General features: G+C 35.6%; 2 protein-coding genes, 3 long non-coding RNA genes and 4 pseudogenes across 5 annotated transcripts; 5 read left to right on the top strand and 4 right to left on the bottom strand.

Annotated features, from left to right (window-relative positions):
- The window catches only part of LOC125674356 (putative nuclease HARBI1), a 3,864-nt pseudogene extending 1,651 nt beyond the window's left edge, over positions 1-2,213 (top strand).
- A 170-nt stretch (positions 2,214-2,383) lies between these two features.
- On the bottom strand, positions 2,384-6,451 carry LOC130048601 (nuclear apoptosis-inducing factor 1-like; annotated as a pseudogene).
- A 12,978-nt stretch (positions 6,452-19,429) lies between these two features.
- Positions 19,430-20,562, top strand: LOC130047836 (uncharacterized). The gene is made up of 2 exons (XR_008796665.1): positions 19,430-20,147; positions 20,244-20,562. It is a non-coding gene; the product is annotated as an uncharacterized LOC130047836 (long non-coding RNA).
- Positions 20,563-53,296: 32,734 nt separating this feature from the next.
- Positions 53,297-55,504, bottom strand: LOC130047834 (uncharacterized). The gene is made up of 2 exons (XM_056143440.1): positions 55,425-55,504; positions 53,297-55,300 (listed from the first exon to the last, which is right to left on the bottom strand). Exon 2 carries the CDS (start codon positions 55,268-55,270, stop codon positions 53,606-53,608), a length of 1,665 nt encoding a protein of 554 aa, XP_055999415.1. The 5' UTR covers positions 55,271-55,300; positions 55,425-55,504; the 3' UTR covers positions 53,297-53,605.
- Positions 54,761-55,941, top strand: LOC130047835 (uncharacterized). Its single transcript, XR_008796664.1, has 2 exons — positions 54,761-54,895; positions 55,850-55,941. It is a non-coding gene; the product is annotated as an uncharacterized LOC130047835 (long non-coding RNA).
- A 15,139-nt stretch (positions 55,942-71,080) lies between these two features.
- LOC125654341 (tripartite motif-containing protein 3-like) lies at positions 71,081-93,237 on the bottom strand. Its single transcript, XM_056143439.1, has 3 exons — positions 93,109-93,237; positions 91,317-92,984; positions 71,081-72,315 (listed from the first exon to the last, which is right to left on the bottom strand). The coding sequence occupies exons 2-3, from the start codon at positions 92,952-92,954 to the stop codon at positions 71,476-71,478; spliced, it is 2,478 nt and encodes an 825-aa protein (XP_055999414.1). The 5' UTR covers positions 92,955-92,984; positions 93,109-93,237; the 3' UTR covers positions 71,081-71,475.
- Positions 71,933-73,809, top strand: LOC125654355 (uncharacterized). The gene is made up of 2 exons (XR_008796663.1): positions 71,933-72,010; positions 73,718-73,809. It is a non-coding gene; the product is annotated as an uncharacterized LOC125654355 (long non-coding RNA).
- A 22,126-nt stretch (positions 93,238-115,363) lies between the features above and the next one.
- LOC130048600 (putative nuclease HARBI1) lies at positions 115,364-119,219 on the top strand (annotated as a pseudogene).
- A 158-nt stretch (positions 119,220-119,377) lies between these two features.
- LOC130048599 (uncharacterized) lies at positions 119,378-123,460 on the bottom strand (annotated as a pseudogene).
- Between the last annotated feature and the right edge of the window lie 20,719 nt (positions 123,461-144,179).

Raw genomic sequence — 144,179 nt, 5'->3', positions numbered from 1 at the left:
ATATTATAAAGTTTATGAGATATCTTATAAACTGTAAATTATGAGATATCTTATAAAATGTAATATATATCTTAAAAACTTTCCTTTTATAAGGTATTTTATAAAAGTTATAAGATATCTTATAGCAGTTATACTATATAGGAAGTAATATTTCGTATAGAGTATGCAATATCTTATCGAAAACGTTAATGAGATATAAGATAAGATAACTATGCATTGCCAAATTAACATTAGCTCAAATAATTGAAGATATCAATTCATTTGATGCGTGCAACAATTCAATTACTGATCTCTGAATTTTTGCGAACATTATTGGAATTATGGATAGTATTAATTATTCTGAATTGATCATACAGAGAATTGAATTGATGTACGCATTAATTCAATATGTTGAGAGCAAGATAATTGATTTGATGCGAGTATTAATTCAATAGATGTGAGCAATAATATTGAATTTATGATATCTTCAAATACTGAAAAATATATATAATTATTTGAGTTCATGTTAATTTGGCACTCCATAGATATATCTCATATATTTTATAAAAAATCTTATGAAGGATATAGGATATCTCATCAACTTTTTAAGATATCTTTTAACTTTATGAGATATCTTATAAAAGTTATGAGATATCTTTAAAGAGGAATAAATCTAAAACATGGAATGCTAAAGGGGAGAGGAGGACTTACTATGTTTATTTAACAACAAACAAAAACGATATACCCTGTATTTCACAAACAAAGGGGTTTAAGCAATTAGTTTATCATTATAATATGAGGAATGGAAATTCGTTATTTTTTATCAATATTGTTGTTTTTTTAAATTAAAACTTTAGGTGTTGTGTACATTGCGATATCTCGCAAAAGCTGATTTCTTCTCGGAAGTGGGGGACATACATGGCGTTTCAAAGGCATCTGTGTGCGTAATTCTACCAAGGGTGTGCAGGGCATTGAATATGTTCCTCAACAACATTAGTTTTCCTAATGATGCAACAAAGCTTAATAAGATAAAGGAGGAGTTTCATGGGATAGCCAGATTTCCGAATGTTGTGCCATTGATGGGACACTTATTCCTATCCGAAGAATGAGTGGCGATATGGAGCCTGTGTTTGTGTCCAGGAAAAATTTCCATGCCTTGAATGTTCAAGGAGTGGTGGATGCAATCATGAGGTACTTTTATTTTTATCAATGCTGTCCCAATGTACATGTATTCATGAGTTTTTCTTGCACTGGTCTAAAAGGTACAAACAATCAAACCTTTCTTTTTTATATAAATCTGTTTTGAAAATATATTTTGCCAATTGATCCGATGCACTACAATTAAAGAGGTTCGCATCTGACATTTGGAGTAATGTCAATTTTTTGGGAAGTGTATTTTTGATTACCACATTGAAGGAGAATTAGGAAATTAAAAAGAAAAATTTGGGTCGCAATACTTTTTATTGGGCTATAGTGTTCTAAACATGACCTTTTTGCACTTAAAGTTTATTCAATTAAACTTGATTTGTCTGTTAGTGTCAACACAAGCAACACAAATCAATCATTACATAAAATTCAGATTTACAGTATATATGTAAGGAAGTTGTAGCCTCCAACACATAATATGACAAATAAATACATCACTTATGTATTTGCATTGTAGGTTCATTAACATCAATTGCAGATTTCCTGGAAGCACTCACGATTCGTACATATTCAATAATTCCAGTCTGCCTGAAATATTGGATACCTTACCAAGAGGAGGGTGGTTACTGGGAGATTCAGGTTACCCTCTTAAGGATAACCTGATGACTCCATGTAGCACCCCATCCAGACCTGCTGAGGAGCGTTACAATGTGGCGCACTGCAAGACCAGAAATGTGGTGGAACGAGCCTATGGGGTGCTGAAGTCAAGGTTCAGGTAAATAAGGAATTACAACTACATGTATCCATAAAAAACACTATTAATACCAGTAAGTAAAAATGAAGTAAAATTAAAGTTAACATTTTCTTATAGGTGTTTACACAGCAGCGGAGGTTATCTTCCCTTTAAACCGGAGAAGTGTTCCTTAATAATCGAGACATGTATGAGACTGCACAATAAGGTAATAAATGAAAAGATCCCTTTGCGACAAGGTGAAGTTGTGGCCAACCAGCAGAACAATGCTGTGTACCATGGAGCAGCAGCACAGACTGCAAGGAATTTAAGACAACAGGTCGCCTCCAGACTTTAATAAGGCTTAAAATAAAAAAAAGTAATATCAACCATGTGTACATGTGTACGATTTATTTTTTCTCAAAAGTCCCAGCACCGATGAACATTATAAGTAAACACATTTCTGAAGTGACCATTTCTCTCATCTATTAAAAAGATAAAATAACTATCAGAGAGCGAAGGCAACAAAATGTGTTAAGCTGTTAACAAAATTTAATGATAGGAGAGACAGAAAGAGGAGAGAGAGAGTCTGCTGAACGGTGAATCTGTCTCTCTAGGGCGATCGCAATTCTCTCCAGCGCCATTACTTTTCTCTCTTCCTGTTCCAATCTCTTTCTTTTCAATTCCATCAGGTCTTCCATTTCTTAAATTGAAATTCAAAATTTTATTCCTTTCATACAATTGATTGTTAAAATATTTTTTTTAGAGAATTAAAAAGTATAAAATAGAACATACTCGACAGGAAATTGGTGTAACATGTTTAAAATATGCTCCAAATCACACCTGAATTCACCTTGGTTTGTAGATAGCAAGGTAAATGTACCAGTAATTTGTTCATATTTTTTATGGTGGTATGAAACACCTGAATATCTTTAAACATATCAAAAGTGTTTGGTAGTAAAAACATAATTACAATTTTCAAATTTTCATGATAATATACAGATGTGAACTGTACATGTTTGTTTTTATGGAATGATATGTCCAGGGGTCCTTGTTTGCCCAACTATCTATTTTGTATTGCTTGTAGGAGTTATGAGATTGATCACTGTTCGTTATCTTCACCTTGCATTCATAGGAAATGTTCTAATGCTTTAATCATTACCATAGTTCATAAACTTTCTCCTTCCCACTGGTTCTCTAATCCTCCTCTTCATAGAGACCTCCTGTGATGCTGTTATTATAAAGAAAATTTTTGAGAATGATCTACAATACATGTATTTTGCAGTGTTAGGGTACCATATTAACCTTGCTACAAACAGACCTTTTTTTTTTTTTTACAAGTACCTTATTATTTAATTAATAATTTCCAATGACCGGTTTCATTATCATTTATCCCAATATTAATATACTGCAATATGCATGTAAGAAATCAGAATGCAATTTAAACAAGAGATGTTTGTAATGAATATATGCCCCCATGGTGCAAAACTGAAAAGGGTTATACACACACATCATTTAATTGATAGTAGTATCATCAATTCAAAATACTGAGCAAACAATATCTTTCTATGTCCAGAGTGGATTGACCATGTGACATAAAAATCAATAGGGTCATCTACTCCTTATGTTGTACCAGTGTACCCTTGAACATGTGACCTCAAAATCAATAGGGGCCATTTACTCTTAGGGATGTACCAGGGTACCAAGTTTGATGTCTGTCAAGCAAAGGATTCTAAAGATATTGAGTGGGCAAAGTCTTCCTATGTCCATAGTAGATTGACATTTTGACAATAGGGGTCCACATATGAAATATCATTACGATCAAGTGAATGGTTCTTAATATATTGCGTGGACAACATGTGGTCTACCGGCCGATAGGTGCAAAGCAATATGCCCCCCTTCTTTGGGGGATAAATATTATTATGTATATCAATATCATTCCCTTTTTCTCATCCCAAGCAAAATTCAGTATACATAAATACTTGTAGATGAAATAAAAGTTTCCTCTGCAGTTATGTCCACAACAGATTCTGAAATTTCCAAGATCATTATAATACATAGCATATATATGGATACATATAAAATTTGCACATGAACATGTAGATTTCAGTTACAAGCAATCTGACTTTAAATATTTTGGAATTGTGTAAGAAAAAGTACACCAACTTTTCTAAAACTGCCGAATTTTCATATGGTGAGTTGAAATATAATAACATGTCAAATAATATGCTAAGTTAATCATGTGTATTTATTTATCAGCAGATGTTCTATACAAATTGCCATATGTGTATTTTAAAGTATAGCTAATAGGTTCAACTGGAAAACGAAGTAGCTACATGTAGTTGATAAATATATTTACCAGATATACATTGTGCTGTCACAACACAATCTCCTGTTGCTCCAGGACAACTGTCAGTGGAAGTGGAAGATTTCTCCAGTGTATAACCTGTATATCATATATTTTCATAATATTAAAAGAGCTAGTACAAAATTTGGAAATGCATGTATCATTATCATCATGATCTTGGCATACATATATGGAGAAGTCACAGTCTGGTTAACACAATTTATATATAAAAAGAAATTTACATTTATTTTCCTCTCGTCCTGTATCCACTCCACCTTCCAGACCATGTATGGCTTCTTTGGGAATGGTACCAAGTAGCTAAGAAAAATGAATAAAATGAATTTAGTATGGAATATGTGTTGCTTCCAAAAAAAAAATCAAGTCACTAAAGTGTCTATATAAGTTTTGCATATCTTTTTTTTTTAATAACTGTTTCATTATTGACCATAGAGACTGTTTTTATGAAAAACAAATGTCTCAGAGTTCCCCAAATTGGAAGTGCTTCAACTGAAACCTCCTCCCCTTAATGTACTGCATGGTGTGGAGAAAAAATAAGCCACATAGGAGTAGAAGCTACATCCCTCTTAGATCCACTATAACTTTTAGGAAAATAATTGGATCCTCCTCCTGCCCGACAATATGCACATTTTGCGATCATTAAAATCATATATTTTAATTAATTTTCTATAATCATCCAAGTCTTTCAATATAGATAATAATCACTACTCAATCAATTTATATGCGATTTTAGAGATATAATCTGAGTATCATGTCCCCCATCCTACCCCTCCCCTGGAATTTCATGATTACATTCTCAAAAATTCCCCTAAAATATGAAATGGGCTTTAACATTTAAAAGCTGGATAAAACATGGAAGAAAATGTTCTCTTTCTCATGAAGATCTGTATGTTACCAGTACTCACAATCAACTCCCAGGGCTTAAACAAAACTTCAGAACAGGGTCCGCCACCTGTTTTGGAAGAAGCTTCTTCCCTACATGCTTCCTTCTTCTTAACACTGGACTGACTGTCTTGTATCCTCTTTTTTTGTTTCTTCCACAGTTCTCATACAGGACACTGTTACAGCATTCACCCTGTACAGGGATGGGGTAATGGAAAATTAAATACATTTTAAAAAGGGTTTCTGTACATAAAATGTATAGCATACCAACACCTAAGAAAACCATTCATAGAGTTTATGAAAATTTGTGCAAGAATTTTATAAACCTGTGCAATAGAGAAAACTTTATCTGGCTTATGAGCAACGAATGTAACAATATTATTGAAAAACTTGCCAATTACATATATAGCTGTTCATTTACTAAGAAAAGTTGATTTACCATGAACTTGTAAATTTACTTGACCCTGGATATTGGTGAATAAACATAGTTTTATGTATAAATTTGACCTTTACTTATTACATCCCCTCTCAACCACCTTGTGCCACAAGTTGTGGTTTGCAACCCCCACCCCACCCCCACCCCCTCCTAATCAACTTAAGACTTGCATTCCCCTCCCAGAAATATTTTGAATCCACGCAAATAGAAAAAAAATCCTTTAAAAGATTAACAACCATAAAACATCAACAACAAAAAAAATTTTAAAAAAATGTAATTAACCTGCGGGACTTGAACCCGGTACCTCGATAGTCCGAGTTTACTGCGTTAACCATTGCGCTATCATGCTTACGTAATGATCTTGAAGTATATTTCATACAGATACAATGCTATTTCTGATTTCAACTTGTTTTCTCGCTTTATTTTAAAGAAGTTTGAAAGTTTAATTTACATTGTTCCTGTTCAATGAAAAGGTGAAGATAACAAACAGTGGTACTTTACACACAACACTAAATCTACACATTTACACATGCATAATTTTTAATACATGTATTGTTATTTGCAAAACATCATAGGTTAGGGCCTATTGCATCGCTTGGGTTCAAATTTACATCAGTGGTTTCATTCACTTTTTAACCGCTTCTTAAACCCTTGAAATTTCTTGATATTATAGACTAAGTGGTGTCACTAACATTCTCATCAAAATATATATTCTATGATCTGGGTGAACAATAGGGGCACTCGATGGTACTTACTTTTCTGTCACGTCCTCCCAAGCCCGTCTTTTCATTTCCGATGTAAGCGTGGGGGAGAACTTTCCTCTTATGATTTGTATTACATTGGCGTAGGCCTCAATCAACACGTCCATCTCGGCATCCGACCAGTTGGGCTTTCTTGGCTTTTTGTCGTTCATTTTCGACGAGCAGACGAGAGGTCAAGCAAACGAAAAGTAAGCAATACGCATGCGTAGCTTTCGTTACTATGAAAACATTTCTACCTTTTTTTTTGAAGAGTTCCAGTCGTAAGTAATGAGAAAGCCTACGTAAATAACTACGTTTACGGATACAGATACGGCGCTTTGTAAAACACAATCTACACGCACGTAAAATCAATCGCAAAGACTATGTTTACGCGTACGTCTACGTTTGAGTATACGATGTTTAGTAAAACTTGGCCCAGACTCTTATCTCCGGACATTAAAAATAACCTATGTCACGTGACACTCCGATGACATGGGAGAGAATAGAACTCCTACATAGATACATCAATAACAGACTTCGTATAGACTTTCTTTTATAAATCCTAAATGGGAATTTTAAATCCTTTAGATTCTTTATAAACTCTACTGGGTATCAATTTTCAAAGGAAATCATACAAAGAAAATGATAATGATGCATGTGGAATACATGTATAATTTTCTTAAGATCTCAACAATTCATACAGAATTCCAAACAAAATCAGCCCCTCCCTACCCCACTGAAATTGATCAAAATAGAAAATTTTGCTTCCTTTAATCCTGTTCCATTTGTAAGATACTATAAGTATAATCTGTATTTGTGAGACCCCTAAATAGATTAGATTCGCCGAGAGAAATTGTAAGGGTTGATACCCCTCCATCCATTTAAAATCACTTACCTGACTGTTACTACGAGACGATGAGCTTCCCTCATATACCAAACTACATAGTTCCCGTCTTCTTTGCAGTAACGGGTCATAGACTGCTCAACCTACAATAACATAAGGTCATAAACTGCTCAACCTACACATAAAATAAGGTCATAGACTGCTCAACCTACAATGAAATAAGATCATAGGCGGCTCAACCTACAATAAAATAAGGTCATAGACTGCTCAACCTACACGTAAAATAAGGTCATAGACTGCTCAACCTACACGGAAAATAGGGTCATAGACTGCTCAACTTACAATGAAATAAGGTCATAGACTGCTCAACCTACAATGAAATAAGGTCATAAATTGCTCAACCTACATGTAAAATAGGGCGATAGACTGCTCAACCTACACGTAAAATAGGGTCATAAACTGCTCAACCTACAATGAAATAAGGTCATAAATTGCTCAACCTACACGTAAAATAGGGTCATAGACTGCTCAACCTACACGTAAAATAGGGTCATAGACTGCTCAACCTATAATAAAATAAGATCAAGACTGCTCAACCTACAATAAAATAAGATCATAGACTGCTCAACCTACAATAGAATAAGATCATAGACTGCTCAACCTAATAGTACAAAGGGGTCGTAGACTGCTCAACCTACAATAGAATAGAGTCATAGACTTCTTAAACCTGCAAGTAAAATAAAGTCGGAAGTTTCATCCACAAACTTCATATCAATTTGTTTACATGGATAAAATACATCTTTGTTCTAACACTTCTATCAAGGATTAATACAAGTTTTTCAGATTTTCTTTTGGTATAAATCAGGGGAATTTACAGGCCATGGGTACTATTACAGAAATCAGCATATCAGTTTTGATACATTTGTATGTAATATGCATGTTCATGTAGGTCTTCTTTAGTTTTATAACTTTTTGTATATTTCTGAAGATTAGCAACAAATCGCTTTCCCAGTTTAACTTGCACTTTTCCCACTGATAAAAATTGGCGAAAACCGTATTTGTAAAATAATAAGTTCAATGAGAATAGTTTATGTACGACATGACATAGACGCATCAATTCTAGATGATTTAGAAAGAATAGTTGAAAATTTGAAGAGCTTCAAGAGAAGAAAGTTAAATATTTAAAATAAAAGAATAACATCAATTTATGTTTGATTTCTTGTTTCAAATGATGTGATATATTTTAATAGCACATTTACAATAATGATTAGGTTTTTCCAATTTGATCAAAATGTTGACAATTTTCCTAATGCGATTTGAAAGCCACACGACCCTTTTGAAAAATGTTTAAAAATCACTGCGACACAGTAACAATACTACACTGAAAAGTGCCATGAAAATCAGTCATAATCGTTCATTAGCCATGCACACACCTTATTTTCTATTTCACTAGGATCCCATCCAGGAAAATTTCTCAATATTTCACAGATTTCTTGATACGATAGTTCCACTTTACGCTTCTTGGACCGTTGTGGGATTTCAAAAGATGAAGATGTTGTCATTGATTGGTCAAATTTGCTTTCGAGGTCAGCCACCAAAAGATCTGGTGGCTCTGAAACTGACCGCTGTCGTTTTATTTGAGTCATTGGTTTGACGGCATTTTCCTGATAGTTATTTGGATATTTCTGCACGCCGCTGCTGGAGGGAGGAGCAGAAGGCAGCTGTGTGTAAGAGTTTGTGTTTGTCTTGCCCTTTGACAAAGTTTCCTCTCCTCTGTGTAGCTGTTTCACGAATGTTACTTCTGTGTCACCTGAGTCACCTGAACATAAGTGAACTCGATGACACGGTGAAGCGTCTTTGACAGTAGGAGGTATTTCCTAGGGTATCAGAGACTAGCTGCTGATATGAAATTATTGTGTCTATCTGAGCAACTGGTGGTTGGGTGACAGTAGATGACGAACGATTACAATAAGGACACCGAGTGTCAGTTCTAATGGTGGAAGACGTTTCGCTGACATGTCTCTGCATAAAAAAGAAAAAGAACCTGAATCTGTAAGCCCTTGCTCAATATTCATGCAGATAGTAAGTAGGAGTCTCAAAAAGAAATTTTACCTGACTCATAGTTCTGATTTTGCCACACTGAACACAGTCTTCTGTGATATAATTAATCTTCCTTATTGTGCCAAGACAGGTTCTTGGTAGATCTGCTTGTACATTACTCTCGTCCAGTCGACACGGACTTGTTTAATTGAGAGTAGTATCATCAATTCAAAATATTGAGAAGACAATATCTTTCTATGTCAAGAATGGATTGACCATGTGACCTAATAATCAATAGGGATCATCAACTCCTAAAGATGTACCACTGTACCAAGTTTGATGTTTGTCAAGCAAATGGTTCTCAAGATATTGAACGGACAGTATATTCCTATGTCCATTTGTCCCTTGACATTTGACCACGCGACCTCAAAATCAATAGGTGTCATCTTCTCCTGATGATTTACCAGTGTACCAAGTTTAATGTCTGTCAAGCAAAGGGTTCTCAAGATATTGAGCAGACAGTATATTCCAATGTTCAGGTTGACCCTTGACCTTTGACTATGTGATCTGAAATTCAACAGGGGTCATCTTATCTTGATGATGTACCAGTGTACCAAGTTTAATGTCTGTCAAGTAAAGGGTTCTCAAGATATTGAGCGGAGAGTATATTGCTAATTCGTCCGAACGAATTTCTATTTCGTCCGAACAAATGGGCAATTCGTCCGAACGCATTTCTAATTCGTCCGAACGAATGATATATATTTTTTATTTGGCCTCTCTACGCCGCCGTACGGCAATTCATTCGGACGATTTACCCATTTGTTTGGACGAAATAGAAATTCATTCGGACGAATTAGCAATTTGTTCGGACGAATTAGGTATTCGTTCGGACGAATTAGTAATTTGTTCGGACAAATAAGTTATTTGTTCGGACGAATTAGAATTCGTTCGGACGAAATACTAATTAGAACTCTTTTGTGTTGAAAATATGAAAGAATCATAAGATAAAGATGGCGTTACTGGAAAAGGTACAGTTTTACCATTTTCTTGGATTGAATCAAGGTGAAATTTTACATTAAATGGCAGAGTTTAATAACATTGTGATAAGCAAGCGAACGCTTAAAAGAGTCCTTTCTTCCGCTTAACTGTTTAGAAGAAAGCAATATTCTGATTTTCTTTCAGTGGCTTTATTCATTGAAGGAAAAATGGAGACATCAGACAAACTTCGTGGATATAAATTAATGCATCTTCAACAGTCCGGGTATACCGTGACACAAGAAACTGTTCGACTTCTGCTTCAGAAAATTGATCCGTTATAGGTGTGTAACTTCGTAGTAGAGGGAGACTAAGACGGCGTGTTTATACAAATCCTGGTTCGGACTTCGTGTGGCATATAGACTCTTACGACAAACTAAAACCCTTAGGTATCTGTATGCAGTAATGGATGCATTGATAGGTACTCTAGATACGTGATTTGGCTGGAGGTGTTTACAACAAATAGTGACCCTGCTGCAATAGCAAGTTATTTCATGTCAGACGTGTCATGTTGAAAATATTTAGATTTTTTTACGATATGAACACCAGGATGAGTTCTCTAATCGATGTTTTTTGTATGGTTCAAGAAACCATAATCAGAGGATAGAGGACTGGTGGTCATATTTGAGAAGTCAAAACACGCAGTTCTGGATATCTCATTTTCAGGAATTAAAAAACGAAGATAAATTCACTGGCGATTTTCTCGACAAATATTTACTCCTTGAACTTTGATCAAACGTTTTGGCTAGTCTTTCACAATAAAGTAAAACACCAATTTCACACTTGATTCCATTCATGTAACAAGAGTACCGCAAACGGTACAACATACGCCTGTCGGACAGTGAAATTCAACTGGTAAAAGTCTTAAAGTAGGTCTAAGTGCACCCATCTATCAGTCAAGTGAACTGATTATGTATTTCTCTGAGAGGAAGGTTGTGACAAAATGTCAGTGCAATATCTGTTTCTATGATGAGGAAAATTCCAGAAAACTCTTTGACTTACTTTTTAGCCCTAAAGCAAGTCATGGTGCATCAATTAAATTGAAAAGTGAACTGATTATGTATTTCTCTGAGAGGGAGGTTGTGACAAAAGTTCAGGGCAAGACCTGTATCCATAAAGAAAACAAATCTGGAAAACTGTTTGATCTACTTCTACCCCCAAAATAGGTCATGGTACACCAATCTAGCTGAAATGCTAACTGAACTTGTATTCCTCCAAGAGGAGGCTTGTGACTAAATTTCAGGGCAATATCTGCATCCATATTGAAAAAAAGTCCGGAAAACTGTTTGACCTACTTTTAGTTCTAACATAGGTCATGGACGGACGGACCAATCCAGTGGAAATGCAAACTGAACTTGTATTCCTCTGAGAGGAAGCTTATGACTAAATTTCAGGGCAATATCTGTATCCGCAACGAGAAAAGATCCAAAAAACTGTTAGCATACTTATAGACCTAAAGTAGGTCAAGGTGCACCAATCCAGCTGAAATGCAAACTCACTCTCACGCTTTTTGAGAGAGAAATTGTGACCAAATTTCAAAGCCGTACATGCATCCATTATAGAAAAAATCCGGAAAAAAAACATGATCTCGGACGGACAGTCAGAAAGACGCATGGACAGCGCCATAACATAATCTGACGACGGGGGTATAAAAATAAAAACATGGCGAACTCCTTCTAATTTCAGAAGGCAATGACCTGATTTGAATAAGATACTTTTGTTTATAAGTTATTTTATATTGTTTGTTAAAGACTATTGAAAATTACTTGTAAATATTTTTGTTTTTATTTCCTCTTGGAAAGAAGTCTTTTCCCTTATTTAACAAATCTAAACCCCATTCACCTAAAAATAATGCTGTCCTGTGTGGGTAAAACTGGATCTTGACTTAAATGTGAAAAATGAACAGACAGGCAACAGACCAACGCTGCATGTAATTTGAACTTGTATGGGGCTGACTCATAATTGGTTTCATCATTGCATAGAATAGGTCGGGTGGTGTGTGTGTGTGTGGGGGGGGGGGGGGGGCAGAGGAGACTCGTGACCCCTCCACTCAACAAAGTAGGGGGGAGGCAAGAGCACCACCACGACTAACCTCCTTCTCCCACAATTTAGGATTTTGACCGTTTGGATGCTAGGTTTGCAGTATATTTTCTTTTTTGTATTTATTTGATCCCCCAACTTTTCTGGGTTGTGCACCCCCCCCCCCCAACCAACCTTTTCTTGTGTGACTACGCCATTGCATCGACATGAATAATTATGAACATCACTATTGTTTTAGGAGGAACTAAATGAAGTCATTCATCTTTGGAACACGCATATAATGCGTAAAAATCCACATCAAATCGCTGCAAGCGGTAGACCTATTATAATTTACATACTGCTCCATCTGTATGACGCAGAACACCATGTATGCCCCGTATTGATGGAGAAAATTTGTAACTGCAAAGAGGAATGTACCTTCAAAGGGTCCTACTCATGCGACGGAGATGTATTTGAACTATGCTGTGTTTTAATGGAAGAGAACAACCTGCAACCTCCGGATGACAGTGTGACTGCGACAATATTGCATTGTACATCAAGCGTTTAAAACACGAAAGTAGAGATCGCGAGATTGTAAGATGTAAATAAAAAATTTATATTAAAAAAAAAAATAGAGAGTAAAAATAATAGGTGAGCGTCGAGAATACGAGGGACCTCGCACTTTCAACCCTCGCCTTTTATTGTTTACTCTCTATTTTTGACTTTAAAAAAAAGTAGTTAGCATTTCCTGTATCTTTTTACGCATTAGTAAACCTTTGCTAAGTTTATGATAACTGTCCTTAATTATTGTAGAAATCAATAAATTTTGTAACATCCTCATAAAAGCAGTTTTTTGTAGATTATTAATTTTTTGACAACCCCCCCCCTCCTTAAAATTACCCAACTTTATTTTTATTATATGACTAGACTTCTTTCTATATGCCTCAGAACTCAAGAGCTTCCGGGGCCTTCACTTCCTGGACCCCCACTAGGGTTTTGCCCTGAATATAATGGGAACCTTAAGGCGGCTTCCACACCTCAACCTCTTTCAAATATATATTTTTGGATGTATCCTCTTTCGATTTAAAAATCCGTGACAATTCTATGCTACTACCATCACCACGATTACTCTCCGCCATTGTTCGGTGCATTGATCAAACACCCGGATAACAAAGTTATAAATAGCAATTCGTCCGAACGAAAAAGTTTTTTGTTCGAACAAAAAATTGTTTTCGCTCGAACGAATTTTTTTTTTTTTTTGTCCGAACAAAAAACTTTGTTCGGACAAAAAGTTTTTCGATAGGACAAAATGATATATGCTGAATTTAAGGGACATTTTCATCGTGTCTTTATAGAGAGCTCTGTAGATACATGTACATGTAGGTATACATTCATATACAGATATCTATAAGCTTGTAGGGAGGGTTGGCAGCGGATACTCGTCAGGGCTTGAGGCCTACCTCAAACTTTTAAGACTGAGCAAGGTGTAGGGATTCCCACCATTTTTAGCTTGTTATTTCAGGGGTTGGGGGGGGGGGGTGATTATGTAGTTTACTGTATTTACCGTCGCCATCTTTATGATGTTTATATGGAATATTTTGGAATTGAATCCCATTTTAGGATGCGCCCCAATTTAAGTTTTGTGCTTCCCAACCACCACTTTACGATGTTTCACTACGGCATTGGCGTTGCCTTATAGCTAATAACAAATTCGTCCGAACAAATTGCTAACTCGTCCGAACAAATTACTAATTTGCCCGAACAAATTTACTTATTCGTTCGAACGAATTTCTACTTCGTCCGAACAAATTGCTAATTCGTCAGAACGAATTACTAATTTGTCCGAAAAAATAGTTAATTCGTCCGAACGAATTGCTAATTTGTCCGAACGAATTTCCATTTCGTCCGAACAAATTGCTAATTCGTCCGAACGAATTACTAATTTGTCCGAACGAATAGCTAATTCGTCCGAACGAACTGCTAATTCGTCCGAACGAATAATAATTTTTTTACATGACCTTTCTACGCCGTCGTACAAACGAAATGATAACAAAAACGAAGATAATAATACACTGCATGGGGTCAATGTAATGGACATCCCACGATGGATGACTCTGACGGAGCTGAACATTATTATTGTTGATATCGTAATAATGTAAAAGGATTGTTTTTCCGTGTTTCGTGTTTTAATTGTTGTACTACTAGACATAGAAATAAAATATAGAGACACTGTGTCATAGTTGTTGTTTTTTTCCTAAAAGAAATACAAACAAAAAAATGGGTAATGTGGGTAACTGTAAAAACTAAATCATAGTTGATGTTGGTAACTTGAAAAATTGATGTACGTAACTGATGCTACCATTAGACAAGAAAGATCATATAGCTTTGAAATTCGTGTCTTCAGAGATAGCTGAAACTGGTCAATATAACTGAGGAGTTTGCCAATCAACTACTCTTGCGATCAAAATTAATCCCCTTCCCATTATCAAAAATGCCATAGGGGAAACATATCAGGAACAGGCACTTGGTATCGTTTTACGTGGCGGGGAGAGGGGAGGGGAGGGGGGGGGGGGGGTCCGCGGAGAAGATGACTTCGCAATTCTCTAAAATGCTTTTTAAAAAGGGAAGGGTATCTGAGAGATTGTTCTTCAATACATGTTCGATTCATGACTCGCACAATAAATAGTACGCTATTCCTCCACCCCCATCAATACGAAGGAAAATATGTTTTGGAGGTTTAATGAGTTGCATATTACCCCACCCCCCACCCCTCATAATTATGATTTTTGTCGACCAAAATCATGTTCGAATTTGTATTATTTTTTAATTAATTTTATGTTTTGATTTGCTTGTCAATAATTTTACGCAATTTTACGTAAAGGATATAAGCCAAAAACTGTCCATTCTGTGAGAGAAAGAACTGATCGAGGCCCGTAGGGCCGAGATTAGTTCTTTCTCTCACAGAATGGACGGTTTGAGGCTTATATCCTACTTAAAACATAACATCTTTTGTTTTAAGAATGGACAGGCTCAGGTAACCCAATGGGAATGATAATTATGAATAAAGCTATTTTTTAATAGTCTGACAATATAACCAGTCTTGTGTAGAAGTCTGTTTTTTTGTTCACTTATTGGACAGTGTCAGGTAAGTAATCTTGTACTGCAGGTTTTATATTCACTCACTATATAGTACTGGACCATATCAACATGTCGTCCTCTGATGGGGAGAGCATTTTCACTGCACAATCAAAATTTAAGGATTTTAATGAAAGTACTGCGAATATCATCTTAATGAGTGTTATATTCTGGATATGGAGGGTGAAAAAGTTATGGAGCCAAATTTTTGATCTGAAAAGGATTGTGTATTCAAATATTTGGATGAGGAAATAATTAACGGCAGCCAAAAGAACCTAATACACCCATATCGTGAAAAGAAATTATTCATGAAAGCGAAAATAATAATTCAGAATTAAGAATATGCTAAAAGAAAACATAAAAAAAAAGCATTGTGAAGAATTTTCGGAATGTGCCTCTGGATCCAGCAAAATCCAAATACAGCATAGAAACACGTCTTTCAAATTTAAGTTTTGATGCGATATAATAATGACCAATGGAATATTAAAAAATGTTAATCTTAAAGTTGGAGCAGATAATTCTACTAAGGGGGAATATAGTTTTAAGTGCATGATTCAGTGATTTTTCCGATATTTGTGTTGATTCTTACTTGTAGGGAATTGAAAATTAAATTTGTATCTTTTTGACAAATGTATTGTCTTTCTCTTATTTCCAGCCTACCTGTAGACGTCTAATAAGTTATTGGGGTTACCTGGCAGTGCTCCCACTGGACCAGAATTCCCTTTCGCCACTTTTTCGGGTTGTGGCGCGGCACAAATAATCACATGCTTTACAATTATTTCCATCATATTATATATTATTTTATTCATTACACTTATTTTAGCATTTTCAATCAGTTACATTACTTAATCATATCCAGCTACCATACCTAAACATTTCTTTCTGAAATAATAAGAAGTTGATTTGTTTGATAAATTCTATTATGGAAATCAAAATTCAGGTAATAAATCATATAAATATAAAGCTTTATGATGCTACACCCCTCAGTGAAAACATTGTGTACATTGGCCGAAATGCAGATGTCACAAAACATCAAGCCCAATTTAGAGTCGTATCTCAACCATTCCCTATCAAATTTCCGTTTTTGTATGGAAGATTTTGCAATTTGGACAGAATCAAATGTTTGAGCAGGTGGGGTTGACTGTAAAGCCAAACATAGATATTTTTTTTAATTTTAGACTGACTAGGGTCAGAAGCTACAAGTTTAGTATCAAAATAGAATGGGGTGCATAGTCTTATGAGATTAGCATTTTTATACTGTTTGTTGCGCACCGAACTTCATAGAAAATTATTTATTAAAATTGCTATGTCCATATGAATGGTGACCGACCGCATTGTTTATGAAATATTCGAACTAAAATCAAACACATTAAAATCTTGTAATCAACGAGTTTGGCCGCAAAAACAAACAATTGATGTATTCATATATACATTATAGACAATAATACGGCCAATTTAATTACCGGTCGGTTCTCTGGTTAAGAATTGACATTAATGTGGAGATGATAACACGATAACGAATAAGACTAAATGTTAAACAATTGACCACAGCAGGGTAAACAGCTGTCCGATGTACTTTATTACATAATCACCGACTTTTTTGCAGCCATAAATTACCTGAGGCTGTGACCAGCTCTGTGTGCACTGGAGCGACGCGAGATTTCCGGTCGCACGCGTTGACTGAATAAACTGATTTTGACTGCATAAACAAACAGGCGATAATGTGTCATTGACAAAGGATTAAAAATACAATTTATTGCAAAAAGGGATTTTCGCCACTTTCAATTTTTTTTCGCCATTTTTGAAAAAAATTCGCCATTGGCGAAAATGGCGAAGCCCAGCTCGAGCACTGTTACCTGGCACTGTCCAATAAGTTGACAATCACTGTCCATTATTTTTAAGAACAGACAGCATCTGTCCATTCTTAAAAATAATGGACAGCAATTGTCAAGTTATTGGACACCTACAGGTAACCTTTTCATTACAAGTGGACTTTCTTCTATATAAAAGCCTAAAAAGACAAAGGATTGCGTAACAAAAATGTTTTAATAAGTCATCTTCTCCGGCTGCTCTCCTTTCTTACATTGAAAAACGATGACACGTGCTGTTATATGGGACTTCACCAAATGATATGAAAGAGATGCCGTTAATTTTATATGTTGAAAAATTCAAAATTCATGTAAGTATTATTGATAATTGTAGACAAAAATTGTGAAATATGTTCACATTACAAAGTCACAAGAAAAGGAGATGGAGAAAAAGGAACAATATTTAAATTTTCTTTCGTATAATCATAGAATTTGTACATACCTGTATCAATTCACTTATTCATATATCAAATAATGTATGCGTTCCATCAAATTAAGACTTGTTATTTTTTCTGGGTGTTTACATACTGCTTACAAAATGTTGATATCTCAATGTTAATGGGAATTTGAGAAATGTAAACAAATTAAGAGTTGAACATAACGAACAGTGATCAATCTCATAACTCCTATAAGCAATACAAAATAGAGAGTTGGGCAAACACGGACACCTGGACACACCAGAGGTGGGATCAGGTGTCTAGGAGGAGTAAACATCGTCTGTCCACCCGCCAAACCCGCTGTGAGCCAATGCCCATATATCTTGATCAGACAAACGGAGATATCCGTAGTCAAAATCAGTGTGCCAAGAACGGCCTAACAATCGGTATGAAACAAGTCAGACAGCATTTGACCCAATGATAGGTTGTATTGACGAACTAGATCGTTATAACGACTACAGAATTTGTGAAATGCTGACTTTAAACGAGGTAAGTGTAATAGACAATACATGTGTATTATCATTTTAATATCGTACTGGTGATTGGGGAAATACTTTTTTAAAATATGGGGGCTTACATTTTCGATGGCCTCGACAATTTGAGCTTTTTATTTTTAGAGCCGTGTCTAGACGAAAGCAATGCCTCTCAGAGAGAGAGAGAGAGAGAGAGAGAGAGAGAGAGAGAGAGAGAGAGAGAGAGAGAGATTATAATTACATGTATAAAAATTGTATCCGTCCCATATTCAAAATTACAAAATCGTTGTAAAACTACATGTACGAACATCGAATACACAGAACAGTCTGTTAAGAATACTAAAAATCTGATTAAGTTAGATTCATGCATCTGTGTACATCGCTGTTCATCCTATGTGGTCGAATCATGTGCACTTTGGTGTAGTACAATATATGGACATTGAAAGTTTTATACATTCAAATTCCTTGATTTACTTAATATCGAATCATTTTTTTTATTTTACTTTAACCATTTACTTATTTCACTTTAACTATTCTTTTTCCTCGATTTTTTTTAAATGGAAAAATCAACTTTGACAAATGAGATAAATGTAACGTGATTTTTCTATTTCTAAAAAGTTAAAAAACAGTCACTTCTTAAATAACCCCGAACTCTATTCTAAATATTGAAAGAGTTAACGATTTTAATGCAAATAAAGTGAAAAAAATTATTCGTATATAACTTCCTTTGTCTGGAATTAAAGATTTTTAAAACAAGATATGTATTTTGATGTGCATTTACTGATACTTACATATGCGTCTGAAAAATATCAAGTTATATTCCAAACTATTTGCTGATATTTTGGCTCCAAACTTCTTTTTAATGCTTGGAGGAAATATAACAATCGGTTTCATTCATATTTTTTTCAAATACATAAAAACTCGTATAAATGAATACATACAGTAATTGTACTTTAAAGTTTACAAATTACGGAGAGTAAAATCTGCAAATGTTTCGCCTCGCCATTTTTCAGCCATAGTGAATTTTTCGTTGCATTTACCAACATCTGCCCCATATACACGGTCCCAGATAGCATGACTACGTTGGCCCAACGTTGGCTAATGGTTGGACCGTTGGCCGATGGTTGGCGTTGGCTAAACAACGTTGGCCCAACATCGGACCAATGTCAACATATCACGTTCATACTCTGATGCTGGGGTTAGTCGGGAATACAACATTGGCCCAACATTGGGCCAACGTTGTAATATTGTGACTAATTAATTGCCGGAGTATGTTGTCTACACAATGCTGGCCCAACATTGGGCCAATGTCAACTTATCACTTTCATACTGGTACCGAGGTTAGTTGGGAATACAACATTGGCCCAACATTGGGCCAACATTGTAAGATTGTGATGAAATTCGACTAAAAAATAGATTTTGATATCTATATTTATGACACACGCACACACAAATGCGCATGACTCGCATGTTTTGAAGAAGAGGATGATGAGTTAATTAAAATAAGCTACGTATATATAGAATGTATAATTGATTTGAAATATTTATAATTTTTGTAAAATATATGCATACATAATTGATTTCTTTTTTAGAAAACATATTAAAAAATTAACATACATTCAATTATCATTTGTGCAGGGATGAAAATTAACCTTGCATATCAAAAGAATGAACTCAAAAGAGAAAGGTTTAACACATGCAAAGATTACATAAATGCTCTAAAGTGTTGGATTTAGGAAGCAGATTCTAAGATAAGAGCACATTTACTGACCAAGCAATTAGGACAGAGTTTTTCACAGCTTGAGACTGGCCAGTTTCCATGGTAATCTTGATATCTGATATGTTGGGATGGTCAATCCTGTATCTATTTTACGCGTCCAGCATTCTAGCTAATCTCGGAGTTTTACTGAGGAATAACGTGAAACAAGGCAACTGAAAAAGGAAAGCTCATTCCGGGGAATCGTTTTTATTGTGAATTCAGATTAAAGTAATACGTCCTGGCATACGTATACAGAAATGTAAGTACATTATATATGTATATCTATCTCAAATCAGTTAAATATTTCAGATTGCAAAGCAGAGCCACAGGTTAATACTTTGACTTTTATTGAAAGGAGCTGCTCGAGCAAACCGATTATGTGCAGACGCAACACACAATGAGATAAACAATGTTATCAAAGAGTGGTTCCGGTACGCATGTGACCGTGAAGGAGGTCGAAAAGAAAGAGAGGAAAGAAAAAAAGAAAAAGAGAGAAACCAAAGCTCCCAGAATGCAACAGAGGACAGTGATTCATAATTGTGGAAGAATTAAAGTGTATGCACATGTATCAGACAAAGAGACAAAGTTAACTTGTTTACACTGGAATGCATTTATTGTTTTAATCATATTTTCATTTGACCAGTTGTTAACACAAATTAAATTCATTAGATGTCTTTTATTTTGTTTTGATAATGTGTAGAAGTTGAATAATCCTTATGTCTCTGGTGGAGATTTTTAAAAAAATGGATAGATTTTCTACTGAGCTCTAACAGTGGTCAACCTTATATTGTAATTGAAGGAGGATTATGAGATTAGTTAATTCATCTGCAAATTGGAATCATTTCTAAAATTTGAATACAATATTTTATTGCTTAAATGAAAAAACAAAACAAATAACCAAATGTGTATATGATGTTCGGCAAACATTGGGCCAATTTTATTTCAGTGATTGGTCAATATCATTAGAAAATGTACACAACATTAAGCCAACCTGTGTATGATGTTGGGCCAATGATGGCCCAATATCACACACACTGGGTCAATGTTGATTCAATGTTGGGCTAATATACGAAAAAGGAACACAACACAGGGCTACTTATGACGTTGGGCCAACGTTGGGCCAACGATGGCCCAATGTCACACACATTGGGCCAACGTTGATTCAATGTTGGGCCAATGTCATGAGAAAACTTGCATTACATTGGGCCAACGTTGGCCCAACTCGTTGGGCCAACATTGGGCCGATGAGCAAAATTACATTGGGCCAACGTCATTTGCCAACATTGGCCCAATGTAACTGATTACGTTGGCCCAACGTTGGGCCAATGTTAGCTTGCTATCTGGGGTGCAGGTGATGTACACCAAAACGCCTTTGCGCTTGACTAAGGAGGGGTGTACAATTTGTGGTCAATGTAGACAGATAGAATGCACATTTAGTGGTATTCTCTATTCTCTTTAGAAAAGTGGACAGGCATGGATGTAGACTATACCTGTCCACCTCTCTAAAGAGAATATAGTATTCTCATCCATGCTTGTACATCTTCGTTAACCAAGGCTGGCGCTCCACGGTCTTGAGCGCCACGCTTGGCTTGCGAAGATAATCTATTTACGGAGTACGACAGGGCCGAGTTTCACAAAACTATCTTGATATATGTCATAAGATAGATCGCAAGAATGTCTTAAGATCTGACTTATGACAATCATAAGATACGACAGTACCGTTTCACAAAACTTTCTTAACTTCAAGATCTTAGGACGTTGTATTTTATAATCGAAGGATCTGGAACACGAATTTCAAATCACCTAAAAATAAGTAAATTATCAGAAACAAAACAGGAATATTGCCTAAATTGTTTCACTCCACCATGGTCAGTAGTTAAGATGAAACCCTAAGAGGGGCAGATCTATAAAAAAAAATATATATCGGAGGGAGGAGTCCAGTCAATGTTGCAGTATATTTTGTGGGTTATTACTACACTAGTTAGGATGATAGTCCATCTTATCGATAAGAATGAGTTGTGTCCTTTAGTTACCGGGTTCTGATTACGAGGATGATTGATCCCTCAGAAAAAAATAAGATCTATGTTATCTTTTTAGTATTCTGTCCTTGTTTTAGCTTAGGGTCCAATAATAGTTTTGATAGTACTCACGTCATTAGAAATATGTAACTGCATGCTTAACATCAAATGGTTAAGGTGAGCGTGATTGATTCTAAGCCTTTAATAGATCTCAACATATCGTTACCAAATTGGAGAGGGATGATCTTCACATGTAGAAAATTTGAAGCTACATTTATTTACCAAATATACGAATTCCGAAATATTTTGATATCTAATCATTGTGTTACATATTGACAATAGTAAAAGTCACACATATAACATATTTTAAAAGTCAACAGTTATGGACATCCTTTATCTAGGTGTTCTCATCATTTACGGACATCGTTTTTTACAGTTACTCTTTTTGGTTGTTGGTTGTTGTTTTTTTTTATTTATTTATTTATTTGGTTGGGTTTTTTTTTTGTTGTTGTTGTTGTTTTGTATTTTGTTTTTGTTTTGTTGTTGGTTTTTTTTTTTTTGGTTTTGTTTTTGTTTTTTGTTTGTTGTTGTTGATACGATGGCTTTCTTCATTTAGGGATTAGGTTATGAACAGGCTGCTGTGTATTTCCTTCCTATATCTAATACATGTAACACATTAATGGAATTATAAAAAACGAGAGAATTACAAAACCAATGATCATAATTTTCAGCTTAGGATAACTGTAGTAACGGACATCACACTGACCCCAATGACATGTTTTCTCTAATATAGTAGAATTATCTGTGTTTGCCATATTTCTCTGCTTATCCGCCACATTAGATGAATATCCTATTGTTATATCTATCAGGGTTTGCATGGTATATAAGGGGACAAATTTTGGTACCCTTCACTTCACATTAGTATTTCCGATTTATCTGAGCGGATAACCTCGATAGGTAACACGTACATCTCCGATAATAATGTTTATAGGGTATATGTAATTTGTTATATAATGACTCGTGTTTTATAGAAATTCATCGAATTTCACGTAAATAAATTAACGTCCGACCCAAATGGGCCTATATCACTTTGAAACTATATATGTATTATAACAATGTCTTTATATGAGAAAGGAAATGATGATATATTTCTCCTTTATTTTTCCTGTCATATTTTGTAGGAATGGAATATTAATTATGTTGTCTGTCGTGGATAGTCAATAATTACATTTACAAAGAATTATATCATTGTGCTGAGATACTAGTATTCTACTGAAGAAATCTTCTAATATTATATAAAGAATAGAGTAGTAAAAATGTGGCGGATTTAAAGGGGCGCACCCCCCCAATCCAATTATAAGTTAAATCATGGTTTCTTGATTGCTGCAATCATTTTTTCCACTCTGAGAGTAATAAATGACAAGATCTTATATTTATTGTTACTCTTATTGGGATTTGTTTTATTTTATTCCCCAAACCCTTAAAATTTGTCATTTTTATTCATTTCACCTCATTAAAAATGATAGAAAATTTTAAAAATGACCACTTGGGAAACGTATTTTAAGTCCTAAAAAATCGCTAAAATCCAGACACCCTGCACCATTAAATTGCGCCACCTTCATAACTTCAATTCATGGATCCGCCCCTGAAAAAAAACAACTTTTCTTCTATTTCGTTTTGGTCACACGGAACACATATTCTGTTCTTCATTGGTTCACATTTACATCTACCAGTTTCGATTCTCAGTGGTAAAACGCTGCGTTTAAACATGGCCATAGCTGAACTCGCATTTTAAGGGAGGTTTAGCTACACGTATAAGAAACAAATGAAATCACTTTTAGAACACCATACAGAGCTCGAATAACGTTTCTGTAGCATGTCATTATGATTATTTCTCAGAATTGGGTAAAATTTAGAAAAATATTAATTAATTCATAAACTTTTTCATTTTGCCATCTGGCACAATGAATATGAACTGAAAACAGACTTATTGCTGTAGATTGAAATTTCAAATCGATGTATTCGATAAGATAATAGTATTCATAAATCAGTAAAAAGTGTTATCATTCTTTTATGATGCAATGTAATTATTATACATTAGTGGGAAATCCCAGCATCATATACTGATTTAGATATCAATAATAACAAAGCTGAATGCTTCTCCTTTTTCTAACGTGTCTAAGGAAATTCAAGAAAAGAACCCCGCTCTTGCATTTAATCTAAATGTACTTATTAATTTATTTCTGCTCTGACCGTAATCGTTTTTCTAATTTTCTGGGACGATTTGAAAGGGAAATACATAAATTGGAACTCCATTAAGATGGAATGAAATGCAAATAAGTACATGTATAGTATATACATGTATTTTTATCAGTAGTGAATCACTTTTTGCCACCCCCTCCTAAGAAATATCCCAAATCCATTTTTTCTTGCTTGTCGAGAAATGTAATGCAAGTGTGAAACGAACTCCTCCGGCTGTTTCCTCCTCACGTGGCTTTATTCTCCATACGACTGATTGATTATATATTGTTTAACGTCCCTCTCGAGAATTTTTCACTCATATGGAGACGTCACTGAGCTGCAAAATTTAGGCCTATGCTCGGCGCTTACGACCATTGAGCAGGGAGAGATCTTTATCGTGCCACACCTACAATGTACTGTGACACGGGACTTCGGTTTTGCGGTCTCATCCGAAGGACCGCCTCATTTAGTATCCTCTTACGACAAGCTAGGGGTACTGTGGACCTATTCTAACCATGGGAATATCTCCATACGAAGAATTGTTATACTTAGAGTTCCATGCAATTTTATAGACTTTCGGTAATTTATAATTGATTATATTTAAGTTCAAACCCAAACAAATATTTTTAATTCAAATATAAGCACCAATGTCACTCTTGTACACGTGTATGTTTCCGCCAATCCAAAACTTTAAAATACAGTAAATAAATGCTTGAAAGCACTTATACATGTATTAGTGATTCTGTGAAATGACACCGCACATCGAAGTAGGACAGTCTCGCCCCCCCCCCCCTCTCTCTCTCTCTCTCTCTCTCTCTCTCTCACCAGTTCAACCATTGAATATGTACATGCAAAACGTCGTAAATAATTATCTGATTCCCGAAGAGACAATGAATCTTGAAAGCTTTACAATATTTTTGACTCTACATGTATATTCCTTTTCATAGATCTACATGTTTTTGTGTGATATGTTTGGATTGCATATACAATGCCCGTATTTCTATTCAGATATAGTAATCATCTTTAATTTCGAATTGTGCACACAATATCTCCATAGAAGTGTACAGTGTATATGTACATGCATTGTCAGATTGATGATTTCTAAAAACCCTGACAAGTCGAGCATTCAATACAGAAAAAATATTCGACTCTTTTATCTCGATACCGTGGTTGACACTTGTGAAGTGTGTCGCAATCTCTATAATACGGAAGCCGATAGGTGCCAGGTTATAAAATCAATATTTATTTATCTGGCGGCCGCCACTTAATTTATATGGCGGCCGTCACTTATTAACTGGCAGCCGCTACATATTATCTGGCGGCCGCCATATATTATCTGGCGGCCGCCACTTAATTTAATTGGCGGCCGCCACTTATTATCTGGCGGTCGCCACATAAATTAAGTGGCAACCGCCAGTTAATTTAACTGGCGACCGCCATATGAATTAAGTGGCGGCCGCCAGATAAATTATAACTGGCGGCCGCCACTCAATTTAATCATTTATATGGCTATCGCCAATTATTCAACTCATCTCTCTTTCTCTATCTCTCTCTCAAAATGAAAGGAATGCAATCCCTCCCCAATGCTTAGTAATATGTATTTGATATATATATATACAATTAAGAGTATTAAATTATTGTTTTTCGATTGTACTGTTAAATACGTACAATCACGGGGCTGACCCTCCATCTTTTTTTTTTTTTTTTTTGGACAACGTTCAAATTCTGTTATTTTCACATGCAAAGTAAGTTATTCTAACATGTGAAATAATATTAATTGGCGGATTGGCCCCCACCCCACTCTTTTGGTGGTAGTAATGAATGGTAAAAATGTAAAAATGAATTAACTGATCAATTGAAGGATGAACGGAGCCCCCTCCCTCCAATTTAGGAGTACGAAGTTTAGACAAGAGACATTTTAGGTTCCTTTTCTGCTTGTCAACAATTTCTCCTCCGACTGTGCCTATACACTTTGAAAAACGATGCTGCGTATTTGCGTACTATTCTAAATCTTTCCAAAATAATAACTCAGCGATCCGAATTACATTGTTTTTGCAATTGGGAGCCGCCATATATAAATTAAGCGGCGGCCGCCAGTTAAATAAATAGTAATTCTATACTCTGGCACCTATCGGCTTCCGTACTATAATGACAACTTGTTACAAAAGAAGTTTATCATCTTATCAGAATAAAGAGAATCTAACATTTTCGGGAATCATACATCTCGAGTCCGGGTAAAAAGCTGTCTGCATTTTTTTTAATGTCATGTGCAATACTTATGCATATGTGCCTGCATTTTGCAAGAATTGAATATGAAATCTCTCTCTCTCTCTCTCTCTCTCTCTCTCTCTCTCTCTCTCTCTCTCTCTCTTCTATCAGCAAATTATTTCTCCGCGTTTTTCTCATGTCATTGACATAACTGCAAAGTCTTGCATGCACATATAAGTATGCAAGAAAACAACCTGTTTCGCATTTTAGTCTAAATTATGTAAACTTTCAGAATATTTCACTGATATACATGCATACAATATGTTATTTGTAATTTTGAGCAATGCATGATATTTCAAAACGTGATTTCATTGCTTTTCATTCTCTGTACATTCTTATCAGAGATGTGCACAGGTCGAGTCCAATTAGAAAATCTTGTATAGCAATTAATCGGTTATCTGAAAGAAATATGGCCGATGAGACAAAAATTCGTGTAAGCTTAAAGGAATATGCTGTTTCTGTTAATTTGTCGTCTTTTCGCAAGTGTTTTGTCGATTTATCTGCTTTACGCAAGGCGGGTTGTCATCTTTTCAATATTTTGTGGCAAAAAATCGCTAATTATCGTTCTATTGTCTTTTCGTTTGCTGTCTTTTCACCACAAAATAACGACAAAACGCTAAGCGAACACACAAGAAAATTGTTTGTTAATTTGTGAATTTTGTTTGTCGTCTTTTCGCATGTATTTTGTAGTCTTTTCGACCTTCCGTTTTGTCGTCCTTTGTCTTTTCGTTATTTCGGTGGCTAAAAGTCGCTAATTTTCGTTTCATCGTCTTTTAGTCTCGTCATCTCGAAATCACGATTATACAGGCCCGTACCGAGGGGGGGAGGTGCAAACGTACTCCCCTGTGAAAACCATTAAGCACTATTAAAGTCGGCTGTGTAAATCATCAAGCACTATTAAAGTCAAATATTTTCTAAAATCCCTAGCTTTTACTTCCACAGTAAGGAATATCACGAAATAAATTCAATACATATTGCCTATGCGTAAAGAAATACGGTTAACATCGTATCCGGTTTCGGTTTCTTTTTTAAACGAATTGAGTCTTGATCAGTGGTATGTTTTGCAGACATTCTGGGACAAATGCATCATTTCAAAGATCGATTTGATCTAGCTGAGTTTTAGTGTGACTGCAGTTGTAGTACACAGGTAATATCAATAATGCTTTAAAGTATATCTTCAGAAGTACGAGTCGGACTCATCACAATTAAACTGCATACAAAATTTAAAAATAGTAATGCTTTTCGGAAACGTACAAATGTATTGTGTTGGTTGTCATTGCGCTAAAACTGAAGGCTTATTATCAATCAGTGAACATCTGGCATGGCAAATCTAAAAATACCTAGTATGATGCGGGATGCAGCTCATCACAGTTTAGCTGGACATACGTACATATGGAAATCAATAAAACTTTACGACCCAGGGATCAAATGTTGGGACATAGAAATTAAAAAAAAAACTTTCAACCTACCAACTCTTTTTTTTTTTTTGCATATAACCATGATAACTGGAAACGCAATTTTTTTTTTGCCTTAAGAACTTCTAGCAGTGCCCTTTATAAATGCTGTCTGTAATTTATGACTAAAATCTTCTTTTATTTTTTGGACTTCTAAGTACTGTGTTGTAGTTTGAAGTTTTGTTCACCTTTCATTACCATTTCTTGAAACAAAGTTTGAATAAAAATGTTAACATGTATACATGTTTTACTTCATATTTTGCATCTTGGCTCTGTGAATGAATTTAAAAAAGAAGTGATCATTGGTACCTGCTAGGGGATATTAAGCAAATAAAAGCAAAACTGAAAGTCCAACTTCATGTAATTAATAAATAACTTTCATTAGACAAGAACACATTATTGACCAGCATTTCCTTACATATGACTAATTTTAATATGTTTCCCCTTTCATATTTATGAGTATTAAATAAGTAAATAAAAAACAAAAATTGCATCCAGGATAGAGCATTTTTACCCTTATTTTTCTCTATTTCGCTTCTGCTTCCGGGGGGCTTCGCCCCCCCCCCTCCCCCAGGACCCCCCCCCCACCGGAAGGTGTTGTAGAAGATGGATCGTCTGAAAATGTTAAACGGTAGGAATCGATGAATAAACAAGTAGTTTACAGACATGGGGCTTCGTGTAAGGTGCTGAAAACGATATACCAGCAAGGACAATGTCTATTAAAGCGACTTATATCACAAAAGTGAGGATGAATAGCGAACTAATCGTAAAATGAGACTTGAAGCGAGAGGTGTCCGAAATCTAGTTAGGTACCTTGTGGTATTATTAAGGAGGGGGACTCGTGTATGAAACAAGTGCCTGTGATTTGTATTAAATATATTTTTTCATTTGCATTGTATCATTTACATGATATTTAATGGAAACACCTTTATCAGACCTGCCCGTGCACAAAGTTGGTACTCCTTTAGGTGTAAACAACATTTGGGACTAATACACGGAGTTTATTATCGGTTATTCATAAAATTGTTTTGCACCATTATGAAGATCCTATGGAATCGTAGCCCTGTCCCGAAAACTTCAGAATAAAAAAAGATCGGAAAGGTCCACATTATTGCAGCTAATCCTGACGTAGAAGGGTTTTGAGAATGGGTATTTAATCTGGTATCTAAAGTAATTTAGAAATTGAGAAACCCGAATTTTCAGAGTTAAAAATCCACGAATAAATATCGGATTTACCTATTGTAACAACACTTTACCTCCATTTTAATTTCAATGTTGGGTATATTTTCACTATCAGCTTGTAAATCAAGACATTATGAAAGGGGATCATTTGAGATTTCAGATAACAAAGAACCTAAGACAATTGATAAGAAATCAATAAATGCAAAGAGAGATCTCGGTTTTCCTGGACCCATCCAAAGGACCGTCCCATTTTGTCACCTCTTACGACAAACTGGGGGTACTGAGGACTTATTCTAACCCGAATCCCCACGGGAAAAGAAATGCAAACTGGCCTACGAAGGGTGAATATAGACTCCTCCGACATTGTTGTTTAATTTTGAGAATAACCTATTGTTTCATCCAATCCTGATTTATAAAGTGGTTTCGATATTCGTCCTGAATTACACTGTACATAAGGTGTTCGACATAATCTGAAATAGGGGCAAGTTCAAATAAATCCTTATATACTTTCTATATTTTCAGAAATTTATTTCAAAGTTTTAGAATATTATCTATGGTTTACCCTTTATTAAGTGACCTAAAGATCGTTGCCCCTTCCCCTACGATGTACGACTTTGAGATGTTTTGGCAGAACTATTCCCTTTATCTTCTTTACGTTATTCATCTAGTTTACTGTTGGTGATGGGGGGGGGGGGGTAGCTTGTCAAAAATTAGAGAGTCACATCGAACTGCAGTAGTGACGAAATCTATACTATTCGAAGTTCTTCGCAAATGGTCTAAAACTCTGTGGACCCAAACTCCTGGTAACCAATCACCAAGCTCGAGTATTTTGCAAGATTTACATGTATAGCATTGATCTACACAGTTTCATAAAATCTTACGTTAGAATTAAAAGTATTTGAAGCTTTGAACGTATAGTATACCAAAAAACAATGTCCTCTTCTATATGCTATATATACGCAGCTCAATTCAATCTACTGGTTTTGCCTCTTTGATATTTGTTTGCAATATATATTACAGGTGATAATAACATGCACATAAACTGCTTCAAGTACAGTCCCTGCAACGTTATATTTCACCATTTTTCCGTTCTGCGTTCACAAATTGTTCACCGTGCATTCACCGTTCACAAAGCGTTCACTGGGCGTTCACCGATCATTGTCATTCGGAACCCCAAAGTGAAAGGATGGATCTTGATAGCAGGGGGAAAATGAATCAAAGTACTGATAGTATTGAGAATCGCTAGGCTTGGTTTGTAATGGTGGTGTATGGATATACAAGTTATGATAGTACTATTTACATATCAAAACAAAATATTCAATAATTTGCTGAATTGCTAAGTAAAGGAAAGAATAAATAGTGGAAGTTTGGAACATTTTTCTAAACAATTATGAATGCATGCTTTACTAGTATTTAAGATTGGAATCTCCTTATGAAATATTTTTCATTAAGTGGAAAAATGAACATGTTTTATAGTAATTCATATTGATGTTCGACTTAGTTCGATCCTTATTGTAAAAATGAGATATAATGTAGTAATGGGACTGTTAAATTAATGAAATGGCCGCAGTTTGCAGTGATATACATATCAACATATTATGCATAAAACGTTTGCTGGGATAAATTACAAACTCGTTTTTATATGTGAAAAGTGTACCTTTTTATTAAATGATATCTAAGAAGACGAATATTTGTTTTTTCCCTTAACATAATGTTACGACACAATACCACTCAGATAAACATTAAAAACCATTAACCATAAAGAATTTTCATTCCTCTGATGAAATGTTAGAAATATGTCTCATCATGTCATCTCGATCAAATGTAATTGTATTTCTCGACAATCTCTAGAAAGTCCTCAAATGCTTCGAAAACAATTCTAAATCGTTTGATAAATTCTCACATATTTGCCTCATAGTATTCCAATGTTCTGAAATGATTCCGAAGGTATTTTCATTCGCTTGATCAAATCTCAAAAGTATACCTCATTATCTAAATCAAATCTAAGTGTATAATTTCAATATATCTCACATTCTAAAGAAATGTCAAATCGAATAAATCCCAATTAGATGTTTACATAATGTATCTTGGTATTTTTAAAAACTTATTATGATTTTTAATCTGCTAGTATCACACTTCTTAAAACACGTGAAAGTAAATTTCCTTTTCTGAAACGATTTCTTAATTATGCCTAGAACTTGTATTATATAAATGTATTCAATCCATGGCGCCCTAGGTGAGGACTTAACCCCTTTTCGCATCCACTGTACATTATGAATATTTATATATGATTGATTGATTGAATATTGTTTAACGTCCCTCTCGAGAATATTTCACTCATATGGAGAGGACACTATTGCCGGTGAAGAACTGCAAACTTTCGGCCTATGCTCGGCGCTTATGACCTTGGAGCAGGGAGGGATTTTTATCGTGCCACGCCTCGGTTTTTGCGGTCTCATCCGAAGGACCGCCCATTTAGTCACGTCTTACGACAAGCAAGGGGTACTGGGGACCTATTTTAACCCGGATCCCCACAGGGTAGTTTTGTAAGATAATTGTATCAAATTTGAATATCACATATCGTTATCTCTAAAATAAAAGTTAGGGTCTAAATATATGTGCTTAGTATTATAGCATAACACCAGTAAAATTGCTATACCAGAACACACTTTGAACGCAAGTTTAATACACAACATAGTCCACAGGCCTCATCACTGTTTTCATTTTCTAATTAATTGAGATGTTTCTGAACATGAATCGAATATGAACATGAAGATGAAATGAATATGAAACCAGTGTATCCCGATACCGATGCTTAAAAAACATTAAAAAAGTTTAATCCCTTGAAGTTGTAAATAAATGGATGATATTCCAATTTCTTATTTAGCGATCTGCCTTTCAGAATTTGTTAGCTAATAGATTAGTATGAAATTACTGATATAAGTCTTATAAATGTTCGTTATCCTAAATCAACGCTATACAAAAAATCATTTTGTTCTTCGAACTGCCAAACAGGCACAATGGCAGACATGAATAGGCAGGGTCAGGATTTTTCAGGCGACCTTGACCTAGTGTCACATGGGACGGATGCGCTTGAGAAGACATGGCGTCTCTCCATGATCCGTATTTCTTCAAGGCATTCTCTGAAAATATTTAATATCATCAGCAAAAGACGATTTAAAAAGGAGAAAAATGTGTGTGTGTGGTGAAAAAAGAGAATGGGTGCGTGGTGTGCGAGAGAGATGATGTGCGTGGTGTGTGGAAGAGAGGACGTGTGCGTGTTGAATTAGAGGGAGTATCTGCGTGGTGAGAGAGAGGGGAGGATGGAGAGGAAATATGTCTGTAAGAAGAGAGAGGATGTGTGTGTGTGTGATAGATAGAGAGATGTGTGTGTATGAGAGATAGATAGAGAGAGGATGTGTGTGTGTGTGATAGATAGAGAGAGGATGTGTGTGTGAGAGATAGATAGATAGAGAGATGTGTGTGTGTGAGAGAGATATGTATATAGAGAGAGGATGTGTGTGTGTGAGAGATAGATAGAGAGAGGATGTGTGTGTATGAGAGATAGATAGAGAGAGGATGTGTGTGTGTGTGTGATAGATAGAGAGAGGATGTGTGTGTATGAGAGATAGATAGAGAGAGGATGTGTGTGTATGAGAGATAGATAGAGCGAGGATGTGTGTGTGTGTGATAGATAGAGAGAGGATGTGTGTGTGTATGAGAGATAGAGAGATATGTGTGTAAGAGATATAGATAGAGAGAAGATGTGTGTGTGTGAGAGATAGATAGAGAGAGGATGTGTGTGTATGAGAGATAGATAGAGAGAGGATGTGTGTGTGTGTGATAGATAGAGAGAGGATGTGTGTGTATGAGAGATAGATAGAGAGAGGATGTGTGTGTATGAGAGATAGATAGAGAGAGGATGTGTGTGTATGAGAGATAGATAGAGAGATGTGTGTGTATGAGAGATAGATAGAGATAGGATGTGTGTGTGTGTGAGATAGATAGAGAGAGGATGTGTGTGTATGAGAGATAGATAGAGAGAGGATGTGTGTGTGTGAGATAGATAGAGAGAGGATGTGTGTGTATGAGAGATAGATAGAGAGATGTGTGTGTATGAGAGATAGATAGAGAGAGGATGTGTGTGTGTGTGTGATAGATAGAGAGAGGATGTGTGTGTATGAGAGATAGATAGAGAGATGTGTGTGTATGAGAGATAGATAGAGAGAGGATGTGTGTGTGAGATAGATAGAGGGAGGATGTGTGTGTATGAGAGATAGATAGAGAGATGTGTGTGTATGAGAGATAGATAGAGAGAGGATGTGTGTGTGTGAGATAGATAGAGAGAGGATGTGTGTGTATGAGAGATAGATAGAGATATGTGTGTGTATGAGAGATAGATAGAGAGAGGATGTGTGTGTGTGATATATAGATAGAGAGAGGATGTGTGTGTATGAGAGATAGATAGAGAGATGTGTGTGTATGAGAGATAGATAGAGAGAGGATGTGTGAGAGATAGATAGAGAGATGTGTATGTGTGATAGATAGAGAGAGGATGTGTGTGTATGAGAGATAGATAGAGAGATGTGTGTGTATGAAAGATAGATAGAGAGAGGATGTGTGTGTGTGAGATAGATAGAGAGAGGATGTGTGTGTATGAGAGATAGATAGAGAGAGGATGTGTGTGTATGAGAGAGATAGAGAGAAGATGTGTGTGTGTGAGAGATAGATAGAGAGAAGATGTGTGTGTGAGAGAGATAGATAGAGAGAGGATGTGTGTGAGTGAGAGAGAGATAGAGAGAGGATGTGTGTGTGTGTGAGATAGATAGAGAGATGTGTGTGTGAGAGAGAGATAGAGATATGTGTGTGAGAGAGAGATAGAGAGATGTGTGTGTGAGAGATAGAGAGAAGATGTGTGTGAGAGAGAGATAGAGATGTGTGTGAGAGATAGATAGAGAGATGTGTGTATGAGAGATAGATAGAGAGAAGATGTGTGTGTGTGTGAGAGATAGAGAGAGGATGTGTGTGTGAGAGAGAGATAGAGAGAAGATGTGTGTGTGTGAGAGATAGATAGAGAGATGTGTTTGTATGAGAGAGAGATAGAGAGAGGATGTGTGTGTATGAGAGATAGATAGAGAGATGTGTGTGTATGAGAGAGAGATAGAGAGAGGATGTGTGTGTATGAGAGATAGATAGAGAGAGGATGTGTGTGTATGAGAGATAGATAGAGAGAGGATGTGTGTGAGTGTGAGAGAGATAGAAAGATGTGTGTGTGTGTGTGTGAGAGAGAGAGATAGAGAGAAGATGTGTGTGTGTGAGAGAGAGAAGATGTGTGTGTGAGAGATAGAGAGAAGATGTGTGTGTGTGTGTATGTGAGAGAGAGGATGTGTGAAGAGAGAAACAGAGGATGTGTGCGAGGTGCGAGAGAGAGAGAGAGAGAGAGAGAGAGAGAGGTAAAACTTCTTGTTTGGAAAATCGAACACTTTCTCCGTTCTTCCCTTAACTCCATTGTTACACAACTGAATGCATATATAAACATGGAATTCTCATCCTGAACAAAAGAAGGCGAGCTCAAAGACTTACTGGTTTTAAACAACTTTTAGTGCTGTAGAAATCGCATTTTAAAACATATGGTTACACAATGCTAGTATACGTTTTTTTAAGTATCAAACCTGCATATCATCATTATTGAATTTCAAAAAAGGGGATAAGGTGCGGGGGGGGGGGGGTGTTCAAAAGGACCATGACTGCCATCAAGGGACAAAAGGATGCTTATTTTTTCTTCCTTCATAAAATTTCACGATCAGACAAAGCTGATCTTAATCTAGTCAAAAAGGATGAATGGAAATGACAAATGCAGCGAAATCATATGATTTCTTAAAACACAAACTTGAAACATTGTTTTATGTTCTACATGGTTATATATTTTTAAAGAAAGTTTTCCCAATTTGATATTCTATTTTTTAATGAAATATAACGATATACGACGCAGTGACCAGTCAGTATTCATTTGAACAAAATTTTCAAATTACTCAGAGCACTCAATTACTAGTATTAAATGTCACCAGTCCCTTAATGGATCGGATCATTTTTTTTTTTTTAAATATTTTTTTCTTACTTTTGTTCTTGTCTTTTTGAAGGAGGGTGGGTGGGGTGAAAAACTCAATATGTACATGTATGTAGCTGCTCGCTTATGCCTGTGTCAACGCTGGGTTGCAAACAAATCCTTTAAAAGGCAACCAATGATTTGTTTTACATTAGATTAACGGGAATTTAGATTTTTTTTTTATCAGGCAAATGCATTAATTTCATCAAAATCAAAATTTCAGGAATCTCTTTACAAGCGGTAAAACATTTCTTCTTAAAATATTCTGCACCATAAATTTATTACGTTTATGTCTCGTTCACACGGATGTGCATTAAAATTTCCGTGTGAAAGCGGTTCAGATTTAATTCGCATTAACTTACGTTACACTTAATACAAATTAAATTCTTCGTGTGAACAAGGCATTAGGTAAATGTTTGTATAAAAGTTAGAAAGCGTTTTCCAAGAATTCAACCCTTATATGATGTACTTATCCCAAAACGGCGTTTTAAATATCTGACCCTTTTCTTAGAATCGGACCCGAATACCTGGCGTCATGTAGGCAAGTCAAAATCCGTCCTTTCGATGACGACTGAATTCTCGCCACGTTGTCACTTGCTACATGGTCATTGAGAATTACGTGGTCAGTGCGGATTTAAAGGAATGCACCCCCCCCATAAATTTTCAAATTTAGAGTAAATCGTGGTATCTTGTTTGGAAAAATGCACTAAACGATAAAATAAGCAATCATTTCTTCCACTCCCGGAGAAATAAATGACAAAAATTTTTGATTTTTTTTTTTTAGATTACTTTATTAGGAGAACTTATTTTTTTTCCAAAAACCCTTACAATTTGCGTTATTTTACTAATTTCACCTTATTAAAAATGATAGAAAATAGTAAAAATGATTTAAATAGGAGACATATTTCAAGCCCTATAAAATCTGTAAAATTCGGGGACTTCGCCACTGGGGGTCTCAAGTTGGCCCCAGACCCCCAGCCTCATAAAGTGCATGGCGTCTCCCGTAACCGCAATTCCTGGATCCTCCCCTGATGGTCTTTGGGAAACAGTTATATACATTATATACATACAGAGTAATTACAGTTAGGTTGGGGGCGCAACTTTATGCTTGATTGATTGTATCTTGTTTAACGTCCCTCTTGGTAATTTTTCACTCATATGGAGACGTCACCAAGACCGGAGAAGGGCTTCAAATTAGGCCTTTGTTCGGCGTTTACAGCCATTGAGCAGTGAGGGTTCTTTGGAGTGTCACACCTACTGTGACACGGGACATCCGTTTTTAAGGTCATATCCGAGGACCCGTGACATCCACACCTGATGTCGAGCGTTTGACGGTGGATGTTCTTATTCATTCTACTCAAACAAACATAAATAATTTATAAAATAAACAAAAACATCCAGTTTAAGATATGAAGCGCTCTGAACGTGCAGTTTACTTATTTCAAAAACACTGATACACATAAACAATTCTTCACACAGTATTCTCTTCCTTTCTACAAAATAAAACAATTCTTAATGATAAATCAAAGTACTCGAGTACGGCAAGGGCGGGTGGGTGGGGCATAAGTTATCTGCACTAAAACGAGCCTTCGAATGGTTTCACAATTCTACTCACTGACGGTGGTCATGCAGTTAAAATCCGTGTAATGAGTATTTAAGATGTCACCTGACAAGGTGACAATTAGACTATTATTTCTACACAAGAGACCAAAAACCCCAAATTAAAAATTTTTAAAAGGAGGGGGTGGCTACGCCACTCCGTAAATCCGTCATCATATTTATTTAAGTACATTTGTACTTAGACCACTTCAATATCAGCTGTCGTCTTGATAGAGAATAGAAAATATTTATTCACCAATCAAGGGCCATCAGGGGGCATATGCAAATTAACAATTAAACATTATAACGGCATGATACAATTTACATATGTGTACCATATACACATGTAAAGGGTTTCTACATTGACATAGGTATTGAATTCTCATCACAATACTGATTAGAAATGTGCTGTACAATAAGTGTGTTATATGGGAAGTAAAGTAAAACATAGGACTTATACAGGTGTATTTACAACGATACGCATACTTTGTAATATAAATTAAAATCTTTTAAGAAACAAAAATATGTCAATGCAGAAGCTGAGGGTGGGTGGCTGTAATCTATCGTGTGAATTAACTCAATAGTCAACCACGTATTCAATGAAAACGCGTGAGATTTCTACTCGATGTATGCGATATGGAGACGATAATACTATCTATAAATATCAAACACCCATCTTATATACACAGTGCATTATTATCTATTTTCTGAAGGCCCAAACTACCTGGGATTATTAATCTAATCTACCTGAGATCTGTCTGTAGTAAAGCGACCCGGCACTGATTGAAATAACAGAACTATGTGCATAGGTAGTCTATAATACTGAACTATACTAAAAATTTAACACACAAGGCATATTTTCACTGATATATTGCAAAAACTTTTGTTTATCACTTTTGATTTTTTTTTTTTTCATTTTTGAAAAAAACGCATCAAAATCGGTGCAGAAATAACTGAGTTATCGATTGTATTAAGTGGCTATTTTTAAAAATGCAAATTTAAATACAAACTGCAAAATCACAGCTCGAGCATTATATATATATATATATATATATATATATATATATATATATATATATATATAATATGATATATCATTTGTCATTTACAAATCAATGAAGAGGGGGGGGGGTGAAATGACTGCTTGTCTTCCTGTGGCTTATTCAGAATTCTGAATATTACAAGTAAAGTTTCTCCAAATCAACCTTACAGCCAAAGCGTAAAAATTGTGACGGGATCTACAATATTTTAACAATTCAATAAGTAGGTGGAGTGGGAAGATTATGTGCTACTATTTTAAATTGAAATGATAATTTTAGCTGAGCACTACATAATTTACAGTAGCGGATCTAGTGGGTGGGTTTTATTTAAACGTTATCAACCAAAAATTATCAACATTTGCTCGTTTACGGTCTTCGATTCACCTCCCTTTTTGAGAGAATTTTCTGGATCCGCCACTGATTTGTTATCAAGAAATACAACTCATTCCATGTTCATTTATACCACTAAAGCTCTACAAGAGTTGTCTTACTTTAAGAAGCAGAAGACACTTGCTGTGAAAACGGAAATGTATGCCGAATTCTGAAGAAAAGCTTATATTTAAACTCCCAAGGTAATGCGTATTAATTAGTCCGCGTATTTGTGATACATGCAGTATAATATAAATACGAATTATCTATTCATGTGAATTGAGGTCAGTCCAAGGGTTGGTCATACATGAAATTTAGCGCTATGAAATACGTTTTGATGACAATCACAATTTTGAAAGTTTGGAATATTTAACTCGAAACACTATTATATAGGCCTACATGTTATACTTTCTTTCTTAAAGAGTTAGTGTGTGGTCGAAAGCACAGAAAAAAAACCAGGCCTATTATCATGCAATCGTGGACGAATGATATACAGAATTGGATCATAATCATGTGACTGAGTGTCTGACATATTCAAATTTAATGCATCAATGATAAATATCAAATTCCCAATGACAATAATAAGTTTTAATAAAAAGAACTACAAAGGATTTTCCCCGTAAATAGCTGGAAAGGCCTTTTAGTATAAACTTTAAGTTAAAATTTAATGGAAGTATCATTTATCTGGTGACATCTTCTGTGCAAAAGAGCAAAGATAATCAGTAAATCAACAAAATAATCTTTTGAATTTTTCTGAAAAGCAAAATGCTCATTGATTTGAAAATCAGGGGGGAAATACTGTTTGTAGTAAAAAATTATATGGAGCTCGGGGGTGTTGGGGTGTTGGGGGGGGGGGGGGGTGTTAACTCCCTGTAGATCCGCCATTGGTTTGGGTCACAGCTGTCTCTGGGGACAAGAATGAGGTATTTAAAGATGTTCAAAAATCCACAGGAAACAATATGACATTTGATATAAAGGTTCAAGTTGTTTAATATTGTGGCCTCTGTGTTAGAAGTAAGGACTAAGGACTTTAGAAAAATTTAATTTATGCACACCAATGTGACCACCACCCACCCATTAGTTAATAGTATGGGGCAGCCTAGGAGTCTAAAGTTTTATATAGAAGTGTATTTGAAAAGAATGCTTTCAAAATGCATTTAAAATCCACAATGATATATATAATTCTTTATGCTGTAATGCCAACACCCTCATGTAGTGTAGATTCCAGTTTGTAGACACAATGATCTCGGACAGCCGCTACAGAAATACAGACAAACAAAAACTCGTGTGAGCAGTAAGGCCCATCAAGTCTCTGTTGTATATCTCAAGAACCATAAAGATTTTTGGAATATATGCAAGTTAAATTAATATACATGCATCCTCATGAAGTGTACATTCAAGTTTGTTCACACAATGACTACTGAGGTCAGGGTGAGGTCACAAGAAGAGAAAGTGTTTTCTTCCAAAATAAACTTTCTTTATAGGAACCACAAATTTAAATTCATTTTATAAATAAATATATTATGCAAGCATCATCATGTACTTTAATTTGTACACAACACAACTCTTATGTTCAAGATGAGGTCACTAGGGAGGAATACACAGAACTTAGAATTTTGTTTTAAAAGAGATAATGCTGCAACTCAGATGGGCATCCTCATTCACTGTAGATTACAGTTATTTCATGTTAAGATGACCCCTGGGATTAGAATGGAGTCACAAAAGAGTTGTAATGATTACGTATGAATAAAGTAGACATTTTTAATGAAAATCTTTTAAAGGACCAAATCATGATGAATTCTTTTTTTTTTTAATTATATGTACTAGAATCTCCATGTCTTGTAGATTCATAGTTAACATCGCGACCCCTGAGTCCAGGTAGGGGAAGATGCACTATATCCACCTATGGGGTTTCGTTGTGGGGTGCAGCATCAACAATGCATCATTTAGTGTAATAAAAGAATATTAATATCAAAGACTAAATGAAAAACTAATGATTTGGATCTGAACGATGCTCAGGATGTCCACTCAGGGACTCATTTCTTCCGAGTGTCTTGACATTTACCATCTGGCAACATAATTGTGTCTCGCGATCATCTCAGCCTCATTTACATTCTCAATTTTGGCAATAAATTATCATTAAAATTTTTAGGGACTTGTATGAATGGGCAGAAGAAATTTTCTTAACTAACTATCCCATCATTGCCAGCTGTTGGAGACTGAACACTTTATTGAAAATTGCTGGGGTGTAGCAATCAGTGGTTGTCCTCATTTGCCCTGAGAAGAGTCAGAGAAGTATTCATTTTTACTGTTAAAAGTTTAGTTCATGTAAAGAGCATGAAGGCAGATTATACAGTTATCTCCCTTAGACTATGTAAATTATAATACAGCACTTGCTAATGATGTTATTTTACATATTTTAAAAATGTTGTTTGAATGTTGTCAAGTTGGTTCATAGTCAAAGACAAGAGTTATAGCTGCCTGTAGTGTAGCAGTTTACATACAGAATTAACAGTAGATTACATGTACCTGACATGAGTTATAGCTGCCTGTATTGTACCAGTTTACATACAGAATTAACAGTAGATTACATGTACCTGACTCTCCAGGAATGTATTTTACCTGAGTGATTATTGCTGTTGGTCTACATCCATCATTGTGTTACGTCTGTTGTGAATTACCATTTGGACATGTTATATACCTGCGTTTAGATGGGACGTATAATGGTACAGCAATATCTGTCTGTAGATGGGACGTTTTTTTATTACGGTACAGCAATGTCTGTATGTCTGTCTGTAGATGGGCCGTATTATGGTACAACAATGTCTGTATGTAGATGGGCAGTGTTATGGTATAGAAATGTCTGCACATCCATCTGTAGATAGATTGTATTATGGTACAGGAATGTCTATGTCTGTAGATGGGACATATTATGGTACAGCAATGTCTGTTTGTCTGTCTTTAGGTGGGACATATTATGGTACAGCAATGTCTGTATGTCTGTCTGTAAATGGGACATATTATGGTACAACAATGTCTGTATGTAGATGGGCAGTGTTATGGTATAGAAATGTCTGCACATCCATCTGTAGATAGATTGTATTATGGTACAGCAAGTCACGTCTGTAGATGGGACATATTATGGAACAATGTCTGTCTGTCTGTCTGCAGATGAGACATATCATAGTACAGCAATGTCTGTATGTCTGTCTGTAGATGGGCAGTGTTATGGTACAGAAATGTCTGCATATACATCTGTAGATGGGGTGTATTATGAAACAATGTCTGTAGGTGGGAGGTATTATGGTATATTAATGTATGTCTGTCTGTAGACAGGGCATACCATGGTACATCAATGTCTGTAAGTCCGTTTGTAGGTGGGACGTATTATTGTACACCAATGTATGTATGTATGTCTGTCTGAAGATGAGATGCATTGTCCACCATCGGTGGCCTATTAATGGTTAGGCTGTCAGACTCTCGACCGAAAAGTCGTGGGTTTGAGTCCTGGCCGCGGCAGAGCCAACGTTGTGTCCCTGGGAAAGGCACTTTACATGAATTTCCTCACTCCACCGGCCACCCAAATGTAAAAGGGGTACCTAGCTATAGACAGTGAAAGATATTGTTTGAATGTTAGTGCTCTAGTGCCTGTAACGGCAGCTTGCACTGTATGCTTCCCAGGAAGCCGAGAAAGTTCTAGATTTATACAAGGTCTGCCGGGGTAATAATGTATTGTAAAGCGCTTTGAGCAGCTGGAAAAAGCGCTATATCAAACTAATCATTATTATTATTATCTGAATGCTTTTTTATGATGTTTGGAATGCCCTCTAATTTCAGGAATTTTAGGGTCTTTAGGGGGCTGAAATAAGGTTCCATTCCCATGCTAAAAAAGCAGGTATTTTCCCATTTTGTACTTTGAAATTCCCAAGCAATGAAAACAAATCAAAGCAGGGTAGCCTAATTGTTCATAAATCTTCACTGGCCCATAGATTACAATTTTTGCCTAAAAATTGTTATGTGCATTACATTTGTAAAGCACCTTTGAGCGTATATAGTGTATGAAAAGGGTGCTATATAAATATGGTATTATTATTAAACCTAATATTTTGGCCTTTGCTTATTTGAATGTGGTGAGCTTTGACCAAATTGAAAGTCAGAAAGAATTCAGTTCTACCTTAATTCACTCTGGATTGGTTTTCTCCCTACTTCTTTGTGTGAAACATTTCTCCCAAGTTCAAACAAATGTCACTATTTTTCCCAATTGGAAAGACCCAGGCCCTTCAAATGAAGACCTTAACACAAAAATCAGAATTTAAAATGTAAAATCCATTGCCCTCTGTCAGGGTCAGGCTCCAAAACAGGGTCAATATAGGAAAATTATTATTGCCTTTGTATCTTTATTGTTACATATAACCAATGCTCAGGTGACCGATAAGACCAGTGAGTCTCTTGTTTAGATTGATTGATTGTATCTTGCTTAATGTCTCGCTCGAGAATTTTTCTCTCATATGGAGACGTCGCCAAGACCGGTGAAGGGCTTCAAATTTAGGCCTATGCTTGGCGCTTTATACGGTCATTGAGCAGTGAGGGTTCTTTAGCGTACCACACCTACTGTGACATGAGACATCTGTTTTTAAGGTCATCTCCGAGGACCTGTGACATTCACACCTGATGCCGAGCGTTTGGCGATGGAACTGTCACTACCTATATGTATTTTAATGACTTCGGTCTGTCACGGCTGGGATTCAAACCCCGGCCTTCCGCATGCTGGGCGAACGCTATAACCTCTCGGCCACCACAAGGAAAACAAGCTAGCTTCTTTTGCCAAAATTCATGAGGATTTTAATTTGCTCAAACTTTCATTTACTAGTACCTGTCTGATTTCTGGTCTTTCCAGCACTCATTGTCACTTTGGTTTTTCAGCTCCCTGGGCCTCATGAGATGGTGACACCGTGCAGTAGGAGCAGTTCCTACTGGTATCTTTTAAAAGCAGACAGAGATTTTCTTAGCATCTGATCCATTTCTGGAGACAAGCTTTTGTATGGAGCTGGTAAAATTTCTCTCTTTTTAGCTCACTTGAGCCGAAGGCTCAAGTGAGCTTTTCTGATCAAAATTTGTCCGTTGTCTGGCGGCTGCGGCGTCTTAAACTTTTCACATTTTCATCTTCTTCTTAAGAACCACTGGGCCAGAAAAGCTGAGATTTACATGAAAGCTCCCTGACATAATGCAGATTCAAGTTTGTTTAAAACATGGCCTCTGGGGGTGTGATGGGGCCACAATAGGGGATCAAAAGTTTTACATAGTCATACAAATATATAAGGAAAATCTTTAAAAATCTTCTTCTCAAGAACCACTGAGCCAGAAAAGCTGAGAATTACATGAAAGATTTCTGACATATTTCAGATTTCAGTTTGTTAAAAGCAGGGCCCCCAAGGGAGGATGGGGTCACAAGGGGGAGGGGGGTGTTCAAAGTTTTGCATACAAATATATAGGAAAATCTTTAAATATGAGCCAAGTGATTCAGGTGAGTGATGTGGCCCTTGGGCCTCTTGGTTTAGCTTGTTTGAGCTATAAGCTGAAGTGGGCTTTTCTGATCACCCATTGTCTGTTGTACATCTGTCTGTAAACTTATTTTCAACTTCTCTACAATCACATAGCCCAATTTCAACCACACTTAGTATCGTTAAATTAGAAATCGTTTAAATGAAGGACCTTCAAAGGTTAGATAATCAACAAATGAAAACAGATAGCATGGGGTCATTTAAGAATCGTCTCCATAACTACTGAGCTAGAAATGATGAAACATCTATAAGTCATGTGAAACCTTTCTGACATTGTAAATTGTTTGAAGTCTGGCACCAGGGAGTAGGATTGGGGTCATCGGTGTCTGGGAAGGACAAACACAACAGGCCAATGACCCCATTTATGTTAAAACAGTGGGGACATTCTGAAATTTATTGGGCTGAAATAATGTACATTGGGGCCATTTTTTCTTACCGAAATTTGGCCATTGTTCGTCATCTTTGTCGTAGGGGTCATCATAAACTTTCCACATGTTCATCTTCTTCTCCAGAACCAGTGGGCCAATTTCAACCAACCTTGGCACAAAGCATCCTTGGGTAAAGGGAATTCAAGTTTGTTCAAATGAAGGACCACAGGGGAGATAATAGCAAAATAGTGAAACTACATCTTTAAAAAATCTTCTCCAGATTTCAACCAAACCTGACGGAAAGGGATTCAAGTTGAAAATACATTGACGACTTTTGAAAATCTTCTCCAGAAACAATTGGCCAATTTCAGCCAATCATGGCACAAAGCATCCATGGGTAAAGGGGATTCAAGTTTGTTCAAATGAAGGGTGATGGGAAGATAATCACAAAAATGCAAAAATAGGGTTGGGTTGTTTAAAAATGATCTTGTCAGGAACCACTGGTCCAGAAGAGCTGAAATTTGCATGAAAGCTTCCAGACAAAGTAAGATTTAAGTTTGTTAAAACTATGCCCCCGGGGATTCATTAGGGCCCCAATAGGGGATTAAACTTTTACATTCAAATGTATAGGTAAAATCTTTGAAAATCTTCTTCTCAAGAACCACTGTGCCAGGAAAATACAAATTTACATTAAAGCTTCCTGACATAGTGCAGATTCAAGTTTGTTAAAATTATGGTGCCCGAGTGTAGGATAGGGCCATAATAGGGGATCAAAGTTTTACATATGAATATACATGTATAGGGAAAATCTTTTAAGAATCATCTTCAGAAAAATCATTGAGCCAAAAAAGTTTCCATTTACATGTACCAGAAAGCTTCCTGACATAGTGCAAATTCAAGTTTTTTAAATTTTGCTCCCAGGAGAAGGGTGGATTGATTGATTGATTGAATGTATATTGTTTTAACTTCCCTCTCAAGAAAATTTCACTCATATGGAGACGTCCGGTGAAGTGTGGAGTCACAATAAGGAATCAAAGTTTTATATACAAATATTAAGGGAAAATCTTTAAAAACCTTCTTAATAACCATTGGTCCAAAGAGTTTACATTTACATGAAAGCTTTCTGACATAGTGCAGATTCAAATTTATAAAATTCATGGACCCTGGAGGTAGGATGGGGCCACAATAGGGATCAAAGTTTTACATGTGAACATATATGGGGAAAACCTTTATATCCTTAGGATAGGAGAAAGGTGAAGATAACGAACAGTGATCAATGGAGAACTAGTTTCTGAACTTTATGTTGAGACATGATGGGTTGGAAAACTATTTTCTGAACTTTACCTTGGGTGGTGAGGGAGTGAGAATTGATTTTTGAACTTTACGTTGGGAGTTGAGGGATGGAGAACTATTTTCTGAATTTGTGTAGTGAGGTGACAGGGATGAGAATTATTTTCTGAACTTTACATTGAGACAAGAGGGGATGGAGAACTATTTTCTCAACTTTACGTTGGGAGGTGAGGGGGTGAGAAACTTTTCATTGATGTCGTACAGGACTTGATGTACATTTTTTGTACATATATACAGAGATTAGATATTGTGGTATGAGTGTTTTAAAATTGGCGTTTGTTCTCAATTTGGTACATTCAGAATGATTACATGGATTTTTTGTAGACATTCTTGTTCTAATAGCATAATAGTATGGTGGGAAGAAATCATTTTGGTTACCTAGTACTTTATGTTGAAATCAATTTTGCAGGGTAGCAGTTACTTGAGATGTCCGGCTGATTGATGAGGATAATTTCCCTGAGACTCTAACATTTTGTAGGACTTGGATAGCTCTATTGCTGTAGAAAATGTCAGGTTTGTTAATGAAATTATGTAAAATGTTTTATGCCTCATTCAGACAATGGCTGGGGCATATAGTGTTAACCCTTTTTAGCTCACATGAGCTGAAAGCTAAAGTGAGCTATTCTGATCACATTTTGTCCAGCGTCAGTCATTTCGTCTCTTCATAAACTTGTAACATTTACGACTTCTTTTCAAGCACCACAGGGCTAATATCACTCAGCCAAACTTGCCTCAAAGCATGCTTGGGTGAAGAGGATTCAAGTTTGTACAAAATGGAGGACCATGCTTCATCCAAAGGGGAGGTAATAAAAAAAATAGGGTGGAGTCATTTAAAAATCTTCTCAAGAACCGCTAAGCCAGAAAAGTTGAAATTTATGTAAATGCTTCCTGACATAGTGTAGATTCAAGTTGTTCAGATTATGGCACCACGGAGTAAGATGGGACCACAATAGGGGATGAAAAATGGTGGAGTCATATTAAAGGATCAAAAGTATTACATAGTAATAAATAGGAAAAATCTTCTCTTTTTGTAAAATGATGAACCTTGAGTAAAGGCAATTGTATAGCTACGACACAGCTTTTTTTTTTTACTTGCGTGACCTATTGCTATTGGTTATCGTCGTACGTTGTGTGTCGTCCGTCATGCGTTAACAATGGAACATTTTTAACTTCTTGATAACTGCCTGTCCAATTCTTTTCAAATTTAGTATGAAGCATATTTAGGACAAGGGGACATAAATTTTAAATTTCAGGACTCCAGCACCCCTGGGGCTTTAGGGGTTGGCCAAAGACTGCACAGAATTGACCAATTTTCAAAAATCTTCTCAAGAACCGCACATGTGTAAGAAAAACTAAATCTGTAAAACACTTAAATAACATCTTCTTTAGTGCTATTCATACTAAATTGAAAGTATAAATAGATATTTAAAAAGAACAGGTAGTCCTTTACCAAAATTGCGAATTTGATGATCCCAGGAGTAGGGGTTTTTGGTATGAGGGTGGGGCCAAAGTGGTCAGTTATTAAATGGTGAACAATAGACATTTTTAACTTCCTCTTGATAACTATCATTCCAATTCTTTTCAAATTTGGTATGAAACATATTTGGAACAAAGGGACCATAAATTGTAAATTTCAGGATTCCTGCACCCCTGGGGCCTTAAGGGCTGGGCAAAAACTGCCCAAAATTGACAAATTTTCAAAAAATCTTCTTCTCAAGAACCGCACACATGTAAGAAAAACTAAATGCATAGTGATGTAGAGCAGGAAAGTCTCTACCAAAATTATACATTTCATGATCCTTGGGGTAGGGGTTCTGACCCCATGGCGGGGCCAAACTTGGTATATAGTGTTTATGTGAAAAATTTAAATAACATCATCTTTAGTGCTATTGATACTAAATTGAAACTAAATGGATAGAGCAGGCAGTCCTTCACTAAAATTGTAAATTTGATGATCCCCAGAGTAGGGGTTCTGACCCCAAGGTGGGCCAAACTTAGTATACATGTATACTATTTATGTGTAAGTTGGCTGTTACTGTATAAAATCTAAATACATACTTAGGAATAGCAGAAAAGGATGTACAAAAAATTGTGAATTTTAAAACCCAGGGTTATGACTTTAGGATGGGTCCAAATTAGTCAAAGCTTTTGATGTTTTAATGTTAATACACCTATTATTTAAAGTCTTTCATCAGTGAATGCACTTTTGAGGGCAGTGAAGTTTTTAGAACATGTCTTTTTTTAAACTGTTGCTGAACATTAGAATTTAGCTTAGATGTTCAGAACAGGAATTTGTTTCTAGATTTCATGGCCTGTGGGAGTAGTGTCGATACTTTTTCACTAGTATTCAGGTGACCAAAAAGACCTGTGGGCCTACCAAATACCTGGGCTACTAATGTTTATAGACTTTGATAAGGCTTTTGATACTATCTCATGGAATTTTATATATGTCACACTTGATTTTTTTAACTTTGGAACCTCAATCAAAAACTGGATAGAGACTTTTTATAGCAATATTAAATCCTGTGTCATACAGAATGGAATTATATCTAATTATATCAATCCAGAAAGAGGCTGTAGACAAGGGGATCCTATATCCCCATATCTTTTCCTGTTGTGTGTAGAAATTTTGGGTATTTTAATTCGTATAAATAAAGATATAAAAGGCATAATGATAGATGAAGAAGAGTTCAAGATTTCACAATATGCAGACGATACATCACTTAATATCTCTGATGGATCACCCGAATCTATGGACGGAATACTTAAGGAATTAGACTACTTTGCAAGATTATCAGGGCTTAATTAGAATAAATTTTCAAAAATCAAAAATGATATGGATTGGTAGTAAAAAATTCTCAAAAGATGTATATCATCATTCTAGGTGGAAGTTTGAGTGGAATAACACCACTTTTGATCTTTTAGGGATTAAATTTTCATTGGATTTAAATAACATGATCAATCTGAACTATCTACCAAAATTAAATGATATAAAAAAAGTATTAAATCAATGGAAACGACGAAAATTAACTCCCATTGGTAGAGTAACTGTAATTATAAAACTCTAATTACTTGATAAAAGTCAAAGGGATCCACTACAGCTCATTTTCATATTCTAATCAAGTATTTTTTTTAAATCATGTATCGATAAAATGATAAAATCATATTGATACTGTCAATTTAAAACATTGAATGCATCAGTGTGCTCTAGCTCAGCTATACTTTGAAGATCATCCGGAATTCAAAGGTTTCGTCATGCTTACTTGGACATTTTATCTCACGTGATTTAGAATGACAGCTAATTTGTCATGTAGAAACTTATTTAAATACCTCTTAAGGAATCCACACTTACTTTTCGTATAATTAAGAAATTATAAATCATCCCCCTAACGGAAACCATTCCATATCCCTATTGTTAAACAAACGTGTGACGTGTTGAGATAAACATAACACTTACTTTTAAAGACCTGCATGTGTTTCCCATAGCTCTTGGCTATGGTCATACTGATCCACACGTAAATTTTAGTTCGCCTGTTAGTTGTATCTCGTTATTCTCGCATAGTGTGTCAAAATACTGGATCTACCTATTTTCGCTTTCTCTCACTGGAGGGCAGCACTGTTTCTTGTCAGTGGTCATGTTGGAGGCTCAATATTTTTTTGCAAGGGCCGTCTGAAAGTATTAATTTTCGCATTTAAACGAGAATTTTCAACTTTAAAAATGTTTCAAAATTGCAAAGTTCATACCTTCAATAATGCAACAAAATTTTAGAAAGCCCTAGGAAAGTTGTCATTTTTGTAATTTTTGGGCAAAATGAGCTGTATTACCTCTTTGAAGAACTGTGAGCAGTAAAATCTCAAGAAGTTAAAAAAAATCGCGAATAACAAAGAAAAGAGTGTAGTCAACAACCATGTGTAATTAACTCTCTGCATTAAGTGTGGACATTAAATTAACACATGGGTATTCTTCTACTAATCAACTAAATTTGATTTTAACATATATTATTTTCCAGATGTTTTAACAAACAAATTGGGCACAAGTTCCTAAGTCTTTATAGAATATCCTCTCCAACTCAAGAATTCAACATGAAGTGATTGGTCATTTAGAATTATTCAAGGTCTCTTGGATTTAGTAAAATGAAAGATCTCTTATTCACCATTCAAAAGTTATTAGCAAGTTGAAGTTCCAATAAAGGTTTTGCAGCTGGAGTGAATCTTTAAGGTCAAGGTCATAGTATTAAATATCATTTTATCAAAGGGTCTTATGATAAAGAATCTGATATACAAAATATGAAAGCCCCAGCTTAAATAGTTCCGGAGATATGATCTTGATGAGTTTTTTTTAAAAGTTGGTCAAATTCCAAAGCCAATGTCACAAGTAAAAACGTTGATATCTAAAAATGTTTTGTCACAAGAAATGCACACATAAAAAATGAATGACCCATCACTTACAATTTAAAAGTAATGAGCAGCAAGGTTCAAGTTTCACCTGAAGTTTTGAAATATGATACAAGTCAAACTTCAAGGTCAAGATTGCAAAGTCAAAGACAATGGTGTAAAATGAAAGGTCCTGTCAGAAGGAATCTATATACAAAATCTAAAGGCCGTACTTTAAATAGTTCAGGAGATACGGTCTAAGTTTGGGTTTCTTTAAAAAAAATCAAACGCTAAGGTTTACGTCACAAGGTTGAAATCTCTGGTAATGTCAGGAAGGTCTTTTTACATAGAATGCTGATATATGAAATATGAGAGGCATATGACTAACAATTCAAAAGTTAGTAGGAATGTTAAAGTATGGGGAAAATATGCCTCCCCCTCCCCAGCTATAGTCTCAGACATATAAAACACTTGAATCCACACACCTGCTACACTTGAAAATGATTTGTTTAAGTGAATTACTTGCACTCTCTGAACGTGTTTGCATATTAACATGACAAATCATGACCCTGCTGTTTTTTAAATGAATTTCAAAAACATTTCCCTATACATTCCCTTAAAAACTTGTGTCCATTATTGTGGTCCCCCCCCCCATCCTTCCTTGAGGACCACATTGTGAACAAACTTGAATTGAATCTTCACTAGACTACCTGGGGATGTTTGCATATTGATATGATTAATTATGACCTTCTCGTTCTTCTGAAGATTTTTTCCTTTATATCTCCATGTAAAACTTTGACCCCCTGATGAAGTCCTACCCAAACCCAGGGACGCCATGGTTTTAACAAACTTGTATCTATACTATATCAGGAAACATTTACATCAATCTCATTTTTTCTGGCCCAGTGGTTCTTGAGAAGAGTTTTAAATGACCCACCCTATTTTTACCTTTTCTTGATTATTTTCCTTTTGACCCTTCATTTGAACAAACGGTACCGCTTTGGTGATCTAGAGATTAGAGCGCACACCCCGCATGCGGAAGGCCGGGGTTCGAATCCTGGCCACAACAGACCTAAGTCTTTAAAACAGGTAGTGACAGTTCCATCGCCAAACGTTCGGCAACAGGTGTGAATGTCACGGGTCCTCAGAGATGACCTTAAAAACGGATGTCTGGTGTCACAGTAGGTGTGGCACGCTAAAGAACCCTCACTGCTCAATTGCCATAAGTGCTGACTATATGTCTAAATTTAAATGTTAAACAAGATTCAATCAATCATGTGAACAAACATGAATTCCCTTTACCTAAGGATGAATGGTACCAGTTTGATTGGAATTGGCCAAGTGGTTGTGGAGAAGAAGATGATAATGTAAACAAGAGGCCCATGGCCACATCACTCACCTGAGTCACCTTGGTCCATATCAGAAGACTTTCCATATATATTTGCATGTAAAACCGTAGTCCCTATTATGGCCCCAACCTACACCTGGAGGCCATGGTTTTTGCAAACTTGAATCTACATAATGTCAGAAAGCTTTCATGTAAATGTGAACTTCTTTGGCCCAATGGTTCTTGAGAAGAAGATTTTTAAAGATTTTTCCTATATATTTGTATGTAAAACTTTGATCCCCCCTTGTGGTCCCATCCTACCCGCAGGGGCCATGATTTGAACAAAGTTAAATCTGCGCTATGTCAGAAAGCTTTCATGTAAATCTCAGCTTTTCTGGCTCAGTGGTTCTTGGGAAGAAGATTTTTAAAGTTTTTCCCGATATATTTGTATGTAAAACTTTGATCCCCTATTGTGGCCCCATCCGACCCCCGGGGGCCAGGATTTTAACAAACTTGAATCTGCATTATGTCGGAAAGCTTTCATGTAAATCTCAGCTTTTCTGGCTCAGTGGTTCTTGAGAAGATTTTTAAAGATTTTCTCTATATATTTGTATGTAAAAATTTGATCCCTTCTTGTGGCCCCATCTGAACCCCAGGGGCCTTGGTTTTAACAAACTTGAATCTGCACTATATCAGGAAGCTTTCATGTAAATATCAGCTTTTCTGGCTCTGTGGTTCTTGAGAAGAAGATTTTCTCTATATATTTGTATGTAAAACTTTGATTCCCTTTTGTGGCTCCATCTGACTCCCGGGGATCTAGATCTTAACAAACCTTAATTTGCACTATATCAGAAAGCTTTCATATAAATCTCAGCTTTTCTGGCTCAGTGGTTGTTGAGAAGAAGATTTTTAAAGATTTTTCCTATATATTTGTATGTAAAACTTTGATCCCCTATTGTGGCCCCATCCAACCCCCGGGGGCCATGATTTTAACAAACTTATATCTGCACTATGTCAGAAAGCTTTCATGTAAATATCAGTTTTTTTGGCTCCGTGGTTCTTCAGAAGAAGATTTTTAAAGATTTTCCCTATATATTTGTATGTAAAACTTTGATCCCCTATTGTGGCCCCATCCGACCCCCGGGGGCCATGATTTTAACAAACTTGCATCTGCACTATATCACGAAGCTTTCATATAAATCTCAGCTTTTCTGGCTCAGTGGTTGTTGAGAAGATTTTTCCTATATATTTGTATGTAAAACTTTGATCCCTTATTGTGACCCCATCCAACCCCTGGGGGCCATGATTCTAACAATTTAGAATCTGCACTACCTAATAAAGCTTATTTATAAATTTCATCTTTTCTGGCCCAGTGGTTCTTGAGAAGAAGATTTTTTAATGACCCCACTCTATTTTTACCTTTTCTTGATTATCTCCCCTTAGAAGGTGGCCTTGCCCTTTATTTTAACAATTTAGAATTCCCTTTACCTCAGGATGCTTTGTGCAAACTTTGGTTGAAATTGGCCCAGTGGTTTTTGAGAAGAAGTCAAAAATATTAATAGTTTACGGACGGACGGACGCCAGGTGATCAGAAAAGCTAACTTGAGCATTTAGCTCAGGTGAGCTAAAAAGTCAATAACAACAGATAAATTTCAATTGGAAAAGCTCGCTTTGTATTATGGACATTGGCTTGGATAATTTTGTGTGTTTAGAGCACCTAACTATTACATAAGTAATACAGGGGCATCGGGTTTGATTCCCTGTCCAGTCAAACCATGGATATTGGTTTGGATAGCTCAGTGGTTAGAGCACCTGACTAGTAATACAGGGGTCTCAGGTCCAATTCCTGGTCCAGTCATATCATGGGAATGAAGGGCCTTGGATTCGATTCCCAGTTCAGCCATATCTTCTTTTCCTTCCCATTACATTGACATATCACAGACTATCCTTGACAATTCAGTTTGATTGATTACACTTTGTTTATTTTGTAGGACGGTGGAGATTTAGATAAGTGGTATGAAGTTATTGATGGTAAACAGAAGACTGTGACCTTGAATCTGAAGATCTGTGATGAAGACTGGACGTTTGGGGTCACTCTCTGTTACAGTACTATAAATCTAAGTAAGTACTCAGTAATAACGTAAGACTGAACTCTGTATCATGTTTATCTAATATATGCATTGGAAAATCAAACACAAATAAATTCACAAACAAAATAATGTTCTGTTAAACTCACAAACACAAGTACATGTTACACATCACAAACACAGGGCTGTAATTAACACAGGACTGTAATGTACACAGGTCTGTAATTAACAAGTAGATGTAATTAACAAGCTGATGTAATTAACAAATAGAAGGAATTAACACAGTTCTGTAAATTACAGTATATTGAGCTGTGTAATTAACACTAGAGCTGTGTAATTAACACTGTGTTGGTAGATGTAATTAACACTGTGTTTATAGATATTGGATTTTCTTCACTTTAGTAGTGCCCCACTCAGCCACAAAGAGGTTGTCTCTGATGTCCACACATAAACCGAATGGATACTCTAAATCACAGTGAATGTAACGGAGGAACTGTCCGTCCTGATCTAGGATGTGGATACGGTGATTGTGATATTCTGCTGTCAGGATGTGACTCTGGCTGTCTGTAGTGATGCCGAATGGATAAAATGATTGCTTGGTATTAGAGGGATGACCAGTGTATCTAAATCGGAGTTTTCCTGACTGATTGACCACCACTACTGCACTAGCTTCACAGTCAGCCACACAGATATCCAGGTTCCTGTTCTCACTGAGGTATTTATAGGAAGGACCAGATGAGTAGAGAGGACGACCCTGATCATCAAACTGAATGCTTTGTTTCTCTGTGGAGCCGGAGTAACGCACGACTTTGGATGGTTTTCTATCACCACTGTACATGGTAACCAGGAGATCGTTACCCGCGGTACAGCAGACAGAGAGAGGTCTCCACCCCTGTAGTGTGATCACGGTCTGTATCTGTTTATTCTTAATTAAGTTCACGGTGTTATTACTATTGTCAGTATAAACAAGATCTCCGTCCCGTGTCACTGCTATGTCCAGTGGTTCGTTCCCTGACTTGGTTTGTATTGATGTCAGTAGTTCACTCTGGAGGTTGAGGAGCTTCATGGTTTTGTTATTCAGACTACATGTCCAGACTTGATCTTCACTCAGACAGCTAACATTGTATAGTTCTATATACCCAGTGTCTATGGTGGCGGTGACGCGCGGCTCATCAAGCAGTGGTTTGACTGGAGGAGACGATACAGCTTCTGCTGACTTCATTGTGTCGCCATGTTCTGTGTTAAAGGATAATGGCGACATAGAACCAAACATTTCATTGAGCTGATCTTTGTTTATTTTCTGAGGAGAGAAACTCGGTAATGTAACTCGGACTGTAGGCGGTACTGTTCTAAATTCGGAATTCCTAGATTTGTAAGTAGAGGTTAAGGAGACGTCATTTGATTTTAGGATTGATTTCAAGTCGGACATGATCTGTTTGAGTTCCGCCATTTTCTGTGTGATTTCTTCTGTGTTTTTATCTAGCGCGTCCAGATGTTTAGTTTTCATCTCCGCAATGGCGGATTTCCGCTGGTTGACAATGGCGGTAATCTCCCGGTGTAAGACTTCTCCTTGTTGATCGGCGGCTGTTGTCAGTTTCCCGTAATTCGTTTCTAACTCGGCTTTCTCACTTTGGACATTAGACACCATTTTTTCATATCGGGGGTAAATTCTTGTCTCTAATTCTTCTAGATCTTTTTGTAAACTTTCTGTTTTAGCGCTGAGTTTTTCCAGAACATCTGATATATCGTGACCTTTATGTTTACCTGAAGTGACGCAAGTAGAACAGACAGGAACGTCGCATTTTTCACAGTAAATTTCACAGTGTTTGTCGGCGTGGTCTGGACATTTTGGGTAGTTAGGAGTAGACTTTCTGTGTAGAAAGGGGACGACTTTGTGTCGTTTAGACGAGTCTGAGAGATGCTTTACTGCACAGTTAACACAGAGATTTATATTACAAAGTTCACAGTGACTCTGTAGGGGGACAGTTTCACAGAGATCACACAGTAGGACTTCCTGAGCACTGCGCCGGGGATGCATTTCTGATGGCGGGATCACACGAGAAGTTTACTGTTAATTAAATAAAAACAGAATTTCATTTAAAGATTTTGACAGATTACACCAATTAGCGAAATAGAATTATAGCATGATATAAAACACAGCGGTCATTACTATAATAATAATCTAGTCTCACCTGAAAATCCAACATGGCCGCCCTGTTCTTTCGACCTTCCGTCTAGTCCTGAGAATATTAAATACCTGTGCGGCGTGTCAGCCTGTATACACTATCTACGTGTTATCGCTTGAGTAAATATATAAATTTAAAGTTTGGTCTGACCTAGTTTATGTTGGGTAGTTTTGCTAACATTTACGTCAGACGTAAATTAAGACTGCCTTTCATTAAAAAAATGGAATCTGCAAACAATGTATAGATATAACTTATTTGATTATATCCCTTTTTATATTGAACTCGGCCTTTTGTACAAATAAAATCATATCTATAGTTAAAAAACGATTAGCAATATTCATTGGAAGGGGGGGGGGGGGGTCATGCAGCAGACCCCTGTTTTTGGTACTCAATACATATTTGTGTTTTAATATACTTTTTTTCTGTTGTAGAATGAGTTGAGTGGAATAATGAACTTCCAGATGTCTATGTACACGTGTATGAATAAACTCTGTTGTACTCGCGCGTGCGAGCTTATATCCTATATAATGTGTTCGAGTTTTATTTCCTTAATATTTTCGGATTTGTTGAATTAGTGCAATGGCGGATCAAGGAATTTTTGAAAGGGGGGGTCTAGCTACCATTATTTTTGGTTTTCAATGGAAGGAGGGGTCCACTCGCAAAATGCGTTAATTGATAAAAGTCTTTTGACGAGGTGAGGAGGTGTCCATTTCCCAGACCTCCTTCTGGATCCGGCACTATAGTGAATTACAACTCCAATATTTTAAAGGTTAACCTTCCTTTTTAAATTTGAAATCAGATCTGAGTACAGCGATAACAATGGCTAGAACTGGGGGAACAAGCAAATTAATAAGACATTTTCATATATGAAAATCGTCTCAAGATCCTCCTAAGATATTATATACACAAGCAGAAGATGTAAATGGGAGGAGGGGGGTGAAGAGTAGCTAAAAGATCATGACCCCCCCCCCCCCCCGCCTTCACAATTTCATGGAACCGTCTTTGTGTTTACGCAACAATCCTCTGAGACCAAGCCGCACAAAAATTCTGTTTGATCAAAATATGTACATCATACGAAAGCCTATTAGTATCATGCAAAAAAAAAATTCATAATCTCGTAATTACGAGATAACGCGAGTTGCACAACTCGTGGAGAATTCTGGGAACGCGCTTGATACTATTCCCCTCTGTTGATTGGGGGTGGGTGTAAATGTAGTCCGGGACATATGTCCCGCGATGTCCGATTATTGATATTCGCCGATTTAACGTTTTATGTTAGTTTTTCTTTAAATATCTTACTAAATGTGTTTTAAGACAATCACCAAGTGTCTTCATTGTGAATTTAATGTATGAAAATCCCCTAATTATTTGATAAATGACTTTTATTTATTCATTTGGGTGTTAAAGTAGTCCCGAAAATATTACGAAGAAAACGCATTTCTGGTTTTTGTTTTCGCCTTGTTTATGCACAAAACATTTATAACCTCTACGTATTGTGTCCTGTTGATAATCATAAGACACCCTTATTTCTAGTTATTTTGTCTGATTAAACAAATTAATCTGATAAACGGTTTTTAAACCCATTTTTCCTTCGGGACATCGCAGCTAATTGGGATATTAATTTAAAAACCGGACTGAGATGAAAACATTAAATCCGCATTCAGGTAAGGGCTGGTAATAAGGCGGTATTTATCATTAATATTTATAATATAATATATCACTTCGTTACAAACTCAAAATAATATAGCAACAATGCTAATGTACATGTATTTCATAGAAGTTAAATGTAATGTAATTTATATATAATATCGTGGAAGGATCAATAATTGAACAGCTATTGCATGGGGGTTGTTGGCCGTAAGTTAATAAGACATGTAAAGAATGTCTAATTTAATTACGTTGTCCAGTTCTTGCTACATATAACTGGAAAATCAACAAGCATATTGTTTACACCTTTTAATTTTCAATATTGGTGGGGGGGAATTCGGCACCCAATGCCGTTAAAGAATTTGGCCATTCAATTTCAATGCTCACCATTTTCATATGTGTGTATCTGCATTATTGGGAGTTGAACTATGTTCAATCTCCCTGGGTCATCACGCACTTTTCTGCGCAGTAATTTGTATTGATTTGTATAGTGGTCGTCAGCGGGGGTTCTGTGTCAGCTGATTTACTCCTAGGTAAATCAACATAAACTTTTATAAACATCCGCCATTAAATAATCCATGTAACTTTTCTGAATTAATCTAATTTTGATAATTGACATGTAAATAAATGCAATGATATTGTATTCAAATCAATTTGAATACAAGATTTCGATCAAATTGATACTGATATACATAGAAAAATAAAAGATAAGGTTGAAAATTGTCGTTTACAGCGCAGCGTCACCTATAAACATTGATAGGGAAACGAACGACAACTGCACAAAAACCCTATTGACACCGTGGCGCGAAATATCGAATATGGTGCGAAACCTCAGAAAATTTACAAGAAATAACTCTACAACATTGTGTATGTGTATATATTTGGTTTTTTTTTAATGTGATATAAAAAATGCTTGATGTTATATGTAGATTGAATTAAAACACGTCATTCCCAGTCAACAACTTTCGATTGGGATCGGAATACGAAATAAAATTTCTTATATCCGGTGGAAAAGTGAAACTGCTTCATGCTTCAAGTTATTGCACGTTACACATTAGAGAACTGTTCCTTTTAATAAAGAAAGTCACAAAATAGATACAAAATGAGTGTACCTTATTGATTACTGTTACCGAGCTTTCGTCGACTACAATCTCGAAATGGCGTGTTTCGCTGCGCTTGATGACGGTAAGGTCCACATTTTCTACGTGAGTAGTGTGATATTTGTTTATGAATTTTTTGCGCATACATGGTATGTCTCGACTAGGAATAATGGAAACTTTCTCACCTATTTATGTAAAGACATATTAATCTCTATTTTTAAAAATGTAGAACACTTTTATCAAATGACAATGTTTGAAAACGCTTAGAGCCCCGATGTCAGAATTTCCTTTTCCAAGACATCAATATGTCAAATTCATTATCCTTTTTGAATAGTATGTACCATATTTTGTACCAGTTATCCATTTTGAATCCCCTATTACAATGGGATTTTGCTGCACTCTGTAATGTTTGAGTGGATGTCATGAGTGTGTGTCAAACAGAAATTTTAAGAGCATGGGATAAGGTGCTGCCATGTATTACTTCACTATCAAAGTTTAACCCAGTTGCCACAATGTTGAATTTATGCTGCAAAAAGGATTGGAAATTGCTCTGGTCAAAACACATTGTTTATTTGTCTACAGATGAAAGAGACATGAGGATTCTCCCTCACAAACTGAAAAAAAAAAAATAGTTATGGATCTTGTACATGTATAGTTTATTAATCACTATCGATTTCCAGCATCACAAGTTTGATTCCAATATATGCTTTCCATACTGTCAGGTTCATTCACCCCCTGTTTGAGCCACAGTATAATATCCCAAATACCTTGGCAATAAATAACATTATTTGACCAGTGTTTCATTTTTAGCGGAGTTGCGATGAAGTCGAACTCGGCTTATGATCTGATGAAGTGCCTTTGGGCGGGCAGGCGGGCACGCATCAACATTTCATTTCCGCACCATAGCTCTTGAGCAAATTATAGGATCTCATTCAAACTTAGATGGACTGTCACCCTCAGTAAGATGAGGAAGCCTATCGATTCAAGTTTGTAGAAAATGGAGGACCATGCTCCATCCAAAGGGGAGGTAATAAAAAAAATAGGGTGGAGTCATTTAAAAATCTTCTCAAGAACCGCTAAGCCAGAAAAGTTGAAATTTATGTAAATGCTTCCTGACATAGTGTAGATTCAAGTTGTTCAGATTATGGCACCACGGAGTAAGATGGGACCACAATAGTGGATGAAAAATGGTGGAGTCATATTAAAGGATCAAAAGCATTACATAGTGATAAATAGGGAAAATCTTCTCTTTTTGTAAAATGATGAACCTTGAGTAAAGGCAATTGTATAGCTACGACACAGCTTTTTTTTTTTTTTTACTTGCGTGACCTATTGCTATTGGTTGTCGTCGTGCGTTGTGTGTTGTCCGTCATGCGTTAACAATGGAACATTTTTAACTTCTTGATAACTGCCTGTCCAATTCTTTTCACATTTAGTATGAAGCATATTTAGGACAAGGCGGACATAAATTTTAAATTTCAGGACCCCAGCACCCCTGGGGCTTTAGGGGTGGGCCAAAGACTGCACAGAATTGACCACTTTCCAAAAATCTTCTCAAGAACCGCACATGTGTAAGAAAAACTAAATGTGTAAAACACTTAAATAACATCTTCTTTAGTGCTATTCATACTAAATTGAAAGTATAAATAGATATTTAAAAAGAACAGGTAGTCCTTTACCAATATTGCGAATTTGATGATCCCAGGAGTAGGGGTTTTTGGTATGAGGGTGGGGCCAAAGTGGTCAGTTATTAAATGGTGAACAATATACATTTTTAACTGCTCCTTGATAACTATCATTCCAATTCTTTTCAAATTTGGTATGAAACATATTTGGAACAAAGGGACCATAAATTGTAAATTTCAGGATTCCTGCACCCCTGGGGCCTTAGGGGCTGGGCAAAAACTGCCCAAAATTGACCAATTTTCAAAAAATCTTCTTCTCAAGAACTTCACACATGTAAGAAAACCTAAATGCATAGTGATGTAGAGCAGGAAAGTCTCTACCAAAATTATACATTTCATGATCCTTGGGGTAGGGGTTCTGACCCCATGGCGGGACCAAACTTGGTATATAGTGTTTATGTGAAAAACATTTAAATAACATCATCTTTAGTGCTATTGATACTAAATTGAAACTAAATGGATAGAGCAGGCAGTCCTTCACTAAAATTGTAAATTTGATGATCCCCAGAGTAGGGGTTCTGACCCCAAGGTGGACCAAACTTAGTATATATGTATACTATTTATGTGTAAGTTGGTTGTTACTGTATAAAATCTAAATGCATACTTAGGAATAGCAGAAAAGGATGTACAAAAAATTGTGAATCTTAAAACCCAGGGTTATGACTTTAGCATGGGTCCAAATTAGTCAAAGCTTTTGATGTTTTAATGTTAATACACCTATTATTTAAAGCCTTTCATCAGTGAATGCACTTTTGAGGGCAGTGACGTTTTCAGAACATGTCTTTTTTTAAACTGTTGCTGAACATTAGAATTTAGCTTAGATTTTCAGAACAGGAATTTGTTTCTAGATTTCATGGCCTGTGAGAGTAGTGTCAATACTTTTTCACTAGTATTCAGGTGACCAAAAAGACCTGTGGGCCTACCAAATACCTGGACTACTAATGCTTATAGACTTTGATAAGGCTTTTGATACTATCTCATGGAATTTATATCTGACACACTTGATTTTTTTAACTTTGGAACCTCAATCAAAAACTGGATAGAGACTTTTTATAGTAATATTAAATCCTGTGTCATACAGAATGGAATTATATCTAATTATATCAATCCAGAAAGAGGCTGTAGACAAGGGGATCCTATATCCCCATATCTTTTCCTGTTGTGTGTAGAAATTTTGGGTATTTTAATTCGTATAAATAAAGATATAAAAGGCATAATGATAGATGGAGAAGAGTTCAAGATTTCACAATATACAGACGATACATCACTTATCTCTGATGGATCACCCGAATCTATGGACGGAATACTTAAGGAATTAGACTACTTTGCAAGATTATCAGGGCTTAATTAGAATAAATTTAAAAAAAACAAAAATGATATGGATTGGTAGTAAAAAATTCCCAAGGGATGTATATCATCATTCTAGGTGGAAGTTTGAGGAGAATAACACCACTTTTGATCTTTTAGGGATTAAATTTTCATTGGATTTAAATAACATGATCAATCTGAACTATCTACCAAAATTAAATGATATAAAAAAAGTATTAAATCAATGGAAACGACGAAAATTAACTCCCATTGGTAGAGTAACTGTAATTATAAAACTCTAATTACTTGATAAAAGTCAAAGGGATCCACTACAGCTCATTTTCATATTCTAATCAAGTATTTTTTTTAAATCATGTATCAATAAAATGATAAAATCATATTGATACTGTCAATTTATAACATTGAATGCATCAGTGTGCTCTAGCTCAGCTATGCTTTGAAGATCATCCGGAATTCAAAGGTTTCGTCATGCTTACTTGGACATTTTATCTCACGTGATTTAGAATGACAGCTAATTTGTCATGACATTGTAGAAACTTATTTAAATACCCCTTAAGGAATCCACACTTACTTTTCATATAATAAAGAAATTATAAATCATCCCCCTAACGGAAACCATTCCATATCCCTATTGTTAAACAAACACATGACGTGTTTGAGATAAACATAACACTTACTTTTAAAGACCTGCATGTGTTTCCCATAGCTCTTGGTTACGGTCATACTGATCCACACATAAATTTTAGTTCGTGTGTTAGTTGTATCTCGCTATTCTCGCATAGTGTGTCAAAATACTGGATCTACCTATTTTCGCTTTCTCTCACTGGAGGGCAGCACTATTCCTGGTCAGTGGTCATGCGTCTGAACATTATTGTTGGAGGCTCAATATTTTTTTGCAAGGGCCGTCTGAAAGTATTAATTTTCGCATTTAAACGAGAATTTTCAACTTTAGAAATGTTTCAAAATTGCAAAGTTCATACCTTCAATAATGCAACAAAATTTTAGAAAGCTCTAGGAAAGTTGTCATTTTGTGATTTTTGGGCAAAATGAGCTGTATTATCTCTTTGAAGAGTAGTAAAATCTCAAGAAGTTGAAAATCACGAATAACAAAGAAAAGACTGTAGTCAACAACCATGTGTAATTAACTCTCTGCATCAAATGTGGACATTTTATTAACACAGGGTATTCTTCTACTGAATCAACTAAATTTGATTTAACATATATTATTTTCCAGATGTTTTAACAAAAAATTGGGCACAAGTTCCTAAATCTTAAAATATCCTCTCCAACTCAAGAATTCAACGTGAAGTGATTGGTCAAATAGAATTGTACAAGGTCTCTGGGATTTAGTAAAATGATTCACCATTCAAAAGTTATCAGCAAGTTGAAGTTCCAATAAAGGTTTTGCTGCTGGAGTGCATCTTTAAGGTCAAGGTCATAGTATTAAATATCATTTTATCAAAGGGTCTTGTGATAAAGAATCTGATATACAAAATATGAAAGCCCTAGCTTAGATAGTTCCGGAGATATGACCTTGATGAGTTTTTTTTAAAAGTTGGTCAAACTCCAAAGCCAATGGCACACTTAGTAAAAACTTTGATAGCTAAAAATGTTTTGTCACAAGAAATGCACACATAAAATATGAATGACCCATCACTTACAATTTAAAAGTAATGAGCAGCAAGGTTCAAGTTTTACCTGAAGTTTTGAAATATGATACAAGTCAAACTTCAAGATCAAAATTGCAAAGACAATGGTGTAAAATGAATGGTTCTGTCAGAAGGAATCTATATACAAAATCTAAAGGCCATACTTTAAATAGTTCAGGAGATACTGTCTAAGTTTGGGTTTCTTTAAAAATAATCAAAGGCTAAGGTTTACGTCACAAGGTTGAAATCTCTGGTAATGTCAGGAAGGTCTTTTTACATAGAATGCTGATATATGAAGTATGAGAGACATATGACTCACAATTCAAAAGTTAGTAGCAGTGTTAAAGTAGGGGGAAGATATACAGAACAGGACAATATGCCTCCCCCTCCCCAGCTATAGTCGCAGGGGTATAAAACACTTGACTCCGCACACCTGCTACACTTGAAAATGATTTGTTTAAGTGAATTATCTGCACTATTTAAACGTGTTTAAACGTGTCTAGGGAGGTGCCGTTGACCACCCCTGGTTGTGCAGGTTGTCCTGCCAGGGGCGAAAAGAACCTGGGTTGTGTGCATCTTTGAGGGCAAAGACAATTTAAGGAGGGGAGGAATGTAGTAATTAGGGCTATAAGGACCGTGGATATTGGCCTGGATAGCTCAGTGGTTAGAACACCTGACTAGTAATGCAGGGGTCCCGGGTTCGATTCCCGGTCCAGCCAAAGATTTTCTACTCTCTCCTCTATATACTACATTTGGAAACTAATTGTCGCAGGGTCGCTGTTTTGTTGCAAACAACACAAAACTGGGTCGGTCTCAGACAATTATTTTATTATGCCCCCCTTTGAAAAAGAGGGGGCATATTGTTTTGCACCTGTCGGTCGGTTGGTCGGTCTGTAGACTATGTGTTGTCCGCTCAATATCTTGAGAACTTGATGATAATGATATTTCATATGTGGATTAGTTATGAGTAGAAGAGGATCCCTATTGTTTTTCAGGTCAAAGGTCAAGGGTCAATCTACTCTGGACATAGGAATATAATGTCCGCTCAATATTTTGAGAACCCTTTGCTTGAAAGACATCAAACTTGGCACACTGGTATATCCTAAAAAGTAGATGACCCCTATTGATTTTGAGGTCATATGGTCAAAGGTCAAGGGTCAAACTGGGCATAGGAATATACTGACCATTCAATATCTAGAGAACCCTTTGCTTGACAGACATCAAACTTGATACACTGGTACATCTTCAGGAGAAGATGACCCCTTTTGATTTTGAGATCACATGGTCAAAGGTCAAGGGTCAAACTTGACATGGGAATATACTGTCTACTCAGTATCTTGAGAACCCTTTTCTTGACAGACATCAAACTTCAGGGCTTGAAGCTAACTTTTTATGTCACCAGTCCAGCCGGACTGATGGGGTATAATTTTAACCAGTCCGCAGAAAAAATTACCAGTCCAACAGAGTTTTCCAGAAATAATCAAATATATTTTGTTGATATCATTAAAATGAAATTTAACTCATTATGCCTTAGACAATATTGTAACACTTAAATATGGAATTTATATTTACGAATCAGATTCGTCCGGTTGATTAAACAGATGGAAGCATGCCAAATGTGTATGAAATTTCATATTAAGTATATTTTCCAAAATGATGCTTTAGAAAAGTAACCAGTCCCATCAGACTGACTAAAACAAATGTCAGTCAGTCCGCCAGACTTTTAGCCAGTCACAGACTGACGGACATATGTTAATTTCGAGCCCTGAACTTGGTACACTGATACGACTTCAGGAGAAGACGACCACTATTGATTTTGAGGTCACATGGTCAAAGGTCAAGGGTCAAACTTGACATGGGAATATACTGTCTGCTCAGTATCTTGAGAACACTTTTCTTGACAGACATCAAACTTGGTACACTGATACGACTTCAGGAGAAGATGACACTTATTGATTTTGAGGTCGCGTGGTCAAAGGTCAAGGTTTAAACTGTACATAGGAATATACTGTCCGCTCAGTATCTTGAGAACCCTTTGCTTGACAGACATCAAACTTGGTACACTGGTACATCTTCAGGAGAAGATGACTACTAATTATTTTAAGGTCACATGGTCAAAAGTCAAGGGTCAAATTGGACATAGGAATATACTGTCCGTTCAATATCTTGAGAACCCTTTGCTTGACAGACATCAAACTTGGTACACTGGTACATCTTCAGGAGTTGATGACCCCTATTGATTTTTAGGTCACATGGTCAATCCACTCTTGACATAGGAAGATAATGTCTGCTCAATATTTTTAATTGATGATACTACTCTCAATTAAATGATGTGTGTGTGTATAACCCTTTTCAATTTTGCTCCATAGGGGAGGGGGGGGGGGGCATATGTGTTTTACAAACATCTCTTATTTCAATAGAAGGGAAAAAAACCTAGAAAAAATATGAAAACATACTCACAAACATGCACACAAGACAATAGACATACATAAAACACAAGACGTAAACTAAAAGACATTTAAACATTTACGATAAACGATAATATTAATACGACTGCCAGTATAATTAGATATATTTAACAAGTAAATGAATTACAAGATAAATGTAAATCTTACCAGGCATCCAGTATTATAAATGAAAAATATTTAAGTTACATCAAGTGAATCGATATTTTAGCAAGACTGTCCAATATAACCGTATTGGTACAAGGCTTAGAGTGGGGATTTTGGCGGGGTTTCTAACTTTATTTAGTGCACGGGTTAGTAACACATGCATAATTAATTAGTATTCGGTAAAATCCATTGGTCCGCAGTATTATGAACTCAGACCACTAGTCAGTCAAATGTAAAGTTGAACTAAAAATAGAAATAACTAGACACGATCTCGTTGCGAGCAACGAGTAGGTCTTCCGTCCGATTTGTTGATGCACTCGGAGTTAAAAAAAAAAAAAAAGACAAATGAGTCCCAATTTAGTTTCCGACTTTAAGACACTTTAGATATAATAAATTTTTCATATCATAAGCTTCTGAAGCAAAGTTGCGGTGAAATTCGTTTGAAATTCGATTCTCCAGGCGAGCCATAAGGCCCGCGGGCCTATTTCTTGATGTCATTTGTTAGCCCTCTATAGACTCAACAACTTTAGTTCTATATGTCTTTACAAAATATTTACCTGTAAAAAGTTATTGAGATCGACCGATATCGACAAAAAATCGACTCTACAGGCGAGCCATTAGGACCATAGGCCTATTTCTTGATATCAAACGATAGATCTCGATAAACTGAACAACTTTTGTTCAATATGTCCTTACAAAATATTTACCAGTTACAAGTTTTTGAAATCGACTGATATCGACAAAAATCGACTCTACAGGCGAGCCATGAGGCCCACAGACCCATTTTTTGATATTGATCGATAGGTTATGACACATTGAAGAACTTTTGTTCAATAATGCTTTTCAAAAAATATGTCGTTTTAAAGATATGAGGCGTCAAATATTTACGATTTTGGCCCTTAAAGTCTCTAATTACGTAACATATGACCTACTTTTTGATTTGATAAGATCAAGCTCGTTGAGATGAACATTTCCGCTTCTACAACTTATTATAAAATATTAATAGTTTCTGAGATATTCTCAAACACATTTGGACCCTTCTGAACCCCTAATTTAAAGGGCCAGCCCGTTTTGCTTGATATCGTAAGAAAGGCCTTGTCATTTTAAACATTTTTTGCTCAACAAGTATTTAGAAATTCTTTACCGTTCTCGAGTTATCTCTACAAGAAATATTTAGGGGCCAAACTGTAACTCCCTAACGGGGCCACATAGAGAAAAAACGAAATGTACATATTGTTTAGATTATCATTCTGAACAACTTTTGTTCAATAATGCTTTTCAAAATATTTGTCGTTTTCAAGATATGAGGCGTCAATTATTTATGATTTTGGCCCTTAAAATCCCTTATTACGTAACATATGACCTACTTTTTGATTTGATAAGAACAAGCTCGTTTAGATGAACATTTCCGCTTCAATGACTTATTACAAAATATTAATAGTTTCTGAGATATTCTCATAAACCTTTGGACCCTTCTGGGCCCCTAATTTAAAGGGTCAGCCCCTTTTGCTTGATATCGTAAGAAAGGTCATGACATTTCAAACATTTTTTGTTCAACAAGTATTTAGAAATTCTTTACCGTTCTCGAGTTATTTCTAGAAGTAATTTTTAGGATCCAAACTGTAGCTCCCTAACGGGGCCACATAGGGTAAAAACGAAATATGCATATTGTTCAGATCATCATTCTGAACAACTTTTGTTCTTTATTGCTTTTCAAAATATTTGTCGTTTTCGAGATACAAGGGGTAAAAAATTTATGGTTTTGGCCCTTAAAATCCCTTATTACGTAACATATGACCTAAATTTTTATATGAATAGATTTGTATTGTTGAGATGAACATTTTTTGTTCTTTGACTTATACCAAAATATTAACGATTTTTGAGATATTTGATCTAGATTTTGAGCCCTTCTAGATCCCTAATTTAAGGGGCTAGCCCCTAAATCTTGATATTTTCGAAAAGATCTCGTAAATGTGCACAACTTTTGTTCTACATGTCTTAACAAAATATTTGCAAGAAAAAAGATATTGGAGATCAAAGGTCAAAAATCGCCGAAATCGGCGAAAAATTTTGGCATCCATTTTTTCAGGTCCAGGCGAGCCTTTAGGCAAATCGCCTCCGGTAAAATCGAATCCCCCACAAATCTTCTAAAATGTTTACTCTATCTTGTGTAGAAATTTCAAGACTCTAGCTTCAAAACTAACGGAGGAGATGTGTGGACAACAAGGCCCTTCAAAAAGTCACTAAAAGAGAGATAACTCCTGACCGGAAGTGACGTCAAGCACGAAATTTTGCAAGCAAAGTCTCGTCACCAAAAGACATCTTTCCTGAAAATTTCGTGAAAATCGATCGAGAAATGGCTGAGAAAAACGCGTGTACTACCAAGGAAAATAATAATAACTAGACACGATCTCGTTGCGAGCAACGAGTAGGTCTTCCGTCCGATTTGTTGATGCACTCGGAGTTAAAAAAAAAAAAAAGAAAAAGACAAATTAGTCCCAATTTAATTTCCGACTTTAAGACACTTTAGATATAATCAATTTTTCATATCATAAGCTTCTGAAGCAAAGTTGCGGTGAAATTCGTTTGAAATTCAACTCTCCAGGCGAGCCATAAGGCCCGCGGGCCTATTTCTTGATGTCATTTGTTAGCCCTCTATAGACTCAACAACTTTAGTTCTATATGTCTTTACAAAATATTTACCTGTAAAAAGTTATTGAGATCGACCGATATCGACAAAAAATCGACTCTACAGGCGAGCCATTAGGACCATAGGCCTATTTCTTGATATCAATCGATAGATCTCGATAAACTGAACAACTTTTGTTCAATATGTCCTTACAAAATATTTACCAGTTACAAGTTTTTGAAATCGACTGATATCGACAAAAATCGACTCTACAGGCGAGCCATGAGGCCGACAGACCCATTTTTTGATATTGATCGATAGGTTATGACACATTGAAGAACTTTTGTTCAATAATGCTTTTCAAAAAATATGTCGTTTTAAAGATATGAGGCGTCAAATATTTACGATTTTGGCCCTTAAAATCTCTAATTACGTAACATATGACCTACTTTTTGATTTGATAAGATCAAGCTCGTTGAGATGAACATGTCCGCTACTACAACTTATTATAAAATATTAATAGTTTCTGAGATATTCTCAAACACATTTGGACCCTTCTGAACCCCTAATTTAAAGGGCCAGCCCGTTTTGCTTGATATCGTAAGAAAGGCCTTGTCATTTTAAACATTTTTTGCTCAACAAGTATTTAGAAATTCTTTACCGTTCTCGAGTTATCTCTACAAGAAATATTTAGGGGCCAAACTGTAACTCCCTAACGGGGCCACATAGGGAAAAAACGAAATGTACATATTGTTTAGAGTATCATTCTGAACAACTTTTGTTCAATAATGCTTTTCAAAATATTTGTCGTTTTCAAGATATGAGGCGTCAATTATTTATGATTTTGGCCCTTAAAATCCCTTATTACGTAACATATGACCTACTTTTTGATTTGATAAGAACAAGCTCGTTTAGATGAACATTTCCGCTTCAATGACTTATTACAAAATATTAATAGTTTCTGAGATATTCTCATAAACCTTTGGACCCTTCTGGGCCCCTAATTTAAAGGGTCAGCCCCTTTTCCTTGAAATCGTAAGAAAGGTCATGACATTTCAAACATTTTTTGTTCAACAAGTATTTAGAAATTCTTTACCGTTCTCGAGTTATTTCTAGAAGTAATTTTTAGGGGCCAAACTGTAGCTCCCTAACGGGGCCACATAGGGGAAAAACGGAATATGCATATTGTTCAGATCATCATTCTGAACAACTTTTGTTTTTTATTGCTTTTCAAAATATTTGTCGTTTTCGAGATACAAGGGGTAAAAAATTTATGGTTTTGGCCCTTAAAATCCCTTATTACGTAGCATATGACCTAAATTTTTATATGAATAGATTTGGATTGTTGAGATGAACATTTTTTGTTCTTTGACTTATACCAAAATATTAACGATTTTTGAGATATTTGATCTAGACTTTGAGCCCTTCTAGATCCCTAATTTAAGGGGCTAGCCCCTAAATCTTGATATTTTCGAAAAGATCTCGTAAATGTGCACAACTTTTGTTCTACATGTCTTAACAAAATATTTGCAAGAAAAAAGATATTGGAGATCAAAGGTCAAAAATCGCCGAAATCGGCGAAAAATTTTGGCATCCATTTTTTCAGGTCCAGGCGAGCCTTTAGGCAAATCGCCTCCGGTAAAATCGAATCCCCCACAAATCTTCTAAAATGTTTACTCTATCTTGTGTAGAAATTTCAAGACTCTAGCTTCAAAACTGACGGAGGAGATGTGTGGACAACAAGGCCCTTCAAAAAGTCACTAAAAGAGAGATAACTCCTGACCGGAAGTGACGTCAAGCACGAAATTTTGCAAGCAAAGTCTCGTCACCAAAAGACATCTTTCCTGAAAATTTCGTGAAAATCGATCGAGAAATGGCTGAGAAAAACGCGTGTACTACCAAGGAAAATAATAATAATAATAATAATAATAAAAATAATAATAATAATGAAGAAGAAGAACGCGAACAATAATAGTAAGGTCTTCCGCAGGAGACGGAAGACCTTAATTACCACCTGTACAATACAAAACGTTCACACCGACTCTCGCATACTTGAAAAACCAGATTGTATTCAATTGGCTATGCGCGCCAATATGAATACTGATATAATCATAGCGCATAAATATATTTTAAATAAATTGCAACTCTGACATTAACATGACTAATCATGACCTTGCTGTTTTATAGATGAATTTCAAAAACATTTCCCTACACATTCCCTTAAAAACTTGTGTCCATTATTGTGGTTCACCGCCGAGGTCTAAATTTAAATGTTAAACAAGATGCAATCAATCATGTGAACAAACATGGATTCCCTTTACCTAAGGATGAATGGTACCAGTTTTGATTGGATTTGGCCAAGTGGTTGTGGAGAAGAAGATGATAATGTAAAAAGTCAATAACAACAGATAAATTTCAATTGGAAAAGCTCACTTTGTATTGTGGACATTGGCCTGGATAGTTTTGTGTGTTTAGAGCACCTGACTATTACATATGTAATACAGGGGTATCGGGTTTGATTCCCGGTCCAGTCAAACCATAGATATTGTTTTGGATAGCTCAGTGGTTAGAGCATCTGCCTATTACATATGTAATACAGGAGTATCGGGTTTGATTCCCTGTCCAGTCAAACCATGGATATTGGTTTGGATAGCTCAGTGGTTAGATCACCTGACTAGTAATACAGGGGTCTCAGGTCCAATTCCTGGTCCAGTCACATCATGGGAACGAAGGGCCTTGGATTCGATTCCCGGTTCAGCCACATCTTCTTTTCCTTCCCATTTACATTTACATATCACAGACTATCCTTGACAATTCAGTTTGATATGATTACACTTTGTTTATTTTGTAGGACGGTGGAGATTTAGATAAGTGGTGTGAAGTTATTAATGGTGAACAGAAGACTGTGACCTTGAATCTGAAAATCTGTGATGAAGACTGGACGTTTGGGGTCACTCTCTGTTACAGTACTATAAAGCTAAGTAAGTACTCAGTAATAGTGTAAGACTGAACTCTGTATCATGTTTATCTAATATATACATTGTAAAATCAAACACATATTGAAGGATATAATTCACAAACAAAATAATATTCTGTTAAATTCACAAACACAAGTACATGTTACACATCACAAACAGAGGACTGTAATGTACACAGGGCTGTAATTAACACAGGGCTGTAATTAACACAGGGCTGTAATTAACACGGGAATGTAATGTACATAGGTCTGAAATTAACAAGTAGATGTAATTAACAAGCTGATGCAATTAACAAATAGAAGGAATTAACACAGTTCTGTAAATTACACTGTGTTGAGTTGTGTAATTAACGCTGTGTAGAGCTGTGTAATTAACACTGTAGAGCTGTGTAATTAACACTGTGTTGGTAGATGTAATTAACACTGTGTTTATAGATATTGGATTTTCTTCACTTTAGCAGTGCCCCACTCAGCCACAAAGAGGTTGTCTCTGATGTCCACACATAAACCCCATGGAAACTTTAAACCACAGTGAATGTAACGGAGGAACTGTCCGTCCTGATCTAGGATGTGGATACGGTGATTGTGATAGTCTGCTGTCAGGATGTGACTCTGGCTGTCTGTAGTGATGCCGACTGGATTAAATGATTGCTTGGTATTGGAGGGATGACCAGTGTATCTAAATCGGAGATTTCCTGACTGATTGACCACCACTACTGCTCTAGCTCCCCAATCAGCCACACAGATATCCAGGTTCTTGTTCTCACTGATGTATTTACTGTAAACACTAGATGAATAGAGAGGACGCCCCTGATCATCAAACTGAATACTTTGTTTTTCTGTGGAGCCGGAGTAACGCACGACTTTGGATTGTTTTCTATCATCACTGTTCATGGTAACCAGGAGATGGTTAGCCGCGGTACAGCAGACAAAGCGAGGTCTCCACCCCTGTAGTGTGATCACGGTCTGTATCTGTTTATTCTTAATTAAGTTCACAGTGTTATTACTACTGTCAGTATAAACAAGATCTCCGTCCCGTGTCACTGCTATGTTCCCTGGTGCGTCCCCCGACTTGGTTTGTATTGATGTCAGTAGTTCACTCTGGAGGTTGAGAAGCTTCATGGTTTTGTTTGTCCCGCATGTCCAGACTTGATCTTCACTCAGACGGCTAACACTGTATAGTTCGTTACACCCAGTGTCTATGGTGGCGGTGAGGCGCGGCTCATCAAGCAGTGGTTTGACTGGAGGAGACGATACAGCTTCTGCTGACTTCATTGTGTCGCCATGTTCTGTGTTAATGGATAATGGCGACAGAGAACCAAACATTTCATTGAGCTGATCTTTGTTTATTTTCTGAGGAGAGAAACTCGGTAATGTAACTCGGACTGTAGGCGGCAATGTTCTAAATTCGGAATTCCTAGATTTGTAAGTAGAGGTTAAGGAGACGTCGTTTGATTTTAGCATTAATTTCAAGTCGGACATGATCTGTTTGAGTTCCGCCATTTTCTGTGTGATTTCTTCTGTATTTTTATTTAGCGCGTCCAGATGTTTAGTTTTCATCTCCGTAATGGCGGATTTCCGCTGGTTGACAATGGCGGTAATCTCCCGGTGTATGGCTTCTCCTTGTTGATCGGCGGCTGTTGTCAGTTTCCCGTAATTCGTTTCTAACTCGGCTTTCTCACTTTGGACATTAGACACCATTTTTTCATATTGGGGATAAATTCTTGTCTCCAATTCTTCTAGATCTTTTTGTAAACTTTCTGTTTTAGCGCCGAGTTTTTCCAGAACATCTGATATATCGTGACCTTTATGTTTACCTGAAGTGACGCAAGTAGAACAGACAGGAACGTCGCATTTTTCACAGTAAATTTCACAGTGTTTATCGGCGTGGTCTGGACATTTTGGGTAGTTAGGAGTAGACTTTTTGTGTAGAAAGGGGACGACTTTGTGTCTTTTAGACGAGTCTGAGACATGCTTTACTGCACAGTTAACGCAGAGATTTATATTACAAAGTTCACAGTGACTCTGTAGGGGGACAGTTTCACAGAGGTCACACAGTAGGACTCCCTGAACACTGCGCCGGGGATGCATTTCTGATGGCGGGATCACACGAGAAGTTTACTGTTAATTAAATAAAAACAGAATTTCATTTAAAGATTGTGATAGATTACAACAATTAACGAAATAGAATTATAGCATGATATAAAACACAGCGGTCATTACTATAATAATAATCTAGTCTCACCTGAAAATCCAACATGGCCGCCCTGTTCTTTCGACCTTCCGTCTAGTCCTGAGAATATTAAATACCTGTGCGGCGTGTCAGCCTGTATACACTATCTACGTGTTATCGCTTGAGTAAATATATAAGTTTTAAAGTTTGGTTTGACCTAGCTAGTTTATGTTGGGTAGTTTTGCTAACATTTACGTCAGACGTAAATTAAGATTTCCTTTCATTAAAAAAATGGAATCTGCAAACAATGTATAGATATAACTTATTTGATTATATCCCTTTTTGTATTGAACTCGGCCTTTTGTACAAATATAATCATATCTATAGTTAAAAAACGATTAGCAATATTCATTGGAAGGGGGGGGGGTCATGCAGCAGACCCCTGTTTTTGGTACTCAATACATATTTGTGTTTTGATATACTTTTTTTCTGTTGTAGAATGAGTTGAGTGGAATAATGAACTTCCAGATGTCTATGTACACGTGTATGAATAAACTCTGTTGTACTCGCGCGTGCGAGCTTATCCTATATAATGTGTTCGAGTTTTATTTCCTTAATATTTTCGGATTTGTTGAATTAGTGCAATGGCGGATCAAGGAATTTTTGAAAGTGGGGGGTCTAGCTACCATTATTTTTGGTTTTCAATGGAAGGAGGGGCCCACTCGCAAAATGCGTTAATTAATGAAGTCTTTTGACGAGGTGGGGAGGTGTCCAACTCCCAGACCTCCTTCTGGATCCGGCACTATAGTGAATTACAACTCCCAGACCTCCTTCTGGATCCGGCACTATAGTGAATTACAACTCCAATATTTTAAAGGTTAACCTTCCTTTTTAAATTTGAAATCAAATCTGAGTACATGTATAGCGATAACAATGGCTAGAACTGGGGGAACAAGCAAATTAATAAGACATTTTCATGTATGAAAATCGTCTCAAGATCCTCCTAAGATATTATATACACAAGCAGAAGATGTAAATGGGAGGAGAGGGGTGAAGAGTAGCTAAAAGATCATGACCCCTTCCTTCACAATTTCATATATGGCAAGGAATAAGGACTCTGTTTGAAGGTGATACTTTTGTACCCTAGGTTACATGCTATAAATGTCTATACTAGAAAGTTACAGAAAGGGTACAGTACAACTCATATGGAAAATGAAAGTACACATTATGATAGGTGACTGTATTATGTAACCTGGGGTACAGTGGTTACATTCAGTAGGATGCAGCCGATTGGTCAATGGTCCCATGCCCTATATATACCCAGGGGTACAGTGGATACATTGAGTGTCAATTGGATCGGATTACCAGTAGTTACTTGTGATTATTACCTTAATTGCTACCTGAACAATCAAGTACATGTAACAGCTGTGTTCTTCATCTGCATCCATCTATCTACATTGTGAATCAACTGTGGAGTTAATTCTAACATGGGTCAGTTCTTGCACTCTATTTGCAGTAATTAAAATATGTATGTAAAAAAATTAATATATAATATTTAGCTTGAGTTAATTCTCTTAATTAATGATATATATCCATACAGCCATCGCTGTAAAAAATTCCCAAATCAAGCATAATCGCCTAGATTTAAATATGTTATTGATATTTTTTTGTACCATATATAACATTTTTCATGAGTCTTGAGTGAATTCTGCATATATTTTGAAAATTTCATAATGATGAAAATTACTTGTCAAAATTTTGTGAAGTTTTTAAAATATGAAAGTTTTACATTAATGTATATATAGTGATATATAAAAGTGAGGAAATGTTATGATCCTTGAGTGTAGATGTATATTTTATTACAACTTCCAGTCAAGAAATAGCATTGTATATAGGCTATCTAAGCAAATTACAAATTATTGGAGTGCAATTAATAATTAATAATTATAATTTTTATTCATTTCTCTGTAAATGACACAGACAATTATAAAGCCGGCATATTTTAGATATACAGTAGTAGGATTTCTTCTTTCACACCTGTTGTACTTCAAAGGGTACACCTGTCTTTGAAGGGAGCAAGGTATTAAAGCAGAAAATCCTTGCAATATGCAATACAATATACAGAGTCCTAACTGAAGCCAGGTGTGTGTATATATGTAAAAAGATCAAAGGAAAGGTTATTAAGGATAATACAAAAAGACCCCCCCCCCCAAAAAAAACCCAACAACAATGAAACAAACTAACTAAATGTTTACAATATACTAAAATTGATTTGTAGGAAACGATGTAGCAATCAAAAGACAAAGGTGCCTGGTGAAATGTCACATTTGAACTTACGTCTTACAAATTTCAATAAATCTGTATGAAAATGTGATTTTCAAATAGACTTTTGAGTGACAATGTTAGTGGTTACCCTGTGTGGTTTCTTTTACCGACTTTTGTTAACAGTCTTTTACACTGATCATACATGTATGCCTTCTTTTTATAAATGACACAAAATATTCTTTCACAGAATATTCTTTTCAGGGTTGTATCTATAAACAGCCTAACATCGATATGAGTATTCAATGCAGGGCATCATTAACATTAACATTTCAGCCCTATGCTAGTACAATTATCTGCGAGTACAATATTACAATGACTGTATGAATTCCTCATTTTAACCCGATTTACTGTGTAGACTAGGTAATAGTATGAATATACTCATTTTAGGTACTGCGCATGTATATTCATATTCCTAATCATCCCTTATTTTCAATGTTTTTTCAGAAACTCCACAGAAGAGACGGACACTGAGGGATGTGAAGAAAAGAGACCGGACACCAAAAGCAAAAAGGTCACTATCCAAAGCATGTGAAGGAACACCATCCAAGAAGATAGAGTCACTGGTTAGCACAATGTGGAAAAAAGAAGCCATTACCGCTGAAATTTCAGAACTCAGACGAAAAATGTGTGAGCAGATTCACCTACTACCACTGAATTCCAATGAAGACACAATAAGAGTGCTTTCCCTATACTTCATCCCACCCCAATAGGCCATCCTTTCAAGTGCCATAAACCATGTGCCTGCTAACTTCTTAAACAGCACAATGTTGATTTTAAATAATTATATATGCGTGTCAAAGGTCATAGGGGAAAAAACGACGTAATCATGGACGCAGCCTTTTGACAAATCAACAATAGTATGCTTTTCCCCCCAAAGTTTTTAATGATTTATCTCTTATATTATGATAGAATTTGTTTATATAATAGATAAAGAGGACCAAAGGTTTACTTTAGCATATCTTTTATGGAAAAGTTCCTTTCTAGAATTTCTATGAGAAACTATTTATTGGCACTAAAGTTGCTTTTCATACCCATGTTTGAAGATTCTATTTCATAATAAACAATCATTTTTACACTAAAAATCTTAATTCTGAATTGTACAAAAATGTAAAATTTCGATAATAGAGTCTACCCCTCTACCGACTACTGGACCCATTGTATTGTGATGTTTTTAGGGACAGGGGGGTATTCATTATTAATGGTAATTTTACAAAGAAAATAGATTATAATGCATTACAACAAATCACGGCAGTATTATCCAGGCACATCATAGCGTCCCTTATCAAAGGGAGGGGGGGGGGGTTACAAAATATAAATATTGACAACTACTACGATCTATATAGATAATATTTTTAGGAAATTTTACAAAAAGGGGGGGGGGGCGAGATTATACGCAAGACGACAAATTTTGAAAATCACTTGTAGTCTATATAGTTAGTGAAAGTCGGGAATAATTCAGGGCTTTTCCAACCCCCTTCTCTCCTTACACTCGTCAAATAAACCTCCATCTCTTTACATTCGTCTAATACAAACCCTCCTTTCTTAGAATCGTCAAATCCCCCCTCCTTTTCCTTACACTTGTCTTACACACCCCTTTCTCCTTACACTCGCAAAGAGAAGTCGGTTGTTTAAATCAGATTGCTGAAAATGGATTGACTAACAGTTGGGTATTGGGTGGTGAACTTAAATTGCCTGGTTTATAATTAGTATCCTTATTATTTGCAATAAAGTTTCTAGCTTTAATATATATATAGGCCTACATATGTTATACCTAAAAGTGAACTTTGAACTGGTCATTTGCCAAAGCTAGAGATAAATTAAATAATTGTGTAGACATCTCGGGTTTTTTTTTTTAAAATTGTCAGAAGCTTATAAGATTTAAAATCATACGAATGAAATATATCTCTCACTCTGTCTCATGGGCAAGTAGAAGAAATTTATAATTGGGAAAAGAATATCGTGCGGATAGGAGCTCTAATATAAGCGCGACCGTCGTGCGAATATTGAAAATGATTGGCACGACAATGATGCTGATAGACACTTTAAAAAAAAAACCCAACCAAACAACTCGTAAAACTTACTTCAATCCAAACTTCAAAATCCTTAATTGTGTGAGGGGTGACTTTAATCCACAGGCACTTGTTTCATACATATGGGCCCCCTCCTTAATAATTGTGGTATTATTAAGGAGGGGGCCCATATGTATGAAACAAGTGCCTGTGCTTCACCAGCTCAAATTAAACAAATGTGAATGAAACATTCTAATCTGCAACTCTTAATGGTAACTTTAAAGTGTATTTTTTACGAATGTTATATTTTTATCATCTTACATGCTTAAACAAAGTATGTCTCACCTACAGGCACTTGTTTCATACATATGGTCCTCCTCCTTAATTAAGGAGGGGGCCCATATGTATGAAACAAGTGCCTGTGGTCTCACCCGTAAAATGTTGGTGAGCAGCCGTCGTCGTTCGCTGTTTCACATTGACAAAGGACCCGGATGTAAGATTTTTCCCCCCTATGACCTTTTGACCTAGCATGACGTTAGAGTGTGCAAAACACCTATTCCCCTCTGTTGATTGGGGGTGGGTGTAAATGTAGTCCGGGACATATGTCCCGCGATGTCCGATATTGATATTCGCCGATTTAACGTTTTATGTTAGTTTTTCTTTAAATATCGTACTAAATGTGTTTTAAGACAATCACCAAGTGTCTTCATTGTGAATTTGATGTATGAAAATTCCCTGATAAATGACTTTTATTTATTCTTTTGGGTGTTAAAGTAGTCCCGAAAATATTACGAAGAAAACGCATTTCCGGTTTTTGTTTTCGCCTTGTTTATGCACAAAACATATATAGCCTTTACGTATTGTGTCCTGTTGATAATCATAAGACACCCTTATTTCTAGTTATTTTGTCTGATTAAACAAATTAATCTGATAAACGGTTTTTAAACTCATTTTTCCTTCGGGACATCGCAGCTAATTGGGATATTAATTTAAAAACCGGACTGAGATGAAAACATTAAATCCGCATTCAGGTAAGGGCTGGTAATAAGGCGGTATTTATCATTAATATTTATAATATAATATATCACTTCGTTACAAACTCAAAATAATCTAGCAACAATGCTAATGTACATGTATTTCATAGAAGTTATAATTAAATGTAATGTAATTTATATATAATATCGTGGAAGGATCAATAATTGAACAGCTATTGCATGGGGGTTGTTGGCCGTAAGTTAATAAGACATGTAAAGAATGTCTAATTTAATTACGTTGTCCAGTTCTTGCTATATATAACTGGAAAATCAACAAGCATATTGTTCACACCTTTTAATTTTCAATATTGGTGGGGGGAAATTCGGCACCCAATGACGTTAAAGAATTTGGCCATTCAATTTCAATGCTCACCATTTTCATATGTGTGTATCTGCATTATAATTGATTTTGGTTGATTTAGAGAAATGGTGGTCGCCAACCTTTGTCTACCAAAGTAAAACAGGGTTATCAATTTACTTCTCATCGTTAAATCATGTGCGCGCTTCTGCATTTGAATAATTATTTTAGATGATCATTAATCTTGATAGCAGCTCTCATTTAATGTCAATAATTAGTAAAACCATGTATATTGATTAATAGTAATGCTAGAATTTAGTATTTACCTTACACACTTTTAATAATATTGAAGAGAAAATTTCAAATATTTATATTCATATTCGCTTCAAAATGATACATGTCAATATATTCCATAGAGAGGACAGCTGAATATTCAACAAGACATATCTTTTCATTATTTATTGACATATTATTACTGATAATATTTTGAATATACCAATTATAATCAAACTTTCTTACTAAACGTACTCTTTAAAACACTTGCCTAGCTATTCATAAAACGGGTTCAAATTGTCACTTTGTTCCGGTTTATTTTTACACTCTTTCGTATCGGATCAACCATCGAAGCGATGTCCCATAGAAAGAAGGACGAGCATTCATATAATAAGTGGAATATTTAATAAATCTTTTTGTTGTGATATAAAACAATATCCAAGCAAAATCAACAGCCAAATACAACACATTAAAACTTTATATTAATTATGAACAAGGCAGAAACAAAAACCGGAAATGTGTTTTCTTCGTAAAATTTTCGGTACTACTTTTACACCCAGAAGAATAAATAAAAGTCATTTATTAGATAATTAGGGAATTTTCATACACCAAATTCACAATGAAGACACTTGGTGTTGTCTTAAAACACGTTTAGTAAGATATTTAAAGAAAAACTAACATAAAACGTTAAATCGGCGAATATCAATATTGGACATTGCGGGACATATGTCCCGGACTACATTTACACCCACCCGTTGATTGGTCAGCAAATCGAAGTGATAATATTCAAAGTGTGTGTGACGGTACATACAGTCGTCCGGTGTCGCATGATTTAGTTACGGATAGTTTAGAGTTTCCATAGAAACGCTAAATACCTGTAATTTTCGTACTGGGTTATAATTTATGTTCCGGTTCGCCTAGGTTTAGTTCCGGTCATAATAACACTTTTAGAAATATGAAATGCATGTATGTTTACGTACATTTCTTGTGGGTTTTATTTCTTTCATCGGGTTATACAATAATCAAAGACGAATATCACTAGAGCCGGATCATTTATACGTATAACTTTGTGTTTTGTCAGATCAACATTTGCTCGAAGGTTGGTGAACTTTAACTGACTGTTGACTTGCTATTAAACAATCAGATAGTGTTAAGTTGAAGTTAACTGTCAGTTAAAGTTAACTAACTTTCATGCAACAGGTGTTTATTCTTGTTTTATTATTCCATTTTATTATTATTTTATTATGGAGGTTTGATCTCCAATTCAAAGGTCTTAGGATCGTGAACTGGAGGTGTGAAACCTGTAGATAGAGTTGTTCCATGACCCCTACAATATGTACCGACACAAACCCTTATCACTATTGGCAGACTTGCTCAAGTCTCTGTCTTTAATAATCAGTGCTCTCTTTAATACTTTTTAATAATGCCAAACATATGTTTGATGACATTTATAAGAATGGTAGAGAGCAGAGATTTAGCTTTCTAAAACACAGTACAATTGGGATGAAATTATAACGTAATACAAACAACATAGATTTGAAGAAGTCTACATTATTAGATGTGCATAGAGCATCAGGTACTGATCCACATATCTCGAGTAGGAATGAGACTTATTGAACTAAGTTTTGATTTTTATCTATATATTTTTTTCAAATCTAGACTATATACACAAATGTATGCACTATTTTTCTTTTTTATTAATTAAGATATGAGTACGCGTGAGAGAGAGAGAGAGAGAGAGAGAGAGAGAGAGAGAGAGAGAGAGAGAGAGAGAGAGAGAGAGAGATCGAGAGAGAGATCTATGACACTAGTACTGTACATGCATGTTACTAAGAAGTAAAAACAAAAGATGCATACACTTAAAGCGCTAGACAGTGGTTTGTTAAAATGATGATATATATATTTCAAATAGAAATTTATCAATATATAAAATGAAACAAGTCAAACATGTAAAAATTTAATGAGATTAACAAAAAGACGACCACGGCCTCCATTGAAAATGATATTGGAATCTTACAAAAATTCCAAATAGTTATTCGCATTAAACAATTCACCATCTAACCACAGCTAAATATTCTCTACAGACCCCCCCCCCCCACCCCCGTTCTCATTTATCGCAATATAAATGATAAATTAACTGGCGGCCTCCAGATAATAAGTGGCGGCCGCCAGTTAAATAAAGTACATGGCGGCCGCGACATAAATTAAATGAATTAAAATAATAATCAAAATAAATTAAAGACCCCACTTTAAGTTAACGCCCCCAAATTTTACCTGTGTCGTGATCAATGATAAGCCGCCGGTCAATCAAACTTTTAACAATAGAGCCTAGGTTGATTGACGTTTGCAGAGACTGGGGTCTACAGCTACCCGAGAAAGATGTTTTGATAACAATCATGGCTAATGATGACCGGCAGTCTTCAGATCTTGAGGAAAGCCCCAGTATACCTGAGTTTTGATAGCTTTGACTCGCACCTAGAATATTTTAATTTCTAATGCTCCTTTACAATGCAATTTATCACCGTATTTTCTCTCTCCATCTTTATACATGTATTATAGATTAAACACTTAAATAACATCTTCTTTAGTGCTATTCATACTAAATTGAAAGTATAAATAGATATTTAAAAAGAACAGGTAGTCCTTTACCAAAATTGCGAATTTGATGATCCCAGGAGTAGGGGTTTTTGGTATGAGGGTGGGGCCAAAGTGGTCAGTTATTAAATGGTGAACAATAGACATTTTTAACTTCCTCTTGATAACTATCATTCCAATTCTTTTCAAATTTGGTATGAAACATATTTGGAACAAAGGGACCATAAATTGTAAATTTCAGGATTCCTGCACCCCTGGGGCCTTAAGGGCTGGGCAAAAACTGCCCAACATTGACCAATTTTCAAAAAATCTTCTTCTCAAGAACTTCACACATGTAAGAAAACCTAAATGCATAGTGATGTAGAGCAGGAAAGTCTCTACCAAAATTATACATTTCATGATCCTTGGGGTAGGGGTTCTGACCCCATGGCGGGGCCAAACTTGGTATATAGTGTTTATGTGAAAAACATTTAAATAACATCATCTTTAGTGCTATTGATACTAAATTGAAACTAAATGGATAGAGCAGGCAGTCCTTCACTAAAATTGTAAATTTGATGATCCCCAGAGTAGGGGTTCTGACCCCAAGGTGGACCAAACTTAGTATATATGTATACTATTTATGTGTAAGTTGGTTGTTACTGTATAAAATCTAAATGCATACTTAGGAATAGCAGAAAAGGATGTACAAAAAATTGTGAATCTTAAAACCCAGGGTTATGACTTTAGCATGGGTCCAAATTAGTCAAAGCTTTTGATGTTTTAATGTTAATACACCTATTATTTAAAGCCTTTCATCAGTGAATGCACTTTTGAGGGCAGTGAAGTTTTCAGAACATGTCTTTTTTTAAACTGTTGTTGAACATTAGAATTTAGCTTAGATTTTCAGAACAGGAATTTGTTTCTAGATTTCATGGCCTGTGAGAGTAGTGTCAATACTTTTTCACTAGTATTCAGGTGACCAAAAAGACCTGTGGGCCTACCAAATACCTGGACTACTAATGCTTATAGACTTTGATAAGGCTTTTGATACTATCTCATGGAATTTATATCTGACACACTTGATTTTTTTAACTTTGGAACCTCAATCAAAAACTGGATAGAGACTTTTTATAGTAATATTAAATCCTGTGTCATACAGAATGGAATTATATCTAATTATATCAATCCAGAAAGAGGTTGTAGACAAGGGGATCCTATATCCCCATATCTTTTCCTGTTGTGTGTAGAAATTTTGGGTATTTTAATTCGTATAAATAAAGATATAAAAGGCATAATGATAGATGGAGAAGAGTTCAAGATTTCACAATATACAGACGATACATCACTTATCTCTGATGGATCACCCGAATCTATGGACGGAATACTTAAGGAATTAGACTACTTTGCAAGATTATCAGGGCTTAATTAGAATAAATTTTAAAAAAACAAAAATGATATGGATTGGTAGTAAAAAATTCCCAAGGGATGTATATCATCATTCTAGGTGGAAGTTTGAGGAGAATAACACCACTTTTGATCTTTTAGGGATTAAATTTTCATTGGATTTAAATAACATGATCAATCTGAACTATCTACCAAAATTAAATGATATAAAAAAAGTATTAAATCAATGGAAACGACGAAAATTAACTCCCATTGGTAGAGTAACTGTAATTATAAAACTCTAATTACTTGATAAAAGTCAAAGGGATCCACTACAGCTCATTTTCATATTCTAATCAAGTATTTTTTTTAAATCATGTATCAATAAAATGATAAAATCATATTGATACTGTCAATTTATAACATTGAATGCATCAGTGTGCTCTAGCTCAGCTATGCTTTGAAGATCATCCGGAATTCAAAGGTTTCGTCATGCTTACTTGGACATTTTATCTCACGTGATTTAGAATGACAGCTAATTTGTCATGACATTGTAGAAACTTATTTAAATACCCCTTAAGGAATCCACACTTACTTTTCATATAATAAAGAAATTATAAATCATCCCCCTAACGGAAACCATTCCATATCCCTATTGTTAAACAAACACATGACGTGTTTGAGATAAACATAACACTTACTTTTAAAGACCTGCATGTGTTTCCCATAGCTCTTGGTTACGGTCATACTGATCCACACATAAATTTTAATTCGCGTGTGAGTTGTATCTCGTTATTCTCACTTAGTGTGTCAAAATACTGGATCTACCTATTTTCGCTTTCTCTCACTGGAGGGCAGCACTATTCCTGGTCAGTGGTCATGCGTCTGAACATTATTGTTGGAGGCTCAATATTTTTTTGCAAGGGCCGTTTGAAAGTATTAATTTTCGCATTTAAACGAGAATTTTCAACTTTAGAAATGTTTCAAAATTGCAAAGTTCATACCTTCAATAATGCAACAAAATTTTAGAAAGCTCTAGGAAAGTTGTCATTTTGTGATTTTTGGGCAAAATGAGCTGTATTATCTCTTTGAAGAGTAGTAAAATCTCAAGAAGTTAAAAATCACGAATAACAAAGAAAAGACTGTAGTCAACAACCATGTGTAATTAACTCTCTGCATCAAATGTGGACATTTTATTAACACAGGGTATTCTTCTACTGAATCAACTAAATTTGATTTAACATATATTATTTTCCAGATGTTTTAACAAAAAATTGGGCACAAGTTCCTAAATCTTAAAATATCCTCTCCAACTCAAGAATTCAACGTGAAGTGATTGGTCAAATAGAATTGTACAAGGTCTCTGGGATTTAGTAAAATGATTCACCATTCAAAAGTTATCAGCAAGTTGAAGTTCCAATAAAGGTTTTGCTGCTGGAGTGCATCTTTAAGGTCAAGGTCATAGTATTAAATATCATTTTATCAAAGGGTCTTGTGATAAAGAATCTGATATACAAAATATGAAAGCCCTAGCTTAGATAGTTCCGGAGATATGACCTTGATGAGTTTTTTTTAAAAGTTGGTCAAACTCCAAAGCCAATGGCACACTTAGTAAAAACTTTGATAGCTAAAAATGTTTTGTCACAAGAAATGCACACATAAAATATGAATGACCCATCACTTACAATTTAAAAGTAATGAGCAGCAAGGTTCAAGTTTTACCTGAAGTTTTGAAATATGATACAAGTCAAACTTCAAGATCAAAATTGCAAAGACAATGGTGTAAAATGAATGGTTCTGTCAGAAGGAATCTATATACAAAATCTAAAGGCCATACTTTAAATAGTTCAGGAGATACTGTCTAAGTTTGGGTTTCTTTAAAAATAATCAAAGGCTAAGGTTTACGTCACAAGGTTGAAATCTCTGGTAATGTCAGGAAGGTCTTTTTACATAGAATGCTGATATATGAAGTATGAGAGACATATGACTCACAATTCAAAAGTTAGTAGCAGTGTTAAAGTAGGGGGAAGATATACAGAACAGGACAATATGCCTCCCCCTCCCCAGCTATAGTCGCAGGGGTATAAAACACTTGACTCCGCACACCTGCTACACTTGAAAATGATTTGTTTAAGTGAATTATCTGCACTATTTAAACGTGTTTAAACGTGTCTAGGGAGGTGCCGTTGACCACCCCTGGTTGTGCAGGTTGTCCTGCCAGGGGCGAAAAGAACCTGGGTTGTGTGCATCTTTGAGGGCAAAGACAATTTAAGGAGGGGAGGAATGTAGTAATTAGGGCTATAAGGACCGTGGATATTGGCCTGGATAGCTCAGTGGTTAGAACACCTGACTAGTAATGCAGGGGTCCCGGGTTCGATTCCCGGTCCAGCCAAAGATTTTCTACTCTCTCCTCTATATACTACATTTGGAAACTAATTGTCGCAGGGTCGCTGTTTTGTTGCAAACAACACAAAACTGGGTCGGTCTCAGACAATTATTTTATTATGCCCCCCTTTGAAAAAGAGGGGGCATATTGTTTTGCACCTGTCGGTCGGTTGGTCGGTCTGTAGACTATGTGTTGTCCGCTCAATATCTTGAGAACTTGATGATAATGATATTTCATATGTGGATTAGTTATGAGTAGAAGAGGATCCCTATTGTTTTTCAGGTCAAAGGTCAAGGGTCAATCTACTCTGGACATAGGAATATAATGTCCGCTCAATATTTTGAGAACCCTTTGCTTGAAAGACATCAAACTTGGCACACTGGTATATCCTAAAAAGTAGATGACCCCTATTGATTTTGAGGTCATATGGTCAAAGGTCAAGGGTCAAACTGGGCATAGGAATATACTGACCATTCAATATCTAGAGAACCCTTTGCTTGACAGACATCAAACTTGATACACTGGTACATCTTCAGGAGAAGATGACCCCTTTTGATTTTGAGATCACATGGTCAAAGGTCAAGGGTCAAACTTGACATGGGAATATACTGTCTACTCAGTATCTTGAGAACCCTTTTCTTGACAGACATCAAACTTCAGGGCTTGAAGCTAACTTTTTATGTCACCAGTCCAGCCGGACTGATGGGGTATAATTTTAACCAGTCCGCAGAAAAAATTACCAGTCCAACAGAGTTTTCCAGAAATAATCAAATATATTTTGTTGATATCATTAAAATGAAATTTAACTCATTATGCCTTAGACAATATTGTAACACTTAAATATGGAATTTATATTTACGAATCAGATTCGTCCGGTTGATTAAACAGATGGAAGCATGCCAAATGTGTATGAAATTTCATATTAAGTATATTTTCCAAAATGATGCTTTAGAAAAGTAACCAGTCCCATCAGACTGACTAAAACAAATGTCAGTCAGTCCGCCAGACTTTTAGCCAGTCACAGACTGACGGACATATGTTAATTTCGAGCCCTGAACTTGGTACACTGATACGACTTCAGGAGAAGACGACCACTATTGATTTTGAGGTCACATGGTCAAAGGTCAAGGGTCAAACTTGACATGGGAATATACTGTCTGCTCAGTATCTTGAGAACACTTTTCTTGACAGACATCAAACTTGGTACACTGATACGACTTCAGGAGAAGATGACACTTATTGATTTTGAGGTCGCGTGGTCAAAGGTCAAGGTTTAAACTGTACATAGGAATATACTGTCCGCTCAGTATCTTGAGAACCCTTTGCTTGACAGACATCAAACTTGGTACACTGGTACATCTTCAGGAGAAGATGACTACTAATTATTTTAAGGTCACATGGTCAAAAGTCAAGGGTCAAATTGGACATAGGAATATACTGTCCGTTCAATATCTTGAGAACCCTTTGCTTGACAGACATCAAACTTGGTACACTGGTACATCTTCAGGAGTTGATGACCCCTATTGATTTTTAGGTCACATGGTCAATCCACTCTTGACATAGGAAGATAATGTCTGCTCAATATTTTTAATTGATGATACTACTCTCAATTAAATGATGTGTGTGTGTATAACCCTTTTCAATTTTGCTCCATGGGGGAGGGGGGGGGGGGGCATATGTGTTTTACAAACATCTCTTATTTCAATAGAAGGGAAAAAAACCTAGAAAAAATATGAAAACATACTCACAAACATGCACACAAGACAATAGACATACATAAAACACAAGACGTAAACTAAAAGACATTTAAACATTTACGATAAACGATAATATTAATACGACTGCCAGTATAATTAGATATATTTAACAAGTAAATGAATTACAAGATAAATGTAAATCTTACCAGGCATCCAGTATTATAAATGAAAAATATTTAAGTTACATCAAGTGAATCGATATTTTAGCAAGACTGTCCAATATAACCGTATTGGTACAAGGCTTAGAGTGGGGATTTTGGCGGGGTTTCTAACTTTATTTAGTGCACGGGTTAGTAACACATGCATAATTAATTAGTATTCGGTAAAATCCATTGGTCCGCAGTATTATGAACTCAGACCACTAGTCAGTCAAATGTAAAGTTGAACTAAAAATAGAAATAACTAGACACGATCTCGTTGCGAGCAACGAGTAGGTCTTCCGTCCGATTTGTTGATGCACTCGGAGTTAAAAAAAAAAAAAAGACAAATGAGTCCCAATTTAGTTTCCGACTTTAAGACACTTTAGATATAATAAATTTTTCATATCATAAGCTTCTGAAGCAAAGTTGCGGTGAAATTCGTTTGAAATTCGATTCTCCAGGCGAGCCATAAGGCCCGCGGGCCTATTTCTTGATGTCATTTGTTAGCCCTCTATAGACTCAACAACTTTAGTTCTATATGTCTTTACAAAATATTTACCTGTAAAAAGTTATTGAGATCGACCGATATCGACAAAAAATCGACTCTACAGGCGAGCCATTAGGACCATAGGCCTATTTCTTGATATCAAACGATAGATCTCGATAAACTGAACAACTTTTGTTCAATATGTCCTTACAAAATATTTACCAGTTACAAGTTTTTGAAATCGACTGATATCGACAAAAATCGACTCTACAGGCGAGCCATGAGGCCCACAGACCCATTTTTTGATATTGATCGATAGGTTATGACACATTGAAGAACTTTTGTTCAATAATGCTTTTCAAAAAATATGTCGTTTTAAAGATATGAGGCGTCAAATATTTACGATTTTGGCCCTTAAAGTCTCTAATTACGTAACATATGACCTACTTTTTGATTTGATAAGATCAAGCTCGTTGAGATGAACATTTCCGCTTCTACAACTTATTATAAAATATTAATAGTTTCTGAGATATTCTCAAACACATTTGGACCCTTCTGAACCCCTAATTTAAAGGGCCAGCTCGTTTTGCTTGATATCGTAAGAAAGGCCTTGTCATTTTAAACATTTTTTGCTCAACAAGTATTTAGAAATTCTTTACCGTTCTCGAGTTATCTCTACAAGAAATATTTAGGGGCCAAACTGTAACTCCCTAACGGGGCCACATAGAGAAAAAACGAAATGTACATATTGTTTAGATTATCATTCTGAACAACTTTTGTTCAATAATGCTTTTCAAAATATTTGTCGTTTTCAAGATATGAGGCGTCAATTATTTATGATTTTGGCCCTTAAAATCCCTTATTACGTAACATATGACCTACTTTTTGATTTGATAAGAACAAGCTCGTTTAGATGAACATTTCCGCTTCAATGACTTATTACAAAATATTAATAGTTTCTGAGATATTCTCATAAACCTTTGGACCCTTCTGGGCCCCTAATTTAAAGGGTCAGCCCCTTTTGCTTGATATCGTAAGAAAGGTCATGACATTTCAAACATTTTTTGTTCAACAAGTATTTAGAAATTCTTTACCGTTCTCGAGTTATTTCTAGAAGTAATTTTTAGGATCCAAACTGTAGCTCCCTAACGGGGCCACATAGGGTAAAAACGAAATATGCATATTGTTCAGATCATCATTCTGAACAACTTTTGTTCTTTATTGCTTTTCAAAATATTTGTCGTTTTCGAGATACAAGGGGTAAAAAATTTATGGTTTTGGCCCTTAAAATCCCTTATTACGTAACATATGACCTAAATTTTTATATGAATAGATTTGTATTGTTGAGATGAACATTTTTTGTTCTTTGACTTATACCAAAATATTAACGATTTTTGAGATATTTGATCTAGATTTTGAGCCCTTCTAGATCCCTAATTTAAGGGGCTAGCCCCTAAATCTTGATATTTTCGAAAAGATCTCGTAAATGTGCACAACTTTTGTTCTACATGTCTTAACAAAATATTTGCAAGAAAAAAGATATTGGAGATCAAAGGTCAAAAATCGCCGAAATCGGCGAAAAATTTTGGCATCCATTTTTTCAGGTCCAGGCGAGCCTTTAGGCAAATCGCCTCCGGTAAAATCGAATCCCCCACAAATCTTCTAAAATGTTTACTCTATCTTGTGTAGAAATTTCAAGACTCTAGCTTCAAAACTAACGGAGGAGATGTGTGGACAACAAGGCCCTTCAAAAAGTCACTAAAAGAGAGATAACTCCTGACCGGAAGTGACGTCAAGCACGAAATTTTGCAAGCAAAGTCTCGTCACCAAAAGACATCTTTCCTGAAAATTTCGTGAAAATCGATCGAGAAATGGCTGAGAAAAACGCGTGTACTACCAAGGAAAATAATAATAATAATAATAATAATAAAAATAATAATAATAATGAAGAAGAAGAACGCGAACAATAATAGTAAGGTCTTCCGCAGGAGACGGAAGACCTTAATTACCACCTGTACAATACAAAACGTTCACACCGACTCTCGCATACTTGAAAAACCAGATTGTATTCAATTGGCTATGCGCGCCAATATGAATACTGATATAATCATAGCGCATAAATATATTTTAAATAAATTGCAACTCTGACATTAACATGACTAATCATGACCTTGCTGTTTTATAGATGAATTTCAAAAACATTTCCCTACACATTCCCTTAAAAACTTGTGTCCATTATTGTGGTTCACCGCCGAGGTCTAAATTTAAATGTTAAACAAGATGCAATCAATCATGTGAACAAACATGGATTCCCTTTACCTAAGGATGAATGGTACCAGTTTTGATTGGATTTGGCCAAGTGGTTGTGGAGAAGAAGATGATAATGTAAAAAGTCAATAACAACAGATAAATTTCAATTGGAAAAGCTCACTTTGTATTGTGGACATTGGCCTGGATAGTTTTGTGTGTTTAGAGCACCTGACTATTACATATGTAATACAGGGGTATCGGGTTTGATTCCCGGTCCAGTCAAACCATAGATATTGTTTTGGATAGCTCAGTGGTTAAAGCATCTGCCTATTACATATGTAATACAGGAGTATCGGGTTTGATTCCCTGTCCAGTCAAACCATGGATATTGGTTTGGATAGCTCAGTGGTTAGATCACCTGACTAGTAATACAGGGGTCTCAGGTCCAATTCCTGGTCCAGTCACATCATGGGAACGAAGGGCCTTGGATTCGATTCCCGGTTCAGCCACATCTTCTTTTCCTTCCCATTTACATTTACATATCACAGACTATCCTTGACAATTCAGTTTGATATGATTACACTTTGTTTATTTTGTAGGACGGTGGAGATTTAGATAAGTGGTGTGAAGTTATTAATGGTGAACAGAAGACTGTGACCTTGAATCTGAAAATCTGTGATGAAGACTGGACGTTTGGGGTCACTCTCTGTTACAGTACTATAAAGCTAAGTAAGTACTCAGTAATAGTGTAAGACTGAACTCTGTATCATGTTTATCTAATATATACATTGTAAAATCAAACACATATTGAAGGATATAATTCACAAACAAAATAATATTCTGTTAAATTCACAAACACAAGTACATGTTACACATCACAAACAGAGGACTGTAATGTACACAGGGCTGTAATTAACACAGGGCTGTAATTAACACAGGGCTGTAATTAACACGGGAATGTAATGTACATAGGTCTGAAATTAACAAGTAGATGTAATTAACAAGCTGATGCAATTAACAAATAGAAGGAATTAACACAGTTCTGTAAATTACACTGTGTTGAGTTGTGTAATTAACGCTGTGTAGAGCTGTGTAATTAACACTGTAGAGCTGTGTAATTAACACTGTGTTGGTAGATGTAATTAACACTGTGTTTATAGATATTGGATTTTCTTCACTTTAGCAGTGCCCCACTCAGCCACAAAGAGGTTGTCTCTGATGTCCACACATAAACCCCATGGAAACTTTAAACCACAGTGAATGTAACGGAGGAACTGTCCGTCCTGATCTAGGATGTGGATACGGTGATTGTGATAGTCTGCTGTCAGGATGTGACTCTGGCTGTCTGTAGTGATGCCGACTGGATTAAATGATTGCTTGGTATTGGAGGGATGACCAGTGTATCTAAATCGGAGATTTCCTGACTGATTGACCACCACTACTGCTCTAGCTCCCCAATCAGCCACACAGATATCCAGGTTCTTGTTCTCACTGATGTATTTACTGTAAACACTAGATGAATAGAGAGGACGCCCCTGATCATCAAACTGAATACTTTGTTTTTCTGTGGAGCCGGAGTAACGCACGACTTTGGATTGTTTTCTATCATCACTGTTCATAGTAACCAGGAGATGGTTAGCCGCGGTACAGCAGACAAAGCGAGGTCTCCACCCCTGTAGTGTGATCACGGTCTGTATCTGTTTATTCTTAATTAAGTTCACAGTGTTATTACTACTGTCAGTATAAACAAGATCTCCGTCCCGTGTCACTGCTATGTTCCCTGGTGCGTCCCCCGACTTGGTTTGTATTGATGTCAGTAGTTCACTCTGGAGGTTGAGAAGCTTCATGGTTTTGTTTGTCCCGCATGTCCAGACTTGATCTTCACTCAGACGGCTAACACTGTATAGTTCGTTACACCCAGTGTCTATGGTGGCGGTGAGGCGCGGCTCATCAAGCAGTGGTTTGACTGGAGGAGACGATACAGCTTCTGCTGACTTCATTGTGTCGCCATGTTCTGTGTTAATGGATAATGGCGACAGAGAACCAAACATTTCATTGAGCTGATCTTTGTTTATTTTCTGAGGAGAGAAACTCGGTAATGTAACTCGGACTGTAGGCGGCAATGTTCTAAATTCGGAATTCCTAGATTTGTAAGTAGAGGTTAAGGAGACGTCGTTTGATTTTAGCATTAATTTCAAGTCGGACATGATCTGTTTGAGTTCCGCCATTTTCTGTGTGATTTCTTCTGTATTTTTATTTAGCGCGTCCAGATGTTTAGTTTTCATCTCCGTAATGGCGGATTTCCGCTGGTTGACAATGGCGGTAATCTCCCGGTGTATGGCTTCTCCTTGTTGATCGGCGGCTGTTGTCAGTTTCCCGTAATTCGTTTCTAACTCGGCTTTCTCACTTTGGACATTAGACACCATTTTTTCATATTGGGGATAAATTCTTGTCTCCAATTCTTCTAGATCTTTTTGTAAACTTTCTGTTTTAGCGCCGAGTTTTTCCAGAACATCTGATATATCGTGACCTTTATGTTTACCTGAAGTGACGCAAGTAGAACAGACAGGAACGTCGCATTTTTCACAGTAAATTTCACAGTGTTTATCGGCGTGGTCTGGACATTTTGGGTAGTTAGGAGTAGACTTTTTGTGTAGAAAGGGGACGACTTTGTGTCTTTTAGACGAGTCTGAGACATGCTTTACTGCACAGTTAACGCAGAGATTTATATTACAAAGTTCACAGTGACTCTGTAGGGGGACAGTTTCACAGAGGTCACACAGTAGGACTCCCTGAACACTGCGCCGGGGATGCATTTCTGATGGCGGGATCACACGAGAAGTTTACTGTTAATTAAATAAAAACAGAATTTCATTTAAAGATTGTGATAGATTACAACAATTAACGAAATAGAATTATAGCATGATATAAAACACAGCGGTCATTACTATAATAATAATCTAGTCTCACCTGAAAATCCAACATGGCCGCCCTGTTCTTTCGACCTTCCGTCTAGTCCTGAGAATATTAAATACCTGTGCGGCGTGTCAGCCTGTATACACTATCTACGTGTTATCGCTTGAGTAAATATATAAGTTTTAAAGTTTGGTTTGACCTAGCTAGTTTATGTTGGGTAGTTTTGCTAACATTTACGTCAGACGTAAATTAAGATTTCCTTTCATTAAAAAAATGGAATCTGCAAACAATGTATAGATATAACTTATTTGATTATATCCCTTTTTGTATTGAACTCGGCCTTTTGTACAAATATAATCATATCTATAGTTAAAAAACGATTAGCAATATTCATTGGAAGGGGGGGGGGGTCATGCAGCAGACCCCTGTTTTTGGTACTCAATACATATTTGTGTTTTGATATACTTTTTTTCTGTTGTAGAATGAGTTGAGTGGAATAATGAACTTCCAGATGTCTATGTACACGTGTATGAATAAACTCTGTTGTACTCGCGCGTGCGAGCTTATCCTATATAATGTGTTCGAGTTTTATTTCCTTAATATTTTCGGATTTGTTGAATTAGTGCAATGGCGGATCAAGGAATTTTTGAAAGTGGGGGGTCTAGCTACCATTATTTTTGGTTTTCAATGGAAGGAGGGGCCCACTCGCAAAATGCGTTAATTAATGAAGTCTTTTGACGAGGTGGGGAGGTGTCCAACTCCCAGACCTCCTTCTGGATCCGGCACTATAGTGAATTACAACTCCCAGACCTCCTTCTGGATCCGGCACTATAGTGAATTACAACTCCAATATTTTAAAGGTTAACCTTCCTTTTTAAATTTGAAATCAAATCTGAGTACATGTATAGCGATAACAATGGCTAGAACTGGGGGAACAAGCAAATTAATAAGACATTTTCATGTATGAAAATCGTCTCAAGATCCTCCTAAGATATTATATACACAAGCAGAAGATGTAAATGGGAGGAGGGGGGTGAAGAGTAGCTAAAAGATCATGACCCCTTCCTTCACAATTTCATATATGGCAAGGAATAAGGACTCTGTTTGAAGGTGATACTTTTGTACCCTAGGTTACATGCTATAAATGTCTATACTAGAAAGTTACAGAAAGGGTACAGTACAACTCATATGGAAAATGAAAGTACACATTATGATAGGTGACTGTATTATGTAACCTGGGGTACAGTGGTTACATTCAGTAGGATGCAGCCGATTGGTCAATGGTCCCATGCCCTATATATACCCAGGGGTACAGTGGATACATTGAGTGTCAATTGGATCGGATTACCAGTAGTTACTTGTGATTATTACCTTAATTGCTACCTGAACAATCAAGTACATGTAACAGCTGTGTTCTTCATCTGCATCCATCTATCTACATTGTGAATCAACTGTGGAGTTAATTCTAACATGGGTCAGTTCTTGCACTCTATTTGCAGTAATTAAAATATGTATGTAAAAAAATTAATATATAATATTTAGCTTGAGTTAATTCTCTTAATTAATGATATATATCCATACAGCCATCGCTGTAAAAAAATTCCCAAATCAAGCATAATCGCCTAGATTTAAATATGTTATTGATATTTTTTTGTACCATATATAACATTTTTCATGAGTCTTGAGTGAATTCTGCATATATTTTGAAAATTTCATAATGATGAAAATTACTTGTCAAAATTTTGTGAAGTTTTTAAAATATGAAAGTTTTACATTAATGTATATATAGTGATATATAAAAGTGAGGAAATGTTATGATCCTTGAGTGTAGATGTATATTTTATTACAACTTCCAGTCAAGAAATAGCATTGTATATAGGCTATCTAAGCAAATTACAAATTATTGGAGTGCAATTAATAATTAATAATTATAATTTTTATTCATTTCTCTGTAAATGACACAGACAATTATAAAGCCGGCATATTTTAGATATACAGTAGTAGGATTTCTTCTTTCACACCTGTTGTACTTCAAAGGGTACACCTGTCTTTGAAGGGAGCAAGGTATTAAAGCAGAAAATCCTTGCAATATGCAATACAATATACAGAGTCCTAACTGAAGCCAGGTGTGTGTATATATGTAAAAAGATCAAAGGAAAGGTTATTAAGGATAATACAAAAAGACCCCCCCCCCCCCAAAAAAAAAAAACCCAACAACAATGAAACAAACTAACTAAATGTTTACAATATACTAAAATTGATTTGTAGGAAACGATGTAGCAATCAAAAGACAAAGGTGCCTGGTGAAATGTCACATTTGAACTTACGTCTTACAAATTTCAATAAATCTGTATGAAAATGTGATTTTCAAATAGACTTTTGAGTGACAATGTTAGTGGTTACCCTGTGTGGTTTCTTTTACCGACTTTTGTTAACAGTCTTTTACACTGATCATACATGTATGCCTTCTTTTTATAAATGACACAAAATATTCTTTCACAGAATATTCTTTTCAGGGTTGTATCTATAAACAGCCTAACATCGATATGAGTATTCAATGCAGGGCATCATTAACATTAACATTTCAGCCCTATGCTAGTACAATTATCTGCGAGTACAATATTACAATGACTGTATGAATTCCTCATTTTAACCCGATTTACTGTGTAGACTAGGTAATAGTATGAATATACTCATTTTAGGTACTGCGCATGTATATTCATATTCCTAATCATCCCTTATTTTCAATGTTTTTTCAGAAACTCCACAGAAGAGACGGACACTGAGGGATGTGAAGAAAAGAGACCGGACACCAAAAGCAAAAAGGTCACTGTCCAAAGCATGTGAAGGAACACCATCCAAGAAGATAGAGTCACTGGTTAGCACAATGTGGAAAAAAGAAGCCATTACCGCTGAAATTTCAGAACTCAGACGAAAAATGTGTGAGCAGATTCACCTACTACCACTGAATTCCAATGAAGACACAATAAGAGTGCTTTCCCTATACTTCATCCCACCCCAATAGGCCATCCTTTCAAGTGCCATAAACCATGTGCCTGCTAACTTCTTAAACAGCACAATGTTGATTTTAAATAATTATATATGCGTGTCAAAGGTCATAGGGGAAAAAACGACGTAATCATGGACGCAGCCTTTTGACAAATCAACAATAGTATGCTTTTCCCCCCAAAGTTTTTAATGATTTATCTCTTATATTATGATAGAATTTGTTTATATAATAGATAAAGAGGACCAAAGGTTTACTTTAGCATATCTTTTATGGAAAAGTTCCTTTCTAGAATTTCTATGAGAAACTATTTATTGGCACTAAAGTTGCTTTTCATACCCATGTTTGAAGATTCTATTTCATAATAAACAATCATTTTTACACTAAAAATCTTAATTCTGAATTGTACAAAAATGTAAAATTTCGATAATAGAGTCTACCCCTCTACCGACTACTGGACCCATTGTATTGTGATGTTTTTAGGGACAGGGGGGTATTCATTATTAATGGTAATTTTACAAAGAAAATAGATTATAATGCATTACAACAAATCACGGCAGTATTATCCAGGCACATCATAGCGTCCCTTATCAAAGGGAGGGGGGGGGGGGTTTACAAAATATAAATATTGACAACTACTACGATCTATATAGATAATATTTTTAGGAAATTTTACAAAAAGGGGGGGGGGGGGCGAGATTATACGCAAGACGACAAATTTTGAAAATCACTTGTAGTCTATATAGTTAGTGAAAGTCGGGAATAATTCAGGGCTTTTCCAACCCCCTTCTCTCCTTACACTCGTCAAATAAACCTCCATCTCTTTACATTCGTCTAATACAAACCCTCCTTTCTTAGAATCGTCAAATCCCCCCTCCTTTTCCTTACACTTGTCTTACACACCCCTTTCTCCTTACACTCGCAAAGAGAAGTCGGTTGTTTAAATCAGATTGCTGAAAATGGATTGACTAACAGTTGGGTATTGGGTGGTGAACTTAAATTGCCTGGTTTATAATTAGTATCCTTATTATTTGCAATAAAGTTTCTAGCTTTAATATATATATAGGCCTACATATGTTATACCTAAAAGTGAACTTTGAACTGGTCATTTGCCAAAGCTAGAGATAAATTAAATAATTGTGTAGACATCTCGGGTTTTTTTTTTAAAATTGTCAGAAGCTTATAAGATTTAAAATCATACGAATGAAATATATCTCTCACTCTGTCTCATGGGCAAGTAGAAGAAATTTATAATTGGGAAAAGAATATCGTGCGGATAGGAGCTCTAATATAAGCGCGACCGTCGTGCGAATATTGAAAATGATTGGCACGACAATGATGCTGATAGACACTTTAAAAAAAACAACCAACCAAACAACTCGTAAAACTTACTTCAATCCAAACTTCAAAATCCTTAATTGTGTGAGGGGTGACAGGCACTTGTTTCATACATATGGGCCCCCTCCTTAATAATTGTGGTATTATTAAGGAGGGGGCCCATATGTATGAAACAAGTGCCTGTGCTTCACCAGCTCAAATTAAACAAATGTGAATGAAACATTCTAATCTGCAACTCTTAATGGTAACTTTAAAGTGTATTTTTTACGAATGTTATATTTTTATCATCTTACATGCTTAAACAAAGTATGTCTCACCTACAGGCACTTGTTTCATACATATGGTCCTCCTCCTTAATTAAGGAGGGGGCCCATATGTATGAAACAAGTGCCTGTGGTCTCACCCGTAAAATGTTGGTGAGCAGCCGTCGTCGTTCGCTGTTTCACATTGACAAAGGACCCGGATGTAAGATTTTTCCCCCCTATGACCTTTTGACCTAGCATGACGTTAGAGTGTGCAAAACACCTATTCCCCTCTGTTGATTGGGGGTGGGTGTAAATGTAGTCCGGGACATATGTCCCGCGATGTCCGATATTGATATTCGCCGATTTAACGTTTTATGTTAGTTTTTCTTTAAATATCGTACTAAATGTGTTTTAAGACAATCACCAAGTGTCTTCATTGTGAATTTGATGTATGAAAATTCCCTGATAAATGACTTTTATTTATTCTTTTGGGTGTTAAAGTAGTCCCGAAAATATTACGAAGAAAACGCATTTCCGGTTTTTGTTTTCGCCTTGTTTATGCACAAAACATATATAGCCTTTACGTATTGTGTCCTGTTGATAATCATAAGACACCCTTATTTCTAGTTATTTTGTCTGATTAAACAAATTAATCTGATAAACGGTTTTTAAACTCATTTTTCCTTCGGGACATCGCAGCTAATTGGGATATTAATTTAAAAACCGGACTGAGATGAAAACATTAAATCCGCATTCAGGTAAGGGCTGGTAATAAGGCGGTATTTATCATTAATATTTATAATATAATATATCACTTCGTTACAAACTCAAAATAATCTAGCAACAATGCTAATGTACATGTATTTCATAGAAGTTATAATTAAATGTAATGTAATTTATATATAATATCGTGGAAGGATCAATAATTGAACAGCTATTGCATGGGGGTTGTTGGCCGTAAGTTAATAAGACATGTAAAGAATGTCTAATTTAATTACGTTGTCCAGTTCTTGCTACATATAACTGGAAAATCAACAAGCATATTGTTCACACCTTTTAATTTTCAATATTGGTGGGGGGAAATTCGGCACCCAATGACGTTAAAGAATTTGGCCATTCAATTTCAATGCTCACCATTTTCATATGTGTGTATCTGCATTATAATTGATTTTGGTTGATTTAGAGAAATGGTGGTCGCCAACCTTTGTCTACCAAAGTAAAACAGGGTTATCAATTTACTTCTCATCGTTAAATCATGTGCGCGCTTCTGCATTTGAATAATTATTTTAGATGATCATTAATCTTGATAGCAGCTCTCATTTAATGTCAATAATTAGTAAAACCATGTATATTGATTAATAGTAATGCTAGAATTTAGTATTTACCTTACACACTTTTAATAATATTGAAGAGAAAATTTCAAATATTTATATTCATATTCGCTTCAAAATGATACATGTCAATATATTCCATAGAGAGGACAGCTGAATATTCAACAAGACATATCTTTTCATTATTTATTGACATATTATTACTGATAATATTTTGAATATACCAATTATAATCAAACTTTCTTACTAAACGTACTCTTTAAAACACTTGCCTAGCTATTCATAAAACGGGTTCAAATTGTCACTTTGTTCCGGTTTATTTTTACACTCTTTCGTATCGGATCAACCATCGAAGCGATGTCCCATAGAAAGAAGGACGAGCATTCATATAATAAGTGGAATATTTAATAAATCTTTTTGTTGTGATATAAAACAATATCCAAGCAAAATCAACAGCCAAATACAACACATTAAAACTTTATATTAATTATGAACAAGGCAGAAACAAAAACCGGAAATGCGTTTTCTTCGTAAAATTTTCGGTACTACTTTTACACCCAGAAGAATAAATAAAAGTCATTTATTAGATAATTAGGGAATTTTCATACACCAAATTCACAATGAAGACACTTGGTGTTGTCTTAAAACACGTTTAGTAAGATATTTAAAGAAAAACTAACATAAAACGTTAAATCGGCGAATATCAATATTGGACATCGCGGGACATATGTCCCGGACTACATTTACACCCACCCGTTGATTGGTCAGCAAATCGAAGTGATAATATTCAAAGTGTGTGTGACGGTACATACAGTCGTCCGGTGTCGCATGATTTAGTTACGGATAGTTTAGGGTTTCCATAGAAACGCTAAATACCTGTAATTTTCGTACTGGGTTATAATTTATGTTCCGGTTCGCCTAGGTTTAGTTCCGGTCATAATAACACTTTTAGAAATATGAAATGCATGTATGTTTACGCACATTTCTTGTGGGTTTTATTTCTTTCATCGGGTTATACAATAATCAAAGACGAATATCACTAGAGCCGGATCATTTATACGTATAACTTTGTGTTTTGTCAGATCAACATTTGCTCGAAGGTTGGTGAACTTTAACTGACTGTTGACTTGCTATTAAACAATCAGATAGTGTTAAGTTGAAGTTAACTGTCAGTTAAAGTTAACTAACTTTCATGCAACAGGTGTTTATTCTTGTTTTATTATTCCATTTTATTATTATTTTATTATGGAGGTTTGATCTCCAATTCAAAGGTCTTAGGATCGTGAACTGGAGGTGTGAAACCTGTAGATAGAGTTGTTCCATGACCCCTACAATATGTACCGACACAAACCCCTATCACTATTGGCAGACTTGCTCAAGTCTCTGTCTTTAATAATCAGTGCTCTCTTTAATACTTTTTAATAATGCCAAACATATGTTTGATGACATTTATAAGAATGGTAGAGAGCAGAGATTTAGCTTTCTAAAACACAGTACAATTGGGATGAAATTATAACGTAATACAAACAACATAGAGATTTGAAGAAGTCTACATTATTAGATGTGCATAGAGCATCAGGTACTGATCCACATATCTCGAGTAGGAATGAGACTTATTGAACTAAGTTTTGATTTTTATCTATATATTTTTTCAAATCTAGACTATATACACAAATGTATGCACTATTTTTCTTTTTTATTAATTAAGATATGAGTACGCGTAAGAGAGAGAGAGAGAGAGAGAGAGAGAGAGAGAGAGAGAGAGAGAGAGAGAGAGAGAGAGAGAGATCTATGACACTAGTACTGTACATGCATGTTACTAAGAAGTAAAAACAAAAGATGCATACACTTAAAGCGCTAGACAGTGGTTTGTTAAAATGATGATATATATATTTCAAATAGAAATTTATCAATATATAAAATGAAACAAGTCAAACATGTAAAAATTTAATGAGATTAACAAAAAGACGACCACGGCCTCCATTGAAAAGGATATTGGAATCGTACAAAAATTCCAAATAGTTATTCGCATTAAACAATTCACCATCTAACCACAGCTAAATATTCTCTACAGACCCCCCCCCCCACCCCCGTTCTCATTTATCGCAATATAAATGATAAATTAACTGGCGGCCTCCAGATAATAAGTGGCGGCCGCCAGTTAAATAAAGTACATGGCGGCCGCGACATAAATTAAATGAATTAAAATAATAATCAAAATAAATTAAAGACCCCACTTTAAGTTAACGCCCCCAAATTTTACCTGTGTCGTGATCAATGATAAGCCGCCGGTCAATCAAACTTTTAACAATAGAGCCTAGGTTGATTGACGTTTGCAGAGACTGGGGTCTACAGCTACCCGAGAAAGATGTTTTGATAACAATCATGGCTAATGATGACCGGCAGTCTTCAGATCTTGAGGAAAGCCCCAGTATACCTGAGTTTTGATAGCTTTGACTCGCACCTAGAATATTTTAATTTCTAATGCTCCTTTACAATGCAATTTATCACCGTATTTTCTCTCTCCATCTTTATACATGTATTATAGATTAAACAATCAGAAATCAAACAATAATGATAATTTAAAAAAAAAACCAAACAAACATAAGTTATTCTTTATTGGCGCAGTACATCAACATGTATAATGGTTATATTGCCCATGCCTAAAACTGTTACAGTAGTTAAAAAAATGCTTCTGTTTGAGATACCACATGGATTATAAATTACACAATCAGAAATCAAACAATAGTAAAAAAGCTAAATAAGTTATTGAGATATTTCTATTTATAATTTATCACAGCTTTGTATTGAGAGAGAGAGAGAGAGAGAGAGAGAGAGAGAGAGAGAGAGAGAGAGAGAGAGAGAGAGAGAGAGTTATTGAGCTATTTATAATTTATCACAGTTTTATATTTATAAAGAGAGAGAGAAATGTGTAAAACTGTAGCAATAATATGGCATGGCAATAGTGTTGCATACGTATGACAATAATTACTCATTTAGTCAATGATTGAGAGAAAGGAAGAGAGAAGGGGGATTAGACTAGCTATGTGTCAGCTTCTGTTTGGGATACCATCGTTACACAAACACTACGTCCACAGAAACCCTAAAAAAAAGAGAGAGAGAGAGAGAGAGAGAGAGAGAGAGGAGGGGGTGTAGACTTCGTGTCAGTTTCTGTTTGGGGGTGCCATCGTTACACAAACACTACGTCCACAGAAACCCTAAAGAGAGAGAGAGAGAGAGAGAGAGGAGGGGGGTAGACTTCGTGTCAACTTCTGTTTGGGATACCACCTTTACGCAAACACTACAGCTACAGAAACCCTACAGACGGCCCATATTGAGGGGTAATCCGAGATTCCTCTGACTCTTAACCCCGCTTTTATATTTGACATGTGCGGGGGAGAGTCAGAGCGGACTCCACATTGAAAAATGGGAATTCAGCGACACCAGCTGGTGTCGCTGCTTTATCTACCTCTTACAACTTTATTTCGCGGATCTATCTTCCAAAACGTGAGAATTCAGTTAACGGAAGATAAATCTATAAATAGATCATGATTAATACGATGCTATCGCCGTTTAAACGGCCCTAACACCGACAAATGGAGCATCACTTGAATTTGGCCCAAAAAAAATATATGTGTGTTTCCTGTTTCCTGCCTGAAAAAATAGGGTAGGTAGGTAGGTTTTTTTTTTGGGGGGGGGGGGTTAAAGTGTGAGTAGAAAAGAACGACCAATGTATGTTTGTATGTGTGCCTATGTTGCATCTGCCAAGTGGTTAAAGTGAAATAAAGGCAAATTATGAATAGAACATCAAACAATTCTCAAACATCAGGGTACAAAGACTACACCCAGGGACTTAACCAACAAAACAGAGCATTGACTAGGTGCACCGGTAGGGCTTATGTCCTCTGCTTTTCTAGAATTGCAATATTAAATTGGTGCATGAAGACAGATCTATGCCAAGTGATGGCAAAAATACAATTTGCACTTCTGACAAGTTGTTGGGCAAATATAATTTCAAAACGCATTGTTCATAACTATCATCACCTTATTATTGAACAAATCAAACACATTCAAACAGACCAATTCAATTTAATTTGCAAGATGTTAGCGCTTTTTACTGTTTCTTTGTTTAAAAGACTATGATACTTTGTTTTATTTACATCTTATCTTTAATGTCCGTAATTATTCATGTTCTTATCCCTTTTCTTTATTTCTGGTGTAGGATACATAAGGATGTTTTGATAAACGTTGCTTTTTCTGCATTCGTTTGGACCGCCATTTTGTTCAACTTTAAAACAATGCGTTCATTTAAATTTCTCTCAATAACTCGTTCCGGTTCGTATGCAACATTCGTATTAAAAAAAATAACAAAATATCGTTTTATTAAGTTCTCTAATTACACAATACACAACACAATAAAAAAAAATCCCACCCAAAAACAACAAAACTATAGACACAAAACGCACACGATACCCAACACTTACACACTATTCTCACCAACGATAAACACGGAGAACAATTTAAGCGCAATCCACATAAAAAAATATATAATGATGCACGAAGATTTCATTTATAACGCTAAATGATGGCACTAAAATCACGTGCGCATCAAGGGATTTTAGAATATTCACTGAGGTAAATGCCGTGCACGAATCGGCCGATAACACAGGACAGTTTGATTGGTGTATGTATGGACGAGATTTACGAACACCCAAGCTGCATGAATTTTTTAATTGAACACCTTTAGTCACCTATGTCCAAGCAGTTACCCAAGCGGTTTTAACATTGCTACGATCAATCTTATCTTTCATGTTTGGTACCAAAGCTGTCCGTAAATAGAGTTTTAATAGCGAAGGTAATCACACTATGCTGAACACTCAGGTGGTTGAGAAATTATTTCTTCGATTATCAAAATATGAAAAATGAAGTAAATTTCATAGAGTACAATGTCTAAATAAACATTATTTAACTGTTTATCACTGGCTTCGATACGGGGTATTCACCTGTGATGTCGCTAGATCTATCGAAGCGTGATCAGTCAAGCGTCTCTAATCCCCAAACAGACCAGGAAATTTACGTGGTGACTGCCTCAGGCAGTCAAGGTGTGAATGGCTTATTATTTTGAGAATCATTATTGAATAATTAGGGGTTTATTACGTTCTTGTCGGAATTTTTACAACGTAATACCGAGTCCCGGCATCTTAGGACAACGTAATAACGAGGTCTATTTTATATAGGGTTGTTAAGAAATGGTTTTGTGCTTTGAAATTCCAACGTAATATGCGGACTAACGTATTAAAGGGGGAACGTAATAACGGGGTTCCACTGTAACTTGAAGATTGGATGCAGATGCGGCAAGTAAGTGCGCCGCCATGTTTGGCGATATATTAAATGAGGAACGGTTTCCGGAATGAGATCCGAGTTTTTATTCCGGAATTTCCGATTTTTGCCGAAAAAAATGATAGGGTCGGCAAATCAGCTTTAAAAAAATAGGGTCGGTCGGGAAACCGGAAACACACATATTTTTTTTTTTGGCCTTAGGTCGCCGTCTCGCCATTTGATTTCTTTGCGCATGACGTCAGCACATGTAAACACAAAATTCCATCGTTTAAACGGCGATAGCATCGTATTAATCATGATGTATTTGTAGAATAATCTTCCGGTAACTGAATCCTCGCGTCTTGGAAGATGGGTCCGCGAAATAAAGTTGTCTTTAACTGTCGGTCACCAGATAAATTAAGTGGCGGCCGCCAGATAATTAACTGAACCAACCAATTTCAGCACGCGACACAATCCGTTCATTTTGACTATGAACTAGCCTAAAGCACGCGACTGGGAGAGCGTAATGATTTGTAAAAATAATGTATGTGTTACAAAGATCTCGCAAGCCACACCCCAGATTAAGATTGTCAACTTACGTGGATTATCATCCCAATCTTGTGGTCTCCTAACTCAAAAATACAGTGCACCGTGCAATGTTGATCAAGTCGTTTGTAAACAACGGCATGGCTCTGGTAAAAGATGATCGTTGCTGATATTTGGTGTGAAACCATGAGATGATCACATGAAATCTCTGCGAATCATGCTTGGGAAAGTTGGATTTATTTCGATGCTGTTAAAATCGATCATTGTTGTTGAATAGCGGTATCCTCAAATTTGACAAGGTTCGACATTAACGAAGCTAGAGATTTTATGACATTCCCAAGCCCTTTTTAAAAAATAAACGTGACCATGCTTTACCTCTCTAATTACATGCACTTTATATTTCAGTGCTATGGCATCTACTTCACCGTGAACTATCGTGACCATGGTGAAAAGATTCAGTAACGCATGGGTTCAAGATTTTTGAAGCGATCTGTCTTTCTATTTTTCTCAAAAAACAACATAAATGAGAGTTTTCTTTGTCTAACACATACCGCACGGAACGCACAGACGTATTAAGAAACAGAATATGCCCCATACTTTGAATGAAAGTAGTTACTTTTCTCAAACACTAGTGTTTAATTAATATCGAGTACCTAAGAAAATTCGCACGGACGTTTGCTTCATGAGCTGAATTCTAGGTTTGAAATAATTTGAGAAAGAACCATGATAATGTGTCACAAGAATATAAAAAGACATTCAATTTCTTACTAAATTGGGGTTCATAATAGTCTATATTTTGATGAAATGCTTGAAAATGAAAATAACGCAGGGTGAAAAGATGGAAGATGTACAGTGTACACTCAAAGTCAATAAAAGCGTGCAATCGATGTCGCCGGCACTTTATTAGAAAATAAGCTATACCAAATCATATATTTTGTGTGCTATACATTCATGGACCCATAGCCTCCCTAGGCATGGTATACTTTTTATTTCCCCTTTACTTATAAACTTGGTAGGAAGCGTAGATACCCTAATTTTGTAACGTATGTGACTGTCGCCGACTCAATTTTTAAAATTGAACAAGCAAATATAAAAATCTGAGAGCGTGTTTTTAAATTTTCTTTGCGTTAATATCATTTGTATTTCCTAAATTTTCATTCAATAAAAGTTTAACAACTTTTGCATATGATTTTAAGCAGTGGTGTATATATTACTCCATGTCGCCAGATTATATTATGTGATCATAGGGTCAATTAAACACCCAATGTATGGACAAAGATTTCGTATTATCATTATGTTTTTGATCTATTTTGGCGCTAAAATATTCAAAAACTGTGTGAAAATATTCATCAAGCGATATTTGGATGTGGCATGGAGAAGAAGTCATCATATTCTCAAAATTTTGAATTCTGATTTTAGAAATGTAACATACGATACACTAATTTGTTTTATGAAAACGTATTTGCAGAGCAAATATTACCCCTTTTATGAAAATCTCGTAGTGTACAGAGAATGAAAATATAAACATTTCTTTTGCAGAAGTCATTGGTTGGTCTGAAATTTGACAAACGTGTCAAGATGTAACATTCGTGATGTAACATTCGTTACCGAGAAATTAATTAAAGGGAAAGATAGAACAATTTCCAGCGTATTTTTGCTCTCTCACTGCATGATGTGGTATACGACATGAACGTCTACTATGAACATTTGAGTTTGAAAGTCAATACGTGTTAAACTTTGAGAATTAGGATTAATTTTCTCTTACGGTAAGTACTGTTACAACAACTGCAATGTTTGATATACAATATTGATTAAGCAGATGAAATGTTTTGGTCTGAATTTGTTCTTCTGATATCAAAGAATGTATATCGTATTCCAAATATCTCGAAATTCTTCTGGTGTAAGAATTACATTGAGTAGAATGCTGGTAACATACGTTACTCAAAGTAACGTACGCTACTTAATGAAATGCTTGATTCGACATCAAATATTGAACTACATATTGACAAAATATCATCATTAATGATATGTTTGTTGAATATCAACTATGTTATGAAGAAACAAATGTGTTATTGTTCCCGTATTCACTAGCATATACAGATATCCTCTGCAAGAAATACAGGCCATGTTTTCCTCTGCTCCTGTCCTATTTATGATACATGTAACTATGCAACTCTACATTTATCAATTTGCTAGAATTCAGCATATTTTCATAATATATCTTAGAAATGAAGGGACTAATCTCTGATGATTGTTCTATGCAATCTTATAGAGAAATCATTCAAAAATATTTTATCTGAGTGTAACATATGTTACCACAAATTCCGTTACGTAATATTATTCTACTTGTTTTTAATTTTTTATTTATTTTTTTCAGAAATGGCGCTTGTGAGAGTGGAAGTACAGAATAACTACCATGAAAAAAAATGTATTAAAACATAAGAACAACCATGAAAAAATGTTTTAGAAATAATATTATATGCTCCCCTTGTGGCAATACTGAAAAGGTAGAATGTATGTATAGACAGTGAAAATAAAGGTTTAACTACCGGTCAAAGGCTACCATAATGATACATGTAAGTTTTGTCTCTCAAAATACTTATAAGCAACTGGTCATTTGAGTAATTTTGTATGACCTTTGACCTTGTGACTTGGAATCCAATGGGGGTCATCTATTCATAAGGGGCACCAGTGTTTCAAGTTTGATGTCTATCAAGGAAAGATTTCTCAACGGACAATATAGCGTATGTCCAGAGTAGTTTAACTGTTGTCCTTTTGACCTCAAAATTAATAGGGGACATCTATGTCTTAAGGTTCACGTTAAATATTCATTCATAACACCACGTGGTGGATTATACTGACAGTTTCTATGGAAAGGTATTCCAAAATAAGCAACAAAAACATAAGATTCGGTATACATTTAATCAAAATGTTGGGAAATTAAACATTTTCTTTATATTATTATTGTAAACAGATTGTTAGAAATGGGTACATATGATTCTTTCCATTTTTTGAATAGAAATGATGTGTTTATAGTAATGAAAGGAAAAATAAGAAACATACGTTACTTTCATTGTTTATTATAACAAAGAGCAATCCAGGTTTCAAAATATGTGTCTGTTATTTCTATAAGAATCATGGGCATTTATATAGCGAAACATCAATCTATCACTTTTGTTTTAATCGCACATTTATTGCAAATTAATAAATTCAGAAGAAAAGACACATTTGGTAAAAAATTTTGCTTGTCTACGTTATATTTCTATTAAAATTGGTATTTCCATTGAATTAAGTGATGTCGTTATGATTTTGCAACATCAATCGTAAAGAATAACTGATGGTGACATCGTTTTGGCATAATATTTTCATGGATGTACTGTTGTGCAAGTGTTGAAACATACGTTACATAATTATAGCGCTACTTCATTTACATACAAAAAAGCTATCGTTCTATATCTATTGCTAGTCTTTTGTTTTCATGTTTCATACATATTGAACTGTTCGAGAATATTTGTTAATCAATTTTATTTTTTGCCATTTCAAAGATATTGAAAGTGATATCTAGTCGTTTATTTTGCGCTCTTAAAATCTTATTGCTGACTTTTACAGCAGATAATTTCTTCTTGTGTTGATTAAATATTTTCTTTGAAAACCTGTATTTATTGTCTTTCGCAAATTAGAAAAATATATGCTCAGTCAATTCCAATACAAGTTATGGAATAATACATGGAAAATTAATGTTTATCTTACATATTATCATGTCAAGGACTCAGTAACGAAGGTTACATGTGAGAAAAATCTCGAAAAATATACCATACTTTGACCGACTGTAAAAAAAAATCTGTCATACTTAACTTGAAACAATTTGAGGTGAGTGTTCAACAGATATTTACCATTAATAAACGCATGTTACCATATATATTTTGAATGGTCGATAAACTATGATTTTGAAACCCTCAATTGCACGCTTTTATTGACTTTGGGTGTGTAGCGTTACTAAGGTGAAAAGATATCAAAGATTGTCATATTGATTAACATCATCAAGTAAATCCACAATTCTAAGTTTTTCTGTCACATATTACATTATTATTTAAGGAATGAATCTATTTTCTTTTCATATCGAGTGCCATTGTTTTGGTACATGATGCATAAGTAGCCCTTCCGATATGAATTATAAATAATTGCTACAAATAAGGTGAATTGTTGGTACATGTATGATGTGCATGTAGCAGTGTGAAAATTTTGTAAATAACTTTTAAATTTTATGATTAACAAGAGGCTCATGGGCCACATTGCTCACCTGAGTCACTTTAACACATGGAAAATGAATTTCCCATTGTTATTCCATTAACTTTTCAGGAGCCATGTCAGATTTTAAGAAACTTGATTCTGCACTATATTGGGGAGGTTCAGGTACATTGAAATACTTCTGGCTCAGAGGTTCTTAAGAAAAAAGGTTTTCATAATACATTTAAAACCAATGTAAAAATAGTTTCTTTGATAATGTCTGCATCTGAGCTCCAGGTGTCATGACTGTTACACAAGTGATTTTGCATTATGTCAGGTATCTTCTATGCAAGTTCAAACTTTGTGGCCCAGTGGTTCTTGATACAAAAATTAAATTTTAAAGATTATTTTCTATTCAAAGACATGTAAATATGGTTTGCCCTATTGTGACCACACTTTTATGGCCATCATTTTCACAAACTTTATTGTGTTCTATATCAGAAAGCTTCCATGTAAATTAAATGGGTTTTTTTCCCGCTTTGTAGACCCATTTCACGATTTAACTAACTTTATTTTGTATTTTCTCCGATTTGCGATATCTTCCATTATATAAGGAGCATTTAAACAATTTTTAAATCCCCTTTACCCAAGAATTTTATTCAAGTTTAGTCCAGTGTTTCTGGAATTTAAAAGTGTAACAGACAGAGATGACGACAGGTAATTGGGTATACACATGTCAACAAGTTCACATACCGATGCTGTAATTAATTAGAGTGTTTTAATAAAAAACAAATGTCTTCCCAACTTTACAAATTGAACGTGCTCCAAGTTAAGTCTCATACCCTTAATGCACATCATAACTGGAGAAAACTTGTAGCTGTAACAAAGACATTATGAACTGCACTTTATGCGTACAGGAAGATTTAATGACCAATGTCATAATAATATGCCTTGTTGAATAATCATGATTGTATATAAGTTTCAAATTTATCCAGTATTCAATGAGTCATTTGTAGGAGAAGCATTCACAAATTGTTTTACATTCACTGTTCCTTTTGCATCCACCACAACTCAAAGAAAAATAATTGGATCATCTTGTCATGATAATATGATAATATAATACCTGACCCCCGGAGATTATGATTTGAACAAACTTGAAACTGCACTGTGTCATAAAGGTTCCATGTATATTTCAACTTTTTTGGCACAGTAGTTCTTGAGGAGAAGATTTTTTAAAAATTATCATATATTTACACATATGAAATACGGTTTTCCTTATTGTGGCAAAACCTGACACCCCGGGGGCCATGATTTCAACAAACTTGAATTTGAACTATGTCATAAAGCTTCAAACTTGAATCTGAACTATGTCAGGAAACGTCGATGTAAATTTGAACTTTTCTGGCTCAATGGTTCTTGAGAAGAAGACTTTTCCTATATAAATACATATAAAATGTAGTTTCCCCATAGTGTGGCCCCACCCGACCCCCAGGGGCCATGATATGAACAAACTTGAATCTGCATTATGTCGGGAAGCTTCCATGTAAAGTTGAACTCTTCTTGCTCAATAGTTCTTGAGAAGAAGATTTTAAAAGATTTTTCCTATATAAACACATATAAAATATGGTTTCCCCTAGTGTGGCCCCACCCGACCCCCGGGGGCTATGATATGAACAAACTGGAATCTGCATTATGTCAGGAAGCTTCCATGTAAAGTTGAATTCTTCTGGCTCAATGGTTCTTGAGAAGAAGATTTTAAAAGATGTTTCCTATATAAATACATATAAAATATGGTTTCCCCATTTGTGGCGCCATCCGACCCCTGGATGCCATGATATGAACAAACATGAATCTCCATTATGTCAGCAAACTTCCACGTAAATTTCAACTATACTGGTACAGTGGTTTTTGAGAAGATTTTTAAATGACCCCACCCTATTTTTACACTTTTGTGATTATCTCCCCTTTGAAGAGAACCTGGCCCTTAATTTGAACACTTTTGAATTCCCTTCAACTAAGGATGATTTGCATTAAGTTTGAATGAAATTGGCTTACTGGTTCTGGAGAAGAAGATTTTAAAAAAATTTCAGTGTATTTTTACTGATTTGCTATTATCTCCCCTTGGATAAGGGGGTTGGCCATCATTTGAACAATTTTGAATCCCCTTCACCCAAGGATGATTTGTGCCAACATTGGTTAAAATTGGCCCAGTGGTTTTGGAGAAGAAGTTGAAAATGTAAATGTTTAACAAACAGATAGACAGACGACGGACAAAAAGCGATCAGAAAAGCTCACTTGAGCTTTCAGCTCGGGTGAGCTAAAAAGAATTGAATTTGCAATTTATAAGATTGTATAATAAAGTTCTACTAAAAACTGTTGCCAAAACAATGGCACTCGATATTAAACACAGGTGTTTGAGAAAAGTAACTACTTTCATTCAAAGTATGGGGCATATTCTGTTTCTTAATACGTCTGTGCGTTCCGTGCGGTATGTATTAGACAAAGAAAACTCTCATTTATGTTGTTTTTGAGAAAAATAAATAGATCAATCACTTCAAAAATCTTGAACCCATGCGTTACTGAATCTTTTCACCATGGTCACGATTGTCCACGGAGTACTTGCACCGATAGAGTATAATGGAATGGATCATGTCGACATAAAAACAGATTTGTTAAGTGTCAGTTTTACTAACTTTACGTTAATCATTCCCCCCCCCTCTCTGGATCCGCCACTCACCGGGCTTTATATCGGGTGCGTTCATAGTAACCCCAATGGTACCATCATCGATTTGCCAATAATAAATATTGAAGTCATTGATACTATTGGACCCTTGTGTACTCTGAACGAGTTTGCGTTACAAATGGTGAGAAATCCAACTATGGTACCATTGGTATACCACGAGCAGGCGCGTAGCCAGGCGTACGTTTGTACACACAAACGTCCACATCACTTTAAAAAAAAATGAAAGGAGAGAGAGAGAGAGAGAGAGAGAGAGAGAGAGAGAGAGAGAGAGAGAGAGAGAGAGAGAGAGAGAGAGAGAGAAAGAGAGAGACAGGGGGGGATTAGTAATATCAATCGGTAGTGAAGGGCAATATTTATGACAATTATATTTGTCCTCTCCGGAATTGTTATTAACAGATTCAGTTTATATCCATTTTTTTTTAAAATGGAGACAGGCTACTGACAAACATGTTGATGGTGCAGGGGTTTCAACCGTCTCATTTAAAGTCAGCATTTCGCAAATTCTATGGTCGTTATAACAATCTACTTTGCCAATACAACCTACCATTGGGTCAAATTTGTCTGACTTGTTTCATATCGATTGTTAGGCCGTTTTTGGCACAATGATTTTGAATAAGGTTAACTCCGTTTGCCTGATCAAGATATAGGGCCCACAGTGGGTGTAACCGGTCAACAGGGGGTGCTTACTCCTCATAGGCACCTGATCCCACTTCTGGTATATCCAGGGGTCGAGATCTGTTTACCCACCTCTCTATTTTGTATTGCTTATAGGGGTTACGAGATGGATCACTGTTCGTTATCTTCACGTTACTATATGAGGATTTCATAGAGCAGAAAGATATATTCTGGTGTCGATGTCATATCGACTTTGTACGATGGAATACCATAGAGACACTTATAGGACATTTGCTTTGTGAAGTATTGTCTAACACAATATCATATTTATAAATTCATTCATTGCCACTAACTACAGCTGCAGAAGAGGAGCACTGCAAGAATTTTTCTAAGTCAGAGAGTGGATTAAAGAAATGATTAATTTGGATCCTTCGAACTGGGGCTTATCACTGTTTTCAGCATTCTTGTATCCGTTAAAACTAAACTACAAGTCGCGCCAGATAAACTTTTGAACGTTATTTGCTATAAATGCAAGGCAAATTGTGACACTAGACGTTGTACTTGTAAAAACGTGGACTGAAATTACTCCAATGATTACTTATATAATTATCAGACACGTAGCAACAATGGCCCTACCCCCTTTTATCATTACATGCGAAGTATGAGGTCGATTTTTAGACAGATTGGTTGCCCTTCCTCATCTCTCTCTCTTTTTTTTTTTTTAAATAGCATTGTCGTGAACTGTACACAGTGGAAGTGAAATTGAACTGAGAGAACAACCTTAGCCCACCCCCTCCCCACACCCACACACACCATGAAGGATTTTTATAACTTTGGATTAAAATTTACTTGTCAATTTTCAGGCAGATATTGTGAAATTATCTTCAACACCCCCACCCAAACCCATTTTATTTTTACGATGCTGCGTGCCTGATTCATTTTGCTTTTAATTCTAGATGTCCATTGTTTTTAAAATATATTACTTCTGAAATTCTCGGTATTAATTGTACAATGATTTGGATACAACTAAACGTCAAATACGCCCCCCCCCCCCCGGTCATCTTTAACAGACCATTTTTGAAGGGACACCCCCCCCTCCCCCCGATGTAGGTCATCTTTAACAGACCATTTTTGAAGGGACACCTGTTTTGTGTTAACAGTTTATTTTAATATATAGATCTTCATGTGGTAACTCATGAATGCCTAATGGACAGTAAAACGTATTTTCTTCCAAAATCCAGCTTTTAACGATATTTGTTGGAAAATGAAGATTTCAGCCCAACATTTGGAAAGGAAACAAAACGGCCGATTGCCTCGTGATTAGGGCATTGTATGTATCCAGGGAGTGGGGGGTTTGAATATGACCTTCAAAACAGAGGTCTCATGTCACAGTAGGCATTGGCATGATAAAGAACCCTCACATTGGTCAAAATACTTGGTACTTCGCCTCTAGCTAAATCTTCGCAAGCCAAGGATTTACAATCCGCTCCGCTTCTCTGAGGCTAAGGAAGATGCTATAGCTAAATTAAATGATGTTTCTACACGATTAAAAATTCTCGAATGAGACGCAAAACAAGAAATAAAGACATTTTAATATCATTTTTTAAAAACACAACATACCAATACTGAGGTAAAATACATTTTAAAAATCTCCACAGAAGATCCACCATTACATGTATATAATAAAAGTGAGCAACATGATACATGTAGTTAGACTTAGATAGACAACCACCGAAAAGAATGTTCATATTCAACATAACAAAATTAAAATTCAATGAAAAATATCAAACATAATAACCTATATTTATACTCCATCAGTAAAGCCATTTGTAAAACATTAGATAAAAGTGAGTAGGGAATAAAATACCACAGTAACAGATCTTCTATTAAAAGTTACATGTAAAATATCAGATACACATGTAAGTGGGTAGGGGATTCAATAAAAATATAAGTGACATAACAGATCATTTAGTAAAAGTTATTACATACAATGTACATGTACAAGGTTCTTGAACAAATAAAATAAATTCAAATATATACTGAACTTTTTCATAATACTATTAGTTTTTACTAGCCCGATGAGTCGGATGCTATATAATTGGCTTGGTAATACTATTAGCTTTTACTAGCCCGATGAGTCGGATGCTATATAATTGGTTTGTTAATGCATGTTGTACATGTCTTATGATATTAGTTAATCAGAACTAAATGTAGCCATATGGTGCGAAGTGTTAAAATATATCGCTTGCTTTGGCAGGCTGTGGACGCCGCGGATATTTCAGAGAAACATGAGACAAAATCGCTTCTTTTCAACTGCTTCGTAAATTTCGTTGTGTATCGAAATCTCTTCGACCTTCACCTCTCCGTGTCACCTGGGGATCAAGGCCATTTTCCATGTGATATCTTAACAAGGAGCGAATATCGGGGAATTTATGCTCTGCAAAAAAATAGAACCAATCTTGACCGTTGCTGTGTCGCTCTGAGAAAACCGCATAATGGACCAACTTCCTCATGTGGCTGCAAATATGAAAAAGAAGATAATAATAGAATCATCCAACATTCTGCTAATCGTGGCATTACATGTAATTCCCTTTTACATCTTATACGCTTCATGTTGATACGCTGGGAGCAGATTATACATATGTATATTCAGATGTCACGCATTTCCAAATAAGTCTGTCAAACTCCAAGCACATATTTGTCTTTGTCTAATATTGTTTAGATCTCAGAAAAATCACATGTACCAGTCATTTACATGTAACAGGGCCGAGTTTTACTAAACATCGTATCCTCAAACGTAGACGTAAGTCTAGACGTACGCGTAGATTACGTTAATTTTGCGTTTTACTAAACGTCGTATCTTACCATTTGGCGTAGATTTACGTCAGATTTTCCATGTGACGTTAAACAGCCGTAGCGACCATGTAGCGTTATCAAAATGACGGCGTACATTTTTTTCCAAAGAGCACTTCGTCGTGAAAGGGTTTCCCGTGATAGAAGTCAAGGGTTAGACGCTTTAGACGATGTATACCTGATTTCCAGGTACAGATTTCCAAGAAGAATTATTCTCGAGCTCATTGATGGTGTCGACGCCAATGTGAGACCCTCTACAAACCGATCACACTCAATTCCAACACAGTTGCAGGGACTTGGATCAAAATGCATCCATCACCAATGTAAACATGTTTAAATTGTCTCCCTTGATTACTTATGCACTTGTTTGCCCGTTCATGAAATGATTCGATTTATGAAGTAATTCATATATTACATGTAGATTTCTATTAGCATTTTGAAAATCATAAAAAAAAGTATGTTTTGAACTGAATACGCACAAGCAAAACAATTAAAAATTTAAAGAAATGAAAGATGTTTGAAATACTTAAGAAGTGATGGGGGGAGGTGTCACAGAAATAAACGCATTTACATGAAGATACAAGAATTACATGTATGCACTAAACGTGTCTCATTTTTTAAAGACAATATAATAAATGTTTTAATCCATATCAAATCTCATAAGCACTTTGATTGTTAACATTTAAAATAAATGTCTGTCTTTGTCATGTCACAACGGGTTTCATTCATCTGTTCACAATATCACTATTGATATTTTGTCTGCATTACAAATTTGAAGGTACATGTTGCAGCAGCTATCTGTGTAAAGTGTAAAAATTTCACGAATCTTACACAATTGACTATAATTGTGTTTTTTTTCCCTTCTATATATGTATATATCACAGTGTTTCAACACTCGTAATTAGGATAATTTAACCTGACCTTATATTAATAAATAAAGCAAGTAAGTGAGTAATTTTTATTTAAAGTCGGAACTATATACAGGTAAACAATAAACATGAGCTAAGAGCTCTTTAACCGACTATATAGCATTAAAAAAACACAGAGCACTAATGATATATAATTGGATGCATAGACATAAAAATAGAAATTTGAAATAAAACAGGACGCATACATGTATACAGAAATCTAATTTAAGAAATGCTGCAACATGTACCTTCAATCTTAAATCTACCTCAAAAATTCCGTTCTCAAATCTACGAACTAAACATATTGTAACTTATGTAAGATACATCTCTAAAAAATGAATTATATTCTTTTGTATTCTGGAATATATTCCAATTGCATTCCAAAATTTTCATCTTGATAATAAAATAGCAAAAATTAATTTTGGAAAGTGAAACTTGTTATGTAATTGTGAAAATGAAAAAAAAAAGTGTAGAAATGTTACGTTTCTTTGTAAACATTAGCACAACGGTGTGCACACAAGCATTTGAAAGGGGGAGGGGGTGTGAATCAAAATATTTAAGTAGTCATCAAATGTGGGGGGGGGGGGAGGGGGGTATGACATGTGATATTTAATTTATATATTTTAAGATATGTCATAAAGTTCAAAGGATATCTTATAAAAATTCATTCATAAGATATAGCTTATGAATTATAAAAGATTTCTTTTAATACGTATATCTGAATTGATTGTAAGATATTTTACGAGATGCGTCATAGACTTTATAAGTTTTATAACGTATCTTATGAAATTTATAACATATCTTATAAAAGTTATAAGATATATTATAAAGTTTATGAGATATCTTATAAACTGTAAATTATGAGATATCTTATAAAATGTAATATATATCTTAAAAACTTTCCTTTTATAAGGTATTTTATAAAAGTTATAAGATATCTTATAGCAGTTATACTATATAGGAAGTAAGATTTCGTATAGAGTATGCAATATCTTATCGAAAACGTTAATAAGATATAAGATAAGATAACTATGCATTGTCAAATTAACATTAGCTCAAATAATTGAAGATATCAATTCATTTGATGCGTGCAACAATTCAATTACTGATCTCTGAATTTTTGCGAACATTATTGGAATTATGGATAGTATTAATTATTCTGAATTGATCATACAGAGAATTGAATTGATGTACGCATTAATTCAATATGTTGAGAGCAAGATAATTGATTTGATGCGAGTATTAATTCAATAGATGTGAGCAATAATATTGAATTTATGATATCTTCAAATACTGAAAAATATATATAATTATTTGAGTTCATGTTAATTTGGCACTCCATAGATATATCTCATATATTTTATAAAAAATCTTATGAAGGATATAGGATATCTCATCAACTTTTTAAGATATCTTTTAACTTTATGAGATATTTTATAAAAGTTATGAGATATCTTTAAAGAGGAATAAATCTAAAACATGGAATGCTAAAGGGGAGAGGAGGACTTACTATGTTTATTTAACAACAAACAAAAACGATATACCCTGTATTTCACAAACAAAGGGGTTTAAGCAATTAGTTTATCATTATAATATGAGGAATGGAAATTCGTTATTTTTTATCAATATTGTTGTTTTTTTTAAATTAAAACTTTAGGTGTTGTGTACATTGCGATATCTCGCAAAAGCTGATTTCTTCTCGGAAGTGGGGGACATACATGGCGTTTCAAAGGCATCTGTGTGCGTAATTCTACCAAGGGTGTGCAGGGCATTGAATATGTTCCTCAACAACATTAGTTTTCCTAATGATGCAACAAAGCTTAATAAGATAAAGGAGGAGTTTCATGGGATAGCCAGATTTCCGAATGTTGTGCCATTGATGGGACACTTATTCCTATCCGAAGAATGAGTGGCGATATGGAGCCTGTGTTTGTGTCCAGGAAAAATTTCCATGCCTTGAATGTTCAAGGAGTGGTGGATGCAATCATGAGGTACTTTTATTTTTTCAATGCTGTCCCAATGTACATGTATTCATGAGTTTTTCTTGCACTGGTCTAAAAGGTACAAACAATCAAACCTTTCTTTTTTATATAAATCTGTTTTGAAAATATATTTTGCCAATTGATCCGATGCACTACAATTAAAGAGGTTCGCATCTGACATTTGGAGTAATGTCAATTTTTTGGGAAGTGTATTTTTGATTACCACATTGAAGGAGAATTAGGAAATTAAAAAGAAAAATTGGGGTCGCAATACTTTTTATTGGGCTATAGTGTTCTAAACATGACCTTTTTGCACTTAAAGTTTATTCAATTAAACTTGATTTGTCTGTTAGTGTCAACACAAGCAACACAAATCAATCATTACATAAAAATCAGATTTACAGTATATATGTAAGGAAGTTGTAGCCTCCAACACATAATATGACAAATAAATACATCACTTATGTATTTGCATTGTAGGTTCATTAACATCAATTGCAGATTTCCTGGAAGCACTCACGATTCGTACATATTCAATAATTCCAGTCTGCCTGAAATATTGGATACCTTACCAAGAGGAGGGTGGTTACTGGGAGATTCAGGTTACCCTCTTAAGGATAACCTGATGACTCCATGTAGCACCCCATCCAGACCTGCTGAGGAGCGTTACAATGTGGCGCCCTGCAAGACCAGAAATGTGGTGGAACGAGCCTATGGGGTGCTGAAGTCAAGGTTCAGGTAAATAAGGAATTACAACTACATGTATCCATACAAAACACTATTAATACCAGTAAGTAAAAATGAAGTAAAATTAAAGTTAACATTTTCTTATAGGTGTTTACACAGCAGCGGAGGTTATCTTCCCTTTAAACCGGAGAAGTGTTCCTTAATAATCGAGACATGTATGAGACTGCACAATAAGGTAATAAATGAAAAGATCCCTTTGCGACAAGGTGAAGTTGTGGCCAACCAGCAGAACAATGCTGTGTACCATGGAGCAGCAGCACAGACTGCAAGGAATTTAAGACAACAGGTCGCCTCCAGACTTTAATAAGGCTTAAAATAAAAAAAAGTAATATCAACCATGTGTACATGTGTACGATTTATTTTTTCTCAAAAGTCCCAGCACCGATGAACATTATAAGTAAACACATTTCTGAAGTGACCATTTCTCTCATCTATTAAAAAGATAAAATAACTATCAGAGAGCGAAGGCAACAAAATGTGTTAAGCTGTTAACAAAATTTAATGATAGGAGAGACAGAAAGAGGAGAGAGAGAGTCTGCTGAACGGTGAATCTGTCTCTCTAGGGCGATCGCAATTCTCTCCAGTGCCATTACTTTTCTCTCTTCCTGTTCCAATCTCTTTCTTTTCAATTCCATCAGGTCTTCCATTTCTTAAATTGAAATTCAAAATTTTATTCCTTTCATACAATTGATTGTTAAAATATTTTTTTTAGAGAATTAAAAAGTATAAAATAGAACATACTCGACAGGAAATTGGTGTAACATGTTTAAAATATGCTCCAAATCACACCTGAATTCACCTTGGTTTGTAGATAGCAAGGTAAATGTACCAGTAATTTGTTCATATTTTTTATGGTGGTATGAAACACCTGAATATCTTTAAACATATCAAAAGTGTTTGGTAGTAAAAACATAATTACAATTTTCAAATTTTCATGATAATATACAGATGTGAACTGTACATGTTTGTTTTTATGGAATGATATGTCCAGGGGTCCTTGTTTGCCCAACTATCTATTTTGTATTGCTTGTAGGAGTTATGAGATTGATCACTGTTCGTTATCTTCACCTTGCATTCATAGGAAATGTTCTAATGCTTTAATCATTACCATAGTTCATAAACTTTCTCCTTCCCACTGGTTCTCTAATCCTCCTCTTCATAGAGACCTCCTGTGATGCTGTTATTATAAAGAAAATTTTTGAGAATGATCTACAATACATGTATTTTGCAGTGTTAGGGTACCATATTAACCTTGCTACAAACAGACCTTTTTTTTTTTTTTACAAGTACCTTATTATTTAATTAATAATTTCCAATGACCGGTTTCATTATCATTTATCCCAATATTAATATACTGCAATATGCATGTAAGAAATCAGAATGCAATTTAAACAAGAGATGTTTGTAATGAATATATGCCCCCATGGTGCAAAACTGAAAAGGGTTATACACACACATCATTTAATTGATAGTAGTATCATCAATTCAAAATACTGAGCAAACAATATCTTTCTATGTCCAGAGTGGATTGACCATGTGACATAAAAATCAATAGGGTCATCTACTCCTTATGTTGTACCAGTGTACCCTTGAACATGTGACCTCAAAATCAATAGGGGCCATTTACTCTTAGGGATGTACCAGGGTACCAAGTTTGATGTCTGTCAAGCAAAGGATTCTAAAGATATTGAGTGGGCAAAGTCTTCCTATGTCCATAGTAGATTGACATTTTGACAATAGGGGTCCACATATGAAATATCATTACGATCAAGTGAATGGTTCTTAATATATTGCGTGGACAACATGTGGTCTACCGGCCGATAGGTGCAAAGCAATATGCCCCCCTTCTTTGGGGGATAAATATTATTATGTATATCAATATCATTCCCTTTTTCTCATCCCAAGCAAAATTCAGTATACATAAATACTTGTAGATGAAATAAAAGTTTCCTCTGCAGTTATGTCCACAACAGATTCTGAAATTTCCAAGATCATTATAATACATAGCATATATATGGATACATATAAAATTTGCACATGAACATGTAGATTTCAGTTACAAGCAATCTGACTTTAAATATTTTGTAATTGTGTAAGAAAAAGTACACCAACTTTTCTAAAACTGCCGAATTTTCATATGGTGAGTTGAAATATAATAACATGTCAAATAATATGCTAAGTTAATCATGTGTATTTATTTATCAGCAGATGTTCTATACAAATTGCCATATGTGTATTTTAAAGTATAGCTAATAGGTTCAACTCGAAAACGAAGTAGCTACATGTAGTTGATAAATATATTTACCAGATATACATTGTGCTGTCACAACACAATCTCCTGTTGCTCCAGGACAACTGTCAGTGGAAGTGGAAGATTTCTCCAGTGTATAACCTGTATATCATATATTTTCATAATATTAAAAGAGCTAGTACAAAATTTGGAAATGCATGTATCATTATCATCATGATCTTGGCATACATATATGGAGAAGTCACAGTCTGGTTAACACAATTTATATATAAAAAGAAATTTACATTTATTTTCCTCTCGTCCTGTATCCACTCCACCTTCCAGACCATGTATGGCTTCTTTGGGAATGGTACCAAGTAGCTAAGAAAAATGAATAAAATGAATTTAGTATGGAATATGTGTTGCTTCCAAAAAAAAAATCAAGTCACTAAAGTGTCTATATAAGTTTTGCATATCTTTTTTTTTTAATAACTGTTTCATTATTGACCATAGAGACTGTTTTTATGAAAAACAAATGTCTCAGAGTTCCCCAAATTGGAAGTGCTTCAACTGAAACCTCCTCCCCTTAATGTACTGCATGGTGTGGAGAAAAAATAAGCCACATAGGAGTACAAGCTACATCCCTCTTAGATCCACTATAACTTTTAGGAAAATAATTGGATCCTCCTCCTGCCCGACAATATGCACATTTTGCGATCATTAAAATCATATATTTTAATTAATTTTCTATAATCATCCAAGTCTTTCAATATAGATAATAATCACTACTCAATCAATTTATATGCGATTTTAGAGATATTATAATCTGAGTATCATGTCCCCCATCCTACCCCTCCCCTGGAATTTCATGATTACATTCTCAAAAATTCCCCATAAATATGAAATGGGCTTTAACATTTAAAAGCTGGATAAAACATGGAAGAAAATGTTCTCTTTCTCATGAAGATCTGTATGTTACCAGTACTCACAATCAACTCCCAGGGCTTAAACAAAACTTCAGAACAGGGTCCGCCACCTGTTTTGGAAGCTTCTTCTTCCCTACATGCTTCCTTCTTCTTAACACTGGACTGACTGTCTTGTATCCTCTTTTTTTGTTTCTTCCACAGTTCTCATACAGGACACTGTTACAGCATTCACCCTGTACAGGGATGGGGTAATGGAAAATTAAATACATTTTAAAAAGGGTTTCTGTACATAAAATGTATAGCATACCAACACCTAAGAAAACCATTCATAGAGTTTATGAAAATTTGTGCAAGAATTTTATAAACCTGTGCAATAGAGAAAACTTTATCTGGCTTATGAGCAACGAATGTAACAATATTATTGAAAAACTTGCCAATTACATATATAGCTGTTCATTTACTAAGAAAAGTTGATTTACCATGAACTTGTAAATTTACTTGACCCTGGATATTGGTGAATAAACATAGTTTTATGTATAAATTTGACCTTTACTTATTACATCCCCTCTCAACCACCTTGTGCCACAAGTTGTGGTTTGCAACCCCCACCCCACCCCCACCCCCTCCTAATCAACTTAAGACTTGCATTCCCCTCCCAGAAATATTTTGAATCCACGCAAATAGAAAAAAAATCCTTTAAAAGATTAACAACCATAAAACATCAACAACAAAAAAAATTTTAAAAAAATGTAATTAACCTGCGGGACTTGAACCCGGTACCTCGATAGTCCGAGTTTACTGCGTTAACCATTGCGCTATCATGCTTACGTAATGATCTTGAAGTATATTTCATACAGATACAATGCTATTTCTGATTTCAACTTGTTTTCTCGCTTTATTTTAAAGAAGTTTGAAAGTTTAATTTACATTGTTCCTGTTCAATGAAAAGGTGAAGATAACAAACAGTGGTACTTTACACACAACACTAAATCTACACATTTACACATGCATAATTTTTAATACATGTATTGTTATTTGCAAAACATCATAGGTTAGGGCCTATTGCATCGCTTGGGTTCAAATTTACATCAGTGGTTTCATTCACTTTTTAACCGCTTCTTAAACCCTTGAAATTTCTTGATATTATAGACTAAGTGGTGTCACTAACATTCTCATCAAAATATATATTCTATGATCTGGGTGAACAATAGGGGCACTCGATGGTACTTACTTTTCTGTCACGTCCTCCCAAGCCCGTCTTTTCATTTCCGATGTAAGCGTGGGGGAGAACTTTCCTCTTATGATTTGTATTACATTGGCGTAGGCCTCAATCAACACGTCCATCTCGGCATCCGACCAGTTGGGCTTTCTTGGCTTTTTGTCGTTCATTTTCGACGAGCAGACGAGAGGTCAAGCAAACGAAAAGTAAGCAATACGCATGCGTAGCTTTCGTTACTATGAAAACATTTCTACCTTTTTTTTTGAAGAGTTCCAGTCGTAAGTAATGAGAAAGCCTACGTAAATAACTACGTTTACGGATACAGATACGGCGCTTTGTAAAACACAATCTACACGCACGTAAAATCAATCGCAAAGACTATGTTTACGCGTACGTCTACGTTTGAGTATACGATGTTTAGTAAAACTTGGCCCAGACTCTTATCTCCGGACATTAAAAATAACCTATGTCACGTGACACTCCGATGACATGGGAGAGAATAGAACTCCTACATAGATACATCAATAACAGACTTCGTATAGACTTTCTTTTATAAATCCTAAATGGGAATTTTAAATCCTTTAGATTCTTTATAAACTCTACTGGGTATCAATTTTCAAAGGAAATCATACAAAGAAAATGATAATGATACATGTGGAATACATGTATAATTTTCTTAAGATCTCAACAATTCATACAGAATTCCAAACAAAATCAGCCCCTCCCTACCCCACTGAAATTGATCAAAATAGAAAATTTTGCTTCCTTTAATCCTGTTTCATTTGTAAGATACTATAAGTATAATCTGTATTTGTGAGACCCCTAAATAGATTAGATTCGCCGAGAGAAATTGTAAGGGTTGATACCCCTCCATCCATTTAAAATCACTTACCTGACTGTTACTACGAGACGATGAGCTTCCCTCATATACCAAACTACATAGTTCCCGTCTTCTTTGCAGTAACGGGTCATAGACTGCTCAACCTACAATAACATAAGGTCATAAACTGCTCAACCTACACATAAAATAAGGTCATAGACTGTTGAACCTACAATGAAATAAGGTCATAGACTGCTCAACCGACACGTAAAATAGGGTCATAAATTGCTCAACCTACACGTAAAATTGGGTCATAGACTGCTCAAACTACAATGAAATAAGGTCAAAGTCTGCTAAACCTACAATGAAATAAGGTCATAAATTGCTCAACCTACACGTAAAATAGGGTCATAGACTGCTCAACCTACAATGAAATAAGGTCATAGACTGTTCAATCTACAATGAAAATGAAATCACAGACTGCTCAACCTACAATGAATTAAGGTCATAAATTGCTCAACCTACATGTAAAATAAGGCCATAGACTGCTCAACCTACACGGAAAATAGGGTCATAGACTGCTCAACTTACAATGAAATAAGGTCATAGACTGCTCAACCTACAATGAAATAAGGTCATAAATTGCTCAACCTACATGTAAAATAGGGCGATAGACTGCTCAATCTACACGTAAAATAGGGTCATAAACTGCTCAACTTACAATGAAATAAGGTCATAGACTGCTCAACCTACAATGAAATAAGGTCATAAATTGCTCAAACTACACGTAAAATAGGGTCATAGACTGCTCAACCTACACGTAAAATAGGGTCATAGACTGCTCAACCTATAATAAAATAAGATCAAGACTGCTCAACCTACAATAAAATAAGAGCATAGACTGCTCAACCTACAATAGAATAAGATCATAGACTGCTCAACCTAATAGTACAAAGGGGTCGTAGACTGCTCAACCTACAATAGAATAGAGTCATAGACTTCTTAAACTTGCAAGTAAAATAAAGTCGGAAGTTTCATCCACAAACTTCATATCAATTTGTTTACATGGATAAAATACATCTTTGTTCTAACACTTCTATCAAGGATTAATACAAGTTTTTCAGATTTTCTTTTGGTATAAATCAGGGGAATTTACAGGCCATGGGTACTATTACAGAAATCAGCATATCAGTTTTGATACATTTGTATGTAATATGCATGTTCATGTAGGTCTTCTTTAGTTTTATAACTTTTTGTATATTTCTGAAGATTAGCAACAAATCGCTTTCCCAGTTTAACTTTTCCCACTGATAAAAATTGGCGAAAACCGTATTTGTAAAATAATAAGTTCAATGAGAATAGTTTATGTACGACATGACATAGACGCATCAATTCTAGATGATTTAGAAAGAATAGTTGAAAATTTGAAGAGCTTCAAGAGAAGAAAGTTAAATATTTAAAATAAAAGAATAACATCAATTTATGTTTGATTTCTTGTTTCAAATGATGTGATATATTTTAATAGCACATTTACAATAATGATTAGGTTTTTCCAATTTGATCAAAATGTTGACAATTTTCCTAATGCGATTTGAAAGCCAAACGACCCTTTTGAAAAATGTTTAAAAATCACTGCGACACAGTAACAATACTACACTGAAAAGTGCCATGAAAATCAGTCATAATCGTTCATTAGCCATGCACACACCTTATTTTCTATTTCACTAGGATCCCATCCAGGAAAATTTCTCAATATTTCACAGATTTCTTGATACGATAGTTCCACTTTACGCTTCTTGGACCGTTGTGGGATTTCAAAAGATGAAGATGTTGTCATTGATTGGTCAAATTTGCTTTCGAGGTCAGCCACCAAAAGATCTGGTGGCTCTGAAACTGACCGCTGTCGTTTTATTTGAGTCATTGGTTTGACGGCATTTTCCTGATAGTTATTTGGATATTTCTGCACGCCGCTGCTGGAGGGAGGAGCAGAAGGCAGCTGTGTGTAAGAGTTTGTGTTTGTCTTGCCCTTTGACAAAGTTTCCTCTCCTCTGTGTAGCTGTTTCACGAATGTTACTTCTGTGTCACCTGAGTCACCTGAACATAAGTGAACTCGATGACACGGTGAAGCGTCTTTGACAGTAGGAGGTATTTCCTAGGGTATCAGAGACTAGCTGCTGATATGAAATTATTGCGTCTATCTGAGCAACTGGTGGTTGGGTGACAGTAGATGACGAACGATTACAATAAGGACACCGAGTGTCAGTTCTGATGGTGGAAGACGTTTCGCTGACATGTCTCTGAATAAAAAAGAAAAAGAACCTGAATCTGTAAGCCCTTGCTCAATATTCATGCAGATAGTAAGTAGGAGTCTCAAAAAGAAATTTTACCTGACTCATAGTTCTGATTTTGCCACACTGAACACAGTCTTCTGTGATATAATTAATCTTCCTTATTGTGCCAACACAGGTTCTTGGTAGATCTGCTTGTACATTACTCTCGTCCAGTCGACACGGACTTGTTTAATTGAGAGTAGTATCATCAATTCAAAATATTGAGAAGACAATATCTTCCTATGTCAAGAATGGATTGACCATGTGACCTAATAATCAATAGGGATCATCAACTCCTAAAGATGTACCACTGTACCAAGTTTGATGTTTGTCAAGCAAATGGTTCTCAAGATATTGAACGGACAGTATATTCCTATGTCCATTTGTCCCTTGACATTTGACCACGCGACCTCAAAATCAATAGGTGTCATCTTCTCCTGATGATTTACCAGTGTACCAAGTTTAATGTCTGTCAAGCAAAGGGTTCTCAAGATATTGAGCAGACAGTATATTCCAATGTTCAGGTTGACCCTTCACCTTTGACTATGTGATCTGAAATTCAACAGGGGTCATCTTATCTTGATGATGTACCAGTGTACCAAGTTTAATGTCTGTCAAGTAAAGGGTTCTCAAGATATTGAGCGGAGAGTATATTGCTAATTCGTCCGAACGAATTTCTATTTCGTCCGAACAAATGGGCAATTCGTCCGAACGCATTTCTAATTCGTCCGAACGAATGATATATATTTTTTATTTGGCCTCTCTACGCCGCCGTACGGCAATTCATTCGGACGATTTACCCATTTGTTTGGACGAAATAGAAATTCATTCGGACGAATTAGCAATTTGTTCGGACGAATTAGGTATTCGTTCGGACGAATTAGTAATTTGTTCGGACAAATAAGTTATTTGTTCGGACGAATTAGAATTCGTTCGGACGAAATACTAATTAGAACTCTTTTGTGTTGAAAATATGAAAGAATCATAAGATAAAGATGGCGTTACTGGAAAAGGTACAGTTTTACCATTTTCTTGGATTGAATCAAGGTGAAATTTTACATTAAATGGCAGAGTTTAATAACATTGTGATAAGCAAGCGAACGCTTAAAAGAGTCCTTTCTTCCGCTTAACTGTTTAGAAGAAAGCAATATTCTGATTTTCTTTCAGTGGCTTTATTCATTGAAGGAAAAATGGAGACATCAGACAAACTTCGTGGATATAAATTAATGCATCTTCAACAGTCCGGGTATACCGTGACACAAGAAACTGTTCGACTTCTGCTTCAGAAAATTGATCCGTTATAGGTGTGTAACTTCGTAGTAGAGGGAGACTAAGACGGCGTGTTTATACAAATCCTGGTTCGGACTTCGTGTGGCATATAGACTCTTACGACAAACTAAAACCCTTAGGTATCTGTATGCAGTAATGGATGCATTGATAGGTACTCTAGATACGTGATTTGGCTGGAGGTGTTTACAACAAATAGTGACCCTGCTGCAATAGCAAGTTATTTCATGTCAGACGTGTCATGTTGAAAATATTTAGATTTTTTTACGATATGAACACCAGGATGAGTTCTCTAATCGATGTTTTTTGTATGGTTCAAGAAACCATAATCAGAGGATAGAGGACTGGTGGTCATATTTGAGAAGTCAAAACACGCAGTTCTGGATATCTCATTTTCAGGAATTAAAAAACGAAGATAAATTCACTGGCGATTTTCTCGACAAATATTTACTCCTTGAACTTTGATCAAACGTTTTGGCTAGTCTTTCACAATAAAGTAAAACACCAATTCCACACTTGATTCCATTCATGTAACAAGAGTACCGCAAACGGTACAACATACGCCTGTCGGACAGTGAAATTCAACTGGTAAAAGTCTTAAAGTAGGTCTAAGTGCACCCATCTATCAGTCAAGTGAACTGATTATGTATTTCTCTGAGAGGAAGGTTGTGACAAAATGTCAGTGCAATATCTGTTTCTATGATGAGGAAAATTCCAGAAAACTCTTTGACTTACTTTTTAGCCCTAAAGCAAGTCATGGTGCATCAATTAAATTGAAAAGTGAACTGATTATGTATTTCTCTGAGAGGGAGGTTGTGACAAAAGTTCAGGGCAAGACCTGTATCCATAAAGAAAACAAATCTGGAAAACTGTTTGATCTACTTCTACCCCCAAAATAGGTCATGGTACACCAATCTAGCTGAAATGCTAACTGAACTTGTATTCCTCCAAGAGGAGGCTTGTGACTAAATTTCAGGGCAATATCTGCATCCATATTGAAAAAAAGTCCGGAAAACTGTTTGACCTACTTTTAGTTCTAACATAGGTCATGGACGGACGGACCAATCCAGTGGAAATGCAAACTGAACTTGTATTCCTCTGAGAGGAAGCTTATGACTAAATTTCAGGGCAATATCTGTATCCGCAACGAGAAAAGATCCAAAAAACTGTTAACATACTTATAGACCTAAAGTAGGTCAAGGTGCACCAATCCAGCTGAAATGCAAACTCACTCTCACGCTTTTTGAGAGAGAAATTGTGACCAAATTTCAAAGCCGTACATGCATCCATTATAGAAAAAATCCGGGAAAAAACATGATCTCGGACGGACAGTCAGAAAGACGCATGGACAGCGCCATAACATAATCTGACGACGGGGGTATAAAAATAAAAACATGGCGAACTCCTTCTAATTTCAGAAGGCAATGACCTGATTTGAATAAGATACTTTTGTTTATAAGTTATTTTATATTGTTTGTTAAAGACTATTGAAAATTACTTGTAAATATTTTTGTTTTTATTTCCTCTTGGAAAGAAGTCTTTTCCCTTATTTAACAAACCTAAACCCCATTCACCTAAAAAATAATGCTGTCCTGTGTGGGTAAAACTGGATCTTGACTTAAATGTGAAAAATGAACAGACAGGCAACAGACCAACGCTGCATGTAATTTGAACTTGTATGGGGCTGGCTCATAATTGGTTTCATCATTGCATAGAATAGGTCGGGTGGTGTGTGTGTGTGGGGGGGGGGGGGGGGGGGGGCAGAGGAGACTCGTGACCCCTCCACTCAACAAAGTAGGGGGGAGGCAAGAGCACCACCACGACTAACCTCCTTCTCCCACAATTTAGGATTTTGACCGTTTGGATGTTAGGTTTTGCAGTATATTTTCTTTTTTGTATTTATTTGATCCCCCAACTTTTCTGGGTTGTGCAACCCCCCCCCCCCCCAACCAACCTTTTCCTGTGTGACTACGCCATTGCATCGACATGAATAATTATGAACATCACTATTGTTTTAGGAGGAACTAAATGAAGTCATTCATCTTTGGAACACGCATATAATGCGTAAAAATCCACATCAAATCGCTGCAAGCGGTAGACCTATTATAATTTACATACTGCTCCATCTGTATGACGCAGAACACCATGTATGCCCCGTATTGATGGAGAAAATTTGTAACTGCAAAGAGGAATGTACCTTCAAAGGGTCCTACTCATGCGACGGAGATGTATTTGAACTATGCTGTGTTTTAATGGAAGAGAACAACCTGCAACCTCCGGATGACAGTGTGACTGCGACAATATTGCATTGTACATCAAGCGTTTAAAACACGAAAGTAGAGATCGCGAGATTGTAAGATGTAAATCAAAAATTTATATTAAAAAAAAAATAGAAAGTAAAAATAATAGGTGAGCGTCGAGAATACGAGGGACCTCGCACTTTCAACCCTCGCCTTTTATTGTTTACTCTCTATTTTTGACTTTAAAAAAAAGTAGTTAGCATTTCCTGTATCTTTTTACGCATTAGTAAACCTTTGCTAAGTTTATGATAACTGTCCTTAATTATTGTAGAAATCAATAAATTTTGTAACATCCTCATAAAAGCAGTTTTTTGTAGATTATTAATTTTTTGACAACCCCCCCCCTCCTTAAAATTACCCAACTTTATTTTTATTATATGACTAGACTTCTTTCTATATGCCTCAGAACTCAAGAGCTTCCGGGGCCTTCACTTCCTGGACCCCCACTAGGGTTTTGCCCTGAATATAATGGGAACCTTAAGGCGGCTTCCACACCTCAACCTCTTTCAAATATATATTTTTGGATGTATCCTCTTTCGATTTAAAAATCCGTGACAATTCTATGCTACTACCATCACCACGATTACTCTCCGCCATTGTTCGGTGCATTGATCAAACACCCGGATAACAAAGTTATAAATAGCAATTCGTCCGAACGAAAAAGTTTTTTGTTCGAACAAAAAATTGTTTTCGCTCGAACGATTTTTTTTTTTTTTTTTTTTTGTCCGAACAAAAAACTTTGTTCGGACAAAAAGTTTTTCGATAGGACAAAATGATATATGCTGAATTTAAGGGACATTTTCATCGTGTCTTTATAGAGAGCTCTGTAGATACATGTACATGTAGGTATACATTCATATACAGATATCTATAAGCTTGTAGGGAAGGTTGGCAGCGGATACTCGTCAGGGCTTGAGGCCTACCTCAAACTTTTAAGACTGAGCAAGGTGTAGGGATTCCCACCATTTTTAGCTTGTTATTTCAGGGGTTGGGGGGGTGATTATGTAGTTTACTGTATTTACCGTCGCCATCTTTATGATGTTTATATGGAATATTTTGGAATTGAATCCCATTTTAGGATGCGCCCCAATTTAAGTTTTGTGCTTCCCAACCACCACTTTACGATGTTTCACTACGGCATTGGCGTTGCCTTATAGCTAATAACAAATTCGTCCGAACAAATTGCTAACTCGTCCGAACAAATTACTAATTTGCCCGAACAAATTTACTTATTCGTTCGAACGAATTTCTACTTCGTCCGAACAAATTGCTAATTCGTCAGAACGAATTACTAATTTGTCCGAAAAAATAGTTAATTCGTCCGAACGAATTGCTAATTTGTCCGAACGAATTTCCATTTCGTCCGAACAAATTGCTAATTCGTCCGAACGAATTACTAATTTGTCCGAACGAATAGCTAATTCGTCCGAACGAACTGCTAATTCGTCCGAACGAATAATAATTTTTTTTACATGACCTTTCTACGCCGTCGTACAAACGAAATGATAACAAAAACGAAGATAATAATACACTGCATGGGGTCAATGTAATGGACATCCCACGATGGATGACTCTGACGCAGCTGAACATTATTATTGTTGATATCGTAATAATGTAAAAGGATTGTTTTTCCGTGTTTCGTGTTTTAATTGTTGTACTACTAGACATAGAAATAAAATATAGAGACACTGTGTCATAGTTGTTGTTTTTTTTTCCTAAAAGAAATACAAACAAAAAAATGGGTAATGTGGGTAACTGTAAAAACTAAATCATAGTTGATGTTGGTAACTTGAAAAATTGATGTACGTAACTGATGCTACCATTAGACAAGAAAGATCATATAGCTTTGAAATTCGTGTCTTCAGAGATAGCTGAAACTGGTCAATATAACTTAGGAGTTTGCCAATCAACTACTCTTGCGATCAAAATTAATCCCCTTCCCATTATCAAAAATGCCATAGGGGAAACATATCAGGAACAGGCACTTGGTATCGTTTTACGTGGCGGGGAGAGGGGAGGGGGGGGGGGGTCCGCGGAGAAGATGACTTCGCAATTCTCTAAAATGCTTTTTAAAAAGGGAAGGGTATCTGAGAGATTGTTCTTCAATACATGTTCGATTCATGACTCGCACAATAAATAGTACGCTATTCCTCCACCCCCATCAATACGAAGGAAAATATGTTTTGGAGGTTTAATGAGTTGCATATTACCCCACCCCCCACCCCTCATAATTATGATTTTTGTCGACCAAAATCATGTTCGAATTTGTATTATTTTTTAATTAATTTTATGTTTTGATTTGCTTGTCAATAATGTTACGCAATTTTACGTAAAGGATATAAGCCAAAAACTGTCCATTCTGTGAGAGAAAGAACTGATCGAGGCCCGTAGGGCCGAGATTAGTTCTTTCTCTCACAGAATGGACGGTTTGAGGCTTATATCCTACTTAAAACATAACATCTTTTGTTTTAAGAATGGACAGGCTCAGGTAACCCAATGGGAATGATAATTATGAATAAAGCTATTTTTTAATAGTCTGACAATATAACCAGTCTTGTGTAGAAGTCTGTTTTTTTGTTCACTTATTGGACAGTGTCAGGTAAGTAATCTTGTACTGCAGGTTTTATATTCACTCACTATATAGTACTGGACCATATCAACATGTCGTCCTCTGATGGGGAGAGCATTTTCACTGCACAATCAAAATTTAAGGATTTTAATGAAAGTACTGCGAATATCATCTTAATGAGTGTTATATTCTGGATATGGAGGGTGAAAAAGTTATGGAGCCAAATTTTTGATCTGAAAAGGATTGTGTATTCAAATATTTGGATGAGGAAATAATTAACGGCAGCCAAAAGAACCTAATACACCCATATCGTGAAAAGAAATTATTCATGAAAGCGAAAATAATAATTCAGAATTAAGAATATGCTAAAAGAAAACATAAAAAAAAGCATTGTGAAGAATTTTCGGAATGTGCCTCTGGATCCAGCAAAATCCAAATACAGCATAGAAACACGTCTTTCAAATTTAAGTTTTGATGCGATATAATAATGACCAATGGAATATTAAAAAATGTTAATCTTAAAGTTGGAGCAGATAATTCTACTAAGGGGGAATATAGTTTTAAGTGCATGATTCAGTGATTTTTCCGATATTTGTGTTGATTCTTACTTGTAGGGAATTGAAAATTAAATTTGTATCTTTTTGACAAATGTATTGTCTTTCTCTTATTTCCAGCCTACCTGTAGACGTCTAATAAGTTATTGGGGTTACCTGGCAGTGCTCCCACTGGACCAGAATTCCCTTTCGCCACTTTTTCGGGGAGTGGTGCGGCACAAATAATCACATGCTTTACAATTATTTCCATCATATTATATATTATTTTATTCATTACACTTATTTTAGCATTTTCAATCAGTTACATTACTTAATCATATCCAGCTACCATACCTAAACATTTCTTTCTGAAATAATAAGAAGTTGATTTGTTTGATAAATTCTATTATGGAAATCAAAATTCAGGTAATAAATCATATAAATATAAAGCTTTATGATGCTACACCCCACAGTGAAAACATTGTGTACATTGGCCGAAATGCAGATGTCACAAAACATCAAGCCCAATTTAGAGTCGTATCTCAACCATTCCCTATCAAATTTCCGTTTTTGTATGGAAGATTTTGCAATTTGGACAGAATCAAATGTTTGAGCAGGTGGGGTTGACTGTAAAGCCAAACATAGATATTTTTTTTAATTTTAGACTGACTAGGGTCAGAAGCTACAAGTTTAGTATCAAAATAGAATGGGGTGCATAGTCTTATGAGATTAGCATTTTTATACTGTTTGTTGCGCACCGAACTTCATAGAAAATTATTTATTAAAATTGCTATGTCCATATGAATGGTGACCGACCGCATTGTTTATGAAATATTCGAACTAAAATCAAACACATTAAAATCTTGTAATCAACGAGTTTGGCCGCAAAAACAAACAATTGATGTATTCATATATACATTATAGACAATAATACGGCCAATTTAATTACCGGTCGGTTCTCTGGTTAAGAATTGACATTAATGTGGAGATGATAACACGATAACGAATAAGACTAAATGTTAAACAATTGACCACAGCAGGGTAAACAGCTGTCCGATGTACTTTATTACATAATCACCGACTTTTTTGCAGCCATAAATTACCTGAGGCTGTGACCAGCTCTGTGTGCACTGGAGCGACGCGAGATTTCCGGTCGCACGCGTTGACTGAATAAACTGATTTTGACTGCATAAACAAACAGGCGATAATGTGTCATTGACAAAGGATTAAAAATACAATTTATTGCAAAAAGGGATTTTCGCCACTTTCAATTTTTTTTCGCCATTTTTGAAAAAAATTCGCCATTGGCGAAAATGGCGAAGCCCAGCTCGAGCACTGTTACCTGGCACTGTCCAATAAGTTGACAATCACTGTCCATTATTTTTAAGAACAGACAGCATCTGTCCATTCTTAAAAATAATGGACAGCAATTGTCAAGTTATTGGACACCTACAGGTAACCTTTTCATTACAAGTGGACTTTCTTCTATATAAAAGCCTAAAAAGACAAAGGATTGCGTAACAAAAATGTTTTAATAAGTCATCTTCTCCGGCTGCTCTCCTTTCTTATATTGAAAAACGATGACACGTGCTGTTATATGGGACTTCACCAAATGATATGAAAGAGATGCCGTTAATTTTATATGTTGAAAAATTCAAAATTCATGTAAGTATTATTGATAATTGTAGACAAAAATTGTGAAATATGTTCACATTACAAAGTCACAAGAAAAGGAGATGGAGAAAAAGGAACAATATTTAAATTTTCTTTCGTATAATCATAGAATTTGTACATACCTGTATCAATTCACTTATTCATATATCAAATAATGTATGCGTTCCATCAAATTAAGACTTGTTATTTTTTCTGGGTGTTTACATACTGCTTACAAAATGTTGATATCTCAATGTTAATGGGAATTTGAGAAATGTAAACAAATTAAGAGTTGAACATAACGAACAGTGATCAATCTCATAACTCCTATAAGCAATACAAAATAGAGAGTTGGGCAAACACGGACACCTGGACACACCAGAGGTGGGATCAGGTGTCTAGGAGGAGTAAACATCGCCTGTCCACCCGCCAAACCCGCTGTGAGCCAATGCCCATATATCTTGATCAGACAAACGGAGATATCCGTAGTCAAAATCAGTGTGCCAAGAACGGCCTAACAATCGGTATGAAACAAGTCAGACAGCATTTGACCCAATGATAGGTTGTATTGACGAACTAGATCGTTATAACGACTACAGAATTTGTGAAATGCTGACTTTAAACGAGGTAAGTGTAATAGACAATACATGTGTATTATCATTTTAATATCGTACTGGTGATTGGGGAAATACTTTTTTAAAATATGGGGGCTTACATTTTCGATGGCCTCGACAATTTGAGCTTTTTATTTTTAGAGCCGTGTCTAGACGAAAGCAATGCCTCTCAGAGAGAGAGAGAGAGAGAGAGAGAGAGAGAGAGAGAGAGAGAGAGAGAGAGAGAGAGAGAGAGATTATAATTACATGTATAAAAATTGTATCCGTCCCATATTCAAAATTACAAAATCGTTGTAAAACTACATGTACGAACATCGAATACACAGAACAGTCTGTTAAGAATACTAAAAATCTGATTAAGTTAGATTCATGCATCTGTGTACATCGCTGTTCATCCTATGTGGTCGAATCATGTGCACTTTGGTGTAGTACAATATATGGACATTGAAAGTTTTATACATTCAAATTCCTTGATTTACTTAATATCGAATCATTCTTTTTATTTTACTTTAACCATTTACTTATTTCACTTTAACTATTCTTTTTCCTCGATTTTTTTTAAATGGAAAAATCAACTTTGACAAATGAGATAAATGTAACGTGATTTTTCTATTTCTAAAAAGTTAAAAAACAGTCACTTCTTAAATAACCCCGAACTCTATTCTAAATATTGAAAGAGTTAACGATTTTAATGCAAATAAAGTGAAAAAAATTATTCGTATATAACTTCCTTTGTCTGGAATTAAAGATTTTTAAAACAAGATATGTATTTTGATGTGCATTTACTGATACTTACATATGCGTCTGAAAAATATCAAGTTATATTCCAAACTATTTGCTGATATTTTGGCTCCAAACTTCTTTTTAATGCTTGGAGGAAATATAACAATCGGTTTCATTCATATTTTTTTCAAATACATAAAAACTCGTATAAATGAATACATACAGTAATTGTACTTTAAAGTTTACAAATTACGGAGAGTAAAATCTGCAAATGTTTCGCCTCGCCATTTTTCAGCCATAGTGAATTTTTCGTTGCATTTACCAACATCTGCCCCATATACACGGTGCAGGTGATGTACACCAAAACGCCTTTGCGCTTGACTAAGGAGGGGTGTACAATTTGTGGTCAATGTAGACAGATAGAATGCACATTTAGTGGTATTCTCTATTCTCTTTAGAAAAGTGGACAGGCATGGATGTAGACTATACCTGTCCACCTCTCTAAAGAGAATATAGTATTCTCATCCATGCTTGTACATCTTCGTTAACCAAGGCTGGCGCTCCACGGTCTTGAGCGCCACGCTTGGCTTGCGAAGATAATCTATTTACGGAGTACGACAGGGCCGAGTTTCACAAAACTATCTTGATATATGTCATAAGATAGATCGCAAGAATGTCTTAAGATCTGACTTATGACAATCATAAGATACGACAGTACCGTTTCACAAAACTTTCTTAACTTCAAGATCTTAGGACGTTGTATTTTATAATCGAAGGATCTGGAACACGAATTTCAAATCACCTAAAAATAAGTAAATTATCAGAAACAAAACAGGAATATTGCCTAAATTGTTTCACTCCACCATGGTCAGTAGTTAAGATGAAACCCTAAGAGGGGCAGATCTATAAAAAAAATATATATCGGAGGGAGGAGTCCAGTCAATGTTGCAGTATATTTTGTGGGTTATTACTACACTAGTTAGGATGATAGTCCATCTTATCGATAAGAATGAGTTGTGTCCTTTAGTTACCGGGTTCTGATTACGAGGATGATTGATCCCTCAGAAAAAAATAAGATCTATGTTATCTTTTTAGTATTCTGTCCTTGTTTTAGCTTAGGGTCCAATAATAGTTTTGATAGTACTCACGTCTTTAGAAATATGTAACTGCATGCTTAACATCAAATGGTTAAGGTGAGCGTGATTGATTCTAAGCCTTTAATAGATCTCAACATATCGTTACCAAATTGGAGAGGGATGATCTTCACATGTAGAAAATTTGAAGCTACATTTATTTACCAAATATACGAATTCCGAAATATTTTGATATCTAATCATTGTGTTACATATTGACAATAGTAAAAGTCACACATATAACATATTTTAAAAGTCAACAGTTATGGACATCCTTTATCTAGGTGTTCTCATCATTTACGGACATCGTTTTTTACAGTTACTCTTTTTGGTTGTTGGTTGTTGTTTTTTTTATTTATTTATTTATTTGGTTGGGTTTTTTTTTTTTTTTTTTGTTGTTGTTGTTTTGTATTTTGTTTTTGTTTTGTTGTTGTTGGTTTTTTTTTTTTTTGGTTTTTTTTTTTTGTTTTTTGTTTGTTGTTGTTGATACGATGGCTTTCTTCATTTAGGGATTAGGTTATGAACAGGCTGCTGTGTATTTCCTTCCTATATCTAATACATGTAACACATTAATGGAATTATAAAAAAACGAGAGAATTACAAAACCAATGATCATAATTTTCAGCTTAGGATAACTGTAGTAACGGACATCACACTGACCCCAATGACATGTTTTCTCTAATATAGTAGAATTCTCTGTGTTTGCCATATTTCTCTGCTTATCCGCCACATTAGATGAATATCCTATTGTTATATCTATCAGGGTTTGCATGGTATATAAGGGGACAAATTTTGGTACCCTTCACTTCACATTAGTATTTCCGATTTATCTGAGCGGATAACCTCGATAGGTAACACGTACATCTCCGATAATAATGTTTATAGGGTATATGTAATTTGTTATATAATGACTCGTGTTTTATAGAAATTCATCGAATTTCACGTAAATAAATTAACGTCCGACCCAAATGGGCCTATATCACTTTGAAACTATATATGTATTATAACAATGTCTTTATATGAGAAAGGAAATGATGATATATTTCTCCTTTATTTTTCCTGTCATATTTTGTAGGAATGGAATATTAATTATGTTGTCTGTCGTGGATAGTCAATAATTACATTTACAAAGAATTATATCATTGTGCTGAGATACTAGTATTCTACTGAAGAAATCTTCTAATATTATATAAAGAATAGAGTAGTAAAAATGTGGCGGATTTAAAGGGGCGCACCCCCCCCCCCCCAATCCAATTATAAGTTAAATCATGGTTTCTTGATTGCTGCAATCATTTTTTCCACTCTGAGAGTAATAAATGACAAGATCTTATATTTATTGTTACTCTTATTGGGATTTGTTTTATTTTATTCCCCAAACCCTTAAAATTTGTCATTTTTATTCATTTCACCTCATTAAAAATGATAGAAAATTTTAAAAATGACCACTTGGGAAACGTATTTTAAGTCCTAAAAAATCGCTAAAATCCAGACACCCTGCACCATTAAATTGCGCCACCTTCATAACTTCAATTCATGGATCCGCCCCTGAAAAAAAAAAACTTTTCTTCTATTTCGTTTTGGTCACACGGAACACATATTCTGTTCTTCATTGGTTCACATTTACATCTACCAGTTTCGATTCTCAGTGGTAAAACGCTGCGTTTAAACATGGCCATAGCTGAACTCGCATTTTAAGGGAGGTTTAGCTACACGTATAAGAAACAAATGAAATCACTTTTAGAACACCATACAGAGCTCGAATAACGTTTCTGTAGCATGTCATTATGATTATTTCTCAGAATTGGGTAAAATTTAGAAAAATATTAATTAATTCATAAACTTTTTCATTTTGCCATCTGGCACAATGAATATGAACTGAAAACAGACTTATTGCTGTAGATTGAAATTTCAAATCGATGTATTCGATAAGATAATAGTATTCATAAATCAGTAAAAAGTGTTATCATTCTTTTATGATGCAATGTAATTATTATACATTAGTGGGAAACCCCAGCATCATATACTGATTTAGATATCAATAACAACAAAGCTGAATGCTTCTCCTTTTTCTAACGTGTCTAAGGAAATTCAAGAAAAGAACCCCGCTCTTGCATTTAATCTAAATGTACTTATTAATTTATTTCTGCTCTGACCGTAATCGTTTTTCTAATTTTCTGGGACGATTTGAAAGGGAAATACATAAATTGGAACTCCATTAAGATGGAATGAAATGCAAATAAGTACATGTATAGTATATACATGTATTTTTATCAGTAGTGAATCACTTTTTGCCACCCCCTCCTAAGAAATATCCCAAATCCATTTTTTCTTGCTTGTCGAGAAATGTAATGCAAGTGTGAAACGAACTCCTCCGGCTGTTTCCTCCTCACGTGGCTTTATTCTCCATACGACTGATTGATTATATATTGTTTAACGTCCCTCTCGAGAATTTTTCACTCATATGGAGACGTCACTGAGCTGCAAAATTTAGGCCTATGCTCGGCGCTTACGACCATTGAGCAGGGAGAGATCTTTATCGTGCCACACCTACAATGTACTGTGACACGGGACTTCGGTTTTGCGGTCTCATCCGAAGGACCGCCTCATTTAGTATCCTCTTACGACAAGCTAGGGGTACTGTGGACCTATTCTAACCATGGGAATATCTCCATACGAAGAATTGTTATACTTAGAGTTCCATGCAATTTTATAGACTTTCGGTAATTTATAATTGATTATATATAAGTTCAAACCCAAACAAATATTTTTAATTCAAATATAAGCACCAATGTCACTCTTGTACACGTGTATGTTTCCACCAATCCAAAACTTTAAAATACAGTAAATAAATGCTTGAAAGTACTTATACATGTATTAGTGATTCTGTGAAATGACACCGCACATCGAAGTAGGACAGTCTCGCCCCCCCCCCCTCTCTCTCTCTCTCTCTCACCAGTTCAACCATTGAATATGTACATGCAAAACGTCGTAAATAATTATCTGATTCCCGAAGAGACAATGAATCTTGAAAGCTTTACAATATTTTTGACTCTACATGTATATTCCTTTTCATAGATCTACATGTTTTTGTGTAATATGTTTGGATTGCATATACAATGCCCGTATTTCTATTCAGATATAGTAATCATCTTTAATTTCGAATTGTGCACACAATATCTCCATAGAAGTGTACAGTGTATATGTACATGCATTGTCAGATTGATGATTTCTAAAAACCCTGACAAGTCGAGCATTCAATACAGAAAAAAATATTCGACTCTTTTATCTCGATACCGTGGTTGACACTTGTGAAGTGTGTCGCAATCTCTATAATACGGAAGCCGATAGGTGCCAGGGTATAAAATCAATATTTATTTATCTGGCGGCCGCCACTTAATTTATATGGCGGCCGTCACTTATTAACTGGCAGCCGCTACATATTATCTGGCGGCCGCCATATATTATCTGGCGGCCGCCACTTAATTTAATTGGCGGCCGCCACTTATTATCTGGCGGTCGCCACATAAATTAAGTGGCAACCGCCAGTTAATTTAACTGGCGACCGCCATATGAATTAAGTGGCGGCCGCCAGATAAATTATAACTGGGGGCCGCCACTCAATTTAATCATTTATATGGCTATCGCCAATTATTCAACTCATCTCTCTTTCTCTATCTCTCTCTCAAAATGAAAGGAATGCAATCCCTCCCCAATGCTTAGTAATATGTATTTGATATATATATATACAATTAAGAGTATTAAATTATTGTTTTTCGATTGTACTGTTAAATACGTACAATCACGGGGCTGACCCTCCATCTTTTTTTTTTTTTTTTGGACAACGTTCAAATTCTGTTATTTTCACATGCAAAGTAAGTTATTCTAACATGTGAAATAATATTAATTGGCGGATTGGCCCCCACCCCACTCTTTTGGTGGTAGTAATGAATGGTAAAAATGTAAAAATGAATTAACTGATCAATTGAAGGATGAACGGAGCCCCCTCCCTCCAATTTAGGAGTACGAAGTTTAGACAAGAGACATTTTAGGTTCCTTTTCTGCTTGTCAACAATTTCTCCTCCGACTGTGCCTATACACTTTGAAAAACGATGCTGCGTATTTGCGTACTATTCTAAATCTTTCCAAAATAATAACTCAGCGATCCGAATTACATTGTTTTTGCAATTGGGAGCCGCCATATATAAATTAAGTGGCGGCCGCCAGTTAATAAGTGGCGGCCGCCAGATAATAAGTGGCGGCCGCCAGTTAAATTAAGTGGCGGCCGCCACATAAATTAAGCGGCGGCCGCCAGTTAAATAAATAGTAATTCTACACCCTGGCACCTATCGGCTTCCGTACTATAATGACAACTTGTTACAAAAGAAGTTTATCATCTTATCAGAATAAAGAGAATCTAACATTTTTGGGAATCATACATCTCGAGTCCGGGTAAAAAGCTGTCTGCATTTTTTTTAATGTCATGTGCAATACTTATGCATATGTGCCTGCATTTTGCAAGAATTGAATATGAAATCTCTCTCTCTCTCTCTCTCTCTCTCTCTCTCTCTCTCTCTCTCTCTCTCTCTTCTATCAGCAAATTATTTCTCCGCGTTTTTCTCATGTCATTGACATAACTGCAAAGTCTTGCATGCACATATAAGTATGCAAGAAAACAACCTGTTTCGCATTTTAGTCTAAATTATGTAAACTTTCAGAATATTTCACTGATATACATGCATACAATATGTTATTTGTAATTTTGAGCAATGCATGATATTTCAAAACGTGATTTCATTGATTTTCATTCTCTGTACATTCTTATCAGAGATGTGCACAGGTCGAGTCCAATTAGAAAATCTTGTATAGCAATTAATCGGTTATCTGAAAGAAATATGGCCGATGAGACAAAAATTCGTGTAAGCTTAAAGGAATATGCTGTTTCTGTTAATTTGTCGTCTTTTCGCAAGTGTTTTGTCGATTTATCTGCTTTACGCAAGGCGGGTTGTCATCTTTTCAATATTTTGTGGCAAAAAATCGCTAATTATCGTTCTATTGTCTTTTCGTTTGCTGTCTTTTCACCACAAAATAACGACAAAACGCTAAGCGAACACACAAGAAAATTGTTTGTTAATTTGTGAATTTTGTTTGTCGTCTTTTCGCATGTATTTTGTAGTCTTTTCGACCTTCCGTTTTGTCGTCCTTTGTCTTTTCGTTATTTCGGTGGCTAAAAGTCGCTAATTTTCGTTTCATCGTCTTTTAGTCTCGTCATCTCGAAATCACGATTATACAGGCCCGTACCGAGGGGGGGGGGTGCAAACGTACTCCCCTGTGAAAACCATTAAGCACTATTAAAGTCGGCTGTGTAAATCATCAAGCACTATTAAAGTCAAATATTTTCTAAAATCCCTAGCTTTTACTTCCACAGTAAGGAATATCACGAAATAAATTCAATACATATTGCCTATGCGTAAAGAAATACGGTTAACATCGTATCCGGTTTCGGTTTCTTTTTTAAACGAATTGAGTCTTGATCAGTGGTATGTTTTGCAGACATTCTGGGACAAATGCATCATTTCAAAGATCGATTTGATCTAGCTGAGTTTTAGTGTGACTGCAGTTGTAGTACACAGGTAATATCAATAATGCTTTAAAGTATATCTTCAGAAGTACGAGTCGGACTCATCACAATTAAACTGCATACAAAATTTAAAAATAGTAATGCTTTTCGGAAACGTACAAATGTATTGTGTTGTCTGTCATTGCGCTAAAACTGAAGGCTTATTATCAATCAGTGAACATCTGGCATGGCAAATCTAAAAATACCTAGTATGATGCGGGATGCAGCTCATCACAGTTTAGCTGGACATACGTACATATGGAAATCAATAAAACTTTACGACCCAGGGATCAAATGTTGGGACATAGAAATTAAAAAAAAAACTTTCAACCTACCAACTCTTTTTTTTTTTTTTTTTTTTGCATATAACAATGATAACTGGAAACGCAATTTTTTTTTTTGCCTTAAGAACTTCTAGCAGTGCCCTTTATAAATGCTGTCTGTAATTTATGACTAAAATCTTCTTTTATTTTTTGGACTTCTAAGTACTGTGTTGTAGTTTGAAGTTTTGTTCACCTTTCATTACCATTTCTTGAAACAAAGTTTGAATAAAAATGTTAACATGTATACATGTTTTACTTCATATTTTGCATCTTGGCTCTGTGAATGAATTTAAAAAAGAAGTGATCATTGGTACCTGCTAGGGGATATTAAGCAAATAAAAGCAAAACTGAAAGTCCAACTTCATGTAATTAATAAATAACTTTCATTAGACAAGAACACATCATTGACCAGCATTTCCTTACATATGACTAATTTTAGTATGTTTCCCCTTTCATATTTATGAGTATTAAATAAGTAAATAAAAAGCAAAAATTGCATCCAGGATAGAGCATTTTTACCCTTATTTTTCTCTATTTCGCTTCTGCTTCCGGGGGGCTTCGCCCCCCCCCCCCCCAGGACCCCCCCCCCCCACCGGAAGGTGTTGTAGAAGATGGATCGTCTGAAAATGTTAAACGGTAGGAATCGATGAATAAACAAGTAGTTTACAGACATGGGGCTTCGTGTAAGGTGCTGAAAACGATATACCAGCAAGGACAATGTCTATTAAAACGACTTATATCACAAAAGTGAGGATGAATAGCGAACTAATCGTAAAATGAGACTTGAAGCGAGAGGTGTCCGAAATCTAGTTAGGTACCTTGTGGTATTATTAAGGAGGGGGACTCGTGTATGAAACAAGTGCCTGTGATTTGTATTAAATATATTTTTTCATTTGCATTGTATCATTTACATGATATTTAATGGAAACACCTTTATCAGACCTGCCCGTGCACAAAGTTGGTACTCCTTTAGGTGTAAACAACATT

Source organism: Ostrea edulis, chromosome 7 (assembly GCF_947568905.1).
Source record: "Ostrea edulis chromosome 7, xbOstEdul1.1, whole genome shotgun sequence".
Classification (NCBI taxonomy): domain Eukaryota; kingdom Metazoa; phylum Mollusca; class Bivalvia; order Ostreida; family Ostreidae; genus Ostrea; species Ostrea edulis.
The sequence above is the reverse complement of the archived record's forward strand: the minus strand, read 5'-3'. Positions and strand labels throughout refer to the sequence as shown.

What these genes read in the sequence shown, in the direction of transcription:
- LOC130047834 (XM_056143440.1), bottom strand. Translation starts at nt 55,270, where the DNA reads ATGCATCCCCGGCGCAGTGCTCAGGAAGTCCTACTGTGTGATCTCTGT.
- LOC125654341 (XM_056143439.1), bottom strand. Translation starts at nt 92,954, where the DNA reads ATGCATCCCCGGCGCAGTGTTCAGGGAGTCCTACTGTGTGACCTCTGT. An exon ending in CTGAGTGGGGCACTGCTAAA is followed by an intron (nt 72,316 to 91,316) that starts GTGAAGAAAATC and finishes GACACAATGAAG; the next exon opens with TCAGCAGAAGCTGTATCGTC.